The sequence below is a fragment of the Scleropages formosus genome, chromosome 7, assembly GCF_900964775.1.
Source record: "Scleropages formosus chromosome 7, fSclFor1.1, whole genome shotgun sequence".
NCBI lineage: Eukaryota > Metazoa > Chordata > Actinopteri > Osteoglossiformes > Osteoglossidae > Scleropages > Scleropages formosus.
The window spans coordinates 30,470,764-30,614,942 of record NC_041812.1 but is presented as its reverse complement, the minus strand read 5'-3'; the positions used below and the strand labels follow the sequence as shown (position 1 = coordinate 30,614,942).

At 42.8% G+C, this 144,179-nt stretch overlaps 1 protein-coding gene across 2 annotated transcripts; it reads left to right on the top strand.

Moving 5' to 3' along the window:
* Positions 1–48,385: 48,385 nt before the first annotated feature.
* On the top strand, positions 48,386–126,132 carry LOC108929063 (protein unc-13 homolog C-like). 2 transcript variants are annotated; one of them, XM_018743363.2, is made up of 33 exons: positions 48,386–48,991; positions 51,373–54,617; positions 57,849–57,871; positions 58,432–58,496; positions 60,470–60,548; positions 63,044–63,049; positions 63,941–64,012; positions 68,156–68,375; positions 69,684–69,911; positions 70,904–71,045; positions 75,742–75,911; positions 76,851–76,966; positions 77,219–77,382; positions 79,604–79,760; positions 79,905–79,973; positions 82,339–82,428; positions 82,743–82,871; positions 87,246–87,379; positions 89,258–89,343; positions 103,204–103,330; positions 104,994–105,090; positions 106,727–106,870; positions 107,786–107,863; positions 108,685–108,762; positions 111,965–112,053; positions 112,330–112,473; positions 112,925–113,048; positions 113,484–113,543; positions 116,852–116,932; positions 118,808–118,955; positions 123,737–123,829; positions 124,247–124,406; positions 125,608–126,132. In XM_018743363.2, the coding sequence occupies exons 2-33, from the start codon at positions 51,614–51,616 to the stop codon at positions 125,891–125,893; spliced, it is 6,663 nt and encodes a 2,220-aa protein (XP_018598879.1). In that variant the 5' UTR covers positions 48,386–48,991; positions 51,373–51,613; the 3' UTR covers positions 125,894–126,132. The 2 variants fall into 2 exon arrangements, with proteins under 2 accessions (XP_018598879.1, XP_018598880.2); XM_018743364.2 differs by lacking the exons at positions 111,965–112,053; positions 112,330–112,473; positions 112,925–113,048; ... (4 more) ...; positions 124,247–124,406; positions 125,608–126,132 and adding an exon at positions 109,047–110,966.
* Positions 126,133–144,179: the final 18,047 nt, after the last annotated feature.

Sequence of the window (144,179 nt, the reverse complement as noted above, 5' to 3'; positions counted from 1 at the left end):
AGAAAGATGGGATTTCTTCTTGCGTACTGCACACCCTGGATGAAAGATGAACCGTCGCTCTGGATTAATAGGCCCCCAACGAGAGCCACGCCCTTCCAGAGCACTGGGGCTATGGGGTGATGGTGCTGCAGACATCACCAGCCACAGTGACCTCTGACCTTTGACCTCCAACCTTGACTCCAGCTCCACCATGCTTTCAACCATCTTGGGCTCTTTCCTTTGTTTTGTTGGTTTTTTTTGGTATTAGTTAGCTATTTTTGGCGACGCTGCTCTCTGACAGTGCTTGGGCTGTTCAGGTGTGGGTTCAAATCTCAGCTCATCTGTGTGGATGTTTGCATGTTCTATTTCCACCTGGCGCTCTGGTTTCCTAATACACTCCAAAGATGTGTTTCAGGTGAAGTGATGGCTCTAAATTGCCTATAGTGTGTGGCTGTGTGGCTCCCCGGAGATGGACTGGTGTCGCATTCAATATGTAATCTCACTAACCTCGCACCCTGTGCTTCAGGGATAGGCTCTGGGCCACCACGACCCTGACCTGGACAAGCCATGAGTGAATGACAGTAGTTACTTTTGCTCTTGTCTTAGTGCTTGCTAATATTCAACAAACAGTGCTTATGGAAAAGGAATCACTTCAGAAATATATATATATATTTTTTTACATTTACATTTATTTATTTATCAGAGACTTTTCTCCAAAACGACTTCCAATGAACTCTATGTAGTGTTACCAGCCCACACACCTTATTCACCAAGGTGACTTTTCCACTGAGGAATGTTTACGTCTTATGTTTGTAGACAACACCGTTCAAGTCTGAGGGACCCAAACTATGTAACAATGGATCAATGGCTTTGCACAATTTTCATGATGGTTGTTACCATTATTATTAATATCATTATTATTATTAAACTTATATCTCACAGCTTTCCAGCCAACTGCCTTTATCCCAGCATGTAAATACTGGCTCTTTTACCACATCATTTACTCCTCCCCCGCCACTCCCATGCCTCATGGACACCAAACTTAAACTTTAGGTGTAATAAAAACAACAAGAGGCGACGACACTTGTCCAGTGCAGGGTCATGATTATCCGGAGCCTATCCCTGTGACACCCTGAATGGGATGCCAGCACATTGTATGAATCTTGAAAATATTTTCTTTGGAAATATAATTGAACTGATAACTGTGGTAAAGAGGAGGGAGCAAGAAAGACTCTGAGAGCTTTATGAAGATTCAAAGTAAGCGAGGGCACCGAGTCGAGTGCCACAGAAGCTCAGCTTAGTCCAGAAGTCCTCTACATGTGAACCATCTAGCAAACGGGTTATCTTGGCGAAACAACCCAGCTGATGTGGGAAACCGAGGACGCCCGTTTCTGCCGCCTGGGGCACACGGTGCTGGGAATTCGCTCGCTTAAAAAAGAAACGCTACACAGGATGGCATGGTCTGAAAACAGACACCGAGAAATAGCTCCCATAATCCTTTGCGGGCAGGGAGAACACACAGTGCTGTCGATAGGACGAGAGCGGCGATCGATGGAGCTCACACGGTGCTCCCCCATCCCACCCACCCCCCGCCACTCGTGCTCAGCGGAGGAGCCCGACGCTTCCCTCCCGGTGGAGAGTTCTGCCCAGAGATTGACATTAAATCATATGTCAGCATTGATTAACTGATTAGCTTACACAGCTTTATTGCAAGCCGTTGTAAATGTCATGTTTAAACTGGCTGGCGTTTGATATAAATCTGATTAAAGTATTTGCCCGTGAAAAGATATTGCGTACAGCAAATAGTTTGAATACGGCCACTACTGATTACTCAGCAATTAAGGGACTTGCGGATAACTATATGGCCGTTATAAATTGATCAAAACAAACACATTCCATTTTTTCCATTTTGCCACTGTGCGCACGTTTCCGTGGCACTTTGCAGAAAAGGGTCTGCCGGGCGAATGAATGAAAATATAAATGTTCCCTGTGAAACCGAGCCTAAGAGGGACAAGAATGGATTGTGATGAGCAGCTCCCATTAGGAAAGACGGTAAATAATGGAGCAATGTAAGCGTCGGCTTCTGTGAGATATTACTGCCCGCCACCAAACCTCTGCTGAGAACCAACGTACAACGGGGAGCGTGAATTTCCACGCGGCGATTGCTTGATGGCACACAACAACATGTACTGTGGTCATTTATAAGGGCTCCCGAAATTTGCATCACGCAGCTGTAACAATCTGTTCTGTATATAGACAGCTGCCTGTGTGCTGCCAAACTGGTGCACTGAGCCTGGACCTAACTGTGCTTCGACTATTGTGCGCAAGTGTCTCGAGCTCTCTGAGCTGTATGCTGCTTTGGAGAAGAGCGTCTGCTGAATGAATAAATGTAAATGCAAATATAATCAAAACATCAAACTGTTTTGCAGGAATGACAGAGCAAATGTGTATCAAACAATACACAGCGCACGCTACTCTGTCTTCTGATCAGGACTAGTCCTCTCCACGGCGCTTCTGCGGCCTTTTCTCCAGCCCAACTCACATTCTGCCCACGGCTTTCCGAGAGCCCAGCGTCTGATCCTACTTTCTGCTTAGGACACTGATCCACCACCCACACATTCTCTGAACCGCTTGTCCTATATGGGGTCGCAGGGAACCAGAGCCTAACCTGGCAACACAGGGCAAAAGGCTGGAGGGGGGAGGGGACACACCCAGGACGGGACGCTAGTCCATCGCAAGGCACCCCAACCAGGATTCGAACCCCAGACCCACCAGAGAGCAGGACCCAATCCAACCCACTGCGCTGCCGCACCATGGGGCCCCCACCCTGCTGATCCAATAGGTGTCAAAAAGATTTCCGGCAATAACAGAATGAAATGTATTTTAGGATAGGATCGCTGGCTGGAAAGAAGCGTGGAATCAAAAAGCAAACCAACGTTTTTGGTGTTGGAGCTCCAGTTGAATCTCCGGTGCCGATTGCTTCCCAGGATGCTCTGCGTAGCTTTGCGTACATTAACAGGTGGTGTCCAGAGAGCCGCCTGATAGGGAATCTCTGTAAACAGCCAACAGGCCGGGCTTCTTCCTCCAATGACCCTTAAACGACATGAGCACAGTTAAATGACATGAGCACATGGCACGGTTTGGGGGGGCTCCGGAAACACTTAATGCCTAATAGGTAGGCCTCAATGAAACGTTATCATACTGACATTCGAGTGTTAGTCATGCCCAGTGGGCAGATAAGGAGGAGGAAGTCATGACAAAGCTCTTATCACTGCAACCTCCAGCTGCCCGGCGTAATATTAATGATGATATTTGGTGATTTCATGTTTATTCTAGCACTGGTTTAAGGTATGACAAAGGAAGCGGCGGTGCAGCGCCAACCGGGGGGAGCTGGATTTTCCCAGAGAACACAAAGATGTCAGGTTTTTAAAAAGTTACGGTTGGCGATCGCACCCCTTTTCCCGGAGGTGCACGGATCGGATTTATTTATTTGCTGGACGCATCAAGAGGTCCATGAAAAGCGAACGTGGTGAGAGCAGGCGGGCGGGAGTGTGGCAGCGCCCCCTATTGGCGGCCCCTGCGTTTACAGCGAGACGAGTGGACGGGAAGCGGGCGAGAAGAAATTCATCAAGAAGAATAACATCCAAATGACTTCACTGAGCTAACAAAGTTACGCAAATTTCAGATGCAGAAACTCTTCCTGGATGTCATCACGTTGTCGTGAGTAACAGACTGTCTTCTTCAGCTAACAGTTCGGAGATGAGTAAGGATTACTCTGTTTGCAGGGCGTTGCTGCGGTGCGTCTACGGCACTGCCACTCGCAGCTGCAGTATCAGCTTGCTGTAAAACTTACTTTTAAAGTTTAATCTCAGCAATTAATTGCAACAATAGCTTGCTTATTAAATATTAATGTACGAGTGAGATTGGCTTTTTAAAAAAAGACTAAACTGATTCCTCACATTGCGAACACTGGCCTTCAAATATTAAAAGTTTTAGATATTTCTGAAGACACAAACATTTTTCCAGTTTATTTATTTACTTTAGTGGCATTACAGCTACCATTTTATTCTGTCAAACTGTCTGTTGTGGAACAAAAATGACCAGCATATGTGGGCCTCATGTAGGTTTCCTCAAGAAAACACACTCACCCCCCGCTGGGGGTGCCTTGAGATGGACTGGCATCCCGTCCTGGGTGTGTCCCCTCCCCCTCCAGCCTTGCGCCCTGTGTTGCCGGGTTAGGCTCCGGCTCATCACGACCCTGCTTGGGAAAAGCAGTTTCAGACTGTGTGTGTGTGTGTGTTTAACATAATTCGAGGTTAATTAGGTTATTTGAAAAGAAGAAATAAAGTATAAAGGTGTTACACTATGATGTAGAGACATAATATTAAGGGTGTTCCTTCCCTCACACCTTGTTTCTGGGAGACCCTGCATTGGACAAGCAGCTATCGAGGTTTTATTGATTGTGGCTTTGCGATAAAATTATCTTAAAGTTCTGAACAAGCTAAGTTACATTCAGGCTTCCTCTCCTGTTGTGTTTGTAAGTTGAAGACCTCGTGTATTGTGCCATGTACAGCGGTGACTAACACACACTGGCTTCTGGGGTAGGAGAAAAGTTCGATTTACGGCAAACGCAAAACAAGTCCCGTACTGTGTAGGTTGTAAAAGACAGGGCACATCGGAAGCCAAGAAGGGACATCAGCAACATCACAGCGATCATAGAGAAAACAGAAGATCGCTCAGACTCAGGGGCTCAGAGCAATTCATTCTAATAGAAAATATGCAACCGGTAGCCTCATTTAGCAATCAAAATATAATTTCCATTAAAAACGAAAAAGTCTGCTGAGACGAACGCTAAAAGCCCCTCGGCCAAAACACCGCGGCAAGTGACAATCAATCAGCAGTCGCCCGAACCACACCGCAACCTTGGGAAATGGTTGAACAGCACGCAGGATGAGTGGAGAAGAGGGTGAACGCATTATTTCTGAAGTCCCCATTTGGAATCTCTGTGACCTTGAGTAACACTTAAGCCTGACATCGGTATTGATCAGGACCCACCATAAAGGCCACCCTCACTGACCTTTGTCTTTTCTTACAGAGACTCCACATACGTAATACTGGCACCTCTCACATTCAGCTCACCTTCTCTTCCCAAGCCCAAGAAATACAGGACATCCAGCAAACGAATAGGAGATGAAGCGAGGAGCTGCATAAAGCAAAAATCAGGCCGTATGAATGATGATGAAGGTTTGCTCTCTCAGAGTGGAGAAATGAATGATCGATCACCTCGTCTGACATCATTCAGGCCCCAGGCAGCAACACAAAGAGACTGCTTTGGCAGGGAGCGAGAGTGACACGTACTGCACGAAACACACATGACACACACACAGAGTTACATGGAGACTGATAGTGAAGGTAAAGAGGAAGCACCTGAATCCAGCATTAATGTTAGTGATGACCGAAACATAATGTCACACCGGACGGATGCAAGAATACGTGGAGAAACAAAAACACTCTGTTCCGGTCAGGCTTCTGACAGCTTTCGTTCACCTCGTGTCAGTAGTGGTAGAGACACAATCGTACCATCATCATTCATGTTGTGTGGTTCCTGGGACTTGCGCGTGGGAGCTGGGATTCAAACCTGGCTCCTTTGATGAGAAGGCGATGGCTCTAAGCCCTACGCTGCACACAAATTCCCCTCCAGGAAGGCGCTCCAGCCACAGCTCTCGGCCGTGTGCAGTGATGTAGGTTCGCACCCCGAAGCAGAAAAGCAGAACCAGAACGAACAACAACGCAACTGCGCTTGTGAAAACTGGCACTGAAATTCCTTTTTATCACATGACAGCTGTGCAGATGTCTAACCTAACATCTTCGACAGATTAAATATGATATTTAATTATTTTTTATGGGATTTTTGGTGCGGATTTGACTGGTGTTCAACCAATTTTTAATCAGCTGCACGGCTATCTTAAAAGCATGTAAGGAAGTGGGATTTTGGATGCCAGTGGGTGGGTCTAACTCCGAGCTCAGGGAACTGCAGACAGGCTGGAGAGCAACAGCTTTTCACTGTATCTCTTGGCCTCTTTCCCTCTTTTTGCTTTCTTTGCCCTTTTCATCATGTCTGACAAGGGGGAATTTCTGCTTCAATGGATGTCCAAAAAGTTAATCTTGTGTGTGCCTCCTCCACCACCCCCGGTTCACTGGTCAGACAACTGCTTTGTGTGTGTGTGTGTGTGTGTGTGTGTGTGTGTGTGTGTGTGTGTGTGACTGTGACACTGCTCTTTAAGGAGAAGAAAGAGTGTCCTCAGATGGGTAACATCCAATATACCTGGACACCCCTCCCCATCTCACACTGCAGTCGGAGACAATAGAGAAAAAATACCATGGAATCATGGGCACAGACCAGATCTGCTTTTAATAGCTCATAATAAAAATATTTCAGTATTTAGCCAACCAATCAATCAATGTCCACAACCGCTTGTGCCGAGCAGGGTCATGGCAAGCCAGAGCGTGACCCAGCAACACAGGGCGCAGGGCCAAGGGACACACCCTGGACGAGATGCCAGTCCATCGGAAGGCACCCCAAACAAGGCTCGAAGCCCAAACCCGCTGCGCCAACATGCCCCCCATACATTTAGCAAGTATGACATTTGATGACAAGATTTCATAACTCTGGTGATACACACAGCTTCTTAAAACCTTTCAAGGTCCCAAAAGGAGCATGTGTCTCAGAAGATGGCCCAGCAAACTGATAATTTAGCACCGATTCCATGACATACTGTATTCCACAGAGTTCTTCCAATAGAGCCCGACGCTGAGGTGTGGTGTTAACGCTCCATCTAATGTTGAAAACAGAGAATTACACCGAAGCCAAACACACACACACACACACACACACACACACACACACACACACACACATTTTCTGAACCGCTTGTCCCATATGGGGTCACGGGGAACCGGAGCCTACCCGGCAACACAGGGCGTAAGGCCGGAAGGGGAGGGGACACACCCAGGACGGGACGCCAGTCCGTCGCAAGGCACCCCAAGCAGGACTCGAACCCCAGACCCACCAGAGAGGAGGACCCGGGCCAACCCACTGCGCCACCACGCCCCCCACTCGAAGCCAAACACAAAGATTCAAAACAGGGCTGCATTCTGTGTACAGTCTAGTCTCTGGCCCAGCTTAGGAAGGGAACACGTTCCTGGGAAGGCTGAAAACTCCTTCAGAAGGAAAATTCTCATCACTTGAATGCGTATTTACCATTTGTTTTTTGTGGTGACGAAGGAAATGTATTTCTGAGCCCTGATCGTAACACCCATTTCTGCCAAAATTTCACCAGATCCTATTACTATAGACACAATTACTGCAACAGTTACCATTAGTTATCATATCACTGGGAAGGTTATATACAGGCTGCATAATCACTGTATAACACTCTGTGTGTGTGTGTGTGTGTGTGTGTGTGTGTGTGTGTGTGTCTGTGTGCATGCCTGCGCTCATTCACCTTTCTGACGTGTTACATATCATACGTACTTAATGCTGACAAAGAAAAGATACATACATACTGTACTCAGTGTTCAATGTATTAATTCAAGCCTTAGTGTAAAGATTGGGGGGGTATTAAGTGAAACTCTTCATGAATTTTCATAATTCAAACGAGTGTGTCTCGAGGTACCAACGTTTTCTTTCAGCCGTTGTGGACTGGACCAAAATGATGGTGGAAATGGTTATATAATTTCTGTCTCAACGTCTCTTTGCTCTATGTAACAGCACTGAGCGCCAGCACATTGGACACACGCCCCCCCAGATGGGCGTTCCACATACTAGCATGAAAAACCATGCACCACAATCGTAACTAGTGTAAAAATGTTTCTATGTGTTGTTCCTGGGCTGCCTCACTGGCGCACCGAGCACAAACACACATAGGTCAGGTGTGTGTCCTGCACCGACCCAAACTGCACCGCACCATACTGCACCGCACCGTAGCGCAAGGCAAACCTGAGAACTGCGCACACCCCACATACACCGAGAGAAACACATCAAAGTTAAAAATGACAAAAATTACACACATTAGATTTGGCAAATGCAGATTTGCACAATAACAACAACGAAAACAAAAGTAAGAAAAACAAGGTTGTGGTGACAATGATGCAGGTCTCCAGATAGGTGCCTTTGGAGCTCCTAATAAATATTTAAGAACTGAAGGGACTGAGGCAGTGCTGGTGTGTCATCTGCACAGACACGCGTGGCCAAGAGAATTTCACGCCAGGTGCAGGGTGACAAGAACTGGGAAACCATTAAAATGTCAATATTTCCCCTGAGAAGATGACCCGTTCAAGGCAGAATAGCACGACCAGTGTTCCGGAGTGGCACCGAACCACCGACCTTGGGCCGTACCGCGTTCTCTCAGCTCCAGCCTGGTGCACGCAGAGGTAAACAGATAGCCACAGTGGCCCACCTCTCTGCCTTTGGTGCTGTTATTTACTCTCTACGTTTGTTTGTGTTCGAACTGTATACCCCCATCCCAGCTCTCTGTCTTTCTGATCCTGTTTCTGCCAAATGAATTACTAATTCAAGATTTAATGATCGTGGGCAAGACAGTAATGATGCGAGAAGCGCCAGTGCCTCACAGCTCCTGGGCTGTGGGTTCAAACAGTAATAAAATTAATAATAATAATAATAATAATAATAATAAGGCAAACTGAAAGCGAGCAGAAGCTGATGAACATTGCACTTGCTAATGTAATACATTTTTCGACAATCTGCATTCACTGGGAGGTTTTGGAGATGATGTGTTATTTTTAGTAATTTTATAGCAGGCAATTTGGTTGTTGTTTCAGAGTAATAAAAGATAATGAATCCTCCAGGCTGTACCCTCATACATGCACTGTGTTTCTGGGACACGTTCAAGACCACCAGCAGTCTGTGGTTATTGATGACAGATGAAGTTCTTATATCGTTATGTAAGATTTTTTTAAATATGTAAAAAAGGAGGAAGGGTTAGAGCTGTGGCTTTTTTTGTGTCTTTTAGTGATTGTGACGTAGTAGTAAAAGTGTCTTTTTACAAACCAACTTCCGGTTACAATTGTTATCATTAGTTGAGAAATTTATTATAGGAAAAATAACCGATTCCTGGACGAAAATGATTTGTAATTTATTTTTTTGTGTTATATTTTTTCTTTCTTTCTGTATTTTCTATATACCTTTCTATGCTTTTACATCCTTTCCCGCTGCCTTTTGCACTTCCTTTTCATCTTGTTTAACAACCATTTTCAAAATTTGACTTGCATATGAAGAAGTTCATAAGATCAGTGCGTACATCTTTCACTGTCCAAAGCACAAAACTAATGAAACTGATATTTTTTTGCAATGACCCAACTGAAGATGAATAGGAGAATACCAGGGTATACAACGTCATGTGAAAGATGAAGCACAATTGTTCACATGGTACGCGTTACCTTATCTCTAAATAAAAATACCCTCTGCAGGGGAAAAATTTAAACAGAATGAATTTGTGAACGCATTAAAATTTACAGTTGATTTGCTAAATTTAATAGTTTGAAAGAATAAAACAGTGGATGTGGCATGTGCAAAAGTTTGACAGAATTTCAGGGGCCTCCTAAACTTAAGATGTTAAATGAAGGCAGGTGAAGACAGAAGCAGAGCTGAATAAATTCTCTATTTCTTCTAAACACTCATCCTACTGTTCTTACTCAACACTCCTCTAAGCAAATGACAGAAAAATGAAATTTGACCTATCAGGGTCCCCACATTTTTACATACAGGTACCATTACCTGTTGACCACCTGATGCCCTGAATGGGTGGGAGGGCTGGTGACTGGTTGATGCAGGAGAGAACAGGGTTATGGTTAGCGATCCAAATTTCTCATTTTTATTTTTATATGTATTATTTAAAAATGTAATTTCAAGCTACTGTGTAGGAGACAAACATGCAAATTCACAGAAATAATATCAATATTTCCCGTATTTGGCTGCAAATAAGGCACAGGCACGGAACCCAGTCCAGTGGTTATTTATGTGAGATGCTCATATGGATAAACCAGGAAATGGTTGCTATCGAGGACCATCAATCATTTCACGCTGACAGCAGCCACGCATGTTGTAACGTTAGTTATTAGAGTGTGAAAGAAAGGGCCAAGCTGTCTGTACTGCAATCAGTGTTGCTCAGTGTGTTATGAGGTGTGCATGGCTAAGTATTTGAATAGGGAGGAAGGAAATTGCTGCAGTGTAACCTTGTATGCATGCAGCATGACAAAATCCCTTGCCATGGTATTCCATTTCAGTGCTGAGGGGTAATGCACATTGATTCAGGCCCAAATATCTTAGTCAATAAATAAATAATTAAATAGACAAATAAATAAATAAATAAAATGTATTTCTCACCCTTGCATTAGATGGCACTGTTGTACTATCCTCAGACACTGTAAAAAAAAAAATCAGAGCGTAGCTCTCAAAGGCGTTCCAGTGATTGATCACGGCTTCACTTATTATCTAAAACAGAAGCCTATTTTCTGAAACTCATGGATTATTATCTCTGACCAATTAATTCACCGCCTTCAAATGTAACCTTGATTTAAACATGGAATATTTAGCTACGGTTGGATTGAACATATATTGTAGCCTTTGAGGACGTGAGACAAAATAATGTAAGGGCAAAAATCCCACGCAAGGTTTTCAAAGTGTTCGTTGAGCACAGTTACTGTCAGCAAACTACCAGCAATGATCTCATCCAGGTTGACAAGCAAACAAAGGAGAACAGGGCTGCTTCTCTTTGCACATGGTGTAAAAAAATGCAAGTACGGGCACATTAATGTAAAGTGCAGAAAAGTAGGTGATCAGATGGATTTTGTGAATATCATAACTGCTGTGTTGATAAGGTGGTAAGGTATTGGATTCCCTATGGTAGCTATGGGAAAACGTACCCTGCTTGACCCCTGGAGTTCCATGAGAAAGTCTATGAGTACGTTCCAATGGCTCTCAGTTTCACAGTTCTTACCTCTGCAATTAAAACACATCGGTCCTGATTTGTGTGCATAATTTCACATGGAAATGAGAAATCCCAGTGCTTACAGCAAAAAGAAGAAGATGTCTGTTGGCACCTGGAAAAGTATAGAAACCTGGCAGCTGTACATTTTGCAGTGGAGAGAGAATTCTGGGTTAGTCCCATAATAAATTAACACTCAGATCCCATCGAAGAAGAGAGTTATTTGCTTGGGAGGGTAAAGAAAGTAGCCGCACCTTCACTTGATTTTCCAGTAATGAGAAGGCAGCGAAATTAGTCAGAATCCACGCACCTGAGCCTTTTTTTTTGTGTGTGTGTGTGTGTGTGTGTGCGTGCGTGCGTGCGTGCGTGCGTGCGCGTGTGCGCAGGTGTTGGTTCAAGAGCAGCCAGTGGTTTTATGACACTGGAGACCAAATGCACACAGCAAAGTGTGTTTCCATTCCTCAGGCATTCTGCTTTTCTAATGCACTTGACATCCTTTTTTGCAGCATTTTGTGATATTTTCCAAAGAAACAAGGACCCTAAGAGTATTTTGCTCTCTCTGCCAGAGTCGGGACACGGGGTATGGGAGTGGAGGGAAACACGAGTTGTCTAAATCCGTATATATTCGCCAACCATAACAAAATCATCTAGACCAGGCAAATCTTTGATTAAACCAGTCAAGTTGGGTATGTTTATTACTGGCAAGGACAAAAACACATCCCTTCCATTTCCAGCACTGCAACTGAAAACACTGCACTTAATGACAGCGACAACTGGGGTTCTTCCTCTAGAGTCACAGGGGTCCTCAAATTTAACTTCAGACACTTCAGGTAACAAGAGCGTCTACTCAACTGTGTACAGTGTGCCAGCAGTGCGTATGGCTTATCTTTATGTACATCCGTCTTCATGAAACCCTGATGCACTTCTATCCTTTTTCATGGCTGCTATAAGCTGCAATACAGACCACACCATGTGGAGCGAGCAATGGGGTGGAGCCCAGTGTTTGGTCCAGCTGCGGTTACCGTGGAAACAGAAACTGCCACTGCAGCCTTTGATGAGCCAGTAAGAAGATCCCTGCTGTGGGGCTGCTCATCCCAGTGGCCTGAAGTGGAAATGAAGGTGAAGGTCCGCCCAGCACAGCACGGCAAAGAAAAAGGGCCATACGGGAAACGTACCCACAGCTGCAGTCTTTGAGCTCAGCCTCACCTTACAGGGGCCAAGCAGATAGACCCAGAGCTGCAGCACTAAGATCAATGTCCTCAATGCTTCAGAAGTGGAGCAGTGGCTTTTTACAAGGCTTTTGAGTACTTAGTCTTCTGCCAGAGATATTCTCCAAGGTTCTGTCGGGAAAAAAATAGTCCCATTGTTACTTTTGCTGCCTTTTGGGTTTTGGACTTCTTTTTCCACAGTGCTGTGAAAAATAAGTACAACCCATGAAAAGATGTATGTTCTTCAGCATATTTGCATGTATGGGTATTTGATCTTCATTTCACCCATACTGATAGGTAAAGGTGATCTAACTTAGCAAATAACAATGAGAATTATTCTTTACAATCATTTATTCAAGTAAAAAGTCAGAAATTGCAACTGTCTGCTTGGAAAAGAGAAGTACAGCCCCTAGCTCTAACAGCTGGTGTTACCCCCTTTGGCAAAAATCGCTTCCAGTAGGCATTTCATGTAATTGTCTAAGAGCCTACATTGGCTTGGAGACATTTTTGCCCACTCCTCCTTACAGAATTCCTTCAACTGTGTGATGTTCGAGAGCTTTCTTGAATGGCTTGAAGTCCCCCCACAGCATTTCTATGGTGTCAAGATCTGGGCTTTGACTTGGCCGTTCCGTAATCCTCCAAGTCTTCTTCTTGAGCCATTCTGTTGTGGATTTGCTTGAGTGTTTTGGGTCATTGTCTTGTTGTAAAAGTCCACTTATGATTCAGCTTCAGCTTTTTCACAGGTGACATCTCGTTCTCCTCAAGTACGTTCCAGTACAATGTGGAATTCAGGGTTCACTCTGCAATGGCAAGCTGGCCAGGCCCCATGGCAGAAAATCAGCCCCAAATCGCAATGCTGAACAGATTGTCGGCGGTTCTTTTGGTCAATGGTTTTTGGTGTTCGCCAAACATGACATCTGGCGTTGTGGCTAAAAAATTCTATCTTGTCTTGTCTATCTAGACCACATCCAGTTTATTTGACACTTTTCTTCAAAGCGACTTAGAGTGCTAAGCTACTGTACCTACCCATTTAGGTCACCTTTATCTATGAGTATTGTTGAAATGACATTCAGGCATCTTTTTGTCCAAAAATATAAAGACAGACCTTTTCCCAGGGTGTACTTAATTTTCCCCACCACTGTACACTATCCTCATGTTAGCTGGTCATCTGCAAAGGTGCAAAATGCGATGCGAGAACATGGCCAGAACACTGAGGGAGGGAAGAACAATCTCACCCACCCCTCCACGTGTGGAGTAGAGAGCTGAAATTTCCTGCAGAACCTGGTGGGACTCCTGCGGTGGTTCTCTGCAGAGGGACTGCTCCCTTCCCGTGATGGGAATCTAAAAAGGAGAAATAACTCTGCACCTGTTTTCTGCATAGCCCTCAGTGGTGGCCAGGCTCTAAAAGAGCTGCACTGATGACAGAATTTCCACTACTCAGTTTATGAACTTCTCAATATCTGAACATTCTTTGGTATATTTCATTTTTAACTGCATTTTCTTTAGTGTGTTACAGTTTTAGTCATTTCTGTCTGTTGTGAAGTGAATGCTACAGTATCTACATCAGACAGAACAGAAAGAGAATAAGAGTGAGGTACCTCAGGACTGCTGAATCCATTTCAACACTAGAGAAGGCCCTTCAAACACATCTATTTCAGATCTGCTGTTTGCAACCTAAATGCCAAGCTCGGCGAACAACCGAACACCTCAACCATCTACCCGAGCTACGAAGACCACCAATATTCTCTATGATCCTCAACAATAAATTCTACATTAAACTAAACTAAAACTTCAGTTCTTTGAATGCTGCAGAAGAAGAACGTGGCGATTCTCCAACCAGGAATCGTTTTGAAGCACACTTACTCGACACAATGACACCCATCAAAGTGAGCTGTTTCACAGAGATGATGGCACTTTTTTGCTCAGCGATACCACGGCACTGCTGTGTGCCTCAGTTCCGACCTGCTGCATTCTTGCCTCACTTTGCTAATGAAAGCCACCGACCGTCCACACAGTGTGCCCACGTTACACCGTAGCCTTCTGTCATGCTCTGTTCCATGTTGAACGTTCAACAAATCTGAAGCAAGTTAAATTAAAATGTGACGTGCTGCTACACTCCTATCTACACAGAATTTCAAAGTAGCTCTTACATTTACCGTAAGTGTCCCCTGTATTGGACTCAAAAGAATGTTAAAGCTTTATTTGTGCCAACAAGATTATAGATGTATCTTCAAAACGAAGCACTTAACGTGCAGTACGAGTGTTGACGTTTTCTCTGTCAGTTAAATAATGACATTTAAAGCTATTGAAATAATTCGGATAGGGCCTTCTTTCCAGCAAATTAAGTTAATACCAGTTTATTCTGGTTGGACTTAATTACTGGTAGATAGTAATTACTAGATAGGGTTCCTGGAAATGAGTCCAGTGTGTGAACATGTTCATGAGATGCAATGAAACAACGTTCTGCTGACAGCCACTCTTAATGTTACACAAAATGAAGCAAAAATATCTCTCATCTTGTCCCTGTCAACAAAATTTTGTGACAGATCGTACCGTGTCCGTGATCTCTCCTCTGGCCTTATGAACTCATTAGTTTCTTTTATTTATTTATTTATTTATTTATTTATTTAAAAGCTCCTTAATTCAACCCCCTTACGGTCTCTCTAACACTGTTCCTAAATATGCTGGCAATTGAGGAAAATTGTTTTATGGTCATACTCTGGTTACTTCCCTTCAGTACCGTAAATACATATCCTTTATTTATAGAAATGTATAATTTTGTTAATGTACACAGTAAGTCACGGAACAAAACTGTTTCTGATATGTGAACTCAAACTTTTGAGTGGTGCTGTGCACGAAATTAGACAAAGGGTTAGCTGATTCATTATTAAGACAATGTGATCAACCTACCTACTGAGGGCGTTCTCTTCTTTTCCGTAATGTGGTCGTATTGAGTCAGACTGCAGAGGACACACTAAACTTGAACATTCAGCCAGAGTAAACTGTGTTAAATCCTGTTAGGCTCATCATTTTGTTGCAAACTGACCCCATCAGGCTACTTGGACTGTAGAATCGTCACGACCAGTTATCTCCAGAGCACACGATCCAACGATATATGCTATGTGTATAGGAGGGAATCTGAAGCACAGCAGCCCAGTGGTGTTACTCTGGCCACTGTGTCATTCAGGTGTGATTTTTGCCTTACATATTTATATTAACACCTTAATACTTCTGTTTACACCCTATTTACTCTTCATGCCTCTATATTGTACGAAGGTGGCACCTGGCCAAAGACACATTTAGATGAGCCAGACGAGCGAAGCACACACTGTGATCTAAGTGCTATCCTACCTCCTGGCTCCCTTGCCGTACATCTATGCACATCATGCTGTCGAAAGGTCTTCAGCTAACCACGGTAAGCTGCCACCAAATGCTTATATCCGTGAAACTGACTGTATTGTTTCTGTTGTTCTGCTAACTGTCAAATCAAAGCAGAGCTCTAGATGATCAGTTTGACAGCGTGATCTCCGAGAAGTTGAGGGCTTGTCAAAGCGAACTGAACTAGTGCAATAACAGAGTTGACAGTGACTCCACATGATCCCCCTGTGGTGATACTTTCAGGTGTGTTTATCGCAGTTGTAAAGATGCTCCCAAGAGTCTTGATGTGACTTTATAACCACCACCAAGGCCGTTCAGTCCACACTCTACTCCTCCTCCAGTGCTGAGGCACAACTTTCCAATGTGAAGCGACATCCTTCCTCCACAGCGGGGGAACCCATGAATCATCGGCCAGCTGTCTGCAGGAGGAGTACGGTGCCGTATGCCACCTGGGGGCCCTTTGGATGTGGGTGGGGGAGGGACACTGTTTTGCTGTTTCTCATCCACCAATCAGACTTTCAAGCCTTCTGGTCAATCATGTGTCAACGTGTCTCATGTGACAGACATACAAGGATTTTAGTTTTCCCCAAAATTTTCTCTTTTCTCTCTTTTTCTCACTTACCCATAACCACTTTTATCTCCTCTCTCCCTTTTTGCCTCCATCCTTTCAAGAATTCTGTGGAAGCTGTGGGCTCTGTTTGACATAAAGTACCCTTCAGGTGACCCCCTGGGGTCAGCTTATCGGAGCCATGTGAGGATGAGGCTTTGCCTGGGGCTTGTGGCTGAGAGAGGTGAGAGGGCATTTTAAATTCCTTCTTATTAGTCCCTGGCCACCCATACCCCTAGTGTACTGCAGCTGCAAGGAGAAATTCAAAGATCTTATGGAGATACTTATGGTATATTCAACATTAGAAGTACTGTGCCAACATCCAGTTGTAAATATGTATCAGCATTAAGTCTGGGGTTCATTTTTGTGCAGCAAAGTGTGTTTGGCTTTTATGCACTGGAATAGCACTTGACATTTTATAATTAATTTTAAATACTTTCATGAATAAGCTTCTGGTCCATTCTGTCACGTCCATGCCTGCACCACAAACACCTGATGTCGATCAAGCACCGAACAACAATCAGAACACTCGCCTTTGAAAGATCCTCCTCTCAGCCCATTCACTCTCGTGGAATCTCACTGAGACAACCGTCTCCCTTTGCGCTCATGTCCCGATCTCCTTCGTTCTTAGTCCCAGTTCTCTGTTCCCCGGCTTCAGACCATTCGCCTCGTCTCCTGACTACGTCCACGGATCCTCGCTCCCACTCTGACCGCCGATCGACCAACTCTTCACCCGTTCCCAACAACGGGAACTCACCTGACCCCTCGGTTCCTGCCAAACAATCTTGCACATGGGTCCAGGCGTCCCCACATCCTCTGTTCCATGTGACATATTCCAGTTTTGGTCATGAAGAGACTGGTCATTACAAGCATAGTAATTTCTCATTCCTGACACCTAGAAACATGTGAGCTGACAGGAGATAGACAGAAAACTTGGACTCAAACCTGGGTCCATTTCCTAATTTGGGGTCAGATTCAGCCTGCACTATGTGTATTGGTCTTGTTGGTAGGTCCACTCAGGAGCTCAGGGTTAGGAGCTTGATCACCGGAGAGGTATGAGCAGAGTCCACACTCTGGTAACCTGAATTGATCAAGAAGTAGACAGTGACCTAGTGGACCCAGCCTTAGCCACTGTGAGCTACAGTACATGAGGAAACTGGCCACAGCCAGGTACTATGGTCATACTTTGCTGGCAGATGCCAGTCTTCCTCAACTCCATTTGAAAATGCTGAGACTCCAGTTGCTGCCATCAATAACTTAGATCTCGAAAGAGGAGAAGCCACAATGTTTTCCTTCACTGAAAACTGATACAGTTAAGTCAACTCAAAGAGTTCATTTCATCCTACAGGGAATTAGTTTTTTTCTGGACTCCACTTATCCACACCGAATTGGAATTTGTGAAACATAAAACCAGAGCAGAACATGGGGCACAGCACTTAGTCTAAGTACATAAAAGAAGTCGTTAAAGAGAAAATTGAGTGTGGCAGGTCTGTTCGCAGAAAGGATGAAACTGTAAGTCTCAAAGAATACAACCTGAGTAACTGTTCCAAAAACTGACTGACACATACAGTATATGAGGGTCTACGGTACAGCCTTTTTCTGGTATCATCAACTTAATGTAAGAATATAGCCATGACTAAGGGTGTGTTTTTGCCTTTGCTTTGTGTGCTTTCTGAGCATATTGAGAAGTGGAGGGGTGAGCCGATGTGACGTATAGTCATTAGACGGGCAGGGATCCATGAGGAGACGAAGTGTTCAAACAGGTGACAAGCCTCCACTACATGAGAAGATCATCGTGCTCCCACGTTTTCTTCTCTTTGTGCATCTGATTTGTGGTTCTACAGGTCCATGTTCGTGCCCCTGCCTGCTGGCATTTGTTTACCTTTCTACATAATTGATTACGTGTTTGTGGGTAGAGAGCTGAGAAAACTTCACAGATTTTCTTCTTTACAATCTTTCATCAAAGAGTGCTACACTGTGATGCCAGCCTCACACACATGTGCAATATATTAAATTATTCAGATTATTCAGTAAGCACCCTCCCAACCCCCAACAGTCTCTCGCAGATGAAGTTGATTAAAAAAGACTGGAAAGGCGAAGTGCGCTGATTTTGAATCATCTTCTCTTTTCAAAACTGAGAGCCCCAAAGCGTGGTTGACTAATCAGCCATCAAGACTGGTTCTTATTTGTGTCGCGTCTGCTGCACCACACGTTCCATTAAACTAGGTCATTTTTGAGCCGTTTTTCAGAGGTACGTCAGCAGCACAGCCTCTCCTTCTCATTCATTTGACTCCCCACAGCAAGATCTATGACAAGATCCTCCTTCAGATCAGTCAACGCCCTGAAATTTTACTTCACGTCGACTTTTGAAACTTATCTTAGATTCAGCTGCGCAACTTTCAGGAAATATTCTGAATTGCAAGAAAAGTGTAGGTGTGGGACAGGGGGTGCGGTGGCGCAGTGGGTTGGACCTGGTCCTGCTCTCCGGTGGGTCTGGGGCTTGAGTCCCGCTTGGGGTGCCTTGCGGCGGACTGGCGTCCCATCCTGGGTGTGTCCCCTCCCCCTCCGGCCTTACGCCCTGTGTTACCGGGTAGGCTCTGGTTCCCCGTGACCCTGTATGGGACAAGCAGTTCCGAAAATATGTGTGTGTGTGTGTGTGTGTGTGTGTGTGTGTAGGTGTGGCAATACAGTACTGTAATTGCTATAAAGTATCTTATGGACCATGTTCATGGTATGAAAAAACAGGGCCTCTTCTCAAATGTACAGGTTGCTCAGAAGTAACTTATCACAAATGCATTAATCATCCAAAGTAAATCAACAGTCTTGATGTCCCTGATTTATCCTGCATGCTTGGGTGTATGCTGCATAAATCAGAGCTAGCATGTTCCAGGGCTGCATGGTAGATCTGATTGTGGTTTAGTTGAGTTCATCGTGCTAAATTGGCCTGTCAACAAAGACATATGTTATCGGCTCAGCCTGCCTGATGGGCAGTTTGACTTCCAGCATATTTATGAATAAGGCTCCTCCATTGCTGCAGGGGGAAACGGGGAGCGGGCGGAGAGGTTTTGTAATGTCACAATGCCATCATCTTCACTGGTTTTGTCACTACCGTCAAGCCTGGCGACAATCCAAGAAGCATCAACGGTGACTCCTTTGTGTTCAAGGCAGGAGCAGATTGGTAGGTGCTGAAAGGTTTCAGCGGGTGCACAAGTGATCTTGTCTGAGCATGGCTGCTTATCTCTAGCAGTGGGAAGGAGCCTGATCATCTCTGTAGTCTTCCATGTTGGGGTGGGAGAGCCAACAGCATGTGTCTGATCACAGGGCCTTCTCAGTAAGTTCACTAACCATACCCTATAAAGATAGAGAACTATTATAAAGTTTTAAAAAGGAATACACATACTGTAGGATCACTTCAAGCACACATACACACAATGTGAGAAAATGAGCACGTCTGCACTGCAGTCAATGTGACCCTTTTTACGAAACAACAGGGTGTATAATCTGGGCAGCTGGGTGTGTTGCTTGTGGATGCTAACTCATCTGCTTCCTCGTTATGCACATCTTTATATCACGGCAGTTCTGGAGCATATTTATCCAGCGTGACCCCAACAGCTAGACGTACAGTAGCTGCAGCCACAGGGAAAAATTACCATGGTGGCTCACGAGGTAGCAGTGCTCAGCAAAGTCTGCCCACGTCCCCCATGTCCTTTCCTCGCAGCCAAGAGCGACATTTGATCCACGTATGATCAACTAAAGGTAATCGTGGACGGATTGTGATGCCTCCTGACTTTTGTCGATATGAATGATGTAATTATTGGACACGCATTCTTACACTGTGTTGATCATAGAGTATGCCCGAACACTACTGATTCACTCCTGGTTTGGGGAAGACGCACCTCTGCTGGAGCAGTGCTTTGTCTCCATCTGTCTGGACATTACAAGGTTAAGAGCAGCATGTAAAGCCACTTGAGACCTGAGCTCAGGGAAGGAGTGCTGAGGTGATGCTACAGCTGTAGGTGGAAGTCATTTCACAAAAACGATTACACCTCTCTTCCGTACTGCTTACCTTGCATTTCAGCAACATCAACCATTAATAAACCTATTGTGTAAAGTCAGGCTGGGCAATTATGCATAATGAAAGAACTACTTGTAAATTCTTTGTGCTCTGACACCTAATTGCAACATGCAGAAACAAAGTAAAGCCGCAAGATGAATGCAGCCGCAGTCTAGATGAGAAACACCTCCACCCATCCAGCCACTCTGTTGCATGCCTGCTTATTTGCCCATCCGGTCACCTGCCAGCCTGCTTGTTTACCCACCTGCCTGCTCACCAAGCCACATGCCTGTTGGTTCACTCACTTGCCCGACTGCCCAGCACCCGCTCGCCCCCCATTTGACCCGGTAGCTGCCCCACTTGCTCTTGCACTGCTTTACCTTCAGGTGCAGGAAAGCGACATGTGTCAGCTCTTATTGTTTCTGGCACCTGCATACTGTGTCTGGTAGGGTCCCGAATGCCTGAGACCCTGCAAGAAATCCTGCAAGACAGGAGGACCCTACATGGCCCCAGCCCTCTCCTTGGTGTGAATCAACGTGAGTAAGCAATGAGCTCAAATGCCCCGTTACCAATGTGCTGTGTGCACGACAAAAACAGAATCCAAGTAGGACATCCTGTGGGATGGATGTTCTGCCTCTTGGGAATCAAGATAGTTAATTTGCAGATAGTGGGGATTAATGTCGCCGTAATCTAAACAGGGAGTGGGTGGTAATCTGCATGACCTTCTTCCGTCTTGTTCTGGTTATTTTTTTTGTTGATGAGCATTCTCTCTTTCCCTATTTTTCCCTCTCTTGTTTGCCGTGGTTTTGTGTCTGTGTGTTTGCTGATTTACATTATCCAGTGTGTCACGGCCTGTAAGGCTACAAAGTCCCCTAATACACTTGGCTACCAATAATAATGTCCTTGGAAACTTGGCAGGCACCCACACTTGGACCAAAGTGGCTATTATCAGAGATCTCATGTGGAACCTAACAGAGGAAATCGGAGTTACTGCACCATGGTGATTTCAAACTACAGTTGACACCTGTCCAGTTCTCCTCCTTCAACAACAGTCTCTTTTCTCTCGAGGCTGCCTGCATGTATGGTGACTTGAGGAGGCATGTAAAGTATGATGCCCAAATTGCATGATTAATATACGTACGACTGAACATACTGAAGGGATTTATCAATGATAATACAATAGAAGAAATATGTTTTCAATCTTTGCACTGTGATTAGGTATTCTGGAGTTGTGCTGGTTGGATTGGTAGTTAAACACCGGGTTGGAGACAGTCTTAATTGAGCAGGAAATGAACTGCGAGCTACATCAGGCAAGGTCCACACCTCCGAGTTGTCTTGGCTCCATGAGAGCGTGTGTGTCCAATTCTATCGTGAAGCCCACATGCACTAAGGGGCATAATCAAGTGTTGCTGGCACCTCACCTCCAGGAACACAAAGGAGGCCCCTGTCGCCAATCTTAGTTCCAGCTCATTTCCCAGAGGAAGGGAAAAACTGATCCTGAGATGCTGCCAGGAATACTTGCCCAGTTTGTGTGCAATTGCTTCACTCCCTGGTACTCAGATTGTCTGCACAGTCTCTTGGAGACACGGGGTTTACAAATTCCTACAGGTCACAGCACAGCAGTTACAATTTCTGGCAGTTTGGCTTTAATGCTGTCCTTAAAAACATTACCACCATGAAGAGAGAGAGTAAGGGATAATCTGTTTTCTGCAGTAATTATTATAAAATTATAATTCAATCTGTAGTCCTGCAGTAACAATAAACTCATAATTCAATCTGTAGTCCTGCAGTAACTATGATCTCATAATTTAATCTGTAGTCCTCTCCTCAGTCCTCATCCCCCTCAATCTGTCTGCAGCATTCGACGCTGTCATCCACCGGATTCTGCTCTCCTCTCTTAGCTTGGGATCAAAGGAACGGCACTAAGATGGTTTGAGTCCTATCTATCTGACAGATCCTGCGAAGTGGTCTGGCGGAGCTCCCGTTCTTCTCCTCTGCCTCGCTCAACCGGTGTCCTACAGGGCTCGGTATTGGGTCCTCTTCTCTTCTTGATCTACACCTCCTCCCTCTGTCTGGTCATAGCCTCCCATGGATTCAAATACCACTGCTACGCTGGCGATACCCAGCTCTTCCTCTCCTTTCCACCTGGAGCATCAGTCATTTCTGCATGCATCGCTGCCTGGCTGTTAGACATCTCTGCATGGATGTCTGATCACCACCTCCAACTCAACCTCTCCAAAACAGAGATCCTTCATCTCCCAGCTGGCCTGAAAAGAAAAAGAAAAGAAAAACAAAACAAACTAAGTTTACTTAAGAATCACATGTCTGCAACTATGTCTCTCTTTGTCCTAATGTAATGCACAAATTGTATTTCTCTGAGATGTATGTCACTTTAGAGAAAAGCATCTTCTAAATGAATAAATGTAAATGTAGTCCTGAAGTAACTATGTCCCATAATTCAATCTGAAGTCCTGCAGTAACTATGATCTCATAATTCAGTCTTTCATCTGGCACTACCTATGATCTCATATTCAATCTGTAGTCCGGCAGTAACTAGGATCTCATAATTCAATCTGTAGTCCTGCAGTAACTATGATCCCATAATTCAATCTGTATGGCTGAAGTAAAAATTAGAGTTAAAATTCAATTTGTAGTCCTGCAGTAGCCCTTTATCATTTAATTCAATTTTTAGCCTTGCTTTAACTATGATCCAATAATTAAGTCTGTAGTCCGGTAGGAACCATTCATCACATAATTCAATCTGTAATGTTTTGCAGTAATTATCATTGTATAGTTGAATCTGTAGTCTTGCAGTAACCACTTATAATTTAATCTCTACCCCTGTTGTAATTATCATAATTTAATATATATGCCTGCAGGAAGCACTCATCTCATAACTCACTTTGCCAGAAATTACTCTGCTCTGCATAAATGAGTCAAAGCCTCACACTGATGGGTTGCTAATTTCCAGGTTTTGTGTTTGCTATTGGAATATATGGCTGTGAGCACTGTAAATACATGTTCTTCTTGGCTTGGAACTTTACTGATGATGTGGAAAACTCGCCTGTAACCAGCTGACGGCCCAGTCGCCTGTTTGTCTCTGGGCTGAAGAGCGATGTCAGTTTCCTCCTGATTAGCCGATGAAGCTTTTCATTTGTTTGGCTCTCACTGATGCTGTGAACCTCTAGGTGGTTGTGCTGGAAGCACAAAAGGGGGAAACAGAGAAACTTGTGGAAAATTCTGTGGATTCTGTGTCTGCTTAATTAACCTTGTAGTATTCTTATCGATATATTCCCATGTGTTTTACTGTAAAGCTCTTTGTATTTGGCCTAGAACATTGCATTATCTTCGTGTTTCTTTAACATGTAGTGAGTTTATGAGTGACCTAAGCACAGGCATGCAATGTTCTTTTTGTTACACCTTACTGGACCATTTGTTTCTTTTTTCAATTTGGTGAATAAGCTCTGGTCATGGGGGGGTGCGGTGGCACAGTGGGTTGGACCAGGTCCTGCTCTTCCGAGGGTCTAGGGTATGAGTCCTGCTTGGGGTGCCTTGCGATGGACTGGCATCCCATCCTGGGTGTGTCCCCTCCCCCTCCAGCCTTATGCCCTGTGTCGCCTGGTTAGGCTCCGACTCCCCGCGACCCTGTGTGGGACAAACGGTTCAGGCAGTGTGTGTGTGTGTGTGTGTGTGTGTGTGTGTGTGTGTGTGTGTGTGTGTGTGTGTGTGTGTGCGCGCGCTCGCTCGCTCGCTCTGGCCATGTAATGGATTTGCGGTCTTTTGGCATAAATAGCGATGGGTCACAAAGCACTTCCTATCACTGACTACATTATGTGTTGGGCTTTGGCTGCACCAATAAATATTTTACTTCGTTGGCTGTGAGGTCATTGTTTTCTACCACAATGACAAGATGAAGACAAGGGCGTCCTTTAAAGGGTAATTCACGTCTACCCGTCTTGGATTTATCTTGTTCTTTGGTTCTGGATGAATAGTAAACATGAGAAGAAGACAGAATTCTTTTACTCGTTGCATTGTGGCTGTACGGCCTGGCAAAGGACCTCAAAAAGGGTTACATGTGGTGCACGATTTGTCAGATATATGAACTGAAATTACAGTATTGTCCCGTTTCCATCAAAAACCCCAGGTGCAAACACAACCTCACAAGCATGAGAACCAGGACGCCGAAACGGAGGTGAAAGACCCTGCTGTGTAGTTTAGTTCCCGGATCCACGTGACAGCCAGGTGGCCTCTGTTTAACCAAGTCTCCTTTCAAGTTCCTTTCAGTTTTACTCTGAATCCACCTCTACTAAAGAGACGACTTGACAATCAGCAGTAAAAGGATGCTATTACTCCCATGGACGTGCAGACACATTTGTGGACAGATGTAGATAGGAAAGCCTGTCTGAGGACAATATTAGCTGAGCGATTAGTGCCAAGCTGTACAAGCAAAGCTGTGACAGTCAGATTGTCTCAAAGTCAATGGGTCGCTGCTGTTTCAGATGTTGTGCACTACCTTCATCAATGCAATAATTGACCTTGATGCGTCAGATGACATCTTATGAAATGAGCCATCTGGGGACACGGTCGGAATGACTTTACAGTTGAAAGTTTCCGTTCGTTCACATTTCCCAAAGTCAAAACATGCTAGCAGTTAACAAAAGGTTGTGTTTCCCTCAGTACGCAATCCTTTGAGAACCCTCCCAGGAAGTGCAGCTGCTCTCGTAGGAACGTCACATGCACTGATGTTTCCTTCTTGGCGCAAAGTCAGAAACCTGACTGACAGCTTGAACAGAGTAAGGCCAGGCACCTTCTTTCTAAACACACAGAGCTCCAGGAGCATAACAAGTTGTCAGGATTTGGGATCTAGAGAGGGAGGGAGGGAGGGAGGGACCAAAAAATATTACCAATAGTAATCAGAGGGTTATACCCGAATACTGGGGAACAGACTAACTATTCTTTCTTCACCTCTGCGGCAGACGTATTACGCCTGTGCTGCGCACCACTACTGTAATACTTGTTTGCATATTTTATACTCTGCATATTAAATTGCATGTTAGTTGTTTTCCCATTTGAATCTTATTACACTCTTAATTCAGCAAAAAAGTATTAGAAATATAATGATGAGAACACACACATTCATTCTTTCAACATAAACTGCTGCAAATATGTATGAGCTGATAAAAGGACTTGCCTTCTCAGAGCCCATCTCAGTAAAAGGTGATCTTCTGCACCACTGCTGTCACCTTCTGAGACAAGGACACCACCTGGCTTGAAATGCGGCGCTCGTTCCTCTCGAGCAGCATGATGCAGTCCATTAAAATGTACAAACCGCAGAGGGAGGCCGGCGAGACTGAGGGGTATTGCTGCTGGCAGACCAGTAGTCTGTCCTGAGGTGGGTCTCTCACAGGCTCACATGCAACCCACAGGCACACACACAGAGAATTAACACACACTCTGCTAAGTACACTCAGGTAGAAGACATGGATTGAGGAAGAGTCAAACAACATTTTTGTCTCAGGCTGCCCGCTTGCACACACGCATTCGCACAGCGCTTGTCTGTCCTTGCGAGTGTCCCTTCAGACTGTGGGACAGTTCACGCTGCGAGATGAGGTCCTGGAGGGGGTTCTACAACAGTGTGGTGGGATGGCACCAGGTGCATACTATCTCATTCCTGATCTCCGGCTTAATAACTTGCTGATCTTTTGACTACACGGAAATAAGACGTAAACAACATAAATCACAGGATCGGGCTCAACGGGACAGGATGTAAAATTATTTCCCTGAATTCCACTGAATAAAGGCTGCTGTGAGAATACATTCTGTTTTGGCTTATTTGTCATAATCTGTCACGCGGAAAACAGGGAGCCGAGACGGCTGAACCCAAGTGCAGCGTTGTTCGTTAGATGTTGAGGGAAGAGGCAAGATCTCAAAACCAGGGACGGGCGAAGGGTCGGTCGATCGGCGAACGGGACAGGAACGAGGATCCATGGACGTGGTCGAAGAACGAAGCAAGGAGTCAAAAAACCGGAGATCGTGAACAGAGCAAGAATGTAGTAACACGAGGAAGGGCGGTTGTCCCAAACGAGATTCCGCAACGGTACGGGAGCTGAAGAGGGTCTTTATAGGGTGAGCGATTACTCATGAGCTAGTGCGGAGTCAGGTGTTGTTGCTTGTGTTGTGGGCGTGGACGTGACATAATCCTGTTTATATCAACTGTACTTGTCAGTTTGCAGTGGGGATAAAATAAGAAGGAAAGTACATTTTAAAGGAATCAAAGAGTGAACAAAATGAGGAATTCTTACTGGGATAACTGTTTCCTCCATCTCGCGTCCGTCCGTTAACCGGCAGGGCCCAGACAGAGAGGTAGAAGACATCTTCAGCAGAATAGGACAGGGTCAAAATCCATTTCAGGAAATGCCTGTGAGTGGACAGCTTTGCAGTTGGCTCACAATTGGTGGCTGACCGAGAGAGCGCCCACACTGAACGGTGGGAGGAGGATACGAGGCCGGTAGTCACTCGTGATTATTCTCAGTTGCTGCTGTTGCCGTGACAGCCATTCATTAAGTTAATGCACAGACATATAAATGGATTTGAGACCAAAAGCTGAAACAGGAAATTGCCTGGGGCCTCTCCCTCTTTTTGTGAATTTCACTGGGTGGTTTTTGTGATCAAGGCTGCTTCTCTACGCTGACTGAACACACCTTGTGCCGCTGCTCTCACCTGGTACTGAGAGCATTGAAAGTATGGTCCTGGTCAGGTCTAACAGTCCATTTAACAATCCTTTGCACTACAAGAGCTTATAGTAAATCACTGTAAGCAGAATGCTCTACATCTGTATGTTGAGACACTTCTGAGTGTGTTTTGACATACAATGCTAAGGTAAACATCCATCAATCCATCCATCCACTTTCTTGACCGCCTAGTCCTTCTAGGGTTGCAGTGGCAATAGGGGAAAGCAGAGAAGCCCTATTGCCACCACAACCCTAAGGTAAATATACTGCCAATAATTACAAACACACAGGCTGTCTGAAACTGCTTGTTCCAAGCAGGGTCACAGCAAACCAGAGCCTAACCCAGCAACACAGGGCACACCCAGGACAGGACACCAGTCCATCACAAGGTACCCCAGACCAACCAGAGAGCAGGACCCAGCCAAGCCCGCTACACCACAGCACCACCACGCACCCACACCTGATTACAAACAGTTCAGAAAAATAGAGGTGTGTGATAAGGAGGGGTTCACGCACAATGTAGGAAACAGCTGAACAGAAAGAGCAAAGGAATTTCAGTAAAGGTCTATACGCACTGTTAAAAAGGTTTCTCCATATTCTGATACTGACAACTTTCCTGGAATAACGTTGCCTGTGTTTTTTTCGTGAAACAAAAAAAAATTCCAGCATGGTCTACATGTAATTTTTTAAAAAAAATTTTTCCCGCCTTGCTTTCACACATGGATTTCCCAGACACCATTCTCTACTGAGCTGTCATCTTCTTTTTAGGGTTTAGTACTTATCGAGGAAGAGATTTCACTCTTTCATTTTGGCAGTGACAGAGGCTTAGAAACATCCACAGATCCCTCATGCCCTTTAAATGGTGATCCTTCTTTGTCTCCACAAATATTTAAGCAGCTCAAAGTATCCTGTAATTGCAAATTCTGCACAGAACAGACCGGCTGAGCAACCTGGTACGTGTCAGTGACTATGTGTAGTTCTGTCTCACCCAGACACCTCTCACATGTCTTTCATTCCTGCCAGTTTTAATGATTTTGTGAAGCTCCCAATTTAAAATCCACTCGATAATCTCACACCACATATTCTGTAGCAGCCTGGGTGTGGCGAGGGGGTATTTTTGTTCGTGGATCAGACGGTTTTCACTCGACCTTCAGCTGTTTCGACACAGTCCGCTATCCTCTGTACTTCAGCCGAACAGACTCCGAGCTCAGAGCAACGAACCCACGGCAGTGCCGCAGGAATTCTAAATGGATTTTTGTGTAAAAAAGGAAACGACTCATTCCAGTAAGCTGCCTGGACTCATCCTTCGCCCAGGGATCTGAAAACAAGGCTTCCGCTCTCTTTGAGGATGTCTTCTCTGTAGCTGGGAGCCTCTTGCAGTGAGCTCGGCACGCAGATAACCACCAAGGGGGATTTGTTTCTGATGCGGGACACAAACTGGGCATTCTCGGGGGGTGTTCTCTGAACAAGAGTGTGTACACTAGCTTCTGTCTGCCCCACCAATGACAAATGGGGAAAATACCACAGCTGGTAAGGTAAAGTTTACAGCTGCTGCTTTTGGACCCAAAGGTTACAGATTGAAATCCCACCTCTAGCTTTAGTATCCTTGAGCAAGGTACTTACCCTGCAATTGCTCCAGCGAAATTGCTTGGCTGTATAAATGGGTAAGTAATTGTAAGTAGATTAACGTTGTACATCGCTTTGGAGAAAAGGACAACTAATTGTAGTGTCATTTGTTGCAGGGCCTCTATCACTCCCCATGTTTAGACCTGTTTCCAGTGTTTTCGGAGCATGTGTTTTCAGGATGTGTGAATCTGCTGTTGCCCCATGTGCTGCTATGGAGATCCTCTGAAACAGACTTCCACCTTTTTCGAGCAAAACATTTAAAAAAATCCCACAGTTTGTTTCACATGAAGCTATACGAATAGAAAGATGGAACTCCTTGCATTTTTTTCTTCTTCTTACGCCTTCCACCCCTCTTGGGGTATAAGCAACCAACAAGGGCTCTCCAGGCATCCCTAAGAGCAGAGACGTTATGAAGTTTCCTTGTTGGCATTTCTGTAACTGGCAACATTCTTACGGGGTGGGGTAGCTAGCCCCACACCCAACCCTCCTCCTTTGTCAGCTGGGCTTGGGACCCTTCCATCCCTGAGTTTCCTTTCATTTTACTGTTCCACAACAAAACAATACATACACACACTGACTGAAACTGCTTGTCCCAAGTGGGGTCTCTGCAAACCAGAACCTAACCTGGCAACACAGGGAATAAGGCTGGAGGTGGAAGGGACACACCCAGGACGGGACGCCAGTCCATCGCAAGGCACCCCAAACAGGACTCAAACCCCAGACCCACCAGAGAGCAGGAGCCAGTCAAACTCACTGCACCACTGAACCCCCTACAAAACAATACAGACTGAGTAAAATACACAGATTTGCAATGACAGGTCCTCCTACATCACAAGTCATGTCAAATAAATTTACTGTAGTTACCTTGCCAATATTTATGAACACTAAATGGGAACTTCTGGCACAAGCCCTGTCCCTGTATATTCAGGTACACTGTCTTTTCCTACAGCAGTCAAACTGTTGATTAGTAAGACTTAAATCTGCAACCCACTTTCGATTTCGATTTATGATTGTACTTCTCCTCTTCTCCAGTCTATTTCTCCAAACTACTCAAGCTTTCAGTGGTTAATCTTCTCAATTATGATAACACCCCCTCCGTTACTGAAGTTTAAAGATCTGCCTCCTTCACACCTGTATTTTTAGTTTCGTTCCTTCCTGTTGATCCCAGTTTGTCCCACTTCCTGTCGGAAAAATCACTAAATCGGCTTTAGCCTAGGTTGTCTATGAGTTATCCGTGTCATGGACTGTTGCGTGGCCCACTTGCACACGTACATTTGGAGAGATACAAAGACACCTCGACTGAAGGATCACAGGCTTGGGAAAATCAAAAAGTACATATGAATAAACTAATTCAGGTTCAAAATGTGTTCATTTTAGCATTTGACAAATTGCAGTAAAGGACAAAGTAACACGCATTCTAATACAGTGTTGTGCATTGTTCTGATTTACAGTGGAAGATGTGTCTATTCGCCTGAAGGTGTTCTAGAACGAAAAAGTCCAGGTGAATAATGGCCTTCATAAACAGCATGAATGCGGAGTACGTTAACCTTAAATAATTAATTAGATTAACTGAAACATAGGTATTCCTATTAATCCTGTTTGACATGAAATGCTGTGCAAATGCACCTTTTTTCCTGTCCACTATCCCCATTCCATGACAAATGAAGGGGATTCTGATGCAGGTGTGGGTCTATGCAATGAGCTGCAAATTTTCCCTAATGTCCTTTCAGTCATGAATATTCTTCAGTACGGATTTAATCCAGAGCAAAAAAAAAAAAAAAAAAAAAAAAAAGAGCCAGTTACATATTTATGAACTTGTATGTGTAGGTTTGTTTTGTGCATTTATTCCACCATTTTTCATATTCATTTTTTGGCATCTCATGTTGCTGAGAAGAGCCCTTAGGTCAGTCTGTTTTGGTGTAAAACCTCAAACCTTAACATTGCGACCGAACTGAAAGTTGGTGTCAAATTACCTACCTGGATTGGCCTCAGATGGAATTTCCCAGCAGGCAACGCTACAAAACAGACAGTCATCAGTACAAAGGGTCAGAGTGTCCCCATTAAGGCCGGCCCTCAGCCCCACTGTTCACAGGCACAGCGCAGCTTCGAAGGGACGTGGCCAGAAATAAGACCCACTCACTTACAGTGTTCATGAAGAAAATACAACCTGAGCCAGACTGATCTACATATAAGAGAAAAAGAGCAGTTAATCGGTCCGAGGACATTGCATTCATTCGTGTTTTGATTTAATATTGAAAGGCGAAAAATGAGAAAAACGGCTTTTTATTGTTTCTGAGCGCACACACACACAAAATGAAGGATTTGTTTATTATTTTTTTTCTTTTCGTTTAATTATGCAAAGTGAAGAAATGAAAATCTCATAATACCTTATATGATGAATGCCCTAAAGTGCACAATATTTCCAATCTAACAAGTAGCCTAACCTGGAAGTAAAAGTGAGCTTCATTGGCGGTCTTTTCTTAGGAAAAAATGTGCACTCTGGAACCATTTGCACAAATAATAAGTAACACGATACAAACTAGAGCAACAAATTCAGAGATTGCAGACAGTCTGGTACAACATGGTGCTGCGGGGGGTTGTTCTGCAGTGAGTGTCCGTAGTGATCCATATGAACTTATGATCAATAACCCGGAGCGAAGACAGCATGTTCAATGAAGCCACTCATGGATTATGCACCGTTTCAATTCGTTTACATGCGGGTTGTTCAACAATACCACAAAATAAAATAACTCAAAGTCAAAAAGATGGCAAGATACTATAAATGAGGCATATTCTAAATATTTTACATTTAGAGCAAAAAATGGTTCTTGAACATAGTTAATTCATAATTCACTTTTAAAACAAAAACAAATTAAGGCATCATAATTTGCATTTTGTTTTTCAATTTTGAATCAAAAAACGAATGAATGCAACATATCCAGAGGGGTGCAGTGGTGCAGTCGGTCTGACCAGGTCCTGCTTTTCGTTGGGTCTGGGGTTCGAGCCCTGCTTGGAGTGCCTTGTGATGTACTGGTGTCCCCTCCCCCTCCGGCCATACGCACTGTGTTGCCGGGTTAGGCTCTGGCTCCTCGGGACAAGTGGTTTCAGACGGCGTGTGTGTGTGTGTGTGTGTGTGTGTGACACATATATGAACCTTAATCCAGAGCATCCCCTCAAATTTACCCTGTTTAGAAAAAAAACCCTGGTTTCCTGAAACAAACAAACATTGAGAGCTTCTGCACATGAAAGCGTTTCAAACACACAAAAGACACAGCAAAAATTCCAAATGCCTTACGTTGGGCCTGATGTCAATGGGAGGTGTTGGCATGTACAAAAAACCTTGTTTAGTCCTACTAGAAATGTACATAAAATAAGGGACGTTGCGACAGCCTTGGCAAAGCATTTGTGGTCATCTATCACACTGTCTTCTCTCGGGAAAGGGAAAGAGGACAGAGAGGGTTTCAGAGCACCCAGTTGACAGCTTCCTTTCAGGGAATGGACTGCGGTGAATTAATTCTAATTAGCAGGAACCCGCGATGCCTTTTGACACTGACAAAAACCGACTTTGCTTGAAGGAGAACGGATGAGGCAGAAGCGCATTCGCTTTGTTGCAGACAAACACAAGTCTCGTCACTCGCTGGAAGACCCGCACCTACTCGCCACAGCAGGGCGAGGGGAAAGGAGAAGAATCACAAGCAGAATAAGCAAATAAGCCGTGAAAAAAATAAACAGAGACGTGGAAGCGGAAGCACGCGGCAGAACCGCACGGATGAGACGCTTCCGAGAACAGCGTGCGGCGCAGTAACACCTGAGGTGTCCGGCTTCATCAAAAATATTCTGCAAAAGTAGGAGAAACGTAGACCTTCTTGAAAATCTGCAAATCTGCCACTTCTTACATCCCAGTGCAAGGATGATGTCAAGGATGATATTTTTTCATGCTGACGGCTGGTGTGTACTGTATAAAAACACTGGACAGAACTGCACTGTGCCACAACATACACAACTGGTTTTTTATTCATGTGTATTTAGCGTTCATGTATAATCATATGATTGTTCACTCGTGCATTTGCATTACCTACATATGAACGTAGAGCAAGATAACTCCATAAATGTAATGAACCTACCTGGCTTGGAACCTAACTGTTTATCTTTGTGTTTACCAGTTAAGTAAGCGATGGTATTAAACAGGAAGTGAGGGTTCTTGTGATTTTCATCAATTAACTTTGCGTAGTATTCTGATCTGGCATGAAAACGTGCCTTTTTATATTTTTTTAGACAATCGGACCAGGCTACATAATAAACGCTTGGTTTAGTTGAATGCCATTTACGCTCTAATTTACGACAATTCTAACTTTATTGCACGAGTTGATTCGTTGAACCATGGCGAGTTTCTTATACTTCGAATAAGTTTAGTTTTTGGTAGCCATTAGTTGACCGTCTTCTTTGTTTGTATCCGTTTTTCTTGCCTTATGTCTGTGTTAAAGCGCTCTGTGTCACTGCGTGAGAAGAGCGCTCTATAAAAAATAAAATAATAATAATAATGAACCACTTTTAATGTAAAGCAAGACTACTGGGCTTAAATACCAAGTTCCCTTGTGCAAAATTCATTTTATGTCAGTACTGCATGCAATCCGTAAGATACGTGAGCAGTGGGAAGGCCCGGATGGTAGTAGGCCTTCTTACAGAAGCAGTGTTTCTCTGCTGGCATGCATTCATCCCTTAAAGCATTTTTTTGAAATTGAAAAAAATCTGTTCACAGTGCTTTTAATGGCACAAAAGCATTTGGTATGAGCATACAGTGTTTACACTTACTTTGATTTATTTAGCAGATGCTTTTCTCCCACGAGCATCACCAAGAAGACAAAAAGTGCACAACTCCAGCAAAATAAAATGTGTCAATTAATTAATTAATTATTTTTTTGTTATTCAATTATTAATTCATTGGTCTTTTTTTAAACCCTTCTGTTAGGATGATGCCGTACCAGTAGTATTGGTATATAATGAAACAGGAATTAATAACATTCTCTATGTCTCTGGTAAAACATGAATTAGTCACGAATACAAACTTCATAAGCTTAGGGTTTGGATCATAAGGTTTTAAAACCATTATATTACCTGAAGATCAAAAATTAAGCCACTTACTGTCAAGTTAAATAAAAAAAAGTAATAAAACACAAAGAAAAAAACACCCTGTTGTTATTCATTGCCTAGAAATAGGCCACGGTACAGTATATTTCAGAAGCTATCGATTATTTCTGTACTCCTGACACTTCTTGAGTCTTTCTTAGAACCTTTTTAAATCTTCGCTCTGAAAGGAGATATTTGCCGTGCATTTCACGTTAATAACGACTTCAGAGTTAATTACAGTGATTAATAATTCAAACAGGGGAACCAGAAACATCGATTCATTTGGAGGAAGTTTCAGTCCTACGTGAGCTGCTCTTTTCCTCCAAAGACCTCATTTTGGGTTCACTTTACTCATAAAGCGATCCTACAGCTATTTCAGAGTGTATGAGATGTGTGACTAATAAAACGTCATTGACGAGCTCAGGAAACTTACTTTACAGTTTTTCTCTTATGCCACCTGCTCACACAAAGTAATAAATTAATAAAGTGTTTCAATAAAACAATATTTTGGTCTTCACTGTGTGAAAGGGCATGGCTAAAACAGTCTCCAGCATGTCCACAGAAATCCACTGGCCTTTGCGTTCTGCAGCTGCTATTCTGAGAAGAAGAAAGACAGGGAGACGTGGACATGCTTGCAACACGGTACCGCTCCGGCGACAGACCCCTCTCTGTATCCTTGGCACAGACGCTTGCTGTGGCAGCAGCTGCTTTGCAGAAACTCCAATCTAAAATGGCTCATGAGTTTATTTCTTTATTTTTGTAAACAATTTTTAAAGATCTCTTACCGAAATGTTCTGTGGCTCATGCAGGTATTTTGCTTAAGAGAACAACTGCTGCAGTGTTCTGGTCGCAGAGGTTTCTGAACCTCTACATGTCCAGTTGACCGATCGCTACCATTCAGGATAAATGCATAATTGATTCCAAGATTTATTTTTGCTTGAGGTGGCTTGGTGGGGCAGCAAGAAGCGCTGCTGCCTAACAATACCTGGGCCATCTAAGTGCGTGTTCGAACGCAGCCATGGGAGGAGTTTGCATGTTCTCGCAGTGTTTGAGTGGGTTTCCTCCCACAGTCAACAGCAGTACATTTCAGGAGAATTGCTGACTCTAAATTGCCCCTAGGGAGTGGGAGTCTATTGGTTAGAGTTGCTGCTTTGGAACCCAAAGGTCACAGATTTCAAATCCCCTCTCCAGCTGTATTACCCTTGAGCAAGGTACTTATGCTAAATTGCTCCATTAAAGATACCCAGCAGTATAAATAGGTTAAAAAAAATGTTGCACTGGAGAAAAGCATCAAATAAATATGTGCGTGTGAGTGTTAGTCCATTTGTTTACCTGTGTGTTGTAGAGGAGGCAGGCGGACAGGAACGGACAGCTGCCAGCTCACACTGGATCACCTGAACACCCAAAAGGGAGATGTGTAGAGTCCGGTCAAGTGCTCTCTATTGCAACACCTTGGACATGTCCTTTCGCCACACTTTACTAGAAACAAGACCAAAACACAAAGCCAGTTTCTTTAAAACTCTGGTATTGCTCTGAAACTAAGTCCTTTCAGTACACTGAAAGCTTTAAAGCGCTCTCATTTGAATCTGGGCAGTATTGTGGCATGTTCCAAACAGAAGTACATTTGGAAAGGTCTCAGGAATGGTCATTGAATCGAAATCTAGTGGGGTACAGCGATAACGCTGATGCTTCACAGTACCCGAGCTGCATGTTTTGGTGCAGCATCCATCCCAGCTCAGGACATGTGGCGTGTGCATGTTCACAAGCCAAAGACATATGATGAGTTCACAAGGCAAAGACAAGGTAACGGGAGACCATGAATACCCTGTGAGTGGTTGGTTGCGTTGAGTCAAATTCGAGTTGATGGTGCTTACCCTACAGTGGTCACTGTTGAGTCATGAAATCAAAAGGCTAACAGTTAAATAGATTAGTTACGTGGACATCGGGTGCGCTGTCAATTCAGCCACAGCTAAAGGACATTCGTACTGAGCACGATTATCTTAATTAATTATGAAATGACTCGCAACTCTAAATTACATTGTTACACATTAACTGCATCACTTGATAATTACAATTGTTTAGTCCACAGTGCAGCCGTCCTTAGAGAAGGCTCTCACAGTTGCTGGTTCATCCCCCCCTCACTGCTATAGTACCCTTGAGTAAGGTACTTACACTGAAATTACTGCGATAGACACTACTGAGCTGTACACATGGGTAGATGGTAGCAGGTGGCTTAACAGTGTAAGCTGAATGAATGAATATAATACACGCTCCTCAGTTTCGTTATTACCAACACAGAGCTTTAATTACGAATCGCCACAAGGACAAAGAGCTAAAGTACTATTTAAATGGCACAGTTGTGTAAGTGTGGAGCCCCCAGTGGACACATGCAGTGTCTCTGATCATATTTAGGGCATGTGTGGTAGTCAGACATGCCCACCAGCCCACAGCTGAGTCAGACGGGGCATTCGGGCCACAGGACAGCAGACAAGAGGCACTAAGGATCCGACGTGACAGAGAGGCGGTTGAGGTTAAATAAAACATGCCCTTTTCCATAATTGGTTAATGTCACCACGTCATCAGAGAACAGCAGTCACTTTGCTCCGCTTACACTGTGCAAAGTTCTCGGTGGAGAACAAATACGGAATTGGTGTAGGAGATGAGTCATCCTCTCAGCTGCCTTTTGTCGATCATCCTTCGGAGCAGGCCTGAAACTTCAGCCAATATACAAAGAAATATCACTTTGAACAGGCATCAAGGCACTTTAGATCTCATTTCTCTTATACATGAGGCACATTTGTTTGGTTTTTTTTTTTATGTCAAGCTATTAATGCTAATCAAAACGAGAGCCTTTTTTTAACAAATTTTTTTTTTTTTTTTTAAACTGCTCGAGATAACAAGCAGAAAACTACGGGTGGCCTTTTTTGAGCCAACAAATGAGCGGCAAAGGTGTGTTAAAATGTTGTCTCATAAGACGCGCACGCACGCACACACACACACACACACACACACACACACACACACACACACACACCCACCATCTGAAACCGCTTGTCCCATATGGGGTCGCGGGGAGCCGGAGCCTAACCTAGCAACACAGGGCAAAAGCCTGGAGAGGGAGGGGACACATCCAAGACAGGACACCAGTCTGTCACAAGGCACCCCAAGGGGGACTCAAACCCCAGACCCACCAGAGAGCAGTACCCACTCCAACCCACTGCGCCACAGCACCCCTCTTACTCATAAAATGTTGCCATGGAAACCTATCCCACAATACCTTGCGTTTCAATTTGTAGCAGCACTGGTCAGTCCTCAAAACGGAATAATTATGCTAGGTCTCAAAACTATATAAGGCTCGGAACCGTAACTGAATTTCCTCCTCATAGCATGTTTACGTGTACATTGTGAAACAGCGGCAGTGTCTTTATCCTCTTCTCTGGTGGATTGACACGTAACAAGAGGACACTGGGTTGGGTTAGACTTCTAAACCTCGAGAGAAGTTTCGAAATGATAAAATTCATTGAAACTACAAGGAGCACTTCATGCTCTAGCATCATCAAGATGCGGACCTTCGAACTGATGTGGACCTTCAGACTTGTCCAGCTGGTCTGGAGACCATAACGACTCCAAGGTAGATGAACTGAACTGGTGCAGTCTTGTGTTTATATACACTGAAACATGACGTAGGCACAACTTTATCGTTGCTCCGTTGTCTTTTTTGTCACACAGTGTTTGGAAATGCTTTCAGCTTACGGATTTATCTACATGACTCCTTCGGTCAGAGCGTGCATGCAACTGTGTTTGGTAAAGGCAGTGGCAGCGATCCTCGTTTCTGTTTTACTCCTGATTCTAAAGAAAATTCAATTTCCACATTCGGTGAAAGGAATTTTCTGAAATGTAGTCTACAAGAGGCGAGATTAATCTTCCCTGGGATTGTTCACTTTAAAGTATTTGAAAAGACAGCAGGGTATTGTATGAAAGCAGATAACATCAGCTCAAAAAAACAAGCTGTCATTAAATTATCTGGATTTTCTCATGGAAAATTTCTGACTTTGAACATTGGAAAATTCTCAGAGCAAGGAGATGAATGTTACTGTTAATTTGTGCCTGAAATGATATAAGCCAAAACTGCTGCCAAACTCTCCTATCATCTACACATCCTGCATCCTCAACTCCAAATCAAGTCTGTTTGTAACTTGAATTGTTTGTACCTGTGGTAAAGTGACCTTTACCACAGCCGTAATCTATTAAAGCTGATTAATACATACGTCCGTCCACCTATAACAGGAGAGATTCTGAAGAAGAAAAGCCTCATAAAAAACTATAATACATAAAAATACCTTGCAGTAGTTCCATCCATGCGTTATCAGTAACCACTCATCTGGTGCAGGGTCACAGCGGACTGCAGTGCTTCAGAAGCATGTGGCGTGAGGCAGGGTACAACCCTCGGACGTGACACCAATACACAACGTGCAGCACTTGTTCACAACGAATGGAAAAAAAAAAAAAAACTGGTCATCTCCACAAAGTCCCATTCAGTGCAATTGACTGATTCATCACATGAACGTGTCCACTGCTTGTCAACTTTTAAGTTTACTATGTACACAATATCATCTGAACCACTTGCCTCATACAGGGTCACAGAGCTTAACCCAGCAACACAGGACATAAGGCTGGAGGGGGAGGGGACACACCCAGGACAGGACACCCATCAATCGCAAGGCACCCCAAGCAGGACTTGAACCCCCAACCCACCAGAGAGCAGGCTTTGGCCAAACCCTCTGCGCCACTGTGCCACCGCATTCCCCCTGGAACAGTCAGTCAATAAGAATACTTTCTATGACTCTTCATTGTGCCATTTTATTAACATGAAGATATATTAAACTGAAAATGACTACATCTAAAAATGCATTCTAAAAATACTTTCCAGAAATCCCACCGAATGCCGACTGTTAACCCGTCCTCAGCACTCTCACCGGCACTTGTATTTCACTGTTGATCGTAAATATATTTTCTCTAATTGTGCTTCTACGTAAGTATATTGCAGAATCATAGGCTTTGCCTGCTTTTCTTTTATAAGTGAGCCCAACCTGTCAACTATTCATTTGGAAAAATATTACTGAAGTGTCTAGCTACTAGCTTAGCAGTCTGACAGTACACACTGTCTCCTGACCGCTAAAAAATAAGCATCTGAGCCGTCGAACGAGGTGATGGTGGGAGACGGATCCACTCAAAGTGGTTATATAGCTTGGAATCCAATCATCCAGTCCAATCGTCCTTCATCCACACCGCTAATCACCAAGACAGGGAAAGAGCAATGCCAGAGAAGCCACTAGAGCACTAACAATGAGCTCTATATTTGTTCCTCTGTCATTATTTTTGGTGAACCACATATTTCTTTCCTGGCCCTCCAGCCAGGTTCTTGTTTTCGTCTAGCGCCCCAAGTCTTCGCTACGTGGCTGACTTGACATACAGGAGGCATGCGAGACACCTCAGCGTAAAGGGAGTTCAACATCCGATGTGTGGACGCTGCCGCTGGGGACGCCGTGTAGCAGAGCGAACGTGGTCCTTGTAAATCACTGGAACGTGTCTGCCCTGTGAATCCCATCCATGCTTCAGACATTCTGTCAGGTCTAAGTTCTCCGTTGTTGTATTTACTTTTTCCAGGCAGCTGCAGTAGAACAAGAAGAGCAAACCAGAAAAGTCCACCCTTCCAAACTCCTCAAAGTCCTCTGTGCAGCAGCACTTGCAGCAAATTTTCTTTGACTCAGCTCAGTCCAGCCTTTAAGGCCAAGTTTCCCATTTACTGAAGATCTAGTCACTACATCCTGGAGCGATTCGGGTATCCCAGCCTCTTGGAGGCCATGGGTACGATCCTGCTGCCGGAATCCCTCAGTCCACCATGAAAGGCACTTCTGAGACGGAAATAACTTTTCTGAAGCTCGAACACGAAGTGAGAGCAGAGCACATTACTTCACAATTCTATGGCTTCTACTGTCTATGCAGTCAAGACAAGTCAAAGCCATTTGTTACACACAGATAAACAGCTGGAAAAATAAGCTCTGATTTTTAAATGACCTGTTTTAGTGATGAACCATGTCGTATACAGTGAAGTCACACTGCGTACTACACTTACTACACGTATGGACTTACAATTTATAAGTTCTTTAATTACTGGTTAATTAGTCATAAGTTGTGAAATATTTCTGCAGACAAAATGAGAAAGAAAACATCTTTTCCTTACAGCCCCTTGTCTTCCCTTTGCCACAGACTTTAGACTCAAAAGTTGAAAATGACACGTCTTCTACTGCGCACCAGTGACCTGGGGATTATGCTGTATATTAAATTGCTGCTGGTTGGTCATCCACTTGGAAAGTTTTCTTCAGATGAAATGCATTTCTTTGAATGACATATGATGATTACACATTATTCTGAATGAAAATTAATTTGATTTCCTCGCATTACATTTTGGTTTTCATGCATCACCAGTTTTAATTAAATGCAAAGAAATTACTTTTGTCTTACTAAGATTAATCATAAATTAATGCCATTTTCTTCCTTTGTTCTTTAAATAAGTTGCTAGTGTTCGGGAGGTGTGTTCTTGATGATGTTTTCTGGTTATCATCTCATGTCATTGTTACACCCAGTGTCTGATTTAGAGTCCAGGCCTTTTGTTTCAGTTGATCACAGCTTCGAGACCGCAAGGGTGAGGGCATGTGACACATCGAAACGTTTCACGCAAGCCTAAATCAGATGTCAAAATAACAACTGAGGAATAGTTTGCAGCCAAGGAACTATCTTCTTGTTACATGATACCGAACTCAGAAAGGCACGTCCTCCACACACAGCTGCCTTCTTTTATGAACGGTGACGTCTACGTTGTTCTGCATCGAAGGTATACGATGCAAAATGCAAACGTACTAACAAATATGGAAGGGAGGTACAAACAGTGTACAAAACGGTCTGACTGATCCCGTTGACAGGGAACGGTATACGACACGGTAGGGGCGTGTGCCAAAACCAGAACGACGTTCAGAACACGTTTAGATCGCCGAGCCTGTTCCTCAAGTGGATGATGAGTAGAAATGCGGAGAAACGGATGCCTCTTGAGCCTCCCTGGAACAGGACATCAGCTGAAAATGAATAATGCAACATTATGATTTAATACTGTGAAAATGGAAAGAGCGAATGAGGGAATAAATTAATAAATTACACGACGTGAACGGAATTGAGCCGAGATGCGCCGACAAGGTTAAAGGGGTTGGCGGTGGGGGTGACCCTGCTTTCTGTACAGCCTGGCTGAGAGGTATGCACAGGATATTCTTGTCCTCTCGTGTGCAGATGGCACAGTGCAGCCAGACATGCAGCATTAATGACATTTCTCAGAGATGGCAGCAACTCCAAGCACCTTCATGGTTAAGGGCCTGGATGGAGGGGAAGGAGCAGCACCAGTGGGTCTGGTCAACAACAAAATGTGTGCTGCTTGTTCATCCCATTTCTTGCTCTTCTATACATACTGTACATATATATGCTTGTTGACCCCACGGTGTGGTCTTGGTTTGTTATTCAGTAGGAGAGACGTTTTACTTCACAGCAGACATATCTGTCCGTCATAAAATCTGTGCATTTGCTTCGTCGTCCGAGGTGACTGGGGAGACATTACATTTGCCCGCTAAACTGCTGACCTGTAATGCAGAAAACACTTTGCCAGGCATAGACAGTGACAAACACTCAGCTCCGCTCGCTCGGGGTGACAGCAAGCAAATGAGATGAGCGTCAGCTCCATTTCTTCGGGGGAAGTTGTCGGCGCCAAGGTTTCTGCCTCTTTAGGGTGCGTTTCCAAGCCCTTCCTTCATTTGAGGACACAGTGGGATGCAGCACATCCCATAGTAGGAGAGGAAGGCCTTGAGCTGAAGCACCTGCTGTCCAAGGCCTCCCCTGTTTGTCACTAAGATTTGATTACACTTCCGCGCCTCTGTGGCCCATTAACAACTAACCCGCTGGCGTGTTTAGCGTCCGCAAAAGGCCCCATTGCACATATTTTCCTCATATATTTTTTCCATATTTTTGCAGGCAGGCCTCAACTCCCCAGTCAATCTCAGCACGCAGCTTTTCCTTGGATTACGTTGACTTATTGAGAAATGCGATGTTCTGCTCCATTCGTAAAATAGATTTTTTGCTATAGTGTTTTGAGATTAATGTATTGATGTATTTCTAAGACGAGTCTTTGGAAAATCATCAGACACCGGGGTTATTATAATAGAATATTTTGTCACCTGATGACACGTCTAATTTGTCAATTTCAACGACACCCGTTATCTGAACTCATTTACAAAGAGGTTATTGGACTGAAAGGCCTTGTGTAGTCGTACATATGTGGAGAGGTCTTTCAAAAGTGTCAAAAATGTGTGTCACAAACATACATTTCAGACGCTGCATGTGTATTCGTGTGTGTGTGAGCGTTAATTTATCCCAATCTTGGTCTGAGCATCTGGAGACTGGGAGAAAAATAGACTGTCTAGTTTCATTGATAGAAAAATGAATTAAATCTCCATGATGAACAATAGCGTGACTGCTTGCCTCTGTGCGCCTTACCCAGTTCGACTTCACCATGTCATCTCTGCTGGGGAGGGTGGCTGGGCTACAAAATTGCACAGACAGGTTTAATACGGTTCGTCTGGTGCAGACTGGGTTCTTTCCCTCTCCTAGTGCGTGTTCTTGTCTCAAACTCAGGGAAAAGAGAAGATAAATTCGCTCAAAATGAAAGGAATCGCTCCCGTTATACAGACGTTTGACTGAGATGTACAGATGTATTGATCTGTAATACATGAGCAACATAAAAGAAGCCGTAGATTGTTAAGAAACCCTAAAATAGGGTGCGTGTGTGTGTGTGTGTGTGTTTGATAGGAGGATGGTCAAAAAATAAAGTAAGGGAAGTCGATGGCTGGGTCAGTGTTCAGTTTGGAAGCTTAAAGAATACTTTGCATTTACCTCTCCATTTCAGGTTACTCCGCACATCACAGGTGGAGTACGGTAAACACTGTGGGCCAAACGTTCAGCACAGAAAACTGCTACATCGCTGTTTCACTCATCAATTTTTCATAGGTGCACATCTGACTGACAACAGGACTAAACCTGACGTATCACGAAGGATTTAAGACTTACGATTTAAGACCATGCTTGTAGTACATAGAAACTATCTTTCCAGAATTACTACGGTTAAAAAAAAAAGTATATTACATGTATATTACATATACATATAGATAACATTTTGCAAATCGCTCACTGCACAAAGTTAACAATGCAAGCTGCCTTGGCCAAAAGTGTCATTTAAATAATGGTTAACAATAATAGCTTAAAAATAGCATAAGTTGCCTGATTTTTCTATTGCTTTGGTGCTTCCTTCTGTTCCTATCACTGTCTGTCTGTATTTTTAAGTATATGTAGAGCTACGGGGGGGCGTGGTGGCGCAGTGGGTTGGACCGGGTCCTGCTCTCTGGTGGGTCTGGGGTTCGAGTCCCGCTTGGGGTGCCTGGTGATGGACTGGCGTCCCGTCCTGGGTGTGTCCCCTCCCCCTCCGGCCTTATGCCCTGTGTTGCTGGGTAGGCTCCGGTTCCCCGAGACCCCGTATGGGACATGCAGTTTAGAAAATGTATGTGTAGAGCTATTTTTCAGTTTTTGTACTCTTCTTTCGCGAGGGGGCTTGTCTCCATTGTGTCCCTACTATCACACACACACACACACACACACACACAAAACAAAGCAGTACATGAAGAGTGTACTCACTGTACTCTCCTCATTGGTTTCACACACTTTCGTTTGCATCATTTTACCGTTTGGATCTCCTAAGCATGAGCATGCAGGAGGAAGGCTGGGCGTGAGATGAACGGCAATCAGTTGGCAACAGCCAGGAACCGAGGTGTTCGCTCTCGGAAGCACAACACAGCGGAGACTGGAGAGCGGCCTGTGTAGATATACACATTATGTTCCAAGGCACCGGAACATTCTTATCACACTTGTGGGGTGCCTATGTTCAGGCCCAAATTCTGGCTGTCCCACAACCTCGACAGAACCCCCGACCGCACGGCATCTATCCTGCAGACAGATTTGCCCGTCTTCTCGTTTTTTTGACACAGCCATCAAATGTTTTCTCGGCGTTCGCCCACCAAACCTGTCGCCCGTTTTCCAACTCTCTCCATTCGCTGAACGAAGGGCGGGCAAAAGGATTTAGCGCAGCGCTCCGGATTTAGAAATTACACGCTGCCATGTTTATGGCATCCCCGCCGCATTCCTGGGATAACCATACTGTTACCACGACTCGTGGCGGCACGCCTTCGGGATCAGGGAGATGGTAGAAGGAGATACCGGTCAGAGTCTGTGCTGCTAGCACAAGCTGTTAGAGAATAGGATGTGTGCGAGATGAACTCTCGCTTTGTTCCTGTCCCACAGGTTGGGGGGGGGGGGTCTAATTAAATTTACACTATTCATGTTTCGTTGCAATAGTTCATTGAAAAGCAAAGAGAAAGAAGCACTTGTCTGTATGACTTTTTTAGATATATTTGACCTTTGAATGTAACTGACCTCTAAGGCATTCAGATGGAGCACAAGGTGTAATAATTCTGACTATTATGAAAGCCCTATTTATAGAGCCCTTTCGCAAAAGTGTGTGTGGACGTGCAGTACTGTGCAGCTGAACTCATTAAACAGCTGAAGGGCTGCGGGTGCGAATCTTGCCCAGCCCCCTGCGCATGGCGTTTGCGTGTCCTCTCTGTGTTTGCTGTCCTCGTGGTGTTCGGGATTCCTCCCTCATTTATAAAACTCGTGAAGTGCAGGTGAAAGGGTGACTACGACTTGTACTTTGAGTAGCTGTGCGTGTTCTGTGACTCAGGATTACTGCATCCATACACTTTACAAGCGATACATAAAAATTCATTAACTCGCTATCGTTAACTGCCTCGGTCAGGGTCATGGTGGTCCGGAGCCTATCCTGGAAACGGAGGGTGCTGAGCTGATAGGGTACACCCTGGACGCGATGCCGGTACGCCGCAGAACTACATTAACATTTTACAGCATTATTTAATGCTTGTACGCTGGTTCCACTTCTGTGATTGAGATCCACATGCATGTATCTATTTCCCCCTTTACTGCTTTGCATTGCTGGTTTAAAGCACTCAGTATAGTGTATCGGAAGTGTACAGCTGGAGTTTACTGGAGCTTTTGTTTACTACCTGACAGATCGCATTCGGTTCAAGAGTAAGAGAGGTTCGACAAACAGCTGAAATGATTTAGATTGTTGTCACCGGAGAAGTATGGTCCCCAACCAACATTCAAGCAGCTGTTCATTGCATGACTTGTCTTGCCTTGCGTTTAAGTGACATGGAGGTACACAAGGGTCAACGGCATTGAGCACCTGCTCCCCGAGGAGACTAAATGGCGTAGTAAGAGGCATGGTAACCTTGCACGATACTGCAGTCCTGCAGCGCGGTTTCTCACGAAGCACATATCCATCTATCAGGCCATTTGCAGCGTACCGTCTGCTTTGTAAACTGAGTTGAACGCAGACTGACAAGTGAAATGTCTTTGAGCTACTCTCGCAGGCAGGGAGATACGGCGATAGCTCACGGCGGATATGAGCAGCTGTCGATAAGTCAGTCTTATCACGCAATGATGGAATCCCATTTGTCCACCCTTCCTCCTGTCTGTCTTCCTCAGATCTGCCAAGGCATCCACTGATGGCTCCTTTGTTGTCAGCACATTGTTCTGTAGGAGAGTCCGGCCCGTGGATTGGTAGGAACAGCGCGCCGATTGCGCATTCATTGCATCATAGGTGAACTGCTCGCAGGAAAGGACTTTTCATTTGTTTGCCTCCAACGGAAGCACCGCGGAGCGCAGAGCACCCGTGGGGAGACTGAACGCGCTTCGTCTCGTCGCCTGCTGCAAGCTGGAGGGCGAAGACGGTCGAAAAGCTGTCGGCTTCCTCTTGTCCTCAGCTTCAGTCTCTATTTGTTCGCCGCTCAGAACGAGTAAGGGGTCACTCCTCTGTTGGACCTGTTCTTCTTGTCCATCGTTAAGAGGAATTTCCACTCTCTTCAGATCAGTCCTCTGAAACACGGGTACTCTGCAGGAAGGCTCTCACAACCTCTTCCTCCTCCTCCTCCTCCTCCTCCGCCAATCTCTGTCCCTTCTCTCTGTGTTGATGTGACGCAGAGCTGTCAGGTGGGATGAGCAAAACAAGCATCCAGTTGCAGAAATTCAGGATGGTGTGTATAACTTCGTGCATTTACCTTTATTTATATAGCGCTCGGAGGAATCTCAAGAGAACACGCGGCCGGGTTAAAACCCATGCTTGAACCGACGGCACCAGTGCTAGCCCCTGCACCGCTGTGCCCCACAACACAAAATATTTTTGAAGTTTTTCGGGATTTACACCATTCTTCTATCCTCAGTCTATTAATGCTCCACACAGGTATCCCAAGTGTATCCCACCTATATGGTTTGTATTTTTTTGGGCAGGCATGTTCATGGTACTGAGAGCGAAAGCTACACATGTGTTACAGGGGAGTGAAAGAAAGGTGCATCTGCACTGCAGCAGTCTAGTAGGTTCCTGCAGCGTTGGCTCTGCCACTGAACATGGGCAGAAAGCACTTCTGCAGATGCCATGAGGCAGGTGCCACCCCCACCCCCACCCTCCACTGACCCACAGCTATTCACTTTTAATCATTTTTACGTTTTACATCATCCTTCGCAAAGACAGCCCCAAATAAAACCTCATTGTCGTCCCTTTCGATCGTTCTTTGTCATCACCCTTTCGACCACGATAACACTATGTGCATGCTTTCTTTTTCTGGTGGAGTGTTTATTCTAGAAATTAATTTCCTGATTGAGCTAATTTAGCTTACAGTTATCAGTTTGGAAATCCCTGGAAAAATGTGCTCATCTTGCACATCTCCAGGATCAAGAGACCTTTCTGTTTTTGTACATAACATTTGTGGATTTCCCTTGGGGTTAGGGGACATATATCTGCAAACCAAGTGTATTTATTTCTACATTTCTGAACTCATGGCAGTTGACAATACCCTTGAAGCAATTACATTTGAAAAAAGCTCAGATCACATAGTAGGTCAGTTTATCCAAAGCAACTGACGTTGCTTGTTTGGTAAAAGTACAGCTGCTTCATTTCTGGGAATACAAGCGTAATCTCGATGACTCTTGATCACATGCCTTGCTCCTAGCACACGCGACACCACGGGACTAATGTCACTCACACTTAATATTTACCGTCTCCATCTCAATATGGGAAGGAGTTTAAGGACACATTGGGAGCTCACAATGGTAAGAAACATGTCATGAGTTCCTCTCCGCGTTATGTCCACATAGCGGCAGAAGCATGTCTGCAACGTGTCCTGCCCCACACTAGTGAGGGTGTAAACACAGCAGCGGTAAGCCCGAGGCCAAGCTGGAGCTGGAGCTGACCCAAGGCGACTCAGAGGCTAGTGCTCCAGAGCCGGAGCCCTCCGCAAAGGTGGCGGATTCAATTTCCTGTGACTCCACAGAAAAGTTGGCGCACCCTGCCGTGGTGCCTCCGGGTCTGCCACTCGGGTGCATGCTGGCAGGGCCAGCGCGGCGCAGTATCGACGCACGTGTCCTTGCTCCAAAGCCAGAGAGAGAAACAGAATGACAAAACATAAAACTGTCTTTTTGAGGAATGTTTCGTTTGTACCTGCGGTGAGATGAATTCACACCGTTCACAGCGCAAAACAGTCACGTAAAACACGGGAAAAATACTAGCTGTAGGCATTTTTTCTGGAAGCTTCCAGTTGTGGAGGGTTGAAGAGGACAGCCACTGAACAGCGTATGGAGTCCCAGCTGCTGCTTAGTGCCAGGAACAAGAATCAATGCACAGGTCTGTACCCTCGCTGAATGACACATGGCTGGCTTTGCTTGTTCATACGTTTCTCATTGACAGTGTCCTGTATAAATAATTCCACTTACAGCCTGTAGGGGGCATGCCATGGCCATGCATCCGCTCAGCCTCTCTCCCTGATAGCACGGGGAGGGGAGGGGGAGAAAGAGCTTTTTTCTTAGGCAAAAAAAAAAAAAAATCCAATTTTGCTTGTGGGCAAGACAGGTTTTTTCTGTTTGTTGTCCTCCATGACACATAACCCGTTTTCTCCGTCTAAGATGCTAATTCAAAATAGCAAATATGGGATGGGTTTTAGGAGAATTATGAAAAACCACAAAGCTCCAGGAAATGAAAACATCAGTTCAAGGGCAATTCTAACAAATGCTGTACACCTAGAAAGGACTGCATCTCATTCAGTTTGAAATTAACCTTGTATCTTTCGTACGCTCGCTCCCCCTTTGTTCTCGTCCCCGGCAGTAGAGCAGTAAGGTATTAAAAGCGCACCTTGCACAGTTTCAGATGATACGTATGCTGTAAGACAAACTTGGCTTCAGTCAGTATGTTTCTCCTCATCGTAATTTATTGAATGAAATATCGCATTTTGTAAAATCATCTTCTTAAGCACCATCATCATTTCTTGATCACGTAACAATTTTGGCCCAAATGCACGACGTGGAAGTAAGTGCCCTAATTGGTCGAATTGGTGAGTGAAACGGAGATGGTTGAACGAGCGAGTGAGCGAGGGAGAGAGAGCGAGAGAGGGAGAGAGGATGTGGCGAGGGAGGCAGAGAAGCACTCGGAGCACCACAGACTCCAGCGGCTCTGCGACTCGGCTGTCACCAGAGGCCACGTTTAGCTGCTGAACCCGAGCCATAGTGCAGCAGGACTGCGACCGCAACGGCAGCCTCAACCACTAGCTGCTCCTCACCTCATCTCCACGCCTGCCTGCCCACCCAGCCCATCTGCTGCCAAAGCCAAGGGGGAGCAGCAACCAAGCTCAACCTGCTGGCAGGGGAGGGGCTGTTCAGTCTGCCACAAGCCACTGGTTACACGGAGCCTGGAGCACTGAGGGGAGGGAAGGACCGAAGAGAAGAAGAAGGTCTTGCTTGTGCTCTGGTGACTGCTCACCCCAGCGAGCACTGTTGAGAGAGCAGGATGGATTCGGGTGGAGAAAGCAGAGCCCCGTCGCGGACCAACGGAGTGTCCCGCTGCTCTTGAGTTCAGTCCCCAGGGGCCGTGTCCCCTGGAGCGGTGCATGCCTTGCTCCCCTCTGCTGACATGCTCTTTGTGATGAGATGGAACCTTGACTTGCTTGAGCTGTTGCTGGTGGGTACGTTAAGTTTGCTTTTTGTGAGGAATCACACGCACCCAGGTATGTACTGAGACAGCTGACTCTTCCGTGACAGTGTCCTGTGTCCTCCTCTCATCGCTCAGCCTACAGTCGTACAACCATGAGTTTTCACCGCTAGTCTGTATTCCATATTCCCTAAAGAGTTGCGCGCTGCAAAGGTTAGAAAACCAGGAGAACGGGGATCCGATCATCAGTCTGTCTAAGTGTTGCTTCCTTTCCATTTAAAAATGCGTGTGTAGTGTAAAGCTTATTCTCGCATATGCATTCTTCTAACACATCATTTCATGCAAATTACCTCCCGCGTTCTCTGTGGGATAAATGCATATATGGCTTTTGTTCCTTATAAATTCCTTTGTCAAGATGAATGACCAGTGCTCCCACTCTTGCAAAGAAGGGATGCCAAAATAAGCATTCATGGGATTTCCCCCAAACAAACAGAGGGAAAGGGGAGGGGGGTGTGGTACACCAGCTCCTCGTTCCCTTAGCTTCTGAATTTTTATCAAATCCTTCATTCTCCCCCACTTGGTCACACCATTTGCATGGGCAATGGAGCATGCGGAGCTTAGCAATGAGGAGTAACGTTCCCGTCTGTTGTTAAACAGAGGCACGCCGAAATAGCCCTTGAGCCGCTCTCGTTTGCCATGACACCACCATGACAGCTATGTAATCGGGAATTATGAAGAGGCTGCGTTTAGCTGACTCCAGCTGTCATCTCTCTCCCACCGAGGAATCGAACGTTTGGCAAATAAATTGTAGTGGCGTGGAGATGCGCTGTGGCCAGGTGCTACTTCAGGCTGCTCCAGGCTTCTGTGGGAGCTGGGGGGTAGAGTGGTGGGCGAGGCACAATTTCTCTGATGACAACAAGCTAAAATTGTCAAGTTATCAGCCCCTAGCCCTTTCCTACAAGACAATGCCTTTATCTGCAAAATATTAAGAATCTAAAAGACCCATTCACATGTTTCACTAGTAACATGCATGTGGAAGCTTTGGCACTAAAAATCTACTGCTTTGCTGTTATGAGAGTGTGTGCCTGCTGAAATATAATTACCCAGATAAAAGTACCACCTACCTAGGAATCATCTGACGAGGCGTTAATCCTCTCCTGAGGTACAAAAAAATCGAAGAGCTTTTACTTGCACGCAAAATCTGTTATTCATGTTTTTTGCACTGAGAGCAGTATTGAATGTAGTAGAATTGCCATATCTTACCACTTACAGCATTTCATTAGTTAATTCCAAACACAAAAGAACAAAAATTTTGTTAATTGATCTCTCAGCCTGAAGTACATGTATATATATGCATATGATGTATATGTCAACAAAGTCAGATTTTTCCAAAAAGCTTGAGGCATGATATGGATTCAGTCCATCTCTGTAAAGCTCAGCAAGACATTACAGGTTCTGGTCTCCAGTTAGAAAAGAAATGCCGGGTACATATTCATGTCTGCATGCTTAAAGGCATCATGTGATGAGGTGAGGAAAGGAATCGGCAGGGCACAATGAACAAGAGCCTCCACCCACGTCTCCATGTCAGAGAAAGGCTTGGTAGTCCACCTTATCCACCAGCAGCACTGCATTCTACAAATTCCATTAAACCACAATAACTGCTGACACATTATTTACTTAGTAATTGATAGGATTTTTCATTTAAAACAATTTTCATTACATAGCTTTCAGTTTTGGAGATTTATGATTTAAGTTCATCGCTCAAGGGCTAAACAGCAGCTTCCCTCCTAGGGCAGTCTTCAACTATCTCTTGCTCAGCACAGCACCAAACAATATCACTTCTAGCTTACTAATGCAAGTGTAGTAAAAAGGCAATAACTTTCATCAGGAGACGTAACAAAACATGTCTTGAGTTTTAGCATTTTAACAATACATGGAAACAATACACTAAAACATTATTCCTGTAAAGCCACACCATGTCATGACAACCACTGAGCGAAAGATTTGAACCTGTTGGACACTTACCATTTATTCATGCTATTGACAGGCTTGTTGTGGGATGCAACATCCTATATTTCACAATTATACACAATTCTATCCTGCAATTATGTTTCGTGTCCTAGAGCATAACAACATTTCCTTTCTTTCCTAAGCATGACCATTCATGGTTTTTTAATGCCATAACTCTTTTCACCACTAAAAAAATAAAAGACCTGCTTTTAAATACAAAATAATGCACAGCTGGTGAGCACTCATCTTGAATGTGTATTTTGTCTATTTGAAACACAACAATGACTGAATCATTTGTGTGTTGGGAGAAATCAACATGACTGTATTAACTGGATGGATGTTGACTGAACCACTGTACAAAAATACTATTTTTGTTTGTTGCAGTTGCATTTTTTGTATGCGGCGTGATAAGTTAACGTATACTTAATGTAAATTTTTCCTTTATAGAGCAGCAAGGTCAGCCATGAGAAATGCAGTGGGTTTTTATAGAGTTCCGGCTGTCCACTGGGATGTATAGTTTTGACAAACTGGAAAGATTTCATTTAAAAGGCAACTGCCAAGGACATTTGCTCATATCACTCAGGGCTGACTCTCAGATCCTGGAGACATGTACGTTGTCACAACTGAATGATATACGATTCAGTTTTACTGATTTAAAAAAATAAATAAATACATAATATTGTCCCTCATGGTTTCTGCCCTAATCAAGAGCCTCCCATTTTATGTCACTGAGATTTGCAAAGGAATGTTTACAAAGAAATTGGCAAATCCCACAAAGAAGAAAGAAAGTAGTGATAACAAAAAAGAGGCTAAATTTATCCCAGGATCTCAATCACGGAATCCAACTTTTTCCACGGCACTAAAGAGCACGGTCAAGAAAATTTCCAAATGTTCTTCTGTGCGGAATATATCCATTGAAGATGAAAACGGCAAAAACAATTCCTCATCTCTTTCACCCACATTTAGTTATCGTGTGGCAATAGCTAATGGACTCCCAAAAAATGTCCCATTACTTAACACCAGTGAAGGAATTTCTCAAGAGGTTTTATCAACTGACAGCAGTCACTCTGACTCTCTGAGTGAGGTAAAACTTTGCAACAGATTTGATGAACACAAAGCACTTACCATGCCAGTAAGAAGAAATCGCAAGAGCCTGACAAGTCTGGCACCCTCCGATGGAAGTTCAGAGGGTGAGCGAGTAGAACGAACCAGTCTCCATACACTGCGACTCGGGGCCTTGCGTAAACTGAGAAAGTGGAAGAAGAGTCAAGAATGTGTCTCCTCCGATGGAGAGGTCAGCAACTGGAGGAAAACCCTGGGCATCCGAAGCAAGTCACTGGACAGGGCTGGACGAAATCAGAAGGCCACCTCCATGGAACCAGGGTCTAGCTCCACCGGATGCATAAGCCAGACCCAAGATGTTATGGAGATGATCTTCAAGGAGTTACAGGGTATCAGTCAAATTGAGACTGAGCTTTCAGAACTGAGAGGGCATGTCAATGCCTTAAAGAGCTCCATCGATGAGATCTCTAGTAGCGTTGAGGTGGTGCAGAGTGAGATTGAGCAGTTGCGCTCGGGATTTGTACAGTCAAGGCGGGAGACACATGACATACATGACTATATCAAGCAGATCAGCCACCAGGGCAACAAAGCTACTTTGAGGTTTCTCAACATGCCCGAGAATAGTTTTGAAAAAACAGAAAATCTCATTTACCAAATATTAAAAGAGAAAATGGGGTTCACCGACCCATTTAAAGCGATAAAAATTGAACTGGCTTATAGGTTGGGGCACCAAAGAGATTGTCCCAGTGCCAAGCCTCGACCTGTTATTGTAATATTCTCAACACCTCAAGACCGGGACGTAGTTCTGAAAAAAAGCTACAAGCTGAAAGGCACTGGCATATCTGTGTCTACCGATAGCCTTGTTCGTGAGATAAAGGAAAGGAAAGATAAAGGTATGACCTCCTCTCAGACATATGAAAGCATGGATATCAAAGTCTGCATGAAAGAGAAAATCGATACCGATGATTGGGACTCCATGGACAGCGATAAGGAACTGGAGGCAACCCTAAATCGAAACAAATATTCAGCAATGCCAAAGGCACCCCAAAAGTCTAAGTCTGAGAAGAAGAAATCACACTGCCCTAGGTCATCAGAGCCTGGAGCACATTCAGGCACATCAGCACAGTACAGCAATGATAACTTTCAATCATCTGTGTACGAAGACCCTGACAAACAAACAAAGCCTTATTACACTGACCTAACCCCAGTCTGGTTTTCACAGAGTGAATATTCAACACCTAAACTTAGTCGCTCAGAGTCTGACTGCTCTAAGCTCTGCCAGTCATACTCTGAAGACTTTTCTGAGAATCAGTACTTCAGCAGAACCAACGGCTGCTCCCTTCTCTCCTCCTCAGATCAGGAGCTTTGGCAGAGGAAGCAGGAAGATATGGCATCCTCCTGGTATACAAATCCACCCAACCCAGCTCTAAGCCAAGAAAACCAGAGATACATAGAACCCAATGGAGCAGAGACCACAGAAACTATAGACAGTGGTGTGAGCAATGGGCTGGTGTGTGCCTCAGGTGATAGGAGCCATTACAGTGGCTCCCAGCTTTCACTTCAGGCTGATTTGTCACCTTGGAAAGAGTGGCACCACTTGGAACAAGGGGCAGATTCAGGCTTAGATGCTTCTACCGACCACAATATAGTATCAGAGATCAGCAGTCCATTTGACCCAAGGATGACCTCAGGTTTCCCTGAAAACATTACAAAATGCCAGGAGGTAGATTTACAGTTTGAAGGAGAAAACTACATGACATTGGACAGCACTCCATCCACATGCCCGGGTATGGAGAGTGAATCAACAAGTCAGCCTGATGCTCAGAGTGATCCTTACCCAGAAGGAGATGTAAATTTCTACCAAAGCCAAAACAAGTCCTTGCCTATGTATCATAGCCAGAGTGAGATCAGACAAGAAAAAACAGAGGAAGTGCCAAAATCCTGGCATAGTCGGCTCAGCATAGACCTCACCGACAAAACTTTCAGTTTCCCAACATTTGGATCCACTCTGCAGAGAGCCAAATCTGCACTGGAGGTAGTCTGGAACAAAAGCTCCCAAAGTGTGAGTGCTCCTGAGGAGCCAACCAATTCCACATTCATGGGTCGATTCAGGACTTTGTCACAATCCACTGCAAATGGCTCCAGCACAACCATAAACTCAGATGTGTACACAGAGCCTTTCTACTACAAAGCCGAGGAGGACAACAGCGAGCAAGCTGTGGACAATGAGACACACTACGTGGAGGTGATGGAGCAAGTGCTGGCCAATCTTGAGAACAGGACAAATGCAAATGAGTCAGAAGAACCGTACCAGGATTACAATGTCGCTCATGCGATGAACTATGTGCTCGAATACGACTGCAGCTTGGACGAGCAGTATGATGACGAGTACAGCGAGGGGTATGATGATAACCCAGCAACAGAAGAAACTACAGAGTCTGAGTTGATGGGATGTGTTCAGGAAACTGAAGAAATGGAGGACAACGTTGCACAAGAGGATGAAAACCAAAACTTGCCAGCAGTGGTGGAGACTCCACCCAAAAAGAGGATACGTCCAACATTCAAAGAAGTTGCTCTGAGGGCCTACAGAAAGCAAATGGCCGAACTGGAGGAACAGATCCTTGCAGGAGGTACATGCATTCTTTACTTAATCCTTCACTTCATGTTGTATCAGAAAAAATACTGCTTTTAATGTATTGTTTTCTCCATAAGCTATATAATGGTTCATTGACAGGTTAATTGTCAGGCAAGGAAACACGTCTCTGTTGGTACATGTCAAGAATTTAGTTTTTTTCCAGAACAAAATTTTGATTAAAATACTAAAAGAGCAAGTTTAAAAAAAATAACGGATCTGTTAATGAACTGATCTGGGAAGAAAACGTTCCGACAGAAGTTAGTTTTAAAAAGAAGCATTTAGAGGCAGTCTAACTTTAAGGCAGATGGTAGCTGTCATTTCGATTCCACAGAAAGCTGTGTGAGATCATTAGAGAAAGGATGGAAATTGCTTTTTCCGCCAAAACACATGGTGTTCTAAAAAATGCTGTTCAGAGCTGATTGAAAATTCCTGATTCTGTCCCTGTACAACAAAGGTGAATCCATAAGGCTTCTGGAATAGACTGTTACCCGAGGAACAAGGATATGGGTCTCTCTTTTTTTTTTTTTTTTTAAAAGTTTTACACATAGCCCTCCTTCAGTTATTTGATCTTGCATGAGGTAGGACTGGTTGGGTTTCAGGCTATTAATGTGTGATATTCAATTCACCATTACTGTCATTATACAACATAATGAATTTTAGCACGTCTGTTATTCCTCAGTACTCAGCTGGAACGTGTCTATAGATTATGACCCTGTAACAATGAAAATTTTCTTCATTTTTTCTCTTTCCATTAGATACACTGGAATTCTAAATCAGTATTCTCTTTTCCCAGCATGAGCAGTGCTGATGGCTCACTGGAGATCATTTATCATAGCGCTATGACAAATTCAATGCATTTTGCACAGATATGTAGAAATACAGTTTAGCAGGATGCAACAGCTATCTTGACAACTTGACACATCTGTGAGCACATGACTGGCAGTGGGTAACCATGCTTAGACAGTTAAAGAGTTTTTCTTCGTTTGTGACTCATTATCTGAGTGCTTGTCCACTCGCAATGACCTGTCTGCTATACTTCAACAGCTGCTTTCTTGCCTAACCATGAGTTACAGTTGCAGCACATTTGTGCTTTGCATAGGATGGAATTTATGCACAGTTTACATGACAGTGTTTATAATTAAAAAAAAAAAAAGTTAACTGAATTTGGATTTTAAATATAATCAAATTTTGGTTGAGAAAGTACAGTATAGTGCGTTATCACATGAAGAGCACTCACGTTAATCTTTCTTTTCAGTTTGAACTGAAAAAGAGGGTTCATGTTACAATACATCTTTTCCATTGTCTAATAAAGGCTAATTTGAATATATACTATCTCATCCAAACTCTTCAATGTCCCGTGGTGCAAGAGCATCAAATTTTCATTCATCTTTGGTGCTTCTGTGTACAACAGAACAGTTAAGGAGATGAAACGGTTATGCTTGCTTTCGTCCGCTTGTCACACACCTCAGTGTGTATCACAGTACTGCTTCTGAAGATGTCCCACCAACTCCCACTGGCCTGGTGGTCCCCTGATTGTTCTGCTGAGGTCCTAGTGCTGAGCCATCGTGGGATCTGAGCATAGTTGAAGTCTCCACTGATCCCATTTCACCCCCTACCCCTCCTCAAGGTTACTACATTGTACAGATGGGAAGCACATGTGTCCCAGATTCTTGATCTGGTGTGATCGTTAAAAATAGAGACTTGAATGAGGCAGAGTGAGGCTTATTTTCTCAATGCATTCGGTCAATTTATTTCATGAGAAGAAGTGCTGATTTGTTTGGGTTTTTGGCTTATTCATGGTAAAATGGCAGTTATTGAGGGGTTGATAGTGCTTACTGCCAGTTTGTTGAAATGCAAGGAGCAAGACCAATGAACGTTTTGAGTCATGGTCACGGGACAGGGAGACTGTGTTCTCCTCTGGGTTAGCTCTGCGACTCCACACAAATAAGGTTAAGAACATGACACGATTCGCAGGGTGCATCAATTCCATCTCAGTTAATCTAGCCCTCAAGACCATGTAGGATGTGTCCTGTGGGCTGTTTTCCACTCCCTGTGGATGGATTTCATTAGAAACACTGCATTTCACTGAGATGGTGATGCTTTACTCCTCTGGATGCTCTTAACTTGGCTCCTTTCACCTTTTGGTTAAGAAATTTTCAAGCTGATATGTGGCATTTTTTGACAATGTTTTCGCCCACCATTTATTTACTTTTATTTTTTATTTATTTACTTTTATTACAATTTTTACATTTACTTACAAATTTCAAAGAAGGCTATAATAAACCAAAATGTACAAAAATTTTCAGTTCTAACACTGCAGTAACAGTACATATTGATTTGAATGTATACTTTAAGCCAGATTCAGAGCAAATTGCTCCTGCCTGGTCAGTAGAGTCACTATTTAATGTTCTCTGGCTTCTGTCAAGAGACTGTGTTAGCGCTCTACATTCAGCTCATTCCCTTGGGTTCCTCAATAATCCTGTCATCAAGCTTATCTAAAGAAACATGAAAGGCATAAAACCAACATCATTTAGTGTTATTGCATGAATGTCTTCAAATAATGCTTTGAAACCATGACTCCATAGGCTAAAAATCCACAAAGTATTTTTTCTTCCTTTTTATTGTCCTTCCTAGAGAATGACTTTCCTCAACTGTTCACTCGGGAGTCACTGAGGTTTGGTTCCGTTTCTGGTCCATAAAGAGAGCTGAGTGTTCACTTAATGCTATTATTTTTATTGCTGTGTTTGGCAGCAGCGGCAAAATATGAGCAATAAATCACACACTACACAGAAATTAATTATACTTGGCGTAATTCTGGTGTGTTTTTCGGGGGGAGGGGGGTTAAAGTTCATAACGAATTCTTAACGAAACAGTCTTTCACTTTTTATGATAATAATCACTCAAATTTACTGGAGGTCCGTCAGCGTTATGACCATTCCATTATAAAACATTTGATGACTTTCCTGTCTACTTGACTTTTATACGTGTTACACAGCTTTACATTGTTTTTTTTCAGAGGAGTACAGATTCTGGAGTTTATGTACAATACTTGAAATAATTCTAAAGATTCAATACTTTGCTATAAAAAACACAGGATTGTTAAAAGACTGACCTCTCATATGGTAACTATCTGATCAAGACACGTTTCAATATGTATCCATTGTGGTCCTGCTTGACTCAAGCAACCATACCATTTCTAACACCCCTTCTTTTGGTTCTCTTACAGACAGCGCTGCCTCGGATGCACAGGTTTCTGAACGGCGTGTTTCCTCTATCTGTGTCCGTCCTTGTCTCTGCGGTGTTTGTGACCATTTGTGACCGTTTGTGACCACACATGCCACGGAGGGTGCTGCATGTGGGTTGGGTTGTCTCTGCACGCTGTGGTCTTGGACCTGTCTGGTGTGTTCCAGACAATCATAGACAAGTTTGCCTTTACACAGTGGGCCGCACACAGGGCACGTAAAAAAAAACAAATGCCGCCGAGGCCAAAAAGGCACAAAATTAATTGAATGGTGTTAAATGTTAAAGCCACTATGTTATAAGTTGTTAACTGCAACTGCAGGCTATAACCACTGAAATCAATGTCCAGTTCAAATAGTTCCTTTTCAAGAATGATTTTTCATGATGTGCTCTCGATATGAAATCTAATCGCAATAATTGCGTATTAGTACAATCGTGCATATTGTATATATCCAAAGTAGAATAACTATCGTAGTGCAGTGCGCGAATCATAGCTAGAAAACAGTGGTACTATAGTAGACGAACAAGAGGTTATCTGAAGTAACATTTTCGTTGTCTATTGTGTTAAGGCTCGCCTCAGCAGCCTCGGTGCCCTGGAAACGTCAACATTCCTTGGGCTTCAAGGAGCTGGAGGGTGAGTGGTGGACTCCTCCAATTTGCTTTATTCTTGATACATTCAGAAAAGTTTATAGGGAACATGAAAACATACCAAAGAAACATATTACATTAGTTAATATACATTGCAATTCAGTTTATGTTTGGACTTGTAACACTACTGATGTTGTCAAGAAGTAATCTCTACAGAATCTCTGGAAATATGCTTCTAAAACTGTTTATGGCACTTTGTAGAGCAATATATTTATGTTTTCAAACAAAGACATGAAATATTACTGAATTCATTCTGAATTTACACAAAAGATAGATCCTTGTAGGTCCTTCTAACTGCAAGGGAATATCAATAATCCAAGAAAATTCAGTTTACAAGGAAATACTTGGCATCGGTACCTTCAGCATTGATTAATGCACTTCTCTTTATGGTAGTAACAGGTTAATTACAGCTGTTATAAAATTACAGAAATTACATTTGTATATGAAGAATAAAAAATAATCTACTGGCCATCATAAATACATAAGCAGGTCAGACATTGTATGAACGATAACTGACTCGAGAAAGGGATTATCCCAAATTAACCATGTGTTATTTTGCCAAGTGCAAAGTCCGCATTAAGATTATGTGTGTGTTTGTGATCTGTTACGGACTACCGTGAAGTCATCCTGTGAGACTGAGACTGATAAATGTGGATCCTTGGCCAAGGGGAAGGACGACATGTTGTCATCTTTGTCGGTGCAAGGGTAATCCATCGTGCTAACACACCGCTCAAACCCTGGACGCTGAACAGCTAATGTAATAAATGCAGCGTGGGAAAGAATGCACCAAAGGAAATCGGTGAAGTTCACGAAACAGCCGTTTTGAAGCAACAGATCATTATTGTGTTTTTTGTGGTTAAAATGTAAAAATCTGCAGTTGTTTAGAATCATATCCAGAGTGTATCCAGCTTCTGTCATCCAAACCACCTCAGCCTTGCACTCAACATGTGGTTTTTGAGAATGAAAGAATGAATGAATGAATGAATGAATGAATGAATGACATATCTTGAGTCACTACAGAAAGATGGCAAGGGATATTTACAGGTATGGACAGTTTTACATTTGTCAAATGCCATGTAGAACACTGAGACTTTGTACAAGTTCGAAAATGGTCTGATCATTTAAACAAAATGTTCGGACTCAAAGACTATGGTCTCGATATCGTAAGTAACTGGTAGCAGGTATCACAAAGCCATGCGATCCTCCTGATTTCCCTGCTTTGCCCAAGGAATGATACACAGGACAGTTGTGTGTAGCTGATGAGAGAACATTGGCAGTCAACAGTAGAGAGGCAGCCACTCAGGGCCCAGTCGCAGAGTGATGGAAGGGATCATGGACAGATTACACTGTTTTGTATTTTGGTTCCTGCCAGCTTAGGTGATCAAAGCATGTTGCTTTTAGTGAGCACTTGTAATTAGCACTAGCGTTAGCATTAGCTTGCCCTCTCCTTAAGCTGGCTAGATACAATTGCAGTGTCCAAGAACTCGAGACCCATGAATGTTCCAGAATGTTGGAGCTCCCAGTTCCGCTGAAAGCAGACTTCACCCGCTGTGCCGCTCTGATCTGAGAAGCAGCCAAATAGGTGGCTCAGCATAGCGTACCCGTCACCACGTAGCATGAGAGGTTCCTCGGCAAGGGTTGTCACATACCCTGCCCAGTAACACCTGCGACATTCTCCGAGGCAAAATGTCTAGTTATAGGTTCTCCAGTTCCTATAGCCTGGCGCTTCCCAAAGCAGTCATACGTGGAGAGCTCCGTTTTCATGCCATCACTGTTATCCCTCAGTGGAACACTAAGCCCTCGCAAACGCTTCGCATGCGGCCACACGGAGCATCACTGTTTGTAGCCGGAACTACAAATCAAATGGATTTATTTAGTTTCTGTACATGTCCCACACTGTGGTGTTATATATTGGGATGTTATGGAATTAATCCCCTATAAACTTGTCTCTCTCACTAGGCCAGGAAACATTCTTTATGGTATTGACAGCATGCCAGACCTGCGGCGCAAGCGCACCATGCCCATTGTCCGGGACCTGGTGAGTTATCCATTTCCGCAAGCTGTTCGCTATTTACGGTGAACTTCTTAGACCCGCTGCATTACGCGACTGACATATCCAGCTGCCACGTCTCCCTGTGTGAGTCAACACAATTCGCGTTCGTTTGCCACTGGTGCTGCCAAACAGCACGAAGCATAGTGCTTCGGATCGGGGTATTATCAGTGACCTTCGGAAGATCCCTATTCTAACAGTTCATGTGCTTCAGTCTAAAAATGTATGTGCTGTTTTTCAGGTCAGTACTTTTGTTTGTAATTCTGCTCATAATCCTGGGGGTTACAGTATCTGGTGAACTGCAATTATCTGCTACACTAAGGACTGTAGTGTCACAATAGTATGTTTTTAAATATGATACTAGAACAATATCTGACATGTAATGCAATATGTAATACTGAAAGTCCCATGACTTTGGCCAAATAAAACGTTGCTGTCTGATTAACTCTCATGAGCAAACATGCTGGTTTATATAGCAAAGATAAACTGAATACAAATGTTAATGATTGTTCTGTATCTTGATATTTGATACTTCATAAATGCTTCTAAAATTCTCAAAGGAAAAGTTGACATTGTATTTGTCCATATCTCTCACAAAATTAAACAAAAAAAACAACAACATTATTTTGGTAAGTATGGGTTGTTGTACTGTTTTAGGTCTTGCATAGATATTTACCATTCCAACACAGTCCCATAACGATTATGGGCAATATTTTTCAGTGAGTTGTCAGGTTTCAGTCCAGCTTGTCACACCTGCCTGTAGGAGAAAGTTCTACACAAAAATATTAGATGAAATGCTGACAACTCTACCCAAAAATATAGTGAAGGACTTCATTGATTTATACTAAGGCTTTTAACTCATGTAAGATGATATGAAAGAAAGCCTTCAATGCCCCGGATGAAGTCTTTAATGCCAGAGTTGAATCACCCTCCTCCCATTCTTCTCCTTTCTTCATGTCTACAGCTGGCTGTCTGATGGCTTCCGCGCTGGGGGCGACACAGACACTTTTTGGGAGGGGAGGGATCGTTGCCACAGGAAATGGGCTGTTCAAACTACCACAGGTCCAACCAAGGCTACGTTGACATACAGTCAGGATGTGGTCACGTTTTCCATTTCTGCTCGCAGTACCATTTCGCCCTGTGAGCTCTACCAACAGCAATGGCTAACTGCTGCCAGAGACAGAGCACTGTGGGGGAGGCTCCAGACAGCAAGTTTGACAACTCATATTTATTAACAAGACTGAAGGAAAATCGAGGCTTATGGCTCCTGTAAAGTGGACCAGCCTAGCAGAGGGAGTTAAACCACAACAGAAGGCAAAAAACAAACAAAGATCCAAACGTTTGCTTTGCAGATGTTCCTTCGGTATCTTCGGACAACTTGCCTTATATCATGATTTCGATCTTCATTAACCACGGGCTTGCAGCGCCACCCTGGCATGGGATGGCACCTGGGATGTCCATCAAGTTCACCTACCATGAAATTGTTCTCCCTCCCACCACCTCACAGTGCCTTAACTGATCTCTCGATTATAGAGGAAAAAATGCTCAGCGCTGTCTTTGCCCTGCACTCTTCAGAGTGACCTCTCGGTCTAGTTGGTTCTGAAGCAACCTCTGAATTGCTACACATCATTTACCTGCACAGGGGACAGTCGCAGTGACCACAGTCCAGTAATGGGACTGCAGTGTGTGTTTACGTAGCCTGCTAGAGCTGAACATCCATGTGGATGTAGGTCTTTACTCTGGTGTTATCTTTCAATCCACATGACCCCCGAATTCAGCCTGGGCCTGAAATGCCTGCAGCAACCTCATCCCCTTAAGTGCATGTTCACTGAATCAGTAGCTGAGTTCATGTAGGGTTCACTTTTAACCTCCCCCTTCTGCTCATGGTTTTCTATGCTTCTTTACCATAGTCTGGCTATATCTGAGAGTTAGATGGTAAAGACAAATCCAATATTATCAGCTGTCAATGCTTGCCTCTCCTCTTTGTGGTGTGATCTCTTTTCTTGCAAACAATGAAAAATAGTGTATAGTCTCCGGAAATTTTAAACAAACTGGCCACTTTAACGCAAGGAGGAGTCAGCATTGTGTTGCTGGCATCCCACTATATGATAACACCGTGTGTTCATCCTTGTCTGTGCTACGTTAAGCTGTGCCGTACACACAGCAGAAATATTAAGAAAATTCTCACACAGCAAAGTAAAAATATTTACTAACCATGAGCTGGATATTGTAGGTCGCACAGCATGCATTAATGATAGCTTTATTTTTATTTTTTTCCCAAATACAGAACAGGAAATTACTCAGCAGACATTGCACTCTTAAAAATTTAAATATATTTCATGCATGGAATCAAAATTTCCCATGCATATAAAAGATCCAAGTCTGCACTTGCTACCAATGGATTAGCATCTCTCATCAGTCCTAGCCTAAATGAAGCTGTTTATTTATCTTTTTTTCCCCCTCTCTGCTTCTGGACATCTCAGGCTTTGGTAAGTGCCATTTTCCTAATTAAGGTCACATTGCAATAATTATGGTTTTGCTCGTGCAAAGGTTAGCCATCATCCCAGATTAATATGCCGCACACACCTCCCTGTCTTCCAGAGAAACACATTAATTTTTCTCTTTATTTTTCTTGGTTAACTTACTTAACTTCCAGTGGAAGCATTGTTTGACAGCTCAGTCAAAGAACTGTAACTACACCCAACACCAACAATACTTTAGCATTCAGAACATACTTATGTGCGCAAAAGGTACGGAAGAGCCTCCTGTTACAGTAACCACTTTTTTTTAAATAACCAGGATTACACATAAATTAATTACGCTTACAGTTCCTAACCTAACCAAATTATGTACATGTCAAATTATTAACTTTCCTATGTAAACTTACTTATCACCACATATTGACTCTGCTTATTGTAAATTTGGACCAAACGGATTGTAGCTGTGGGATGATACAACCTAAATTCCACTTGCCTTGAATGTTGCTTTAAGATTTTGGAAACTTTACATTTCACCAAAGTGAAACCATAAAACACAGTTTCTGAGACACTACCGTAGGATAATATACTTACAGTTGACTGCCATCAACTGTCATCAGACCCAATACTTTGTAGTTCATCTCATCAAATCACACAGAACTCAATCAGCACACTACTTTTTACACTTCTTTGCCCTAAAAATCAAAACGTGAACATAATAAATTCACGATCCAGCTCAGTAATTAGAAATCACTTCAATTTGTCGTTTCCTCCTTCATTTGCAATTTCCCTCCCTACACCGAGACTCCCTTATTTTACAAGACTGCATTATTTCAAAAGATTTAGTACTCATTACATTGTGAATATTTTTCGTTATGATTGTTATTGGTACTTGTCCCACAGACACTGGCTGCTCGAAAGGCAGGCATATCCTTTGCCCTTGTGACAAGATCTACTCTAAATAACGAAGACCTGGTAAGTGAGCAGCTTTTTGGCTTTACTATTATTACTTCATTCCTCAGCAGATGCTTTAGTAAAATAGACTTGAAATGCACTCATTCACACAACATGATAAACTTAGAGGGGCAATTCAAATCAAGTACCTGTTTCAAGTGTTCTACAGCAGCTTCCATCCTGGGACAAAACCTGAACATTTTCAGGCTACTAATGAGTGTCCTTAACCACAAAGCTACCTGCTGTTTTCTTACCAGTTATGTGCTGTATGAGCAGCCCTTAATTTCAGCCCGTTAAGTATTTGCACAGCTGGCTAGAGCAATTCAGGTTAACAGTTTCACTCCCCCTGCGAGATATAAATCGACAACCTTCTCACCCTGTTCTTAACCGCTATTCCCAGGCTCTGTATTAATGTAGTTAGAGTAATAATAGAGATTTGTTTATTAGTCAGATGTGAATCACACCGGGGTTGGAGAATTTGCAGCCGCAGTAACACAAGGCAACGGAGTATGACTAATGGATCGAACACGAGTGCTGTAAATTTGCGGTTACAGGAGATAAGACTGAGGGCAGGCTTGCGGGCCAAAGAGGAGGTAATGAGGACAGCGCTGTCTGACTGACTGATAGTGCAGCCACAATTCACAACTTTTTGCAGGAAACCCAGCGTAGAAAAACAGGTGATGTATGTTGCCGTTTTTCCTTACGACGTGGATAACACCATCGGGGAGGGTAAATGAACGCGCGTGGTTCGGCTCTGACGGTTGTGAATGAATACAGGTTGTGTTTTCCCAAAACCGTGCCCTCTATCTGTACCTTGTTTCTCCCCCTTCTCCATTAGTAGTGCAGACCAATTCCAACGGCATTGAAGGGATGGGAATACCTTAATCAATGCAGAAAGATTGATCGACCCTGATCCGGTCCTACCTCCACCACAACCCGTCCTTTTAACTTTGGCACTTAATGCACTTAAGCAAGTGACAGCTTTTCCTTATTACTCATAATGGATTATGTGATAAGCAGTCTTGGAAATTAACAAGCAAAGTTGCATGAGCAATGGGAGGGACTGAGCGCTGCATTTTCAACCTGTCACCTGAGGTTAAGAATACGCTGAATTTTAAGATTAGCATTTGGGATGCAGGGTCTCTCCTTTACTGCTACTTTTCACGCAGAAGTTAATGTAGTATGAGTGTGTCTGCCTGGTTTTATAACTATTTGTTATCCTTCATTTACCCAGCAGGCATCCTTATTCACAGAAATCTGTTCAAGGCCTGAAAGTGAATAAATGATAAGGATGTGAGCAGTTTTTTTCCCCTCTCTACATGCTACATTTTTCCAGGGCTTCAGCTGCTTATTTCATTTTGTATCGTGAATGTCTGCAAAATCTCATGTCTGGATATTACAATGGCTTGGTGTGCACTCCTCCTTTACACACTGCACACAGCACATTATTTTCTTTACACGCTACAGACCACTACCTGCTACTATCCAGATACCTGCAAGCACCGGTCAGGTATGTGGAAAATTGCTTAAAACCTGACCTTTTTCAGTATTAGAGATCTGAGCAGTTTCCCAGGAATTATGCAGTTTAGCAGGACACCAGCGCTCCATCCAGCCTCAAACAGAGAACTGCTGTCTGAACAGGTTACATCTGAATGGCATTTGGTATCTGACTTAGTTTCACTCATTTCTACAATGATCCCATGTGTAATTACCTACTAGGCACAGTGGTCATGAGTGCTGAAAAACAAACTGGTGATGCATGACTCTTGGCAAACGCACTTGCAAAACAAAAAGGCTTCACGGTGCCGTAGCCCCTGGCATACATGCGCAGGACCCCTGCTCCGAGGAACAGTTTGCAGTGGGCATTCTGGGACCAGCTCCAGCACCACTAGGTGTCACGTTGCCATGCTGTCCCCATTACAATGCGAGCATGAATGGGGCTGAGAGGACTTTAGGCCCTTCAAGGGCCTCCACAACAACAGACAGGTCTGGACACCTTAACGTGCTGACGGTGGCAGAGGTCTCACTGAGACATCACAGAGTAGGAAAGGGAAGAATCGATGATTTTACTCAATGAATCAACCAACCTTACTTAATCCAGTGTTTGTATAGGCACTGCATATGTGATTTTTTTCAAATGCAATTAGAAATAGAAGATGAAAAAAAACAGCGATTAAAGAGCCCACTATGAGGTTCTGTATCACCTGGAGGGACGTACTGGCAGAAACTATTTTTCTGCGTGCCAGATATTCTTAGCTTCCAAAGGAGAGTTTTGTGTGGGATGCTTTTTAAGGGAGTCATCAGGTAATTTACTGTCTAGGCAGCAACCACTGTGATTTACCCGTTTTCCTTAGCCAGTGGTGCAGGATGTACTTATTGAAAGTGTTGAGACATTGCTCTGTGCGGTAAATTGTTTGTGAATGGTTTTCCTGCAGGAAAAGGAAAATCCTTTAAGTGCTGTTTTTTCAAGGTCAGCAGGTAATGCCGAGCTGGTCATGCAGTAAACCAGAGTAAGAAATGACAGAGTATTTGTCATACTGTCTGTTACTGAAAGTAGTAAGTGATACATGCCAGCCAAAAAAAAAGAAACAGGGTCAAGAACCTGCTATTCAAGTTAATCTGTTGATCTCTTAGCAAAAAAACCTTCAGTCGTAGTTGGATAGGATGTCTTTATTTCGGGAACATCTGAGATACCATGTTGGTCCCCACCGAGCTACTACGAGGACAGTGGTGACAGAGTAATGTTGTTCTACCACACTTCACCCCATTGGTCTTTTCTGCCAGTGCTGATTGATCAGGCTGGCCCTAGAGATATGACTTTCCTTGCACTGTGTTTTGTACCGTTGCCTTGGAGCGTAAAAGCGTGGACAATACAGTGGAAGGCAATCTTGTCATACCATCAGTATTCCTGGACCTTAACAAGTCCAGGTCCAAATATAGCTAGGTCTTACAAAAATGTGATGCTTCCCACAGAGCAATATATCACAGTCATTTCACAGATTGTCAAATGGGTCTCTTAGTGTGGCACCTGATCCATAGGTAGCACTGTCAACAGAGCAGGACACCGAGCCCAGGAAACCATGTTGCTTAAGTGCAACGTGCAGCGATCAAAAGGATTAAAAGCGATTAGCAGAGCTGCACTATTGAATGTTAGATTACATTAGATTAGACTGATCCAAAAGACATGTTAAAGGAGGAATTTGTCTCTAAAATTCAGCACTGGTCCAGCAGGGACGAGTGTCATGCGCTTGCCTTGAACTGGCCCTTTTTTTCCCTTGTGTTCTGCTGTTTGGTCACACAAATATTCAGTAGGGTTTCCTGCTGTGACCAGCTGCTGAGGCCAGGACTGCATGAGTAGCACACTGACATCTGTCTCCTCCACGCACTGAACCACTGACTAGGCTGTAAATCCATCCATTTGCTGTGCTCGTCACTGCAGAGCATCCAGTGATGCCTTTATCCACCGCTGCAGTTTAGTTATGGTTGGACTTCTGCTTTTCCTCCAAGAATGCAATGTGGGTTCTGTATGTGATCTGCCGTGTCTGTTTATTCATCTGGGGGCACATATCCCCACACGCATTTCTGAGGAATTTGCATGTCATGGTTGAGATGGAAAAGTAACAGATGGAGGTTCAAAGTTGGTGGGATACAAGTAATTGTGGTGCAGCGTGCTGTGGCGGTAAGGCCTGTCACTGCTGTCGAGACCTGTTGCAGAAATGTCCCTATTTAAACTAACAGGATGTTAAAGGAATATAAACTGTACCTACATAGCAGTGATTGCAACATGATCAAGACAGCAAATCCTCCTCCATATTTTCCTTTTCAGGTTCTGAGCTACGGGAATGTGTATTTTGCTACAGAAATAGTAATTACTGCTGCAGCCGCACTTGATCTATTTCTATTTTCACAAAGACAAAGAATTTAAACAGAACGGTAGAATTGACACGGTTTCAAGACTGAGATTCTTCCACCATCCCATGATACTGACACTGACTCGGATATTAAGACTTAAATTGTCAACCTTTAACCTTCTTCCTCGCTTTCGTCCATAGGCATTAACACCTGATGTCGCCTTTCTTTTAGGTTATTTCTATACTTTGGAGAAGAATCCCTCTCCGAACAGTTCTCAGTCTGCTACCTCACAAACCTAACCTCTCGTTCCAGAAGATGCACGTCTTGCGGAAAACTCTCCAGGCCTTAATCTACCCCATTTCATCTACAACCCCGCACAACTTTGAGGTGTGGACGGCGACGGCACCCACGTACTGCCATGAGTGCGAGGGGTTGCTATGGGGCATCGCGCGCCAGGGTATGCGGTGTACCGAATGCGGGGTCAAGTGCCATGAGAAGTGTCAAGACTTGCTCAACGCGGACTGTCTGCAGCGTGAGTAGCCACAATAACCACACGTGCTCAGCAATGCCTCTTTCCACCTTGGGCATTCAGTGGCTGCTGAACTGAATTAGTGTTCGTCTATTGTTTATGCAATCCATTCACTCCGGGTGACATCCATAAACATGGGTGCACAGGCATACGCAGCCAAACCGAGTGAAACACTCACACAGACACACACCCTCAAGCATACACACACAGAGAGAAATACACAAACATTACAGAGGATCGTTAGAGTCAGTTGCGAGGATCACTGTGTGTGTTGTACCAAACTGCGCAGAAGTATTGCTTCTGCAGCATTCGGGGGATGACTTTATTCTCCTTGACGTAAAAACTTAAAGGTTCTGGAAATTTTCCAGGTCTTTAGTCAATTTAAAGTCTCTCTAAGTGGCATCCACTGTTACACTATAGATCCAACGAAAGTCAAGGAGAACTACAGAATAAAACTAGATAACAACCACAGTTCTGCGAAGAGGAGATGCACATCTGAAACCTTTGTTACATTTCAACTCTGAAGTGTATCATAAATGGTACATAATGGTGAATATGAGTTCCAGCCATTCCCTTTCTCGGTGTGACACCACTGTCTGTTTGCACTTTCTCAGACATGACAGAAGCCTCCTGCACCCACAACATCAGGCTTAGGCTCATATACATACACCACATCCACATACATATACTCCTCTGCTTATAGCATCCCTCTCATTTTTGCCAAATTCATAAAGAAAAAGTCCTTTCGCTCACCTAAACGTCTTCAGGTTCCATGACTGTAAGAAAAACACATGAAAAGGGAATCACACACACTGAAAATGCTTCATTTACATTTACATTTATTCATTTAGCAGATGCCTTTCTCCAAAGCGACAAACATCTCAGAGAAATACAATTTGTGCATTACATTAGGACAAAGAGAGACATAGTTGCAGGTGTGTGATTCTTAAATAAACCTAGCTTGTTTCTTTCCACTTTATGCACTGAAGTTTCAGTTAGCAAGCAGTAAATTAGTACATGCTTATTTCCTAAAGCTTTGTCTACTATTTCACCACACAGCCATAGTACTTCTCGATGTCCAGCAACCAAGAGAATCCCATGTATCCATGATACTCTTCACCTACACCTATTCGGGAACAGTCATCAGTAAATTACAAGAACGGTTACATTTTCAAGTGCTACTTGAGTAGAAGAAACATTTGCATTATAACAATAATAAAACCCATATAAAATTCTTCAGGTACAAAACCCACCCTCTAGCAAGGGAGGGCCCATGTCACAAAAGAATTTACCAAATTGTTTTCGTTACAGGGGCCGTGGAGAAAAGCTCCAAGCATGGAGCAGAAGACAAAGCCCAGAACATCATCATGGCAATGAAAGAAAGAATGAAGATCAGGGAGAAGAACCGACCTGAGGTGTTCCAAGTCATCCAGGAGATGTTCCAGATTTCCAAAGAAGACTTCACCACTCACCTGAAGGCAGCCAAGCAAGCGGTGCTTGAGGGCACCTCCAAGTGGTCTGCCAAAATTACCATCACAGGTACCAGACTGTTACAAACCATAAATATCTTGAACTACTGCTTGGTGACTGAGGATAAGTTCTCTTACTTTCCCAGGAAAACTGTGCCTTCATCATATTTCTAAGCAGTCAGTAGTGTGGACAAATATCTCTATGTAGGAGACCTCTTCTGTACCAGTTCAAGTACAGCAGTGTCTATCAGGTGCAACGCTCTGCCATTGCCATGGCAACTGCATTAAGAACTGGTTGAAGAGGGAGAGGGCACCGCTCACCCTGGCCTTTGCTCCTGGCACACAGGTCTCAAACTGGCTGCCAAGTCTGTTGCAATACGGGGGAAGGCAACCTTGATGGAATTCATTCTTAGTTCTCAGATGTTCTTGTCAAGTTCTTCTTTTTTTCTTCTTTATATGTTTCCCTTAAATTCAATAAGCCCAAGCTTTTACAGGCTTTGGCAGTTTGCAGGACAAAGCTATGAAGAACATGCTTGTGGGGGGGGGGGAGAGATTAGCCATTCTGAAGGTGCACTTTGACCTTCCCTGTACTCATTATCTGCTATGTTGTGGCACCTGGCATCCATGTCACCAGCTGTCCCGTTTCACAGACGTTTCATTTTCGTTTGACGCTTATTCTCCTTCCTCAGTTAAAATTACTCATGGTGGGCGAGCCCCACAAATAATAGAGAACAGCCCCCACCAGTCAATAACAGAGTTATATGCCTGTTTAATGATTACTGTTTTATTCATCTTTATTTAATGTCTCGTGTCCTATTCCCTTTACAATTCTATCGTACATTACCTCTAGAGTAATTAATACACTTTCATTTTCTCTTTATGTTTAACACTGCCTCCTAAACAAATAGTAAGAATGTGATTGAATGCATATGAAAACAATTTTTCCTTTTTTTTTATGTTGGAGTATGCATGTTTCCAAAGATCCCATCAAGTCATGACACATGATGAAGCCCTACCATGGACCACCCTTGCTGATGACCCTTCCTCCTTCTCTTCACACAGTCCTGTGTGCTCAAGGTTTGCAAGCCAAGGACAAGACGGGATCAAGCGATCCATATGTCACTGTGCAGGTGGGCAAGACTAAGCGCAGGACCAAAACCATCTTTGGAAACCTCAATCCCGTGTGGGACGAGAAGTTCTCTTTGTAAGTACATTAAGTCCACTTCATAAAACACTGAGCAGTGATGATGGGTTTTGTCAGTATGATCAGCGAAACTGCACCAGACCTTTTATCCTATTTAAATTATCTGCAGGGACTCTCAAGAGAATGAAATATGTCAGGGAGAGACATTTATCATAAAACCCTCTTTGGAATTTTTAGAAAAGTTTCATTTTCTCCGAATAGCAATTTATCTTCTACTCTATGTGGTATAACTATCTCTCAGTAGATAGACTGACAATTCTGAAAGGGAGGTCACTTTGACTCATTTGGATGCTGGTCATATTCTTAAGATAAACTAATTTGCCTCCTGCAACTTGAGGTTTGGCCTGACAATTTAAATGTCACATTAGAGTGGTATGGAAGTAATAAACTAGTTGTTTTTAGACCTCTCCATGGAACAATATACTGTGGCCTTTTTGTAACGAGTAGATGTGAAAGCTTTTCTGCAGCCCATCTGTGAATAAATGTTAGAGTGCAGACCTCTCGTACTCCTCATTGTACTTCAATCTCAAGAGGATGATGGTGCAAAACTGATGGCCTCAGACACATACTCTATCTCCTCAATAAGAAAAACAGAACTCTACGCTTATGTTTTTTTTTGTGCTGTTCAAATTTTAGTCGAACACTGTCAAAGCTTTAACTGATTCTGACACCTTTATAATTTATCTTTGATAGAATTTCATTTCGGGTATTTGAATAATATGACTCAGCCAGCAAAATCCAGTTATAAATAATTGGTATAATCAGCCAGCAGTTATAATTTAGTTAGCACATCTGATGAAGGAATGCATCCAAATTGAGCCTATATATGTAAATATATGTATATCCATATAAATAAGAGTTGTTCACGTGCCCAGAAATGCTGAGCAACATCAGGGTCTATAACCGACAACCTTGTATTTTTATGTGATCAAAAATACAACTCTGCAGTAATTTGGTAACATAGCAATACTAATAATGGTTGCTACAGACTTCTAATCTGTCATGGCTGGTTCCGGAAGGAAGTGGCAGACCCAAGTGCGGAGCGGAATCAGAGCTTTATTCAGGGAAATCCAGGAAACTTCATCGAAGAACAGGCAATAGGTCTTCGAGGCGCAAACGTCGTTGAAGGGGCAATCCAAAAGGCAAGGTCGGTACTCAGGCAAGAGGTCGATAATCATAAAGAGGCTTGAGGACTAAGGAGTAGGGTTACGGGACTGGGAAAGGACTAAGGGAGCAGGAAGGAGTGGAGGTACAGCAAGGAGATCGCGAGTCACAAGGCTGAACAAGGTTCTACGTCGGCTCCTGCTCCGACGCTGCCTTATATGCATCTGTCCATGCCGCGCTCCAGGTGTTCCGCGATGGCTGGGAGGCGTGGGCGTGACATAATTAAAACTACAGAAATTACTTTCTATGTCTTGTTTTACAATACCAAGCCTATATGGAGCAAAATGAAAAGCAGAACTAAAGTGCCATTTTCCCACATGTAAAATGCACATGAGATAATTACTAAACGAGTACATCTCAGATAATTTCTACCATGGATACTTTCAGGAAAAGAAAAAAAAATGCAGTTTCAGCCCTTAGCTTGCTGGTTTCATAAATTATGCAAATGCTTTCAAAGAATGCTGCAGGTAGTTTTTCCCCCCTTTTTTCCAGCAAATGCTTCCTTTCAGCTGAACTTCATCCAAAAAGGAGATGGAGCGATTGGAGGCCCCTGTACCCAGCAATGCACAGCATTTATCAGTTGCACGCATGTTCTGTATGAGAAAAAGAGCTACTTTGAATCTGCCTTAGGCAACGTGGGCAGACAAAGTTTAAGCCTTGGGTGAGTGCCAGAGCAGTCAAGTGCCTTGATCTCTGCTCCATCAGGAGGTCATGGTTCATCATCATGCCACCACAAACTGCTCAGCAACTTCAGTGGAAGCAGGAGCGGAGCCGACAGATTGAAAGAACCGATTCATCTCTGAATGGATGGGAGAATGAAAAAGAAGTGTCTTGCAATGGAAAACCGCAACCTTCCTGAGGGACAGGCTCATCACTTTCTGGGGGTTGTATCACAGGGGGTCTTTATTGTGGAAGTGGCTGAAGTATCCCGTCCAATTATAACCTACATTGAGCTGTTGCCTGCAGTGGCTTCAACACCTCCCTGGCACCTTAAAAGCTATCTGCCAGATACACTAAACTCTTTCAGTACAGAGTACCGGCCATAGGGTTCCCCACAGAATAGCTAATATTGATTGGAGAGCTGGTAAAAACTGGTTACCCTGACATTGTTTTATTGTATTATCTATTACCTCAAGCCAGATTGGTTTTCTTTGCTTTGTATTTGGGTTAATTTATAATGTATGATGATAGCGGGCTTCACTAACATTCAAGATACAAAAAAGAGTGCTCGCTTTTGTCTGGTGGAGAACAGGTATTGAGTAAAACACTTAGGATAAAAAAGAATATAATTAAAAGGAAACAATTAATTGCAACCCAGATTTTTCCGTTGGTACATCACCTCTTTGCCGAATGATAATGATGAACTAATGGAGTGAAAAGGGCCTTCACTGATCCCTCCGTTGACTGCTGCTCGCACCACAGTGGAATGAGACACTGAGCTCCTGTGTGCAGCTCTACGGATGGTTAGGGGACCATGAAGAGTCTGGCTGATCGCCTCTACTGATCTCATTCGTCTGTGGGAAGAGGTCAAAGGGGGCCTCTGAATTTTCCTGTCACCGAATGTTCAGCAATTCCACTCCTTGTGCTAACAAAATAACAGCGACCGTTTCGTTATCTGGAAGAGAAGAGATCTAGGAGCACTTGGTGGAATTGAAAACCGAGACACAATGTCTCCATAATTCTTGCAATTTGCACTCCATAATTGTAATGGAAATTAGATGGATTCTTATCTTCTAAATTCAGATGATATATCTTTCTGAAAGGCACAAAGACCGTTTTCTGTGCTTACGTCATCAACTGATTCAAAACTCAATAATCAAATAGTAAGAGGAGATGCATCTGTTTTGGATCCTTTCTCACCCATACGGCAACACTAAAGTTGCAATGTAAAAAACTAAAATAAATGAATGAATGAATAAATCAATGATTAACTGGACTGAGCACAATTAATAAACTGGTAAGTACAGCAAGAATGAATGCACTGGTAGCTCAACATGCTGTGTTTTGTATTATGGACGCAGTTTTGTAGTCTGTGATATGCAGAAAGAAGAGGGAGTTTGAAAAAACCCTTTTCCTAATCATTACAAATTTCTTCACAGCAGTTTTTCACCCGTCCACACTATCCATTAGCTTGTACATCATATTTGCATTTCCTTGTACCTGGTCATACCTTGGTTTTGCAAGCACAGCTGCTGCATGTTTCTTAAACAAACTGGAGAGCAGCCAGTGTCCTTGTGTGTGACAAGATGAGCACAGATCTTGTTCCCCAGCCTATAGCAGTCACTGCAAAGGAAACCCAGCCTAGAAACTGCAGAAATATTTCTCTCCATTCAGGCTGAAAGGGACCCCTGAGCTGAACCCCTACCCCTCAGCCTCCACTAGGAGTGTCTTTGTGTAGCCACGGGCACGCTTACCATGCAAAAAATCACACCACCCACCTCAGTAGGACTTCCCAGAAACCACGCTGATCCCATCTAATGGAGATAAATGTGAGAGGAATGATTCTTCCTCCTTTTCCACAAGCATTTATAAAATACATCATTTAACACCAGGAAAACCAGTTTAGGTGTCTTTTGTTATACAACAACGGATCTGCTGTGTTTAATCATTCATCTCAGTGGCTGATTTAGGCTTAAGTATCTTTTGCTTGAAAAGCCATAATTCTCACTTTATAATAGGCAGTAATATGTAATTTTGGTGGTGTAACACCACAGAAATGCTACATAATCAAAGATGACAATAAAAAACACCAAGCATTATGGGTTGCCTTAGCTGTTGTCTGATTTTTAACAGTTTGCTTCTCTCGTGACAGGTTCTTGTTTGACTGAAGGTAAACTCCAACAAAATTATATTGTATTCACTGAGCTTGTTAAGGCTCTCTTAGTTTCTCGACTTAGCAGCATACGGAATCTTGGTGTACAGCTCGTTCCGGTGAACGTGAACAGCAAGGAGGAAGAAATGATTACTCCTATTAACCCTCTCAGAAATGATGCAGACCCCTGTTTAGAAATCCCACTTTGCTCGCCATGCAGCGTGATACAGGGAAAATGTTTCTGTTGCTCACAATAGATCCTTCAAGAACAATGTCTGCTGTTGCTCGATGTCTTGAAGGTCAGTTCTGGCACAAAGAGTCCCAGCAAGAAGTTAGCTATTGAGATGATGGATGGATCGAGTTTGGTGGGCCAGACTGACACCTGCAGGCTACACTGCCCTTTCTCAGTGTGCTCAGAAACTCTATAGCACCCCCTCCCAAATCAGATCCCTTGCTCAGCGAATGTACACCACTTCCCAGCCAGCAACCGCAAATGTTCAGCTGTGTGCTAAACATTTAGGTGTTTTGTTCACACCATTGGACATACTATAAATGTAAATGTACTGTAATACATTTGTATTGCACTGCCTGGCTAACTATGGTATACAAAGCAGAGAGTGAATAAATGCCCTTTCTGCAGTGTAGTCGGTTTGAGTGACCTTTAAAAGCTGTCTTTAGGAAGACATTCATTGTACTGTCATTGTTCTTCTGCTTTTCTAGTGAATGCCACAATGCCACGGACAGGATAAAGGTCAGGGTGTGGGACGAGGACGATGACATCAAGTCACGTGTGAAGCAACACTTCAAGAAGGAGTCGGATGACTTCCTTGGCCAGACCATCATTGAAGTTAGGACACTGAGCGGCGAGATGGACGTGTGGTACAATCTTGGTGTGTTATCATTTTACCTTGTTTGCAACAGGGCTCTGGGTCATCACTTTTCTCAAAACCCATATGCTGGACAGTTCTGGGGTTAAGTTGAAAGTGGAAAAAAATAACTTTATATAAAATAGTAAACATGTAAAAGAAAATGCAGTGAAACACAACGCAAACAAAACGAATGAATTCAGTGAAAAAAAAATTCACCCTCATAAGAACTGAAATAGTGATCAATAAAACACTCATTAAATTTTTGTTATTCTTATAGTTCTGGTAATAATCTGGGTTAACTGGACATTTTTGCTCTTCTATGTATATTTGGGGAATTTTGTGTCAGATGGGTTAGAGTACTATTTGCAAGTCAAAGTGCTCTGAGTTTATAATCAGAGTCAAGATAAATTAGACTGTCAGCAGTGTCCTGCTTCCTGCTTAAGGATGGCTTGTTATTGCACTTCTATCCTGGCTAAACTGACGTCTCACAGTGACTCCTTCAGACGAAGGTGGCTGAAGGCAGGTTGCATAAATGCTGTTCTTTCGCTGTAAACCCTTGACGGCTGAATGAAAAACGATAGCTTGCTGAGATGGGAAGAAAATAACCCTCATGTTTTCCGACCTTTCTGCCTTGTGATGACATGGAAGTCACAGATGGAAGTCTGTGTCATGGTAGTACGGAAGACGAGGATTTGAAATATACAAACAAGCAGCTCTATGGCTCCGCTGTCCGCGCAACAGTGTTGTTTTGATGCAACAAACAAGACATTGACGTGTAGAAATGGCAACGAACAACATGACACTTAGAGAATCTGGTTAAGGATGTGGATTTCCTCAGAAACAGATTAAAGATTATATACATAAAAGAACGGTTTTCGGGAATGAAGAAACCAGTCATTGTGCGCTCCAGGCTACCTAACAGACTGGACTGTGCCATCTGTGTTTTTTCCATCCGTACAGAAAAGAGGACGGACAAGTCAGCCGTTTCTGGAGCAATCAGGCTGAAGATAAGCGTGGAGATGGAAGGCGAGGAAAAAGCAGCTCCGCCTCATGGCCAGTATACCTGCTTACATGAGGTACAGTGTAACACCCATGGGACATGCCTTCTGAGCAGAAGGGTGGACATTGGTGAAATGTCAAAATCTCTTTGGAATTCCAGCTTCCGTAATGTTTTGCAAGTCACGTACCATCTCCTAGTGTAAATCCCTTAGTATGCCCTTCTGTGTTTCCTTTCTGTCCACAAAAAAGCTGATCTATTGATACAAGTGAAAAAGCAGCTGTGCACAAGAATACCAATGAAGTGCTTATGCCATCTATTCACTCTCCAGAACCTATTCCACTACCTGACAGAGGTGCAGAACAACGGCGCTGTGAAGATTCCCGAAGTCAAAGGGGATGAGGCCTGGAAGGTCTACTTTGATGACGTCTCGCAGGAAATTGTTGATGAGTTTGCCATGCGTTATGGAGTTGAAACTATATACCAGGCTATGACGTGAGTAGCTGCAAATATTTGAAATGCTAATACATTGTGCCTACCTACAGTGTATTAATACTGCAAAAGTAATTGCATGTCTGCTTTCACTAGGAGGCCTATTATTTTGCTCTGTCAATAGTTGGAACAGGTTTTTATATTCATTATTTAACTTAATCACAGCAGTACCACAGGTAGTAAAACTCACTACACTGCATTTGCTACAGTGAAGTATCTTCTCATGTCCAACATTTATCGCACAGCAGCAGACAATAATTCCTGTAAATAGCCATGATGTGACTTATCTTCTCAGCAGCCCCAAACGGACTCAACACTTGCTCCTGATGAGTAATAAATCGTAATTTTGGGCCAAGAGTGTCGCTCATCTTTGACTGATGTTTCTGCAGGTTTGATCTAAAAAGACTTCAGGCTTGGTGGGCAGAGGGACGTTAGTCAGCCTACCAAAACAGCTCCCCATCTACATTTTATTCTAATGTACAGAAGGAAAGCATGTTGTCCCTAGAAGGGAAACACTCGGCAGTACAAGGAAGTCCTGTGCTCTTGGAGCATGTTCGCAGCATGTATCGGACTCGAGAGGCCAAGTAATGGTAATTCCATGGGAACGATTTTTCCAAGAGCAGTGTTTGCTATCTGTTTGTTTCCTTATGCCAACGAGTGTTTTTGGAGGTTAGAAAGAAGGCAATATTTAGCTCTGCATTTATATTCCTTCACTGTGGTGGCAGACTGGCTGAGCCAGACTTAGCAGGTTTCACGCTTCCCATGCTTCATGAGATCACTGCACTATTGTCAACAAAACCATAAAATCACCCACAGTCAGTCACTATTAGCATTGTCACGCCCTGTCAGCACAGTATACAGTATTTTGTAATTCTACTAGAATTTTGCATTCTGTTTTCTGAAAACATTCTGTATAATCCGGGTATGTGCCATCATTGGTCCAACATACAGAAAATTAATCTAAAATTTATTGCATCAGAGCTGATACACATTACCTGCTCAGTAATATCCCAGTGGAGAATATCAAGCACGGGATCAAAACAAGTCAAGAACAAAAAATAACAGATGGATATACAGTATGTGTGCACTGAAGGTTGTGAAATAAAGCAATATATGTGTAAGAGGTTTCAAGGCACTCCAGAAGTTACTGAAACATGAGGTGTAGAAGGTATAAAACAGAGGAGGATACAACCGTGGATGAGAGATGGACCTAGACAATAGGAAAGCAAATAAAATACGATGTGCTTTAACTGGCAAGAAAAAGTGTTCTTTGACCGTAGGAGCTGTTGGCTCGTTCTGCACTGCTATCTCAGACGTTAACAGGCTAGCAAAAAAGAACCCCCTTCCTTTCAGGTTTTCTTAAAGAGATCTCAATGCAAGGGAACAATTGCTAGTCATGTGCTCCTAGTCTGTAGTTGATCAGATATATCGCGGTCATCTGCAGCAAGGTCATAATTAGAGAATCAAAGGAATCTGAATCATTTCTTTCCCGAGGAATGTGTTGTTTCTGACGGTGCAGAATTCCACACAAACTCATCTGTGTCACTGTGACCATATTGTTGTGACTAAAACATAATTACTTTAAATGCTCATTACTATACATCTGAAGGCCATATTAGATGAAAACACATTCCTACGAAATCCATTTGGATATGAACCCTACAGATGAATCTCTGTAATACCACAATTTGCAAATTATAGAACATTATCAGCTGTGTTTTAAATTATCAATCATAATTTCTGTCTTTGGGAACCTGGCATAAGACCTGTTAACAGAAATATAACGCAAGCTTTTTTTTCTAACTTTGAATGAGAATGCATGTTCACGTCAAGGAAATGTGTAATTTTATAACCATTAGATGCGGCTTGAGTCTTACAGTATCTGTTTTGTCTGATTCCAGTATGGTCTCATTTGAAGGGAACTGTATAACAACAACAGTAACTGCATAGCGCTATAATACCGTAGATGATATTTATGAGTGCTGTAGTAACTGCATTGACAGGAATTGGGTTCAACACCATCTCAAAGATCTGCAAATGATTTCTGCTCTGGTTCACTGGATTCCTCTACCAGTTTTTTTCTCCACATGAGGCGATATGTGACTCATCAGGGCCCAGAGCTGTATGATATGAGATGATCCTCTGGGCTTTACATTGTTTGGCATAGCCTAGTTTGATCTTTTTTTCTTTTTTTTTTTTTTTACTCTTTCTGTCTCTCTTGCAGCCATTTCTCCTGCCTGTCCTCCAAATACATGTGCCCCGGCATCCCAGCGGTTATGAGTAACCTCTTGGCCAACATCAACGCCTACTTTGCCCACACTACCAACACCACCACCACCAACATCTCTGCCTCTGATCGCTTTGCCGCCTCCAACTTTGGGGTGAGTCCAGCTTTGACTCCCTTTCATAGACATTATGCCTCCTCTGTTTATGTTCTGTGCTTGACATGAAAACAACTTCAGCTTCTTTTTGTTACAGTGCTACTGTGAATTTGTAAAAGTAATAAGGTTATGGTTTCTTTTTAGAGGGAAAAATTCGTCAAACTCTTGGACCAGCTCCACAACTCACTGAGGATTGACCTGTCCAAATATCGGGTAAACACATTAAATACTAATAGTGGATTTATGAAATAATGTATTTGAGACAGAGTCCCTTCTCCCTTGTCTTATACAGCAGCGATTGTTCAACGAATATACATGAATACTTCTCCCCAAGGAAGTGGGAATAACTATAAAAGAATACTAGCAATTTTACAGAACAAACCTGAAAAAGTGTTCAGATTATATCCCGTTAACACATATTGAATAATTACTAATTTTTTAAAAATTGTACACAGTATGACATTCATCATCGGAAGCAAGATTATGTTCAAATTGCCAGATATCCAGGAATGTCAAGCTGAGTGGAAATTAATCATAACACCTGATTTAAAGTCCATGATTTGGACAAAAATGAAGCTTTAAATTCCTCCAATAATTGTCTCCCACAAAACATCTCATTTCAAAACAAAAGGGATTACATTCTAATCCTGTTCTTTACAAGCCATACATTTTAATGTGAGGAAACAAAACCACAGTATAAATTTCCTTGGTATCAGTGTCACAATGTAAACTCTTGCTCAGCATCAATGGTTCCGCCAACACCAGTAAAGTGCTGACTCCACTTGGTTCCCAGGAAGCTGACCGATCCCTTGCTGGCACAACTTGCTCACTGCTTGGATATGTTTACCGGTGTTACCCAAGAGCAACTGAGCTCACTCGTCTTTTTCCGCACGACCGAGTTGAGAGCAAAAACATTGTGAGCCTGTATTTTCGACTCGCTCAGAAATGCACGCAAATTAATTTGCTTCCTTTAGAACGTTAAGTTAGACAGAACAGAGTCTAATGCATATGGCACCTTGGGGATGTCACCTCTACGGCGTGTCCTCAGTCTTTTGCCCCTAAATGGGCCACACCAGAGCCCCCTGCCCCAAAAACATAAGTTCCTCATCACAGCACTCCATGAGGCGCTCGTAAAAAGCTGAGAGCATGTAGCCGAGGTGGCAGAGGCTGAACATGCTCCAGCAGAAGCCTTTGTCACCCCTCAGATAAAGTGGTTTGTCAGGTGTACTGCTTGTGTATATCCTTAAGGTTTTGTTCCACCCCCTCCTTAGTGCAGTGAGCCTTGTCCACTCTTCTCTCAGGGGTCACAGAACTTATGTCATATGTTTAATATGTAATGTCTTTAAAGACAAGTGTCTTCAGCCCTGTGGATACACAACATTTTGCACAAATGGCTTTTCATCTAAAAAATAATAATGTCCCCCTCTCTTTGATTGCAAACTCTTGATGGGCCCTCCAGGATGTCTAACCGATAACTTATTTTTAGATAAATATTTTGATTACTCTGCAATACAGCTTAATCAAGAGTTTGCTGGTGCACTTACATAACTTGCATGTTGCAGAAGTGGCATTTTCAAATTCAAGCACAGAAAAGTATTGTGCTCAGTCCCTCAGATTTCAAATACATAGCATTTTTCCCATGCCATTCTTTTGAAATTCTCTATATACAGCACTACAACACTATGTAGAGAAATAACATTCATAAAATACATCACAGCAAAACAGCACATCTGAGTTCATTATTCACATTTACAGTGCAGTCATACCCCACTAAACATCCATTTGAGTTGCAAAAAATTTGACTTTATGAGGAGTTTCGTTTAGTAACCCTACTTCAGCTTATGGGAAATTTCTTTGCATTTTGCAAGGACTGAATCTGACTTTTACCATTCAAACTCATGGTAATTGTGTTTGAGGTATGGAAATTCACCTTATAAAGGGTTTTTTTTTTTTTCCAGATCATAATACCTTTGTAAGGTAGGAAAAGATTATAATGAAGTGACATTATCCTGTGATGAATTTTACAGTCAGAATACTGATATAAAATCATGAATTGATTATTTTAGGTTAACAGCTTCTGCAGGCTATAACACCAGGTTTCAAATGGAGAATTCAGAAATGTAAATACAGATGTGACAACAGAATGCTTTCCCACAGCAGTTCAGACCGATCTGACCATAGCCACCTAGAAGTATGAGTCAGCAGCCATAAGTCACATTGTCAGCTCCATGTAATGCTATTTACACCTTGAAACTTTTATTCGTGGTGTGACTAAGAAATATGTAGCACTCATCAACTTTTCCACTGAGGAAAATTTCAGCCATGACAAAGTCATGATGTCCAGTTGTTTATGCCAAAGCCAAATCTTACAACTTTGACTTCTGTGGGATTTATATTTTTATCATGAGCATGTTTTATAAAACGGGAAGTTATCGCTGGTTTTCTCGGTTTCTTCAGATGTCACAACTGACGAACAGCATGTCAGTTAATCCACAAACCCGCCTCCAGGTAATGAAAGAGCAGGTGAGTGAAAAAGAGACGGTGAACAAAGCCACTAATGCTGCTCTATAATTACCAGGATAATTTTCCTGCTGGAAACCGAGAGAGACTCCAGGACCTCAAGTCCACAGTGGACCTGCTGACAAGCATCACCTTTTTCAGGATGAAGGTAAGGGGATTATGGGCCCTGGTGTGCTGGGTAATTATTGCAGCTTTAATTGGCTGTTATCAGTGGCTTTCAGTTTCAAAGATATGTTGTGTCTTGACGTTAATTGAGGGCGAGAGTTTCCGGGGGCTTTGGTTCCAATAGGTCCATTCAACGATGGGTCGAGATACTACCGTGTGGTTTAGAGGCAGCTCAGAACATACACTCCAGCTCTGAATGTGGCACAACAGTGATAGTTTGTTTGTCAAAAACCCACTGTGAGCTACAGGTCAGGATCTATATGTTAATAAGAATTTTGCTATGGTCCACTCGCACAGGTGCAGGAGCTTCAGAACCCACCCCGAGCCAGCATGGTGGTGAAGGACTGTGTACGGGCCTGCTTGGACTCCACATACAAATATATCTTTGACAACTGCCATGAGCTCTACAACCAGCTCCTCGACCAGGTCAGAGAGCGACAGCACTAATGATTCCAGGCCACAGACATGTGGAAGTACAGTGTAAAAGCACTGTAATAACACAGCAATGCTATTTCATTATGTAACATCCCTCAAAATAAGCAAAGAGGCACACCTTATTGGACCACAATGTTGAAACAGGAGGCATTCATAAATTAAGTGAATTTACATTCAAATTCATTCAAATTCACTTCATCGGTTAGCAAAATGTTACATTGTGTCACATGACATCTCACTGACTGATAGACAAGCTTGCTCTCAACAGCAACGTGTGGCATTGACATATTAACAAAATAAAGAATAGATACTTGAAAAAGGAAGAGCATCACGCAAAATGCCCAAGCAACCAGCAGAAGGAACACACACACACACACACGGTAACTGAGAGCACATGGTCTGTCACTGTGCTGGTTGCACTGTGCTGGTGCTCGGGCTGATTTGATTACCGACTCCTCGCAATACTGGCAGATCGAAGAACACAAACAGACCAGCTGGTCCTCCACGCAGTTGCCAGCCGTCCTTTTGTTACTGTTCCACAACATACACAGAAAATGTATTGCAGCCAATGTCTTTGTATAAGAGGATTTTATATTCATCGGATGCAACGTTCTTATTTTTAAATATAAAACTTCAGCTTCCTAAATACAGAGGCCTGTTACATAAGAAGGAAAAAAAATAAAGAGTGAAGGCTCTGTTTGGCTAGTGGGGGGTGGAGAGACATACAGGCTCCAATGAGCAGCTAAAGGCTGTTGGAGGAGAAGAGAGATTTAAAAAGCAAAAAGAGATTCTTTAGTCAAGCCTCCTGCTCTGTGTTCTACATCCGCGATTAAGGCATGGCCAACATTGCCCGTGGCTGCCTGAATCACACAGCACCCCCATCCAGGCCCTGCCACCACCACCACCACCATCCCATCTCCCCGTGAGCCAGCCTCATAGCAGTCTTCCGCTGGGTGGGTGTCACTAGCTGAGGAAGTGAAAGTATTCCAAGAGGATCTCCGCATTAAACGAACGTAGAAGAGGAGGAAACGCATGCAAATGGTGTACGCGCCGTGTAAGCGCTCTCTGCTCCAAGGGCTGAGCACAGCAAGCTGTAAGATATGCATTACAAAATTCGGGTCTCACAGCACACAAGTCCGTTACTCTCAAAGACAGATGGAGGTGACAATATAAAAGCAGAGAGGATTACCGTGCATTTTATCATGGCTACGCATTGATACACTGATCAACATTTTGCACCAAGATCATCTTTATCAGAATCATCTTTTCTGATATTTATCATTTATAACTACACCCTACCATAGATATTCACGTGTGCTTATACACTCAAAAGTGGCAGTTTTAATTAGCATTGTGACAGCTCATTTGGCGCCTGCGTCTTCAGTCTTTGTACTTCACACAGGCCTTCTCGCCAATGTCAGCCTAAGTTTGGAAAGTCTAATTAGTCAGCAAAAAGTCGGCGCCTTTGGGCCATTTATGCTCAGTTCTCTATCCCAAATCAAAGTTCAAAAAGAGAGGCTAGAGAGGAAGAAAACCATCCATTCCACAAAGGGAAGTGTTGAGTACCACACCATATGGTTGCTTCCCTCCCCAACTGCTGCTAGCACAGTTTTGCCAATACTGGTACATGACACGAATATGGGCAAGCAACAGCAGCCCTCGATGCATCACTGGGGTGTGAGAATCCACAGGCATGTGCTCAGAAGCATGAACACTATATTAGACCTCCAATTGTTTTCTCTTTGCACCCTCCATTGCGCTGTAGTGCAGACTTGGACCTGTTAATTGTGTGGAACTGATGTGTGGGCTCAGTAGTGCTGCAATGAAAGTAACATGATGGGGGGGGACTTTTAATATCCTACACAAGTTCCAGGATGTCTTACACAGCAGACCTTTGCCTTTGAAACACATTCCAAAATGACTCATTTGAACCTTGACGGTTCTAAGTCTGGCAGACAGCTTGTTGACCACGAACAACCTTTGAAGATTAGCAGGTCACTTCCAAGGACCTCCTTGGCTTCCTTTACATGATAGGGAGGAAAAGAGGGCTGCTGTCAATCTGACAACATTTGAGGCAAGGATGTATCCATCATCATGTTGTCAGCATCCCATCCTAATCAGGGTGAATAAGGTGCAGTTCTCTATGTTGTGCGCTGCACTTCTCCATTACCAACACCTGACTACTTGGTTCACCTGTCCTGCTGTCAGAACTGCCATCTGATCCTGTTCCTGGGACTGCACCGAGCTTCAGGAGCAGGTTGACTATCCTCTTAGATATCAGAAGAAATGTGAAGAAAAATGGTCATCTTCACATTTTCTATGTGCAAAAAAAAAAAAAAATTTTCATGACACTGGCTCAGGGAAGCTGGTTGATCCAAGTGCAAATTCTTTATGTTTGGAGTAACAAGTAATATCTCCAGCAAACTAATATGTAGGGTGCGTTCAAAATACCAAGTGAGTGCAGAGAGTGACGAGGGGAATCTTTCACAAGAAACTAAATCCAAATTGCATGAGTTTTTTTTTAAAACTATCTTCAGTATCCATCTCTGTAGCTTTATTGTTGAAGCTGAGTAAAGTCTGTCTTCCAGGTGAAGAGAAGAGAGCCCCTAACGGTCAGTGCTGCGAATGAATCAGTCGTGACAAACCTCTGCACTGATGAGACTTTTTTCTGGCTTAGGGTGTTCAGTTTACAGCACAGAGAACCTAATCCTAACCCTTTTCTGCGGCTTGAACCCTAACCAACTTCAAATTTGAAGACTCCATCCTCATCATTCTCATTGCCAAACTAGGTAGCTATTTTCAACCTGTTCTTTCCTTCCTGAATCTTTTAAGCATTCTTTTTTGATGCTGTCCTCTCCCCCCCCCCTTTTTTTTTTTTTTTTTTTATTAGTTTTATGAACAGCGCAAGGTCACAGCAAAATACAGGTAGAGACAGTACATTGAGGACTTTGCTCTCCATTTTATGTTACCCACACAACAGAAGCCATACTTTGGCTTTCACTGAAGCTCCAGGTAGCAAGTGAGAATGAGTTCATTTATAGTGAGCTGAACCCAAGGGTGGTGAAATGGAATCAAATATGGCATGCGCTCCAGTTGGTATGTACACTAGAAGGAACCTGGAACCTCTGCAGCACTGTGACTGAGTTTCTCACCACCTGACGTGTTTTTTTTTTGGGTTCTCAGAGCGCAATAGCCAGCGACAGTATCCCGAGAAGACTTTCTTGTCCTTTTTCTATCCCGAACAGCTGCAATGCTTCAAGCAGATCCAACAAATGCGAAGGAACAGTCGTGTCAAGTCAGGAATGTCACTCTATGCAGAGCCAGAAGAAAGTTACATGACTAGACTTCTGCTTTTGGATCATCTTCTCTTTTGCTATAGTGTCAGAAAAGGTTTCCAAACAAGCTGTAGACTAAAAATATTTGTGCTCACCCTAGAATAACAGCACTGTACAACACATGGCAAAGCACATGGTCTTTATTTATGAAACACTCATTGTAGCAGATGTAGCTGTGACATTATTTAGAAAGGCTATATCAGAATGAAAAGCAGGAGAATAAGAGGAGTAAGGGTGTGGGGGGGGGGGGGTTTAAAAAAAAAAAAAAAAAAAAAAACAATTGCAGCCTTCCCCGTGAGCTCCCCATGTGCCACCAAGCCAGGATCGGGACGATTTTGGGAGGTCGCTAAGGACAAAAAAGCACACATTCAGCTGTGGCTACATTTGTCCATGTCACTCCTTATAAATGTTTGTAGAATGAAGTAAAAGACATGGCTATCACCCTTAGGCCAGGACCAACTCTACGTACACAAGCTTCCTGTCCCCTTTGGCTCTCATGTGCCTCATAATACTTCCTGTGCTTGTCTGAGTGAAACTTCTGCTAAACTCCCTGAAGATGGCTTGATAGCGACAAAAGACATGATGCTGATACAATACGACACAGCAGCAGTCAAGTAAAAGTAACTGCAATGTGTTGCAATTGACTCAGCAGACAGCGTGAGAAGTGTATACACTTAATCAAGTAACAAAATTCATGAACAAAAACCTCTCATTTGATTCCATTGTGTTTTCTATGCACCTCAGCACTCATACAGATTAACTAGAAAGCTGAATGACATGGAGTCATAAATCTATCAAGAATATCATTTTACACAAACTGAATAAACAATCCAATCAAGGCCAAATTTAGAGTATATAGTGCTAAAACAACAAATGTTACAGTCAGGGTTGTATGAAAAAAAGGGATTAATAGAAGACAATATGTACTTTTTTTTTTTTTTTTTTTTTTTACATTATTCATCTGCACCCACAGCCAACACATACCACTCAATAATCCTTATGTTTTCTGCTTTTCCCATGTTTCTGCCAGACGAAAAAGCAGGACATTCCACGTGAGGAACAAGGGCCTTCCATCAAGAATCTGGAATTCTGGCCCAAGCTCATCACCCTCATGGTTGCCGTAATTGATGAGGATAGGACTGCTTACACACCTGTACTGAACCAGTAAGTCTCGTTACACCACACTGGGGGGAGCTTTCCACCACAGCATTTCTTCACTAGCTTACTTTTAATATATAGTAGGTCCCCTTCCTACAAATTTAAATGAGTTGGTACCAAGAGTTGCTTTCTGAAGTTTGTCAGTCAAGTGCAACACAAAGTGGCGAGAGGCACATCAATAATCATATATGCAGCCGTACATGTAACGTGTGGCACAAAAAAAGATTGTACTGGACCAAAGTTACTACTACAGGAATCACATTCGGATATATAGATGATGTGGATGATACGGATATACAGATATATAATGTGAATTCTAGTGAAAGAGCAGACAGTGCAGATTACCCCATGGGAGGGTTTACAAGGTACGATATCCCAATGCAAGTAATTGCTGAATGAGGTTAACAACAGTTATGTTTTAACTAATTGACGGATGGCAGTAAGTTGCAGCGACGGATGCTCATTGTCCAGACCCCAGGTTTCCCAACATGGGTGAGGCTGCAGTGAGAATGGGCGTTTTCATGAGGAAATACAGTAAAGTGCAATTAAAGAGCAAGGGGCTGCGGGAGGAAGCAACCTCTGTGAATTTTAATGGAGAATCACACTGGAGAAATACAGTGCCATTAATGTCAAAAAAGATTTTTTAGTTTCACTAGTGAATAATAAAGAGCAAATAGAGGACCAGTATGGGAAAATCAAAGAGCTCTGCTACAATATTTATAAATGCACACAGAAATGTACCTGCTTGGATTTACTACAATGGGACTGGTGCGTGATGTCACACTGACGCTGCACTATTTGTCTGCTCATGATGGAAATTAAACTTCCCCAAGAGTGATAGGAGAGAGAGGCAAAGGCAGTTTTTTCCCGCCAGTCGTAAATTTAAGCGCCAGTCTGTTGACGCCATTTAAAGACCCAAGGCTCATTCATTCCTTCTGACGTTGAGTTTAATATTAACTTGAAGCACAACCAATAAAATAGTCAATTTAACCCATTAAATACAATATCCCACTCAGCTTTTTAAAATTGTCTTTAATTTCTAAGTAGCAATGCATTTTCCCCTCATTCCTGCCTGCAGCATAAGGTCAATGAAACCATTCCTTTCTGCATGTTCCCTAATTTCACTCCATTTGCCCTGGGGTTGGTATTGGGGATTGTAATGTGATATGAAACTAGAAGCACAGTGATTAATATTGGCATGTGGGAGTGGTTTGGCCAGTCACGTAAAAGGACTGCAATAGCACTGCTGATCAATTTCTAAAAACAGACTGGGAAGCACAAAATGCATGTGTGCTAAGTGCTCACACACATCAGTTTTTTATTCATTTGATTTGACAGATTCCTGCTTCATATTAAAAGAAGTAGTCTGAGTCCAAATTACATCACACCTTTGTATGAGTGCTTCAGACAATTTTGGTGGCAGGGGAGGGGGTGGCCAGCAGTGCATTCTGAAAAGATCAAGGATAAGCTGTTGCCCATTTCAGTAAGTTCCTCTGCAAACATGTTGCTATAGAAACAGAATGATGCCATGTATCACTGTTGCTATTGAACAGGAAATTGACATTATCTTGAAAAAAAGATTAGATTTATAGCCTCTCACCACTTTCTGAACATTAATTAGGGTGCCGACTTTAAACAGCCAGAGTTTCAAACAAAATCTATATTTTTGTGTCAGAGCCAATGATTCGCTACACAGAATTGCCCTCTTTTCCTTATAGAAACCACTGCTGAAATGAAATAAGCCTTAAATATTGAATATAGAGGCATGGTTTTACCACAACATATGCAGCTGCCTTCTGAGAGCGTAATAATTTTGCCACTTATGAGCTTAATGTTTCCATAGCCATTATGTCCATCTTTCTATCATCTGTAATATAATCTTAGGTTCCCACAAGAGCTGAACATAGGGAAGATCAGCGCCGAGGTTACATGGAATCTCTTCGCCATGGACATGAAGTATGCCATGGAAGGTCAGTAATGAGAAGTTGTTAAGCTGTGTGTGTTTGTGAGAGAGAGAGAGACAGCAAAATGTGATGCATCCTGACACCGCATCCAGAACCACCCCTACAGGTAACATCTCTGTAACAGGAGTTGTGTTTAATGAATGATGTCCTGCAGGAGCCTGCTGTAATAGACTAACTCCAGTCTGCTTGGCCGTGAGAATGAAGCCCTCTCACTTACACTTTTACTTATCGATTACCTGCAATTGGAAAGAAACGGCTGATGCCTCTGTTTTAATCAAGACAGAGCTTTAATTCTACAAACAACATCCTAATAAACTAAAAGCAAAACAAATAACACTGGATTAGTGTGTAGATCATTGATTTGCAGAGTGGGCTTTCTCTTTCACTAGAAAGTCACTTGTATAAAAGTAACACTGAATCCTCCCTGACAGAGGACTTGGCATAAATGTTACTTAAGTGAACCAAAAGTCATGTAGGTCTGCGTGTTCACATCCCAAGTACAATAGTGCCAGTGCACGGTTATAGCGTCTAAACTACTTAACTATATGTCCAACTACCTAAGCCTCAAACAGGACTAAATATGTTGCCAAAGGAAATATATGTTGTATATAATCCATTGCATATTAGAATGTTATGAATTTCTGTATCTTATACTGCTCAAGAGACATTTCGCAGTTAACATGAAATATTCATTTTCTCAAAGAGTACAGAGTAAAAAAATGTTATTCAGGAACTATGAGAACCCTGATTAATACTAATGTGCATCCAGGGGGCTCATCTACAATCTAATATTTAGGAAACGCAGAGAGGACTATAGATTTCTATTCAACTGTTGATTCTTCAAAACTCTTGCCCACTATGCGTTATACAGAGAGAGGGAACTGTAAATCACATACATTTGATTACAGTCAAGACCTGTCTTAGCTTTCAGGTTTGTGCTGAAATGGTTTTTGTCAGAAACACAGCTGGGGCGAATGATAGGCCGTCTACTGGTGCAGCAGGGGAGCAGTGCACTGGCCTTCTGTATGAAAAGTGTCCGTCAGTTGCCTTTTAGCTCCATGACAGAAGCAGCCTTTTCTTGGCTCATTCATTCATTCAGTCCTGATCGCTGCGGCACACTGCCAAAGCACAGCAACGCCTGGAAACACGTGACCGTTGCCATGGAAACCAGGTACCTGGAGTATGCCAGCGCTCGCTCCACGAACGCTGGACTCGCAGACTCAATCATGCATCACCATACGTGCACCACGGGTACCTCGGCGCCCATGGCCGGGACATGTTCGCACCCCATCTGTCGATCGTCCTGAACGATTCGTGCCGAGCCAAAACACAGAATGGCAGTTGGGCCAGCAACCGCCTACACAGTCTCTTACACCTTCTTGTCAGCCATCTGCCTGGCAGTGTTTGTTTTGTCCTCTTGAACCATGTGATTAGATCCATAATGAATGTCTGGAATGATCAGGAGCTCAAGTTTCTGCTGAACTGTACTTGAAAGATTACTGTAAATGAATTTAGATTAGGCATCGTCCAAGAACTTGAACCTGCAACCTGACCGAACCCAGGTCCTGTACACCTTGTAATCTAGAAGATGAGATTTCATAATCCGTCTTCCTCACAACTTTGGTTCTAAGACACAGTGTTGTGTGCAGCAGGGTGTATAATTGTGGCATCTGATATAAAGGTCCAACAGTCCCAACCTGTGACTGGGGGTTTCAAGTGGTTGTCACTTACAGGTCACACACAGCACAGGCTGCAATCATCAGCGAGGTCACATGAAAGCCGCAGAGGAAGGGTGACATGGTTAAATGTCCTCCACTAATCTGCCCACTGCTGGGAGCCAAAAAAAAAAGGAAATGGAAATTAAAACTGTTTCTGGCATGATGCCTCAGTCAGACTGCTGTAGGAAATATCACATCTGTAATTGCTTTGTTATTTCAAGAGTGATTAGAGTGTATGCTGGCATGCGCACAATTTTTTTTTGCCTGCCATGCTATACATTTAGTCTGAAAAAAGAAATTGGGAATAACTGGGTAGAAAACAAATTCAGTACAAGAGGATTACAGTGTTCAAGTGAGACACTTGGACTGGAAAGTAGACTGTTTTGGCAGAGCAACCACATTCCAAAAGCAAGATACACCAAATAGTTCTTGATCTATAAGAAACAAAAAAGTTTTGTACATGTATACATGGCAAGCTGCAGTTTACATAGTATGTTAATGGAAAAAAAAATACTACATAAAAGCAGCCACTGAAAACAAGTCTTAAATTGCAGAAATGCTTCCTGCTAGTTCTTCCTTCATTGAAGAAGCACAAAGACAAAAGGGAGAATTATCCACACTACCACTGAATACTGTGTGCAGGTTTTTACCTACTTTGAGATGACAAAATGTGCCTCTAGAAAAAGCAACAAGTCAAAACATGTCAATTTTACTATACTCATTATGTATTCATATACATAGAGAATAATGGGTCCTCTAGGCTTCCTTTCAACATTTACTATGGCTGCATACGCTTTAGTATTCTGGTTTTATGCAAAAAGGTAAATATTTAATTTCACTGGTCACGTAAACCCCTAATTCCAAAAAGCATACGCTTCTTACGTTCTTATTCAAATGTTACAAAACCAGTGTGAAAAAAGGTTTTGCAAATGCTTGTATTACTCAGCAAGTTAATAAGGACCTAAACATTGCATTTTCAGGTACGCCTGTATTTCAGTAAGCGACGTTTATGCTGCTGACCAGCAAGGCTGCATTCAACCCATCCTGAATATAGGTATAAGAACAGTTCCTGTTTTCCACAGCAAATTGTAACAGCATATTAAGAAAGTTACCAGAAGCGCTGCAAGGTTCAGTCATTAAGCAATGCGAGTGGAAGTGGATAACTGCATGCTACACTTTTTAAATTTGTACCTCTGTAGACTGATTTGAGTGGGAGTTTTCACTACGTATGTTTTTCTGTCAAAGGGTTTGATGGCAAAAAACCTTTGCATCTGGAATAGCAGTTTTATTTATACATATTGTATGAAATGTCTTTATGCTTTGGACATCTTAACTCACTGTCAGATGAACAGATTTGATGCTGTCAAAAACTGAGCATTCTTGCATTAATTCACAGTTGTGCATCAATCTTTTTGGGATACCATGGCACAGCAGGTAAAGTCAGTGCCTCAAAGCAGCTGAGCTGCTTAATGGCGTGGGGTTCAATACCAGCTCAGGGGGTGTGGTGTTTCCATGTTTCTCTGAATGACTGTACCCCCAACATGCATGGAACAAGGTGCTGGCAAACCCCTCCCTTACCTTGAAACCCATGCAAGCAGTTGCTATGAGTTGACCTTGACTCAAAGGCACTTTTCTCCATCATTAATCAGCATACCCAGAAAAGCCACTGCCCTTTGTCCCTGCACACCCAAAGGTCCAAGGACCCTACCTATGACAAAAAGACCTTGGTCTCTCTGACTGCTTGACAAGAAACAATGGTGCTGTTTGAGGAACTGGTTCCTTTAAGTTATTTTTTGTGCAGTCTTATTAGGTGAGCCATTGGCCTGGGGTCAAACTGTGACTAATGTCACACTATGCATTGTCAAGGTGGCAGCCTGTTACATGTGTCTGCTCTGAGTTTGCAGTATTTGGACAGGAGCTCCTGCAGCCCCTTAAGGTCTCACTGACAACACAGGACCTGATTCTGGGTACAAGACACACTTTCATGACCAAATGCAACACTGCACCTTTAGGAAAGCGTGTTTCCATGTAGAACATGGAAAACTGTGCGTTGAGTTGGGAGGTTCAGTTGTGCAAGTGGAAAATGAACAGGAGGTTCCAGCACTCCTGACTGGAAACATGCCTTTCACTGTCCTAACTAAAACATTTGAGAAAGTGGCCGCTGCTAGTAGCTGGAGTGACAGAGTAGCATCCTCTATCCCATGCTCATGTTTTGATTTTTTACCCCCCCTAAAGCATGTATGTCGCACTAATGCCATCATAAGGCATTTGGTGAAAAGCCTTGATTTATATCCTATCTGCCACTATGCCATCACCTGTTCCTTTTGTTGAATTATGAGTGCATGGTGATTTAGCATCTTGCTGCATCTGGGAAGAAAAAAAAGCACAGAACATTTCACACTCTGGGTAATTAAACAAGTTAAACAACCTATGTTCCATAAACAAAGGTTGAGAGAGATTTAATGCTTTGGTGTATGCATCTTTAGTGTTCGATTTCTATGGACTAGTATTAGTGCAGAAAATGGATACTTTCAATCCCTTCCTTTCCTTTGAACGCAGCTTAATTTCTGTGAATCTCACTGTGAAATACTGGAATAAACTGTGCCATTTAAATGTAACTTAACTGGTATGCCCAATAACATCAAGTAAAATAAAACCAACAATATCTTCATTTCTGATCACTATTCCAGAGGTGAAAGGCTCCATTGTGTGTGACAGATGGGAAAGCAGAGCACCATCTCCAGTGTAGCAGATGTCTTTACAGACAGAACTGGAGAAAGTAAAGTGTTGCTGACCACAGTGCAAGGTTAGGAAATGGTGGCACACTATCTTGGCATCCTGGTGACTGCATCAATGATGAAATGCAAGCTTGTACTTGATTCAGATCCCTGTAGCCTAAATCTAAACAAATGACACAAGCATATTACTCATGCTCAGCTTGAACACAAGTAGCTTTTCCCATTCTTGAAGTAACTAAATAGAGGCTGAAAACAAGCGCACACTGTGGAGCAGATGGATATGGTTTGGAGACTTCCTGGAGACTGTAAACACCCACTATTGTTAAGCAGATCTCTTGAAATCATTCTGCAATTTGCTTAAAAAAAAAAACAAAAAGCAAAGATTTGTGCTACAGAAAATGTCACCGCACAGACATTCCAACCAGCCACAGGATATTATTGCAGAATGTACAAGATGTCAAGACAAATCAACAAATCTGTGCAATTATTATTCATACTGTGGACAACTGTGGGATATAGGGGGCTATGTGGTCAGGACAGAAGTGCAAAAAATGGCCCTCACCTCCAACCTGGGGCCATCTCCAGAAGCCCTTCTCCTCCCAGACAAGAATAGCCCTCCACACACCCTTCACACCAGCTGTTTTAATGACTCCCCTGGTTGTCTTTAAGTGACAACAGCTGGTCCTCATCATGCCCTTGAGGCCAAGCAGGGGCAGGTAGTGAGTAGCTGTCTATCAATGCTGAGCCCACCCCCTGCCAGGATGTCACCTCCCCCTAGCTCAGCGAATCATCGAATTATCATCCCTTATTATGATTCCCTATTGTTAAGACATTTAGTCTCAATCCCAGTGGATTAAAAGAGATTGAACGACAATACCCATAGCAGGCCGTGACATTACTACAAATGTTAACTCATCATAAATGGCTGTCACAGGATAGCCGAAATTCTCTACACATTGTTAAGATGCCAAGTTTTGTGCAAATTTGTGCTAATTATGCCGGTTACACGGTGGCACAGCAAGTAGCTCTGTCCCCTCCCAATGCCTGGTTGGTGCAAAAGAATGTGGATTTGATCCAAACTCAGTGTGTGGTGTTTGTATATTCTCTCTGTGTTTCCTCCCAATGTCAAAAGACATGCAGTTAAGAAGAACTGGTGACACTACCTGGTCTCAGGTCTGAGTAGGGGGGGAGACTGACGTCAGGAAGAGTATCTGGTCATAAAATCTCAGCTTCAACCACACCTCCAAATACTGTAGCACTTGGAGGTAAAAATGGAAAAAATTGCCTTCTCTTGGAAAGCACGCCATGAAACTGGACAGTAGTATAACATTTGCAGATCTTATTTACTGGATACATAGAAATGTTCTTGGAGAAAGATAAACATTGAATAAAGGACAAATAATTATTTATCTGACAGGTAGTTTGGAGGCCAAGGATTGCCATAGCTTGTCAGAAGGAATCTGAAGAACAATCGCTCTTGCACATTTAATAATCACAAAGAGTCCCAGCTGAAGTGCTCGTCTATTGTAGGAGCTTCAATGAGGCACGTGAATATGCCATAGAGCAGTTATTTCATTGTTCTGGTTGCAAGTTCATCTCCCTTCTTTCTATAGTGAAGATGGCATGGTGGCACAGTGAGTAGTGCTGCTGTCTCACAGTGCCTGGGGGGTGCAAGAGGACATAGGTTTGATCCCTGCTCACTCTGTGTGAAGTTTGCATGTTCTTCCCCCTGTCTGCATGGGTTTCTTCCCACCATCTAAAGACATGCTGTTCAGGTTCCCCCCATAGTGTGTAACAGAGAGAGTGTCTTCCACTGATGTATGGATGAGAGACCCATTGTAAATCATGTACAGTACTAGCAGTGTAAGTCACCTTGGTGAATAAGGTGTGTGAGCTGATAACATGACAGAGTTTGCTGGAAGTCACTTTGGAGAAAAGCATCTGTTGAGTGAATAAATGTAAACCTGGAACCTTCCAGTCAAGGCAGGCTTGAATGAAAAAGCACAGATTTCTGGAATATGTCTCTTACAGATGCAGTATGTAATTGTGGTTCTTCCTTGCATTTCTACTTTAGACGATCGGATCGTAAACCAAAATACTGCCTTGTAAAAAATAGCATGAATGCTGTTTTACATGTGACACACACATAATGTGTGGTCACCTTTATTGACATATTATTTTTTTGTTTAGTTTTTAGTTTTATTCTGTGTTAATACCTTGTATTGTTTGTCTCAATCTACAATCTTGGGTGTAGACTTAGTCCTGAATTCAGTCTTCCAAAGCTTATCATTAATATATGTGGAAATTTATGAGCTCCAGTAAAGGAGGGAGGGCATGGTGATGGTCAGAAGCCTTGGAGCTGTAAATGGAGATCACATGGGAGCAGCAAGAAGCAAATTCCCCTCAGGTGGAAAGGAAAATGCTGAGTGCCAAAGCATTGCACCATGTCTCATCCTCTAATCCTATTTTACATGAACTGTTATATTAGTCTCTCAACAGAGGCCTGTAAGAGAATCGTACTAACTACTTAGTGATTGCACCATTCCACCGATGGTTGACTGAATCGACTGCTGGTCGATTCAACATTGAGTCTACAACCAAGTATGTGGATTGAGACAAACAATGCAATACATTAACACAGAATAAAGCGGTATGTTGACCCAAACATCATCACACATTGTGTCACACTTACAGTTAGATTGAAAGACTGTCCACTAGCATAATTTCTTTAGTTCCAGTTGTACAGATTTATTTCAGTGACCCCTTGACCCAAAAAAGTGGGTCTGGGACTCAAGAAGGCACAGGGCTAATACGGTCCTCATGCAGCCGATAGCAGCAACAATAACTTACAGCTGTCAGGCGGCCTTCGCATCTTGCCTAATGAACCGTTTAATGCATGGTCTGTTTCCATTTCTAGGTGTCGCCAGGGTCTTAAACATACAAAAAAGCAAACAAACAAGAAATGTTGCTTGCTTCAGCCCTTGAGTGATTTACTTAGGATACTTCAGGCTTAATAAAACACAGGAGCTATATACAGTCTTCAAGTTAGATATTCAGTTTCACTCCGTCAATTAAAAGAGAGAGGACCACCATTTTTATCATCAACATATCCTTTAGATCAGGACATTCCACTATTAATAAGAACCTGGCACCAGCCACCACAATAGAACTTGTCATGATTCTTTCTGTAATTCTTTAAGACTGATTCACAGCCCTCTCCTCTCAGTATACCACGCTCCGTACAAACCTTCTGCTGCAGGTTCTCTTTCCCCAGTCAAGATCCATTCATGGTAAAGAGACAGAAAGGGTAGTGGAGAGTATTTGGTTTCTTTCTTGATTTTTAGATCTGTGTTCTTTCCCTAGTTTGACACAACATATGATGCTATTTTGACCACATGGTTGCTTCGAAGTCCTGCCATTTGTAGCTTAAGGCTGCCAGAGCTGAGTGAGTGAATGACTGACTGACTGTGTGGGCGTTGGCCGCTAAGCCTTGAGAGGGCAGCCAGCCAACCAGCCTCATGGGAAAATCACACTTGTCCTGTTGGGTCATGGGGAAGAACCAAAATGTGTATAAATAAACAGCGACCTTCTTACTTGCATACTTCATGGCTGCGTGGCTTGAGGGAAGGTGACCCTTCCACCAAGGACACTGTTTGCATGAATCGGTCCAGAGACGTCTACAGAGTTTTATAAATAAATTAACAAACAAAACAAACAAATATCAGGAAATCCTCATTTGGGACATGAGCAGAGAAAGACCCCCGAGAGAGGGATATCATGGCAATGTAGCGGGTAGAACCTGAACTTGGGAATGTTTGTGGTCAGTATCTCATAATTTCTTACTGCAGAGGCTGTGGTTAGCCTCTCTTACCGAAGCCACCCTACATAAGAATGGCCTCAGAGCGAACAGTAAGAATAATTTGTCTCTACATGATAAAGTCATCTAGAGGGAAATAGAGTCAATTCAAGTTCACGTTGTAAGAATAAGGAAAGGCACAATATAAAAATAGATTGTCTTGCAAATTCTAAGCTTTCTGTAATTGCAAGCTTTTACAACCTTGTGCTGCTTGCCCTTAATCTGTCCAGTGTCATGACACTCATCACAGAGCCTCTCCACTGATGTCACTGAAGAGAAGAAATGCCCCATCCGCTAGATAATCACATTCAAAATCATGTTTTTCTATGTTGTGGATGTACATTTTCAATATCAAGAAACCCAGCACAACAATTCTGTGATTTTAACAAATGAGCTACTAAAGAAAATTATAACTTTTGATGGCTTGGTTGTTGCTGGTTTCTAATGTAGGTTTTTTTTGTCTCATTTTATTACATTTTTTGTGTAACAGGCATATTTGCCAAGGTTTGAATTTTAAGATATGTAGTATGCACATATTGTCTTGCTTGATTATATGTAACAGGGTTGCTGCCACAGATTTGTAACTAATGAAGTGGACTGTGTCCAGTACACACCGCAGTCGAAGACATGTGAGGTCAAAGACTGAATACTGCAGTAGTTCCATGTCTCCCAGGCTGTAGAGTGTGACCATAGGGACCACGTCACAAAGCAGTCCCCACCTCAAGATACCTGGTCAATGGAGCGCAAAGTCCTCATCCTGAAGGGGGCCATAAGCTTCCTTCAAGGAAAGAGATTACAAAACCATATTCCAGAGCCCAAATGTCTTAAATTAAAGTTCCTGAACACAGGCTTAGATTTTTGTGAGCCAGGGTGGAAAATGATTGGAAAATCACTGGATTATATGGAAAATATTAAGAGTTTTCCTCGGGGCAGTACCCTAAGCCAAAGGCATGCAAATGAGAACATGGAGAATGAGGTTATTCTAGGCTACTCGATAGAGGGGGAAAAAATGCTAAATAGTCAGTAATTTTCTGAAATTGAGAAAAATGATTCTCACTCATGGAATTATGCCACAAGTCTGTCTCCTGGAAATATACTAATGAAACATATGGATAAAGCCTATTTTTTGTTTTCCCTCCAGCTGGAGCCCTTGAATTTTACATGGTAAGGTCAGGTCCATTTCATACTCCCCGAAGGCTGTTTATAGTAGTGGAGAGCACCAATAGATGGCAGGAGCTTTGGTGGTTTCATACAATCACTGTGAAAAGATCAGCGCTGTCAGGCAACAGCATTAAGCTCTGTTATGGTGTGGTACAGTGAGAGAATATTGAGTTGGGACATGGGAGAACAGGCAGATGCGCAAAGGACTGAGCTCACTCTGTCTTTCACCAAATCAATTAGGAATTTAATGAAAGGGCTGTAGCTTGTGTGAGCCTTCATAACCTGAAATTTTCTGTACTCATTTGAAAAAGCATGTTAGATCTCTTGCACGTGCACAAAAAAGGTGTCAGAACAGAGTTTGTTCATACACATATACTATGTAAGATAAAATATTACTGTACTATTCCAATGTGGGGGGGGCGCAGCGGGTTTGGCCGGGACCTGCCGTGTGGTATGTCTGGAGTTCAAGTCCTGCTTGGGGTGCCTTGCGGCAGCCTTGCACCAAGTTGCCGGGTTAGGTGCCAATTCACTGCGACCCTCCCCCCCCGCTGTGTGCGTGCGTGCACGCTATGTAAGGGTAATCGAGTTTTAGTAAAATAAATGTAGTGCAATATTTTATAAACACTTTTGTAGTAAGGGGTTGATTCTTGAAGGGATCCATGGTCAAGAAAAGATTAAGAAGCTCTCTTTTAGGGTAACATTCTGCAAAAAAGGAAATAAGTGCATCACAATGGTTACTGAGATCAGGAGGGAAACATCCAATCCAAAAGCCAAACAAAGACCTTAGGACTGATGCTTATTTTAATGTGGTGCTCTGTGGGAAATACTTCAGATGAGGAAGTGGTACAAGCAATTTCACCTTCATCAGAGCTTTGGCAAGACCGCAGGGCTGTGATGAACATCTTACCATCTATAGCTGAGACAGTACATGGAGATGATACAGCTGTATTACACAGTCACCCGCTGTTTTAAAGTATATAATTTAATTTAAAAGCATTCTCTGAAAATTAGCTCTTTCATTAAAAGCAATGCAGCAAAATTCCCATCCTCTGCTTGATTTAATTCACTAGCTCCTTGGGACACAAAAGTTTCCCATCCTCAAGGGTATTTTATTCCCTATGCCAGTTAAGTATAGCTCAAGTCATCAAAGTGTTGCAAATATTATTTTGATCAATGAGTCATAATTTTGTGATGCTGTTTGAATGCATTACCACAGTCCCAATCAACACCAATAATGCTAAATATCAGCCTCACAGATATTAATTGAAAACATTTAGATGGTTAACATAACATTTAAGCTATATGCTAACATATGCAAAGAGTCATTTCTCAAATAGGCTCCAGCTGGCAGGATGTGAAATTCCTTTTACAACTAAAGTCTATTAAAGCTCTGTTCTTTAATCTACTCTTAATTCGGTCTAAAATCTTGAGTTTCCAACCTCTGAGACACTGTAGTACAGCATCTCCTCAGTGGCTACTCTTCCACGTCGAAGCCAACGACATGGACAAAGGCCAAAGGCCAAAGGACAGAGGCAGAGCATAGGTCTCGTGGCTGTTCAGAAAGAGACATTCCAGACTGTAATTTACCCTCCACAAAAGACCTATATCCAAGTGTGCATTCTCATTTGGTATCCACAGTGGTCGAGGAAGCCATCATCAAGACTCCAGTGATTACCTCCCCTGGGAAGGCCTGCTTTCTGATAGCTCATTAGTGCACTATCCCACATTCCCCAGCAGGCAGTTAACGACTTTGATTATCATGCTCATTTATGAGGTGGCGTGCAGATTTATGCATTGCCTGAGCGTGTCTGCACTAGGCTTTTGTGTCTTCATCATGCACATGGGTGTAAATGTCAACTGCTTATGACCACATGCCTTCATACTGTCATTATTCTTCAGCTGAAGCACCTCCCAGACCTGACCAGTCTTCATGCTCTATTCTATTCTATTCTATTCACTAATATTTTCATAAGGCTCACAGGATACCTTCTTTCTTTCACTTACTGTATGTTGTTAAAGCTAAATCTCCGAACTCATTCAAAACAAAGCTTCAGAAGATATGAGTTGCTAAAGTGTTAATTGTCTGAATGAACAAGATAGACTTAATAACCCCCTCTAATATTTTGGATATTTTTGTGCAAAGTTTCATCAGGTGTGTTTCACCAAAATTCTATGTCCTCAGTTTTTTTTGAAATTGAAAAAAAAAAATCAGTGTCCATTAAAAGGTAAACAAAGAAGTGGAAAAAAGAAGCAAGCTGGTAAACATAATGTAATGCAATGTAAACCCTGCCTAATGCCAAGGACTACCAGAGTGGATCAGGTTCTGTTTTGCTGACCCTTTCTGGACGTATGCAGAACCCAACCCTTGTTTTTGAGGTCCTCATCACCGGGATAAAGGGAATGGAATACCTACATTTCAAGCAACTACTTGTGTCATGTAATGTAAACGTTTTAAAAAAAACTATTAGGAATGTGATTTGGAATTCTCGATATTTGGATAAACTTTTATGTAGCTACTCGTCTGATGAACACTGGTTGGAAACTAACTGTAATTTAACATCACATGTCTGCATCAAAGTCTTTCTTCTTGCTGATATAATGCACACTGTATTTTCTACGAGATGTAAGTCGCTTGGGAGAAAAGTGTTGGATAAATGAGTAAATGTAAATGTGAATGTAAATTCTTCCTTATGGTTAGTGTAAACCTCAGTGTGGAGAGGAGAACCCCATACATTTGGAAACAGCCTACCAGTCAACATACAGCCCCTGCTGTTTGGCCTCCTGTGGTATAGTATTTAATAAACAAACCAGAAACATCAGCTAAAAGTCCTTAACGGTGCCCACAGATTGCACTCTAGAGATCGGTCCTTAACCTGACCTGTTCTGGTGAAAAAAAAAGTTATTTATTTGTGATATGAAGCGTCTGAGGGAAATAAAAGCAACTGAATACAATTTCCTACAGACTGAGTCCAGCTTGCTGTTATGTTAAATGTAAATACTAGCTATTGAGAGTGAAATCGCTGGGAGGTAGGGGATGAACTTGGAGCGGTGCACTGGAGATGACAGCAGAGGTGCATGGCAGGAGGCCAAGGTTCACAATCGATTCTGGCGATGCAAGCCGACTTACCATAATGGTGCTCTCGTGCTGGATTTCATCCTTCCCTTAGAGTGCCTTAATAGACCATGCGATCTGTCGAGGTACTGATGCACAATGGCTCACAGGGAGGGACACTTGCAAAATATGTAGCACACAGAAGTACAGGTGCTGTTCAGACCGTACGTAGGAAAATTCACCAAACATATGTTTATGTGACTCTTCCACATGTTTTCCTTTTAAAGGGAATCTTGAACTTTGGTATTTGCCCGTAGCAACAGATTTACAGTCTAGATATATGATTGTAAAGGTGGCATGGTGGCACAGTGAGAAGTAACTGCTTGAACCAAATGCTTCCAGGATAGACTCCAGCTCACCGCAACCTTGCTCAGGACAAGTGGTTATTGAAATTGTATGGCTATATGACTATATAAAAGGATGATAAACATGGGTTTAATATGATACATACATCATTTGGTTTGTGTGTTCCTTCACTGACAGCACAATCAAATGGAAATATGTCACATTTCTTTATACATTTTTTTTTGATGGCAGGAGCAATCTATTTTTCCCCGCCGAAAAAGTTAATCTTACATTTGAATAATTAACGAAAGCCTCACTCTGAACTACGTGTAAAATCCATGTTGTGCAGCATCCACGCTTATGATTACATTTAAAACACTGAAAAACATTTGTTTAAAATGCACCAGAAATGTGAACTGATCTCCATCAGTGCATTCATACTCCCCAAACAATCACCGGAGATCATCCTACTGTAACAGGATTCAGGTTCAGTGGAGGGAAAAGCTGGCAGTTGAAAATAGCTGAGAGGTTCTTAAAACGGTTTCAGTATAAAGGTAAACTCTCTTAACCGTAGCCCTTGGAGGCAGACAGCATTCAAAGCATACGGTAGTGAAGGTACATGGCAAAGCAATCCATCCGCAATTACAGAACCCTATTGTGAAAGAACCATAATCTCTAGGTTAATGGGGCATCAGTAGTTGACCACCTCAATCTTGAAATAAGAAGTACCTGCCATACTGTTATTGCTATGCGGCAGTAATAGCATGATATACGGGTGACAAGTTAATGCCCCCATCTGGGCACCTACCACAAAGACTGGTAGTGATGGGTGAACAAGAAGTTAACAAGCTTGGGCCCAAGGAAGTGGGGTTTGCAGACTTAGCTCTTGCTGGTGTTGATCATAAAACTGTACTGACTGCATGGGAACTGTCAAGTGCTGAAATGCAGGTCTCCGCTGACTTCCTGTTTCTTCCTGTCTCTATTCTATCCTCACAGAGCACGAGAAGCACCGTTTGTGCAAGAGCACTGACTACATGAATTTGCACTTCAAGGTGAAATGGTTCTATAACGAGTATGTCCGAGATCTGCCTGCCTTCAAGGATTCTGTTCCAGAATATTCCCTGTAGGTATCCATTTTGGCTCCAGTGATTTGTCCCTAGGAACTGCTGTTGTGACTCACAGTACTCTGTAGAGTTTTGCATATCAGAAATTACAGTATTTTTGCATGTCACTCCACCTAACTGAAACAAATGGCTCCCTACTGCAGTAATATTGGCAATTTTCAACCACATTTACCTTATGTTCCATCCAGATTGTTAGCATAGAGAAGCATAAGCAATCCAGCTATGTCTGAAGGCACGTTTACATGTACATGTGTTTACTAGTACCTTGCTCAAGGGTACAACAGCAGTAGGTGAGATTTGAACTGACGGCCTTCGCTATACACTTCACCATCCACCGTCCCTCCGTTGTGTCTTAAGGAGAACACCGCTCTCTCTGCTCTAGTGCTAGAGCATTAGCATCCCTTTTCCCAGACATGGGGGATAGTCTTAGTAGCAGCTTGGTAACACCTGGACTATAATTGATTTTCCTGGAAACAATGCAATCTTATTGAACTTCCTGTGATCACTGAGTACTCCATCTGAACCAAGGCCCACCTGATTATACTCCTAACCACACTGCCACTACACACCCTTCACTTTCCAACTGCCCCACCCTGCTGTCTTACTCTCTGTTACAGCACAGCTCCCTGTTGGACACTCCTTTCCCACACCCCCCTCCTCCCCATCTAGCCACCAACATCACATAACCATACTTTATTTCCCTTTCTTTTATATGCTTGGAAGCATTTCCATTAATGCCTTCACCATGCCGTTTATTAATTCTAAGGCTTATATGTGAGTAAGCGCTAAACAATGGTGTATATTACAGACTTAAAAATGGTCTGCATATTGCCGAGTGCATTTTTAATGTCTGCAAACCACTGTTCTGACACGGCTTCATAAAGAGATTTATGAGCACACAGATGTTTTAATTGTTGAAAGAAGTTGGTACTAGTTGCAGTGCACCTTATTTCAAAGCTAATCTTTACTTCCATTTCGCTTTCATACAATTTGTTTTTGACAGTTGCATTTTTTCCAAGACAAATAATTGTGAAATTCCCCACTACTGACGCTACAGTGAACAGAGTCTCTGTGCCCCCATTTCAGTGTGGCTCTGCATTGTTCAGCTACAGTTCAGTCTCTTCAGCAAGAGTAAATCGAATTAAGCCAATGGCACCAATGCCAGGGAAGCTGGACAATCATGCTGCCTTGTTAGGCGGACATGTTGAACTAGCTTTCACGTGGGTGTGTCAGACAGGCCAGTGGAACAAGGAGCTGTCTTCACCTTTACCATTTCAGGGCCACAAGCCAAAAATCCACTGGAAATGAAGAAATGATGCTATTCAGGCATAAACTCATAGCTCAGGGTGTTTGCACTGTAGTGGAGCACACTGGAAATGTGATCTGCGGAACACATGATGTAGACGAACTGAATATGTCCACACATTTCTGTAGAGGTGATTTGCCATGTACTTCTTATATCTGCATTACAGCACTGTTTGCTTCCTACACAAACACAGGCATTTCTGGCTGGTCAATATTCATTATTGCTCTTCTGTAGCCTAGCTTCCAGAAATACCCATTATGCTGGTTCCCAAAATTTTGCCTGGGACACAAAAGAAACCACTAAATGAGCAACACTGTGCAACAATAAGACTAATGCTGTGGCTTCCTTTGCTTTAGGTGGTTTGAGCCCTTTGTCATTCAGTGGTTAGATGAAAACGAGGACGTGTCCATGGACTTCCTGCATGGAGCTTTGGAGCGGGATAAAAAGGATGGCGTAAGTAGTATTTCACCAGAAAAAGTCGTGTACATTTGTGAACACTTTTGGCATGTAATCCGATCTTCATCTACATCATAGTAATAGACAGTCCAATTTAACAAACACAAGCATTTTACATTTCCATGTCTCTACTGCACAAATGATTTACAAGAAAAGTGGTCAACGATGGAAATACTGTAAGAACCTCTAGGATAACATCTTGAGAAGAGGTTAATTGGAGTCAGGAATTCCAATCAATGTGCCAGGTGTTCCCATCAATTCAGGTGTGAATTTGACCTGCCCTGCTAATTGAAAGAAACCACAAAATTTTATTTATGTGTTCTACAAAACAGAATTCTGTTAAAGCACAAAATGGCCTCATCGAAAGAGATTTCTGAAGCTCTCAGAAGAAGAGTTATTGAAGTGCACAAGACTGGAGAGGGTTAAAAAACTATTTCTAAAGACTAGGGTCTCCAGTCCGCAGTCAGGCAGACCGTTTTTAGAAATGGTAGAAATTCAACACCATTACTACTCTTCCTAGAGATGGGCATCCTATAAAGATCAGTGAAAGGGTACTGCTTACAAGTTTACTAAAGTTTGCTAAAACCACATGGATGTTCCACAGCACCATTGGAAAAATGTTCTGTGGACAGATGAGACACACTTTGTTAATGATGCTAAATTTACATACTATTATGCTTGGAGAAAATAAAACACTGCGTACCAACACTAAAATCTCATACCAGTTGCAAAGCATGGTAGAGGGTATATCATGATGTTGGACAGCTTTACTGCCTTGGGGCACAAGGCACCAATGAATTCCGCATTGTACCAGGAAATTCTACAGCAGAATGTCATGTGAAACTCAAAACAAAGTGGGTTATGCAACATGATAATGATCCAAAGTTAAACAGCAACAGAGCGGTTCAAAGAGAAGAAATTTCGTATTTCAGAAAGGCCAAGTCAGAGCACTGACCTCAGTCCCACTGCAACGATGCTGCGGGATCTGCAGCAGGCCGAGCAGCACATCCTAAAAATATACGTGAACTGAAACAGTTTTGTATACAGGAATAGGAAAAAATACCACCTAGCTGGTGTCATCAGCAGCTGTAGAAAGGTCGTTTGAGGTCAATGCTAATAAAGTAGGTTCCACGAGTTACAAAACATAAGGTTCACGCACATTTTTCCCTCAATGACCTTGATTGCTTATACCATTTTTTTAATAAAGATATGAAAATGTAAAATGTTGTGTGTGTTAGTATGGCTTATTAGTAATAAGTGAAAGATCACAAAATAGATCTTAACCAACAGCTAAAATATCACAGCTGTTGCAGAATCACAAATATTACAGTGCCATTTGAAACCAAAACAAGTGCATTGAATTCCAAACAGACGCACTCGCTAGGGTGTTGTTTTAATTGCCTGGCCTTAAAATACAGTATACTATTACGGAAAAGGATTTATTGAAATTAAAAGTTAAAGAAATTATAACTAAGTTGCTCAACAATCTTAATGGAAAATTTTACCCAGCAGTAAACTGTGCTTCACTTTAAAATTCCTTGATAGACGTCAAGAAGGACGTCTATGAAGAAGAACAACATTCCGATCTGGTGTCAGTGATCCTCAGAGTCTCTCTCCCTCTCTCCGCCTGCAGTTCCAGCAGACTTCTGAGCACGCTCTGTTCTCCTGCTCTGTCGTGGATGTCTTCGCACAGCTCAACCAGAGCTTTGAGATCATCAAAAAGCTCGAGTGTCCCAACCCGCAGGCCCTGGCCCACTTCATGTGTCGCTTCGCCAAGGTCCAAGAAGCGGCCGACCACAACAGAGCAAAACACACTCGCTGAGGAAAGGTTTATAAAACAGACACAGACAGACTTGAAACCTACACAAATACAGCAAAGCTCTGAAAAGATGCAGCAGACTATGAGACATTCCCCCTGCTTTTTCCTCAAATGATGGTTATCGCACCCAGCAGGTTCTCTCTTTGTAGTCAAAGAAGATATATTTATGGCCTCTTCAGGACTGCTCCATCAGTCCTTGCATGCAGAGCTGCCGTGTCACTAGGAGACTGTGTCCATTAGCACAGCAACACATGCTTTAGCCTCTTTATCTCACTGCAGCTCCTCAGGGTTCACTCTGTGGAGTCATGGGAACAGCATTTTTTCAATGGGAAACATAAATCCCCCAAGAGCAGCAGGCAGGTGATAATTACCAGTTTCCTGCCCTGGATAAGAAGTTTTTTTTTTTTCTCTCGCTATGTCTGGCCTATAAATAAGAATGGTGTTGTGTTTAGTGACAGAGAAACCATGTGGAGGTCAAGAAGTTCCGCAAGCACAGAATGAATCAATATTGCTTAATTCACTTTAAAAAGGATACTGTAATATATAGTTCAATCATTGCTCTCCTTCTTCGGCCACAAAGGGGACCTTCATTCGTTACTTTATCGAATAGGGACAATACCTGATGAAGTGTTTTGGTTTCACAGAAAAGTAAATTGTATTTTGCTAGGCAAAAGCTATTCATTTTTTTAGCTACATTCTGTGTTTTAACCAGTTTATATCACAAAAGCCTAATTGTTTTCACACAGTGAAAAGTTTTTTTTAGGAGATACCTTGGCAGTATTGCTGTTTATAGAGATTCATTTTTTATTTTGCTTGACCTTATGGGCTGTGTGCAACTTCTGAATTGGTTTGTTGTTCTTTTCTTGTGTTCAGACAATCAACAAGGTCCTGTTACAGTATGCAGCGATTATAGCCAAAGACTTCATCAACTACTTGGATAAGGAGAAAGTGGTAAGCGTACATTTTGTATGAATGCTGCTGCACAGGTGCTGTGGGTCCTGTCTCTAAGAAGACAGCGTGTCTCCAGGTGGACGTCTAATTGCAGAGATGGCTGGGCCAGTGCTCATACAGTCCACGACCGAGAATCTCCAGCTGTGCGGAATAATTCAGTTAGAGGCAATTATGGATGTTATATCAGGTCTCTTACATAACACGTATTGCCCGCTCTCTCTCTGTCTTCATGACCAAAGAACATTTAAGAAAAGAGTCAGAATGCAGTAACCACAACACATTTTGACCAGTACCTCCCATTAAAATAGCAGTTCCAAACAGATATTAAAGAGCCACAGTCAAGGGATTTGCACAAGGAGAAAGGCAGTTAAAAGCTTTTATCCTCACAGTAAGTAAATGAGATTCTCTAAAGCAAAAAAACATTCAATTTTGCATACTATTTTTTGTTGTGTGTTGGGGTCAAACTCTATATTGCACATGACAAGAACTAATTTCCTATCTTTTAAGACTTCAACTTATGCAGATATAACTTGTTTTGTACTCCTTGGCAAGTACTCATCTTTATTTTCAGTCCTTCATGAGGATGGTTTTTGACTTATGTGAAGTCTGGTATATGTCTCTTGAAAAAATACTATTGTTGTGTATGCAGTGGTTTGCTACAAAAAAACTGGTGTGTGTTTATTGCTTGAAGTATCAGTGTTTTTGCCTACGTGTTTGGACAGGTAGCAGCAGTGTTCCGATATATCGTCACCCAAAGCCCAGCCAGGTCTGATTCACGTTTAGACTATTCATCACCTCTTATTCTCTCTCCTCTCCCACAGCCATGCATTCTCCTCAACAACATTCAGCAACTGCGCATCCAGCTGGAGAAAATGTTTGAGTCCATGGGTGGGAAACAGGTGTGTCTCTGACCTTCCTCACCTTCAGTCAACATTTGACTATGTCAACATCTTTGTCTAGTCATAACCTCGTACCCACTAGTCCTGGCAAGTGAGTACACACATAGACGTCTAATACATTACCGGTGCCTGCCCTTTGTCACAAGACCCATCTTCTGTATTTTTCAGAATTCACACGGAGCACATTTTCCCATGTCTAAGCAGTGATGCGTGACGTTGGGAATGCTCCAGCTCGTGTGTTTGTGGTGTGATGTGTTATGCCTCTCGTTCTCCCCGTACTGCAGGAGGAAGAAGTTGTGTCCTTCTGTAAGGTCTGTCCAGGGACTCTTGCCAGCATCACCATCTATGAGAATGGCATTGAGTGCACGATTACCTTAACTCTCCCCAACCCTGACCCCATGCACTTTTTAGCCACACCCCCCATGACAGCATGTGCTGAAAATGCTTACTTGGATTCTGAATGCAATCAGGCATGTGGCACAGAGCAGCTGTACTCTGTTTTTACAACTTCCACGTAAGCTTCCTAACTTGACACTCCTAATCAGTATCCACAGACTTTTTTAAATTGTTTGTTAAAGATATATTTTTCCATTATTTCTTCTCCCAGGGCTAATTTGATGGTCAGTTTTGATAACCTGTAGCTGGTGGTACTTGCATCACGCTGCTCTGTCTGCTCTGCACATTTTCCGAGCCACAGCACAGAAAGCATCAAAATTTGAGATTTGTGTCCTCAGGAATGATCAACAAAGGCGATCTTACATCTCCCCAACTCTGCTTACAACAAAGGCAGTGTAAGCACAGGGGAAGTAGGAGGTTACAGATGCCCTCTTCCATGTCTGTGTCATGGCCTCAGTTGGCAAGCTTCTTTCAGACCTCACAATCATATGTGAAACATACACTTCAGAACCAAACATAAGTCCCCTGAATCAAAGTAGTTAGCAGCAGGCTTGGGCAGTTGTACCGAGGGTGTGAGTGGTACTTGTTGGCTGTTGTAGTCGATGCCCTTAGGAGCGAAAAGCCGTTGACTGAAGAATATATTTCAAGGACTCATATAAGAAAAGATTAACGAATGCAGACATTAAACATTTAAAGTCAATTTTTAACCCTATGGATACAGAGAGATGTCAGCAAGGATGTTTCCAGCTATGCCCAAGAGCTACAAACTTGCAATAGTCACAAAGTCTTAACGCTGTGGCCTTGCAATAACCTCTATACAGAAAGGCACTTAGCTAGGCCCCTTTTCCTGAGCACGTTGAACTCAGATTGGTACGAGATCGCTGAAAATTTTATTTTGTTAATTACTACCTTTCTGTTTTCTATTATGTGCAATTTTTGTATTTTTCTCACAGCAAATATTAGCATACATAACACAGAGGGCATAGAACCTGTAACAGTATTTTTCACTACATTATTTAAAACTATTGTTACACACAAAAAACACTCAATATCTGCTCCATAATTATGAATATGATGCATGGTCATCAAATATATACACTCTTCTGATGACTGCTAAAAACTGATGCTGCCCATGGTGGCCAATGGACATGCTAATGAGGCAAATGAACAAATTACCCATAAGTCCTGGATAAATAATATGCAACATATTTTATAATATGGATTGATGACCTGGCCTCACCACATAACCATCTTTTTTAGCGAAATGTTATATGCACAGCTAGTAAAGAGATTTAAATTTATTCTGGAAGTGGTGAGACAGACATTGCATTCAGCTGAAGGGAAACATTTGCATCTGGTGACTTCATGTCTGCTGTTCATGTAAGCAGTTTGAATGGTTTGTAAAACTGAAACTGTTTTCAATGAGCACCCATGGCCTGTCATAATTAATTTATAGTTGTGCCTGCTTCAAAGAGTGAAATTTTATGACTTAAAATGTAAAAGGCGCTTATGTTTCAAAATCAAGCCCTGTGTTGTCAAAAAGTCCTAATATTCTGGGCTTTGAATAAAGTCTTCTCCGACGTGCATCAGTGATTTGGAACACAGTGTTCAGCTGTCATGAACAAGTGCTGCTGTTTGCAACTACAGCTGCAAGTGGAACTCAGGGTCCAGTGTGGCACTGATTAGATCTCGTTATTCCACTTTCTCATTTTCTACCTTCGGACAATATACTTAGTCTCGAGCGGCACCATATCAATGATGACATGACATTATGCACACAATCAAGAGAGCTATGCTCATTCATTGCATTCCACGTGACAAGACTTGCATTCCATTAGGATCTGCAGATCCTGTTTGGAACTTAGATGACAAGAACTGTGATGGAAGAAATTAACATTACTGTTTTTAAATGTATTTCTAAATAATGTAATATACAAGTGCAGTATTCTACTCCTTTAAATCTATAGCTCATCTGGTTTAAATGGAGTTTAAGCCTACATGAACAGGAGTCTGATCCCTCGAGTTTTCTTTTCTGTACTGTTGCATTCTGGGTATGAACATCCTGGTGCTGGCTGGAGGAAGGAAATAAACTTTGCTTTGCTTTGTTCTCGGAAAACTCATTAGTGGTAATCCAGAGCAGCAGCGGCTGCAGTCGAACTGTAGTTAGCACTGCCCATGGAGAACTAGCTGTTTCTCATTAATACCTCGCCATGACTCTGCAGAAGACTGCATGATGCACCTTGTTAAGCCCACAGCCACGTGACGTGATGTCAGTCAGCATGGGGGATGCTCGTCTCCTTGACCGACCCCGTTACTCTATGCTGCTCATCGTTCTATACGGCTGGTACTAAATAAATGTGATACCTCACAACCAGAGCCAATTTATGATTGATCGTCTATAATTTTTGTTCTTCATCGACTCAGAGCTACGAATGTTCCAATCCTGTTAATACAGTCCTCGCAATACACAGAAAACCTTTTACAGAAAAAAATATGTTTTGCATCCCTAATTTGCCCAGCACTCGGGCTTGAGGGCTTCCCACGAGACCTCATGGTCTGTATAATAGCCTTTTGAGTCAGCTTTGGCCTTGCAGTCATGGTTACCTGCAAGTGCACAGAGACAGCAAAGCCATGCAGCGCCAGCAGACGTACCACAGATGCCAAACAGGAGCTGCTGCAATGCTGGATCAGTGGACACACAGGGGAACCTGCACTTTTATAGCAGGTCTTTGGTTGTCTTTTGTCATGTGACTCACCTCATCCTATACATCATTTGTTAAACTGGAACATTGCTTTTCTTTTCCAGCTGGACCCAGAAGCAAGTGACCTCTTGAAAGAGCTGCAGAACAAGCTGAATTCAGTCCTGGATGAGCTGAGCAGTGTATTTGGGTCCAGGTGAGCTACATTTAACACTTATATATTTTCAAATTAAAGCCTCGACAAATATTTATACTGCATCAAATCCACCAGATTCAAAAATATTCTTTCACTTTCACTTGTCATCTTTCAATTACATTTCAGATCCATTTCATTGCAAATATCAGCCCTCAGTTAAAGCCACTTGCTTGCAGCCAAATATAAGATTGATGGGACCTTTCAAATGCAGCGCTTCCTTCCGACATAACCAACTTCGCCCTCCCAAGTTAATACTGCGGCCTCTCTTTCCGGCAGTTTCAAGCCTGTCATCGAGGACTGCGTAAAGCAGATGAACCAGGAGCTGGTGCAGATGAAGGCAAATGGAGCTGGAGCCAAAAGCAATGCAGCAATGGATGCTGAGACTGTGCTACGACCGCTGATGGACCTGTTGGACAAGAAGTAGGACTTGCCTCTAGAGGCCCAGTGCAGCCTTCCGTGCTCTTAGAGTTCTTGGATAAAATGAACAATAAAACATGGCCAAAAATACAACATAAGATAGATATCCCCTTCCTTTTTAACATTTATACAAATGTAATCAATCTAGGCATCACTGCAACACTGAGGTCATTGAAGTATTATGAAGAACCACTTTAATCATATGTATGTTAAATCCTTTCAGGAAGATTAAAATGTACAGCTGTTGAATTAATTCTAGATACATCTGCAAGGTAGATTTATTCCCACAAATATGTATTCCATTCAGAGGCTTGACAGCAGAAACTGGTATGAGAACTGAAAAGGGTTCAGCTCCTTTATTTACTGCCACCTACGTATGCATCGTTCTCCTGCTAGCCAACCGGTCAGTGTTGTTGATAGCATTGCTAACTGTACATTTTGCACAATTTCACAGCCTCATTCTATTTGCCAAGATATGTGAAAGGACCGTTCTGAAGCGGGTGCTGAAGGAGCTGTGGAAGACAGTGCTAAATGCCATTGAGCGCCAGATTGTCCTGCCCCCTTTGACAGACCAGAGTGTGAGTCTTGACCACTGAGTCCCACCACCCTTTAGTAAGCTCACAAGAAAATCCTGTAAAAAGACACAGTAACAAGAATGGGCAAGTCAACTATTTCTATGAAGATTACAGTTCCACTTCTGAAGCCTGCCTGATTCCTGGGATAGAATTGCCATGGAGACCCTGTGCACTTCTTCTCTGAGAGACAAGACACACGTCTTTATCTAGCTGTCACAGATGTCCTGTACATGCAAATGAAGCTTTGTCGCTATGTCACAGGCTTTAGGCATTTATAGAGGTCACCTGTTTCCCTAATGCCTCACTGTCAAAATGCAGCGATTATGCTGATGTCTTGTCATTTTAAAGTCATTACTTCTTACATGACAACATGGAACAAAAAAGTATTTGTTCATGAAATGCTTATAATTGAAAAAAAATGTCCTTTTTTTCCAACAGCAAGGAGCTCAGATGATCTTCAGTGCAGCGAAGGACTTGGGCCAGCTATCCAAACTAAAGGTACTGCCATTCCAGAAAAAATCTCCTGTAAGATCTCTATGTAGAGATATTCCATTTGGAAATTTAATCAAAATAGATGTATACCTTTCCCCTCACCAGTTGCTAAATTATATCCATCTTGTAAAGGTACAGAACCAAGCTTATCTAGTTGGCACAAAGAAACAAGTGCTTGTGCAAACGTGTAACCAACCCGACACGTATTAGTGATCCTGGTGGGCACGGGTTGACTTTAACACAGAACAACGGGCCGTCTTGCTCTTGCTAATCTGAATCCTATCACTGCATGTTCCTTCAGCATCTACAACCAATCAATAAACCTTTCAACAAAGCATTAAAATGCTTGTGTGGGAATTGATCTATAAAGAGTCCTTTAAAGAAGAAGAATCGATGAACACCCTCTTTAGCCCCATCTTTATCTTTCGTTCCCAGTCATTACCCCACCCTGCATTTGATTAAACTATGGCCAAACTGCAACTACACTGACATAGATATTATAAGAAGTACAGCACATACTGTGTCTGTGAAGAGCAAAGTAGTCCTCTGGGATTATGCAGGCAAAGAAAATAATTCCATATGGATGGCCAACTAATGCAATCTGTCCCCAGACAACACTGAACTGGTGTTGCAGATTAACAAGCAAAAAAAAAAAAAAAAAAATCTTGATCATCTGGCAGAGAACACTAGGTCTGAATTCCAAGCACATGCTTTTTGGGGAATGACAAATGATTTCAAAGGGTTATTGTCTAATATAGTCCAAGATTTCAATATTTAAGATGACTGAGTTAGAGACTGATCATCAACAGATATATGTGAACATGTAAAACAGCAAATAATTTTAAAAGCTGAAAATGAATGACTAGCTGAATGTTACATGATGATTACCCTCAGTGCATACATGCTCAGTTACACACTGTTCTTTACAAGCTGTGGTTCTGAACCAGCCTTGTTGTGTTTTTTCCCTTAGCCTCAGATATCTATGCTATACTGGCAAAAATACCTTTGTCTCTTTTTTATATGCATCTTAGTTAAGATCTAATGAGGCTTCTTCGAATCATCTTGAGAGAGCACATCATCTCAGGTCCAGAAATACAACTTTCAAGCTACATGCAGCTTCAAGCTGCAGATTTCTGAAGTTTTCTTTCTTACTGTTTTTACAACATAGCGAGGTTTTGAGCATTGCCCTTGCTGACGCAGACAGGGGAATGTACCAATAAAAAGTGGCATGAAAAAATTATTTAATTACTGGCCATAATGTACAGCAAGACAAAATAAATCTCAATCCTGTTTCCAGAATGATAAGGGACTTCTCTTGAAAACTTGTGTAAGAATAAGTGCTTCCATAAGCATGTTGGTCATGATATATTACACACTTTATGCAACAACACAGCTATAGCAAGAGATAGCTAAAGTGCGTTAATATGAGCCACATTCTCACAGGTATATGAGCAGTTAACATGGTCCATTAACCCCAGTAGGTCCTCACGGAAGAGGCTGTTTTGAAGAGGTGGTCAAAAACTGAGCACATCCAATCTAGTGCTAGAATAAAATGTACTTGCCTACCTCAACATTCACTCAAATAAAATTTTAAAAATGTGGAAAAAAAAAAAACAGTCACTGCCTCACAAAACAACCAACTAAATCCAAACCAGTGCTTGGCCAATATCAATCCAGCAGTCATTTTTATCTCAATGAGAGCAGTAGCAGTAGCCCCATGGCTACTGTGAGTACATCAGCTGATCAGAGGGCCACATTATAAACCAAAGTGGCTCTGAGCAGAAAGAGGCTTAGCAAATTTATAGCTTAACAGGCAGCAGCCGAGGTAAAAAAAAAAACTCACCCACATATAGTCAGGACCTAAAGTGCTTCTAATAAATCTGCAGATCGGCTATGTCAAACTCGGGGTATTTTCATTTTGGTTCTCATTCTAACCAGCTGCCCTCAATTAATGATTCCAATTACTAATTATAATGCACTGCTTACATGTTAAGAAAACCAATTTCCTGAACACAAATATTTCAAAATTTTATTAAATGAATGGCTGGCAAGAACATTTATAAACATTACTAAACAGTATAATGACATATATAGGTTCTCCATGACAGTTAACCCCCCGTCCCCCACAGCCAAAAAATGAGGGCGTGATCAAGGCTCAGGAAGGGGAATGTCCTTACATCAGAACCAGCCATCTGAGCCATCACCTGGTTGTTAGGAAAGGTGTGTGACTTTCATAACAGGCATCAGTCAGTTTCTACTCCTGTTCTATTCCTATTCCTATTCCTATTTCCGGACTCACTTCTTCCATGATCTCTTACGTGCATGATAAACGTGTCAATGTTGATGTTCAATAATTCTGTGATTATAGTTGTTGAATAATGGAAAAATCTTTATGCAGCCACTCGTGTGTAAATTTTATAATTCTGTGATTAGAAGATGACGATTAAACAATAAACCTTTATGCAGATACTCAAATGATGTACATTGGCTCATATGGTGGAGTGTGACAAGTTAACTGTGCTTTAGAATCACATTTCAGAATCCAAGTCTCTCTTTCTGTTGATGCAATGCACTCATTGTGTTTTTCTCCGAGATGTACGTTGTAAGTCTCATTTGACAATTTCACACTAATATGAAAAAATGTCACAGAGTAAAGCTGGTCACGTCAAGAGTTGAGGTGGTCATCCAGGAAGCCACCACTTGCTGAGAATTGTTTAATTGTTCTATGCACAGCAAAAAACCATTCCATTACTTAGTCATTTTATAATAATTCACAGTTTTAATCAAATGAAACCTCTGGATTTTTACTGCAATTTAGATTTGAATAAAGGTATGCCAGTAAGAACCAGGCTAGGACTTGAAATGCATTTTAAAAAAAAAAAAAAAGTTTGCGCCATTAACCACTACTGACTTCTGGCTGCGGTAGTCAATTGCGTGAGAAAAAGACATCATGCTTTAGTCATATACCACAAGAAGATGACTAAGTAACACACCGGACACATGTGTAGTGCTGTGCAGCCTTACAGTCAAACAGCTGCTCTCACTACTCTGACAAACACAGATCCTGCCTTCTACTGTACCTCCTCAGTCTTTTTAGTACAGCTGGTCCCTTTATGCCAACCACTCTCATTAGTGAGACAAGAACCAAGCGAAACATTTACTCGAGGCTCAGAAGCTGGCACCTCCAGTACAGAGAAAAACTGTGCTTTGTAGCCAAGGGTTCTGCAGCAAAACGAAGTAGAATGTCAAAGCCGAAGGGATCCAAACTGACCTTTAAAAAAGTCTACTCTCTCCTTTCTTCCATTCATTTTCAGGAACACGTAATCCGGGACGAGGCGCGGAGCTTGAACCCACGCCAGTGCGCAGCCATGGACCTGGTGCTGCCCACCATCAAGGTATGGTCCTGCTGGTTCTTGCCACTTAGTGAGCTGATGAGCCTGATCTGTACACAGCAGGTGATCCTTGCTGGCAGGGACTTCCTTTGTGGCATGTTTCCAGTTTATGGATGAAAATCTATTTCCTTTTCAGCTCTATCACTTTTATTTGCCATCATTATTCTGTCACTTAGTTAGTGCTTTTTATGCAAAGAAACTTACAGTTTCACCCACAGCTGGATATTTCCCTGGAGCAAATTTTGGTTGAGCCTTAGTGTATCGCAGGGCCCCCTGGGACTTGAACTGGCAGCATTACATGACAATATCTGCTGCTTTCATCAGCCATTATACACACATGTATTTTTTTGTGATGCCAGTTTAACAACAGTCCGCTGACTGGTAACCGGACACTATTTATGATTCTTATTTCAATCTCATCAGTGTCTCATTATCTTTATCATTGACATGTGGTGACGTTAGACTCTGGGCCATTTTCACTTTTAATAACATTTTCAAAATCACATAAATAGAGTCAGAGATCCTAATTTAACAGAAATGCCTAACAGAGAGATTGTTTGTTGACATTTGAAGCCAACTCTGGAGGCCTTTCTGCTTTTGTGCTTTTACTTCAGCTTCACTATATAAATACTATAAACCAAGAGTAGTGAGACTAATTACAGTATATTGTCCATGTCTTGCTGCTGATCGGACACCCTCCGTGCCTTTGCATTTTTGGTAGGTCTGTAATTAGGGGACAAAAGCATAAAGTTGCTTGTTTTCAAGGCTCGCAGACATACTGGAGAATGCTCAAGACCCTTGACTAAGTGTCCGAGGAGTTCTCTCCCCATTCGGATCCATCAAGGTCAAGAAATTCTGTTCATCGGTTTTCCAAAGAAAGCCAATTAAGGAAGTTGAGGAAAACGTGCCAGCTGGAGTTAAACTGGCTGTCCGCTCAATTTAAAAAAAAAAAAAAAAACAACCTCTAGAGGTCTGTATGGGTTCACACAGTAAGGAGCTGTAATGACTTAACAAGGAAACATGAAAACTGTAGAGCTTTGTGTGTGGGCCGGGCAGCTGCTGGAGTGTGGAAAAGCTTTGAAGAGATATTTTTGATGAGATTTCACGCTTTTTACCCATCCGGATATTTAGTGAAGCAATTGAGGCTAAGCACCCTGCCTAAGGGATGCATTCATGAGATACGAACTTTCAACCTGGAGGTTTCAAATTTAACACTTTTACTATTACAGTACCTGCTGCTTCCAAATACACAAGTAAAGCACTGCCTTTGTTCATCGTTCCTCAGAGAGTCAATCAGCTGAATTCTGCAATGTATCCTGGGATTTAGTTCATACGGTGATTAGTTATCCAATCTGACTTCCCTTGAACACATCCTGAGGCATAAGGAAAAACACTCTTTCCTCTTATTCTCCACAATGCCAAACCTGCTCGCATCTCAACTATGCGAATCACAGAGACGCCCAGCTTCTTTCTTCCCAGAATGCAACACAAAAGCAGTCTGCGCTTATAATATGGAGAACCACTGCAAACCCTAACGCGGGGACAGACACAGAAGCAAAGAAAGGAACAATGTAGTGGAAGGTGGGGAGTTAGCCAAAGGTGCGATATCCACATCAAAGGGTAGTGACTCAGGAAGGAATCTACATTCATTTTCATTCCTGCTTCCTTCCTGCTGGTATCAGCAATGCATTAGTGCCCAAAGTAAATAAATGAATAATTGAGTGTTCCTATCTATAGGACTTAATGTGTGAAACATAAGCCAACAAGAAATGAAAAAATGTTTGACTGTTGTGTTTTCCTATTTTATGATGGACAGTCTTCGGGCTAAATTTTGAGTGATTTTGTACTTTATGGTACAAACTAATTCTCCATCTGCAGCAATACTTCCATGCTGGAGGAAATGGCTTGAAGAAGACATTCCTTGAAAGAAGTCCAGATATGAAGTCGCTGAAACACGCACTCAGCCTTTATACACAATCTACAGATGCCTTGATTAAGAAATATGTATTCACCCAGACCTCCCAAGGTAAGATAGCTCAGACCATTAAACAGCATCCTGCCATGTTTGCATCTAACTACACTATAAATAATATAAATATATAAACCTAGAGGGATGGAGGTTTTCAAATCCTCCCCTGTTGCTGGGAATCGTGTCATTAAGGAGCAGAAGAAGCTCAACTCTGGTCATTACAAGGTTTATTTATGCTCATGCCATGGCTGTAGATAAGAACAACTGGGAGCCAAGCGTATTTAATGCTTAGGCCTGGGTTCACAGCCCATCGAGCATGAAGGAAGGTGGCATCTGTCAGGCGCAGTCAAGGGTCCTCTGCACCGCAACGATTGTGGGCCGTGACGGATGTTCAGTCAGCATCCAGCCAGTCTAAGCGAGCGTTACCGTGCAACTGCGACGCAGCACCGCCAGCGGACAACACTTCTCTGATCCATCCCAGTATGAGCAAAGTTCTATATCAATAAGGAGGAAATGGTCTTAAAACAGCCGTATTTGGTAATATTTCACATAATACTTCAATAGGGCAGTGGATCACACAAGAGATTTGCAAATGTACGTTTGTGGCATTACACCCTTTATGGCAGGGATGAGAGAGATGCTGTTGAACCTGAGCATATGACTGGACATGTACAACGGTGAGAAAAAATGAACAACAGAGGTCCAGGTTTGAGTCTAGCTTTTCTTTTCAAAAGCACTTGCTGTGTCCTCCTTTCATTTTTCCACAAAGAGGAGAATAATATGTTACATACTGTACTGATGCAGACATGAAACTGGATCTGTTTTTCAGAGCAAAATAAATTTCACTCCATGCTAGTTTTGTTGCAGTAGACATAGCCGTGTACATCACCGGACCCCAACTCCGCAACAGATTCCCCTGTGTCTAGACAGGTTTGTGACACCTTCATTAGGCAATATCATGTACGTAATGACAGTAAGGGTTTTTGCAGTCAGTCATCAGTCATCAAGGGTCAATAATTACGTATACTGAAATCTACAGAAATTGTTTTGGATATGTATAATACTATATATACATAGCACCAAAACTCTTTTGATTTTTCATGTGTTTGACACAGTGCTGAAAAAGTTAACTAACGTGCAATTCTAATGAGTCTTTTTACAGTTAAATTCTTCAACACCGGACTTAAAACCACAAGCACAAATATCTATAGCTCCTTTATACAGTCCAGCTGCCTTATTGATTCTGTCTGTATGGAAATGAATGGCTTTTACTGAGAGCCAAAACAGAAGCCGAAACCTTGGGGGCACAGATTCTGTGGCCTGTTCACCATGACTGCATGATAAATATCAACTGGCTGTAAAAATCGCTCAGTTGTCCGTTATGTTCTGTCTCATGACTGCTTTGGTAAAACGTTCACTTTTTTAATCAACACAGTCATTGATTACGTGCTATAATACAACACCAATTTCACATAAATATTTTCCTATCTTTGGATTTTTTCTTTTGCTTTCCATTAAACTGAGTCACAGTGAACGAAATTAAGCTGAACCGGACTGAAGTGCATGTCCATCCAAGTACCAAGGCTGTACTGACCTCAACCATCATGTGACCTGAAAAACTGGTGATGTTGTCTTTTTCATTATCTTACCTTCGGTAGCAGGAGCAGCGAGGTGTGAGGCCACCCTTCACAATGTGTGATAACCTGTCGGCTGTGACAGGTTGGCAGGCGACTCTGCGCTTACGTGCCATGGCTGTAGCGGAGAATGGCCAGGGGCTGGGGAAGTGAGGATGATCAGGAGATTCCAACTACCTTATTTTAAAGCTATTTTTTCAAACAGATGCAGGGCAACATCAACAGGAATTGAGAGGTAAAAGAAAAGAACACTGATTTTCTTGAGTAAACATGAAGCCTACAGGTAAAATTAGAGCACGTGATACAGCATCTGCTCTTCTCCGCATAAAATAATTGTGAGCAGAATATTTGCCTCTGCCTGGTTCTGTGCATTACGTTGAAAAACACAGTACACAACAAAACAGCCCAAACTTCATTGATATTCATTAACAGAGCTCTATCCCTGTAGGACTGCTAAAGGTCTGCCAAAGATTCATTAATACATTCGAATGTAATACAGTTAACTGATGGGTAATTAACTTTGAATAAAGATAAGCCTTGTCTAAATTAAATTTCAATACAAACTAATAGTTTCTATCAAATTCTTGGGCAGTTGACCACCAGCTGCGGCCAAAATGGAGAACTTAATGAGAGGTAGGAAAGAGATGCTAAAAAGGACAGCTGGCATTGATGACTTGAGTGTCAGGAGGAACAGTCCTGTGGTACCCTAGCATTTAATTTTTTAGATTGGTTCGGACTGAATCATAGACCAATCAACAAGAAAATATCAAAAACAAGCAGAGAGATGTGCTTCTTGAAGGAGGGGAAAAAACTTGTGTCTGAAGGTTTTCTTTTGTGTTGTTTTTCTGGTTTGTGGGCTGCTTTGATTTTCTGTCATCACTTCTCAGCTCTGTGTCTGTGACTCCTGCTTTTGAACCTGTCAGCAGAGGAAGATGAGAGGATGGCCAGATGCCACTCTGCCTGGATTGGCCACATGTGGTTTAATCCGTAACAGTCGCCTGCTGGAAATATGGAGGCCAATTGTGCCAGTCTGTAGTCATCCTGAAGGCCGAAGCTGTGATTAAGTCTGGCCACACTCTTATGACTTCTCCCTTTATAATGACAGGATTCTGACTTTTCTACATTAAATCCTCTTGTTTATCCTGAAAACTCCTGGACACACAGTATTTCATGTCAAAGACTGTCAAAGACTAGAAGGTGCATGGATTCTGAGAGTTCAAAATGGGGAGAACATGGTGATTCTTGAGAGATTCACAGAATGCCTCAAAGCAAAAGATCATTATTTCTAATTCTATTTCTATTTCTGCATGTTCTCCCTCTGTATCAGAAAGACTCTTAACTCATGCAGCTCACTTTAATGTCTAAGGACGTGAGCGCTATCCGCTGAATTGCTGGTGCTGAACTGCATAACTCCCACCACAATCCTCTAGGGGGAGCAATCACTCGACTGCTTGCAGATTGGGCATTTGTCATGGCATCGGTCCTGCCGGCTAGGAAGACTCTAGCACCAAATTTCTTAAAACTCAAAAAATATTACATTAAAGCATTCTTAATTAGCCTTTTCGACCCCGTGCTTATTATTACCACAAAAGGGTCAGCTCCACATTTGTAAAAAGACCAAGAAAAGACACCACAGCCTTATTCATGCTGTAATAACCTCTGTTCATTTTTTAAGGCAGCTACTTTTCTCTTTTGCAGAGGTAAGAAACAAATATGCAGCAATCACATGAATCCTTGCTGTCTGTAGATTAACTAGAGTATGTAAAAAATTGTAAATCATGTTTAGGTAGACTATATGTTAGATGGGGGCATGGTGGTGCAGCGGGTTTGTCTGGGTCCTGCTCTCTGGTAGATCTGGGGTTTGAGTCCTGCTTGGGGTGCCTTGCATCGGACTGGCGTCCTGTCCTGGGTGTGTACCCTCCCCCTCCATTCTTACACCCTGTGTTACCGGGTTGAGCTCCGGTTCGCCGCAGCCCTGCTTGGGACATGCGGTTTCAGACAATGTGTGTGTGTGTCTATATGTTAGACATAGAGAGTCAAATATGGTTTTCAATAGAATAAAAAATTAGTTTTTGAGGAGCAGTGTGAGCAATAGTGTATTTACTGGTTCAGCTCTTTAGACTCCAATTTGTAAAATGTAGCGTCTTTGCCACCTACTGTACCTAGCAGGATATGCAGGGAGTATGATTTGAAGCTGAAGCTAGGTACAGTAGGTGGCAAAGTTGTTAGATTTGTTGCCTTGCAATAAACGGATTGAGCTTCAAATCCTACTCCCTGCTCCAATAAATGTCTGCATCCAAATCCTCCTTCTGTTGAAGTAATGCACTCTGACATGTTCTTTGCTTTGGAGAAAAGTGTCTGCTAAATGAATAAATGTAAATGAAAATGTAAAAATTACCAGGTTCTCTGAATGGGTAAGTGTTGAATAGTTCAGTATACAGACCTTACATAGTAAGATGCTATAGAGAGAACTACTAAACTAAATCACTTTTAACCATTGCTATGATGGCAGATGTGCCATCAAGTGAACCCCAACCTATAGCGAGATCATTGGCAAGGTTTAGAAGGTGAGGGAGGAATGAAAGCAGTTCACCAGTGCCTTCTTCCATGTATGTCTAGGGGGTGAGAAACATGAGAGAAACAAAATTTGAACCTCACACACACCAAGCAGCTCAGCTCAGGACCTGTGCCGTCGCATCCTCTGCTGTTACTATAGTGACAGATTTATTATAAAAAGCGCAGTTACAACATATCATAAAATGGTTATTACAATTTCTACTGTGTCGCACTGAGAAAATATTGCCCCTGCTTGTTTACAAACAGAGATGAAACTGCTCTAAAATTATCTTGGAAACATACTCGCACATTTATTGGGCATTCGGATTAATGTGTTTACCCTGGGCAGTCATGTCAAATGCCTTAAAACAGATGGTTCGTTGGAGGAGAATGTTTGTCACGCTGAACTCTTGGCCTTGTGCTATGGATTAGTGATATAATCACTCAACAAACAAAATCGAAATCTAAAAAAAATGTGTGGAACAGTCTTCTCTGGACCAAAGATGCTGAGCACTGACTCATTAATGTCCATCAGTGTTATCTGATCACACTGTAACTCTACAGGGAGATTGTTTTTATTACGAAATTTTTCTTTACCCATTCCTTATATATTCCTTATGCTTATATTTTCTTTTATGTGGCCTCCAGCTGACCCTTCTAATGGAACAGTGGGGGAGGTGTCTGTTCAGGTCGATCTCATCTTCCATCCTGGCACCGGGGAGCACAAGGTCAACGTCAAGGGTAGGCCTCGTCAACTCCCGCATCATCAATAGCCGTTCCACCGAAACTGACAGAATAAAAGGCTACTCTAAGCACTGGCTTTTCAGAAACCTTACTATATATTTTGTATCCCAGCTTGAGCTGAGGAAGTGACACATTTCAGTGCAAGCTCTTCTGACCCACAGTCATCTATGTGTTCTTGTCATCACTGGAAAAGGAAAGGAGCATTGACATGCACATTACTTACCTTCTTCACTCATTCTGGAGAAGAGTGTGTACAGGTTTCTCCTGCCCAGAACAAGACCTTGTTCCAGCTCCCCCTACTGTCTCCACAACGTTGAATACCTCAGCTCTTATCCATTGCTTACATTGCTTAGTTGCTGAAATGATTGAATTACACACTTCTGGTTGTCACTATGTGTGCTTCTTCACTCTTAGTGGTGGGTGTGAACAACCTCAGCTGGCAGACCAATGCTATGTTTCGACCCTTCGTGGAGGTCTATGCCCTCGGCCCTCAGCTCAGTGACAAGAAGCGGAAGTTTGGCACCAAGACGAAGAGCAATACCTGGTCTCCAAAATACAATGAAACATTCCAGTTGTAAGTGATGATATCTTCAAGCTCTTTGTTAACTTGAAAAAACAAAACAATGTAACTGCAGATGTTACATTGATTTAATCAAGGTACATCTCTATATTATGCTTTTATTAATTGCATAAGGGGACACTGTGGACCAGCAGATAAAGCGAGTGCATCAGCTGTTCAGTGGGTGTGGGATTAGATCCCAGCTCAGGGTGTGCAGAGTTTACATGTTTCTCCCCCAATGCACCCCAGAGACGGATGGAAGAAGGCAATGGCAAACACCTTCTGTTCCTCTTTTGTCTTGTTAGCTATCAAGTGGTTGCTGTGTCAAATTTGACTTGATGGCACTTCCATCCATTGACTGTATAAATAAAGCAAATCAAAACTGGCCAAATACTGATAAGTTTAGCAAACATTGTTTCAAGTTAATTGAAAATTAAATATAAAAGTCTTGTCCAAACTGTTCCCTGCCCCATGCTCTATTTCCAAAACAGGCTGTGGAAAACCACAATATTGCAAAGGATAAGTGGATGAGGAAAAATGGATCAAGTCATACAGTTATTTCTTTCATTTACTGAAACTTCATCTGTGGTTTTGCACAACCTAAGCTGTGGATAAATTGAGGGATGTGTATTGTGAAGCATTTATTAATTAATTCATTAATTTAATCTAGAATGCCCAGGAAGGGTGGGCAGCCACTGGCACTTGGATCCCCTACATTTTTTTCTGTTAAGGGTGTTTTGCGCCTTTCCTCCATAAACAGTAAAAAATTAATATTGTTATTGTAGTAATTTAACGTCTAGTCAACCTTTTATTTGTTTCTACATCTCTAATTGTTAGTTCAGCACACTATAAAAATAAATTGAATTATTCATTGCGACATGGTGATGTGGAATTACAAACAAATTAAGTCACAGACTTCCAGTCCTAGTTGTGTTTGTATGTAAGTTAAGAATATTACACCTCAAACGTTCATAACACAATGGCCCAGTGTATTTACACTGACTTATATTCTCACTTTGGTGACCTTCCAAGAACCTTCAAGAAACCTTAACATTTACTGCTTCCATTCAGGTTAAGTACAACCTAAATTTTTAGCTTGGCATTTAAACCTGCAAACCTGGAGTGGAAACATAAATACAGTGACCCACCAAGCCCGATAAATTCAGACAACCTTTATTGACATCTTCCATTTTCTTTTGTATTTGCTATTCCTCAGTACCCTGAGCAAGGAGCACAGTCCTGAGGCCTATGAACTGCACCTGTCTGTGAAAGACTACTGCTTTGCCAGGGAGGATCGAATCATCGGTATGACGATCATTCAGCTCCGGGACCTGGGTGACAGGGGGAGCTATCTGGCTTGGTACCCTCTGGTCAGAAACATCTCCATGGATGAGACAGGGCTGACCATCATGAGAATTCTTTCCCAGCGCACCAGTGACGAGGTGGCTAGGGAGTTTGTGCGTCTCAAATCGGAAACACGATCAGCCGAAGAAACATCATGAACAGTAGATGAAGTGACTCTTCCAAAGGGGTAGTACAAATCTGAAGTCCTGTGGTATGTTTTTGTGCATGTGTGTGCGACATTTGTTGGAATGTTCATTTTAAAATGCTGTATGTACAAGTGTTTACCTATACTTACTATTAAATAGAGTATTATACAGGTAATGTTGATGACATTAAATAATTTTTTGTACCGAATTTAGTCTTTTTGAAGAAATTTGTTCAGATAAAGTGCCAAACTTGGGAGAAAAACAGTAAATAAATTTACACATATTAAAGCAATGGTGAACTTGGTATCTTGGTAATGTGATTATTTTGTGAAGCACTAAAAACAGTCTCAATGGACAGGTTTTGTTAGTTGTACTTCTTTGCCAAGTTGTTTTGCACAAAACTTTTGCAGAAATCCTGTTTCACGTCTTCCCTTTTTTGCCATTATTATCTTATGGTGGCCGTTGTGGAAGAAATTTACGCAAACCAACTTTATAAAAGACTTAAAAGACAGGAGAAAGTTTTAGCTAAGAGTATCCTTTACTTTGGCCAAAGGGTAGAAATGAGGGAGTCTCTCCAAGTACCAAACATACAGACCTATTATACACTGCTTACACACACACACTGACTGAAACCACTTGTCCCAAGCGGGGTCGCGGCAAACCAGAGCCTAACCCGGCAACACAGGGCACAAGGCTGGAGGGGACAAACCCAAGGCGGGAGGCCAATCTATCACACAGCACCCCAAGCAGAACTTGAACCCCAGGCCTGCTGGAGAAGAGGACCCAGCCAAACCCGCTGTGCTACCGTGCGCCCCCGTACACTGATTAGTCAAAACATTAAAAGCAACTGCCTAATTTTATGTAGGTCCCCTTCATGCCGCCAAAACAGCTCTGACCCGTCGAGGCATGGACTCCACGAGACCTCTGAAGGTGTCCTGTGGTATCTGGAACCAAGACATTAGCAGAAGATCCTTTAAGTCCTGTAAGTTGCGAGGTGGGGCCTCCATGGATCAGACTTTTTTCCAGCAGATCCCAGAGATGCTCAGTTGAGTTGAGATTTGGGAATTTGGAGGCAAAGCCAACACCTTGAACTTTTTCACAATTTTTGCAGTGTGGTTGGGCACATTATCCTGCTGAAGGAGGCCACTACCATCAAGGAGCACCGTCGCCATGAAGGGGTGTATGTGGTTAGCAACAATCTTTAGGTAGGTGGTATGTGTCAAAGCAACATCCACATGCACACAACTCCGCCGGCTTGCCTTCTTCCCATAATGCATCCTGCTGTCATCTCTCCCCCAGGTAAACGACACACACACACCCGGCCGTCCACATGATCTAAAAGAAAATGTGATTCATCAGACCAGGCCACCGTCTTCCATTGCTCCATGGTACAGTTCTGACGCTCACGTGCTCATTGTAGGCGCTTTCGGCAGTGGACAGGGGTCAGCATGGACACTCTGACCGGTCTGTGGCTACAGACCCCCATACACAGCAACCAGCGATGCACTGTGTGTTCTGACACATTTCTATCATGGTATTTAGGTTTTCAGCAATTTGTGCTACAGTAGCTCTTCTGTGTGATTGAACCAGATAGACTAACCTTCACTCCCCACCTTCATCAATGAGCTTTGGTCGCTCATGAGCCTGTTGCCGGTTCACCGGTTGTCTTTCCTTGGACCAATTTTGGTAGGTACTAATCACTGCATACCGGGAACATCGTACAAGACTTGTCGTTTTGGAGATGCTCTGACCCAGTCATCACAATTTGGCCCTTATCAAAGTCGCTCAGGTCCTTACACTTGTCCATTTTTCCTGCTTCCAACACATGAAATTCAAGAACTGACTGTTCATTTGCTACCTGATCTATCCCACCCCTTGACAGATACCACTGTATCGATAATCAATGTTTTTCTCTTCACCTGTCAATGGTTTTAATGTTTTGGCTTTAATGTTTTGTCAAAGTTAAAGTTGCATACATAATCAGCTTATACATGTTTCTGATTTGTTACTTATATATTACATTTCCTATAGACTAAAGTAAGTTGTGTGCATCACATTGCGAGCACTCTACACCCATCTTATTACCATTCAGCTTACCTCTCAACCAGACAACATTATTTCTTTGTTTTTGAGTTTCAGCCACTTTCGGTTACCCCTTACAGTTGGGAGTGCAATTTTGGTGCATCCTGCTTCTTGCACAATGTGCTTTCTACAGCATTTAGAGAACACATCAGCTGTACATTTAATCCATACCATCATTTTTACTCCATTTTCTTATTTCACTCACACAGTCTATCACCAGTCATCTTAAAGACAACATTTTCACTTCAGGTTGTTTACTTGTTTATTTTATTCAAAAACAACACAAGCCAATACAAATAAGAATACATCTAGCATTTCCAATAACATATATAAAAACATCATTGGGATGCCTATTACAATACAAATACACATTACGGAAAAAGGTCAAACAATATATATAGTTTTCAAATTTTTACATTTTAAAATAGTGTGCAAATAGGTCTTTACATCTATTCATCCATCTTCCATCCCGCTTGTCCTAATAGGGTCGCGACGGCAGCAGGGGAGCAGAGACGCCCAGCCACCCCTGTCCCCTGCAACTTCCTCCAGCTCAGCCTGGGGGAATCCCCAGCCGTTCCTAGGCCAACTGTGAGATATAATCCCTCCAGCTGGTCCTGGGCCGACCTCGGGGCCTCTTCCCAATTGGCCATGCCCGGTATACCTCCAAAGGGAGGCGCCCAGGGGACATCCTTATCCGATGCCCGAACCACCTCAACTGGCCCCTCTCAATGTGGAGGACTAGCGGCTCTACTCTGAGTTCCTCCCAGATGTCCGAACTCCTCATCCTATCACGGAGAGTGAGTCCCAACACCCTGCGGAGAAAACTCATTTCGGCCGCTTGTATCCACAATCTTATTCTTTCGGTCATTACCCAAAGTTCATGACCATAGGTGAAGGTAGGGACGTAGATCGACCGGTAAATGGAGAGCTTTGCCTTATGGCTCAGCTCCCTCTTCACCACTACAGTCCGGTACAGCAACCAAATTACTGCTGCCGCTGCTCCCAGTCTGCGGCTGATGTCACGCTCCCTTCTCCCCTCACTCGTGAACAAGACCCCAGGATACTTGAACTCCTCCACCTGGGGCAAATTCTCTCCTTTTACCTGGAGGGGGCATGCCGTCCTTTTCCGTGAAAGAACCATGGACTCAGACTTTGAGGTGCTGATGCTCATCCCAACCACTTCACACTCGGCTGCAAACCGTTCCAGTGCATGTTGGAGGCAACCCTGTGACAGTGCCAAAAGGACAACATCATCTGCAAAAAGCAGAGACGTCACCTTCTGACTCCCACACAGAATGCCCTCCTGGCCTCGACTGTGCCTTGATATCCTGTCCATGAAAATTACAAACAGGAGTGGAGACTAGGCAAAACCTTGGCGGAGTCCAACACCCACATTAAACAGGCTTGACTTAACGCTGAGTATGCGGACACAGCTTTCGTTCCATATGTACAGAGACCGAATGGCCCGCAGTAAGTGGCCCCGGCAACCCATAATCCCAAAGCACCTCCCACAGAATTTATTGTGGAACACGGTCATAGGCCTTCTCCAAGTCCATAAAACAGATGTAGACTGAATTAGCAAATTCCCATAACCCTTCAGTTATCTGTGAGAGGGTAAAAAGCTGGTCCACTGTTCCACAGCCAGGGCGGAATCCACATTGTTCTTCTTCAATCTGAGGTTCAACTATCAGCCGGAGCCTCCTCTCCAGCACCCCGGCATAGACTTTCCCAGGGAAACTGAGAAGTGTGATACCTCGATAGTTGGCACACACTCTCCGGTCCACTTTCTTAAAAATAAGGACCACCACCCCAGTTTGCCAATCCAAAGGCACTGTCCCCGAGGTCCATGCAACATTGCAGAGGCATGTCAACTATGACAGCCCTGCAACATCCAGGGCATCATCCACCCCCGGTGCTTTGTACTGTGGAGCTTACCAACTACCTCAGTGACTTCCATCAGGGAAATGGACTCTGACAGCCCAAAAGCCTCAGGCCCTGACTCCTGTAAGGGAGGCATATCACTTGGGTTTAAAAGTTCTTCAAAGTGCTCCTTCCACCTCCCGACAATGTCCTCATCGGAGGTTAGAGTTTCTCCACTCCTGCTGAACACAGCGTGAGTGAAACTCCTGCGACCCATTCTGAGCTGCCAGATGGTTCTCCAGAACCTCTTTGAAGCCGACCGATAGTCGTTTTCCATAGCCTTTCCAAACTCCTCCTATGCCCTGGATTTTGCTTCTGCAACTGGAGCCGCTGCTGCCTTTTTTCACCTGTCGATACCTGTCTGCTGAGTCAGGAATCCCCAGAGCCAACCAGGCCCTACAGGCCTCCTTCTTCAGCTTGACAGCTTCCCTCGCCACCGGTGTCCACCAGCGGGAACTCGGGTTGCCACCCTGGTTGGCACCAACAAACTTTTGGCCACAGCTGTGTCTGGCTGCTTCCACAATGGAGGTCTTGAACAGGGTCCATTCAGACTCCATGCCTCCTACTTCCTCCGGGACATGGAAGCTCCCGGAGGTGCGAGTTAAAATCATTCCGGACAAGGTTCTCCGACAGTCGTTCCCAGCACACCCTCATTAAACGTCTGGGCCTACCAGGTCTGTCCATCAGTTTTCCCTGCCATCTGATCCAACTCACCACCAGATGGTGATCGGTTGACAGCTCAGCACATCTCTTCACCCGAGTGTCCAAAACATGTGGCCTCAAGTCAGATGAAACGACTATAAAGCTGATCAGTGACTTTTGGCCCAAGGAGCTCTGGTACCAAGTACACTTATGAGTATCCTTGTGTTCGAACATGGTGTTTGTTATGGACAAACCATGACTAGTACAGAAGTCCAATAACATTTCACCATTCACATTCAGATCAGGCAAGCCGTTCTTCCCAGTCCCCCCATGCCAGATTTCCCAGTAATTGCCAACGTGAGCGTAGAAGTCCCCCAGCAGGACTATGGAGTCTGTAGGTGGAGCCCTGTCCAGAACCCCACCCTCTCCAAGAAGGCCGAATACTCTGAACTGTTGTTTGGTGCATAAGCACACACAACAGTCAAAGTTTTTCTCTCGGCGACCCTAAGTCGCACTGAGGCAACCCTCTCATCCACCGGGACAAACTCCAACTGTATGGCAGCCAGCCGGGGGCTTGTGAGTATGTGAGTATCCCTACACCCACCCGGCGCCTCTCACCCTGTGCAACTCCTGAGTAGGAGGGAGACCACCCATATCAAGGAGTTTGGTTCCAGAGCCTACACTGTGAGTGGAGGTGAGCCCAACTATATCTAGTTGGTATTTCTCAACCTCCCACACCAGTTCTGGCTCCTTCCCCCCCAGTGAGGTAACATTCCACGCACCAAGAGCCAGTTTCTGTCGTGAGGGGCTGCGACGCCATACACCACCCCACCCCCTCCCGCTGCCTGGTACACATTGCACCCGACCCCCATGATGGACCTTGCAGGTGGTGGGCCCACATGGCCCCCCCCACGATGCCTTTTCGGGCTGAGCCCGGACGGGTTACGTGGGCTGCCCGACCATCAGGCGCTCGCCTAGGAACACTACCCCCAGGCCTGCCTCCGGAGATATCTAGATCACACAAGCCCTTCCGCCACACCAAGGCCCCGATCCAGGAAAGGTTTTTACATCTATTTTAGGGTTCAAATGGAGGACTCGACCATTTTACTTTGTCTATAATATGCTAACAAGTCAATTATAACAAATATTATTTTCAATGGATTAAAGTTTATCATGACATCAATTTCTTTCAAGTTAATATCAATATTTGCCAATTTTTATATAAGCTTAGAGCTCGAACCAAAACGTTTTACCATGGGTCATAATTAAAGTAAGTTTCAGGGCTACTTCAGTTCAGTTCAAGTTTTATTTGTCACATATACAACCATACTTAGTACGACGTGAAATGAAACACTTTTCCAACTGTCTGTAATACAGACTTACAGTAGAGATAATATAAATAAAGCAATATAAATAAAGGAGAAATTAGAAACACACTACATAAATATGAAGAATATATAATGATGAAAATACAATAAAATAATAAGATAAAAAAATAGTAGTAAAAAAAATATATAGTGGTCTAAAAATGTGGAACAACAGAATAATAAAGACATATTAGAAATATCAAAATCAGAATCAGAATCAGAACGAGCTTTATTGCCAAGTATGTTCACAGATACAAGGAATTTGTCTTGGTGACAGAAACTTCCACAACACAGACAGAATGACAGTGACAAGACACAGATGAGAAGATAGAATATGTGAATAAAGGATAAAAAATATATAAAAATATAAAGTACACAATATACAAAAAAGTCACTAGACATTATATGTATGTACAGGTATGTTCTATACAAATGCAAGGGAATGTGAGTAAGACATATGATGTGATAAATAGATATAATTATAAACATAAATAGCATTGTGCATTGCACTGGTTTACTCTCTTGGGGGGATTTAGCTACATATATAGTAACAGAAAGGAGTCCAATACACACACACACACACATTTTCAGAACCGCTTGTCCCATACGGGGTCACGGGGAACCGGAGCCTACCCGGCAGCACAGGGCGCAAGGCCGGAGGGGGAGGGGACACACCCAGGACGGGACGCCAGTCCATCGCAAGGCACCCCAAGCAGGACTCGAACCCCAAACCCACCGGACAGCAGGACTGTGGTCCAACCCACTGCGCCACCGCACCCCCTAGGAGTCCAATATTAAAGGTTAAATAAAAAAGTGCAATGTGTGCAATGTTGTGCGGAAAAAATCTGTGTGATATTAGCCTCAGATAGCGCTCCTTGTGCATACAGTCCAGTCTCTACTTCATGGTGTTATCCTGGTTAAAAGCCCGAACAGCCTGCGGGAAGAAACTCCTCCTCATTCTCTCTGTGTTGGCCTTCGGTGAGCGAAAACGCGTCCCTGACCGCGGCAGGGAGAAAAGTCCGTTGTTCGGGTGGCTGAGGTCTTTCACTATCTTCCTGCCCTTGGTCCAGCGTTGCTTGCTGTAAATAGACTGCAGGTCAGGGAGCTCAGTGTGGATGATGCGCTCAGCTGATCGCATCACCCTCTGGAGAGCCTGCCTATCCTGCTTGGTGCTGTTCCCAAACTAGATAGTGATTCTTCCCATCAGGATGCTCTCGATGGTGCAGATGTAAAAATTCCTCAGCACCCTAGAGGGCAGTTTGAAGTCTCTTAAGCGTCTAAGATGGTAAAGATGCTGACGGGCCTTCTTTGTCAGGGTGTTGATGTGACGCAACCATGAGAGGTCCTTTATGATGTGAAAACCAAGGTAACAGAAACTGTCCACCCTCTCCAATGGGGCCCCGGTTGATTTTAAGAGGGTGATAGCTCCTGTCCTGCTTCTGGCTGAAGTCCAGTTTCTTTGTTTTGCTTATGTACTGTGATTTTTTAATTGACTTATCTTTATCAACAGCACATAAAAATGATCACTGTGACTTCTTAAATTTTATAAAGTGAAACTGCAACCACAGCTAATACCTTTTTTCTTTTTTTTTTTTAACTACCGTAGTTAAATTCATAGTCTTCATGGAGAATATCACGATAGATTACATTTACAGTTTACTTTGATGTATAACTCACATCAAGCAAAGAGTTTTATATTGACACACATGATTGTCAGTTTGTCCAATACTACCATTGTTGTCCGCACACATTACATATGTAGCTGCTTACAGAACTGATTATGATCAGTACAAAAGTGACAACAGGAGATGGTGAAATACATATTTATAGAGCTGTCGGGAGATCAGAAGAGAAGTGAGTCAAACAGAAATGAGTGCTGAGACTTATCCTAGAATGCTGGAAAGTATTTAGCAGTTCTGAGGGCGAGAGCGGACACATCCCAGCCAAAACAGAGGACTGTGAGATTTCCAGTTTTGGACTTCTAAGTGGGACCACTAAGCAGTGGAGTGTAGCAATCTTGCTGGAGTATAGGGAGTTATCAGGCCATGTCAGAATCAGGGTGCAGATCCTTTGACCCTCTTGTCAGTTTTAAATAGAGTTCTGAACTTAATACAAGTATGGTAGAGTAACTCAATACTGACAAGAGAGGGAGACAGAGGGAAATGCTTTAGCAAGTCAAACAACTTGTGTTGCAGCTGAAGAACCTTGATGGTAGAGACCAGAAAATGAGAGAAGAGGGATATGCAATAGTTCAGGTGGGATATCATCATCGCATAGACTAGCAGCTGTGTTAGCCAAGTTGTGAGATACAGGTGGATCCTGTATATTCTGTTATATGGAAAGGTATTTACAACACTGTGGGTTATGGCTTCTACGTCCTGGGAGAAGAAGAGACTCCCGCCAATTGTTAGCCTCATCTGACGAAGCAGATGAAATGAGCTAATTGTCTAGTTTGATAAACAGTTCCCGACAGAAGGATGGGGCTGCTGCAAGATGATGGGCCTTGGTCTTGGGCAGACTGAGTTGCAGATGGCAGTCAGTCAATGCAGACGGGTTGCGATAAAAAAGAAAACATCTGTGGTAGTCAGGGGAACAAGGAAGAGTATAAGAGTAGTAGTTACAGAACAATATGTGAGACAATGACAGAACTAAGAAAAGGAGTGTAGATGGAGACAAGTAAGGGGTCCAGCATGAAGCCCCAATGAACACCAGTTGAAATAGACTAAAGGGAAGTCATTAAGTTACAATTAAGCCACTTGGTAAGATATACGATAGGCAAAACAGAAATCCATTCAGTTATCCTCCTTTGGTAAAAAGCTGTTCAGGAGAATAAATGGTTTATAGTCTGAAATTGTACAAAGGGGTCAAAGAGTGTGAGGAAAAGGAGGAAGCTCTAGCCAAGTGGGGTGCTTACGATACTCTAACGAGGTAGTATTGGCAAATCTTGAACCCATACTGATATCTATTAGGCAAATTATTCCAGGCGAGAGATGCAAATAACTGGCTGTAAGATGTATATTCAAGGGTTGTGGGGGGAAAAAAGAGAGAAGAAAGACTGCCTGATAATTCTGGACTGAGTCTAGATCCAAAGATTTGTTTAACAGCAGTGAGATGTGGGCAGTTTTAAAGGCTGATGAAAATCATACAAAGGCAAGCAAGGAATTAAAGATGGAAAAAATAAAAGGAATGAGTTATGGGGAAATGGACTGCAAGGCAGGAGAAAAGATTGCATCAAGGGAACAGATGCTGGCTCAGAGTGAGAGCAGGAGATTAGAGATTTCACTTTCAAAAAAGGGAACAAAGCTGTATTGGAGTCCTGGTGCAGACAGGGGAAGTGGATGTTGAGAACCTGTTAGCAATACAATCTGCATTGTTCAACATGTTAACATATGCGCTTTATTGATAATGTGATTCCGAGAACTTTATTGATGACTGTTATGTGGTTTAAGTTTTTGGTAAAACCTGCTGTTGTCAATATTCTTCATAAGACATTTATTCATTTAGCAGATGCTTTTTTCCAAAGCAGCGCACATCTCAGAAAAAAATACAATGAGTGCATTAGATCGCAGAAGTAGAGATTTGGATCCAGACACGTGATTCTAGAGTACAGGCAGTTTGTCATATTCCATCCTATGAAACAGTATACATCACATGAGTTCCTACATAAAGGTTTATTAAAGGTAAACACACATACACATTTTCACAACCGCTTGTCCCATAGGGGGTCACGGGGAACCGGAGCCAAACCCGGCAACTCAGGGCATAAGGCTGGAGGGGGAGGGGACACACCCAGGACGGGACGCCAGTCCGTCGCAAGGCACCCCAAGCGGGACTTGAACCCCAGACCCACCGGAGAGCAGGACTGTGGTCCAACCCACTGCGCCACTGCACCCCCCTCTAAAGGTAAACACTTCCTTTAAAAAAAAGGATTAAACAAATACATGTTTATTATGTACTTATGAGATCAGGGAAGAAGTGAGTCCAAAAGACGTGAATTTTGAGATCCTTCTTAAATTCAGGGGCAGCTGGTAGCGTAGTAGTTAGACCTGCTGCCATTGGATCCAAAGGTTGCAGGTTTGATCTGAACCTTCAGGTATAGTACCCTTGAGCAAGGTACCTACCATAAATTGCTCCAGTAAAATTACCCAGCTGTATAAATGGGTAAATAATTGTTACTTTAGTATCGTCAAGTCACTTTGGAGAAAAGCGCCAGCTAAATGAATAAATGTAAATCAAGAGACTCAGCAGTTCTGAGTGAGAGGAAGAGGTCATTCCACCACATTGGAGCCAGAACCAAAAACCTTTGTGCTTTTGACTTTGGACTTTTTGCTTGTAAGACCACCAAGCAGGCAGAGGTGGAGGAACACAGCAGTTTACTTGAGGTCTAACAAATTATCAGGTCTTGTAGGTATCAGGGAACAGATCTGTTGATGGCTTTGAAGGCAGTAAACAGTCTTGAATTTGATGTGGGCAGCTACAGGAAGTCAGTGGAGAGAGACAAGGAGGGGTGATACATGGGAACCCTTCGGCAGATCAAACACAACTTGTGCAACAGCATTCTGTGTCAGCTAAAGAGGTATGATGGCAGAGGCCAGAAGGCCAGACAGGAGAGAGCTGCAGTAGACCAGACGGAATGTCCCCATGGTGCGGACCATGAATTGCGTAGAGTTAGCTGTGAGATTAGGGCGAATCCTACAAAAATTATGCAGGATTGGGTTGTGCCTTTGATACTGAGAGAAAGACAAACTTGAGTCAATCAACACTCCCAGACTTGCTGATATTGTAGGCAAAATGAGTGAGTTCTCCAGTTTAATACAGAGTTCTCAACAGGAAAACAGACAAGCCGGGAGGTGAAGGATCTCTGTTTCATAGACCTTGAGTTGTAGGTGGTGATATGACATTTAGGCAGAAATGTCCAAAAAGCAGGCAGCAAAGAGAAATCAAACGTCTGTGGCTCTGGGCTGAAAAGAGAGGATGAACTGGATGTATAATATATATCACATAATATATTACAAGGAGTCCCCGGGATATAAACATCCGACTTACATACAATCCATAGTTACGGACGACCCCCTTACTGACCGGAAGTAAATTTTCTTGTCACCCTTGAGTAACAAATGAAAACTTCATAATTAAGCCTATTATATTAAAAATTCGAGTTACATAAAATGGTTTGTAATAACAAATGGGTGCTACTTTGCGAAGCGCATCAAAACATTGCACATCTACAGTGGTTCATCTACTCATGGGTGCATGGGCCCAAGGTAGGACAACGACTTTGTTCTTTTCAGTTGGACCACGTTGCTGTTAAGTGTATTGTGTGTTACTGAATTTGGCTTTAATTTTTTGTTTTTACCCTCCTAACCACGGACCAAAGCGTAAATGTGATGCAAGTGATGGTGATGCATTCAAAGAAAAGAAAAACAATCACGACTGAAACTAAAGTGGAAATAATAAGGCAATCGGAAAAAGGTGAAATGCCAACAGACATTGGAAAAGAAAACATTCAAGTTTCTTTAATCTTTTGCACACACACTCTCGCTCTTTCTCTCTCATAAATATTGTCACGACCACGCCCACACCTTAACCAGCAGCTTCAATTGGAGCACTCAGCTATACAAGACACTTCTTCGCAGCTGCAGAATCTCACGAGACAACCGTCTCCTCTGCGTTCTCAAACCCATCTCGCTTTGCACTTCCAAGTCCTGTCTCTCATCATTCCCCAGTCCCGTTCCACATCTCTTTGATAATGCCTGCCCACCTTGTCCCTCGACTGTTCAGTTCGCCAATCGACCGACCATTCGCCCGTCCCTGACCATAAAAACACATCTAGCCCTTTGATTCTGAATAAACGATCCTGCACTTGGGTTCAGCCTCCTCCAAGTCCTCTATTCATCATGACAGTAGTAATATTTATTATGTCTTTCTATGTCTATCTCTATTATAAATACTGTACATTTATTATTACTATTATTATTATCATTACAATGTATTATTACTGCAATGTTACATTAAAGATGTTTTAGCGGATGCGGAAGTGTTTCTTTAATGTTTTCTATGCATAGAAAGGTACACGATATACAACATACTGAAATAAACATTTGACAAACTGACATTAGATACCCATATCGACTTATGTCAAAATCCAACTTAGACCGATGACACGGAACTCGTTCGTAATTCAAGGATTGCCTGTATATAAAATGTATAATATACATATAATACATAGTGGATTCATGATATAAAGATAAACATACAGCTATGTGATAGTACACCTAATTATAGCACAAACAGTCATACTGCATGGAAGGCAGATGAATAATTAAAAAAAACTACATTAATTTTAACCCAAAACAGGTTTAGCCTCTAACACTGCATGTATGGTTGCAGTTGAGTGGATGAATTTTGCGCTACTTCTCAACATAAACATTTTTACTGATGAATTTAGAACATTTTTATCTTGTGTCCCAAAGGACTGACTTGTCATAGAGTGCCTTAAAAATACAGTAGAGAATAAAAATAGAACACAATTGTAATTGTAATGATTGTAATTGTATTGCAATTGTAATTGAATGATTGTAAAATTAAGGAGGATTTCACCACTGAGAAATGATCATTCGATAAGGTACTACACTGCCTGGCTGATTTACTATGGCTTGAATACATCAAATCAAGCATTTAGGAAGCCATATACTGTAGATATAATAAATATAGATCTACAATAACAGGTATGTTTCAAATGAAAACCAACATTAAGTAAATTAGTTGAATTACACAAAGTACTGAATGTATGAAGGGGGTGTGGTGGCGCGGTGGTGCAGTGGGTTGATCCTGGTCCTACTCTTTGGTGGGTTTGGGGTTTGAGTCCCACTTGGGTGTGTCCCCTCCCCCTCTGGCCTTATGCCCTGTGTGCTGGGTTAGGCTCTGGTTCCCCATGTCCTGTATGGGGTGAGTGGTTTGGATGGATGGATGGAAGGACTGAATATATGCCAAATGATAACAGTACATGTTAAATTTCTTTACTAGAAATTATTCCTTAGGAAAGGGGGGTGCGGTGGCTCAGTGGGTTGGACCAGGTCCTGCTCTCCGGTGGGTCTGGGGTTCAAGTCCTGCCTAGGGTGCCTTGCGACAGACTGGCGTCCTGTCCTGGGTGTGTCCCCTCTAGCCTTACGCCCTGTGTTGCCAGGTTAGGTTCTGGCTCCCTACGACCCTGAAAGGGACAAGTGGTTCTGAAAATGTGTGTGTGTGTGTGTGTGTATTCCTTAGGATTTACACAGTGAATACCAGCTCAATTTTTTCTACAGAAACACTTAAGAAATCAAGTTGAAAACTAAGCATCATAATTCTCAGATATTTAAATACAAAGTGAAAAACAAACAAACGGTATTCAGTCAAAAACCTGAGTATTCCTTTAATTTTTATCATGGCATGTGCAGGCACACTGCAATAACTTATTTATTCCACTGTTCTACATCAGACAGCCCATAACCCACCTTGTCACAATGGCTTTAAACTGCAGACTCCTAAGACTTCCTACTGGCTGCCATGGTGACCAGGTTTACAGCTCATGTGCTACAAAGCCAATCTGCCGCCTGCCTCACTGGAGAAGCGGAGGAGTGGGAAGGAGATGAGAGCAGATTGTTAAGCCTGACAAGGAAATGCCCCAACTACATATGCTAAACTGTGATCCCAGAGCAACCCAACCATGGATGCTTGCATAGACCTGCCAGCAACAGACACCCTCAAGTTCTCAAAGCTTTCTGTAGTATTGTCCTTCAAGAAGTGCGGGGAGTTAGGATAAACATTCACATATATTACCACCTCCACTAAACTTGTAAACAGGGCATTCTCCCTCAGGTTCCCCAGCCTTTCTGTAGTATTTTTCACTAGGCATCAGAGAGTAAGGGTGAACATTTGCATAAATTCCCACAACAAAATCAACAACAGGCACATTGCTCAGTAGTTTCATTTTCCTAGTGAATAGCTAGTGTTTAAATTTTTAACTAGGGTGAAATTAAAGCAGTCTTTCTCCCTTTTCTTCCATTTGTTATGTGAATAAATTTTTAAATATATTTCTTTATTCTTACAGGTCCAGTATTGGTCACTGACATCTATTATTAAACGTAATAGTGTGAGTATATAATATAATGTAACCTATACTGTCAGTTTCTACAGATTTCAGGGTTGAACCCCTTTTGCAGAACTATACCATAAAACGTTTTATATTATGAATTAAGACAGATCATACGCTCAAGAAAGTAAAATCAAATAATCATTAAAGGTTATTTTAGGTATTCTGTCAGTACAACTGTGAGCATAAGCACTTTTTGTAAAACTAACTACAGGTGGTCCCCAACTTACGATGGATTAACTTATAATTTTACGGTTTTACGATGGTGAGCTGGTGATAGACATTCAGTACAAACCATACTTTGAATTTAGATTTTTCCACCAGGCAAGCAACATGCGGTACAATACTTTCTCGCCATGCTGGGCAGCGGCAGCGATCCACATCTCCCAGTCTGCCACACGGTCGCTAGTATATACAACCTATACTCTACAGTGTTCTGTGTTTCCAGCGTTTTTTTGGATACCCACCGTATCTACACTGTGTTTTGTGCATCCATCATGTCTACAAACGGCCCATCTGTGTCTCCTGCTACTGGTGGGAAGAAGAAGAGGAAGGCAATTACTCTTGAGGAGAAATTAAATAGTATGTTTATATCTATAGTATTTATTATATTGTAATATCTTCTGTTTTTTAGTGTTTGTTTCTTCTTTAATAATTACTGTACTGTCTTGTGCCGTTTTGTACATCTTGCACATGTCTACTTTTTGTACGTAGTCCTGTGCAAGTAGCTTTGTGTTTTATGTAGCACCATGTTTCTGGAGAAACGTTGTTTCTTTATATTTTATATTGTACCAGCTGTATATGGTTGAAATGACAACAAAGCCACTTTGACACAGACGAAGGCGGCAAGGCCTAATGGCCATGGCATGTGAATTGGGACTTTTGCAATCGACGATCTCAACCATCTTAAAGGATAAGAAGCCATGATGTTCGATAGGTTAGGTGTATTAAATACATTTGACTTGCAATATTTTCGACTTGCGATAGGTTTCGCAGCACGTAACTCCATTGTAAGTCGGGGACCACCTGTATACAAACAAAAGACAAAAGACAAAGTAAATTATTTTTTTTAAAAAAAACTTGTGAAATAAGAACTATTATCAAAAAATTCAGTATAAGGCAAATAAAGTTTTATTTTGTTTTAACAGCATGTATCCACTCAGCAACCCATTTTAGGGTGTAGTTTTTCCGCTTTTTCTCACCCTGTTCACACTACACCTTTGTAGCAGGACTGGACCACTAGAGACCACTAGGCAGAATACAAGGACTCTTGAACTTGATTGACTTGTCGGGACTGTCTGGGCTACCTGTGGCATCTTTACCATTAAATGCAAACGGAAAGGTGAATAAAAGCAAACAGATGTTCACAAATCTCAGACTTACTTTCATCACTATCAATGTCTAACATCAAAATTTAAAGCGTAACAGAGTCTTCAGCTGCTTAAAAAACGACAAACAGCAAATCTTTGCTGGTGATTCCGAAAACCTTTGTTGGAGATTCCACATTCCGAAAAGATGGCATTCTCAGTTCAAGCTTGCATCAGTTTCAATTGGCTTCTGTTAATGTCCACATGTAGTTTTGTTACAATAAATTAGCTGTATGCTAATGCTAGGATCCAAGCAACACTACTGGCAGTGAATAAATGCCAGATGTCCAGAGGTACAATGTCTTGTAGTAATTTAAGGGCTTTTGCATCCAAGCTCCATGTTTCTTGGTGTCAGATGCGCTCAGCCCTGTCTTAATCAGTTTTGTTTTCTAATGTATAAAACTAAATTTGGCTTGAGAAACAATAACTTCATGGTCTGAGTCATTGACTCTTTTGCCTGATGGGATCACGCCGAGTGAAGTCCTCAATCTGGTGAGTAATCAGAGGAAATTATTTTAGAAAACAACACATTTCTTTCAAAGAAATTATAGGTGAATGGGCATACAAACAGTGCTTTTATTTCACAAAGTAACATGACAACAGATATCTTAAGAGAGCAAAAACTAACCACAGGAGGAACATCACATATAACTGGAATGAGACACAAATAGCACATTTTAAAATGACCCCAGGGATAAGAGAATGTCTTCTTTCATTATACAGAGGGGAGTTTACTTTCTCAAAAACACCTTCACAAAAAATTTTTAAGTAAGTAATAGAAGCTCGGATGTGAAAAAACCCGAGACATGCCTAGACCCTTTCACAAATCATGTATTCTTGCAGGTTTTGTGATTTTAAGTGGTGAGTAGGAGTGCAAGAATGAAAGAGCAGAGTCATTGGGCATGGAGCCAGCACAGAAAGATTCACAGCAGTTCCGGTGAGAAACTACCAAAGAACTTATGAGGACACAAAGGCATGTCACAAAAGTTGAACTTCAAGAGGGTAAAACCACAAAGTTTAGGACAATATTTTCATTTGAAGAAGAAAGCAAAGTTGGGAAATTACAAAAACTAAAATATGGAAAAATAAGCACATATTAGAATTCTATCCGTTTTTGTTTATTCAGTTTGTAACTAATAAAAATCCCAAAAGGCTACTGTACTGTCAGGGCATAATTACTGGCATTCTGCAGGTGACATGAGCAACAGAAGTACAAGCAGATACCTAGTTCAAGCAGGTGCCTGCAGGAGTCAGGAGCCACCAGTAAAGTCTAACATCGTAACTATGGCCTACAATGAAGCATCAACGAGGGGGCAAGGTAGCGCAGCACGTTGGGCTGGAGCCCACTGTGTGGCAGGTCTGAAGTTCAAGTCCTGCTTGGGGTGCCTTGCGGTGGACTGGTATCCCGTCCGGGGTGTGTCCCCTCTCCCTCCAGCCTTGTGTCCTGTGTTGCTGGGTTAGGCTTCAGTTGGCTGGGACAAGTGGTTGGAGACATTGTATGTGTGCAGCGTGATACGTCACCCCATGTACCGCAGAACGAATATAAAGTGTGATCCAGAAAGGACTGACTGACTTTCTGAAGACTCAGTGCTGCCACTTTTCATTTGAAAGTCTGAATAACAACATTACTGACGTTTTAAGAATCTCTTACAATCTGAAATTTCCACTCCCTGTCTGCTAAGGTTCTTCTTAGCTGTATGCTGCAGACAATCTCAGTCTTTCAATCTGTCCCTGTGGCCAGCTCCATCTGTATGAACAAGCTAAAGTTTTACAAGCTCTAGCATCATTAACTTTAAACATTAGAAAAATGCACTACAAGGTGAAAAAACAGGGATGTTCCCACACAATACTCACTTGGAAAAACAACTTGGGAAATAAATCACAAGAAATCAGACACCTTGATTGTAGAACCTATTAAACACCCACCGCACATGAGACCTCGAGCAGCTCATCCATCCAGATAACTGACAGAGGTCACTGATTCTTTCAAGTAACAAACCAGTCCAAATAAGTGCAGCCATTGCCAAAGGGACAAATAAGGGGGTCATGGGGAGAAGTTACATATGCCAGACTGACTGTATCAATCATTATAGTGAGACTTTGGCTCAAAACCCCATGCAATAATAACATAAAGGCAAGTTAAAAATACAGTTGACAGGTTTTAAACATCAAATTAAGCTATTTGCCGTTTACACTGTTTGTGAGCAATTTATTACTTATACAATTATACATTTGACTAGGGATTTTAAATATAAAAGAAGTCTATGAATACCTTATAAACTTTTTAAAGGAGAGAAAAAAATGCAGACGTTTGCTTTCTAGGGCATTTTTCTGTATTTAACTGAAATAATTCCTGCTGCTCCAAGCTACTTTTCTTGCCCAAGTCTTATGTAGCACCAAAATATACGAAATCAATTGAAATGAAAACGAGGAAAACAACCTCTCGCTCAACATCAAAAAGACCAAGGAGCTTGCAGTGGACTTTAGGAGACAGGACAAGGGACCGCACCCCTATCACCATTAACAGGACACCAGTAGAGCAGGTCAACAGTTTCAAGTTCCTTGGTGTTCATATCACTGAGGACGTCACATGGTCCACTCACACTGAGGCAGTGAAGAAAGCTCACCGGCGCCTCATCTTCAGGCGGCTGAGGAAGTTCGGCATGAGCCCCAACATCCTCGAATCATTTTACACCTGCACCGCGGAGAGCATCCTGACTGGCTGCATTACCGCCTGGTATGGGAACAGCACCGCCCTCAACCGCAAAGTTCTGCATACAGCGGTGCGG

Coding starts and splice junctions, on each gene's coding strand:
- LOC108929063 (XM_018743363.2), top strand. CDS start 51,614: ATGGTTTCTGCCCTAATCAAGAGCCTCCCATTTTATGTCACTGAGATT. Junction 118,956..123,736: donor ATTCACCCAGACCTCCCAAG/GTAAGATAGCTC, acceptor TGTGGCCTCCAG/CTGACCCTTCTAATGGAACA. Junction 123,830..124,246: donor GCACAAGGTCAACGTCAAGG/GTAGGCCTCGTC, acceptor CTTCACTCTTAG/TGGTGGGTGTGAACAACCTC.